This window comes from Ovis aries, chromosome 2 (genome assembly GCF_016772045.2).
Source record: "Ovis aries strain OAR_USU_Benz2616 breed Rambouillet chromosome 2, ARS-UI_Ramb_v3.0, whole genome shotgun sequence".
NCBI lineage: Eukaryota > Metazoa > Chordata > Mammalia > Artiodactyla > Bovidae > Ovis > Ovis aries.
This window is the reverse complement of record NC_056055.1, coordinates 2,679,102-2,820,114: the sequence shown is the minus strand read 5'-3', so window position 1 is coordinate 2,820,114 and position 141,013 is coordinate 2,679,102. Positions and strand designations below refer to the sequence as shown.

General features: G+C 47.4%; 5 protein-coding genes and 1 long non-coding RNA gene across 26 annotated transcripts; 3 read left to right on the top strand and 3 right to left on the bottom strand.

Annotated features, from left to right (window-relative positions):
- Nucleotides 1-25,680: 25,680 nt before the first annotated feature.
- FBXW2 (F-box and WD repeat domain containing 2) lies at nt 25,681-60,117 on the bottom strand. Of its 6 annotated transcripts, none has more exons than XM_060410790.1 (8): nt 60,080-60,117; nt 59,869-59,977; nt 54,129-56,677; nt 43,750-43,944; nt 41,646-41,779; nt 37,396-37,482; nt 36,609-36,778; nt 25,681-30,865 (listed from the first exon to the last, which is right to left on the bottom strand). In XM_060410790.1, the coding sequence occupies exons 3-8, from the start codon at nt 54,616-54,618 to the stop codon at nt 30,577-30,579; spliced, it is 1,365 nt and encodes a 454-aa protein (XP_060266773.1). In that variant the 5' UTR covers nt 54,619-56,677; nt 59,869-59,977; nt 60,080-60,117; the 3' UTR covers nt 25,681-30,576. The 6 variants fall into 6 exon arrangements, with proteins under 6 accessions (XP_060266773.1, XP_004004019.2, XP_042098723.1 ...); XM_004003970.5 differs by having other exon boundaries at nt 54,129-54,638; XM_042242789.1 differs by having other exon boundaries at nt 25,681-28,449; nt 54,129-54,638.
- A 740-nt stretch (nt 60,118-60,857) lies between these two features.
- On the top strand, nt 60,858-66,142 carry B3GALT9 (beta-1,3-galactosyltransferase 9). The gene is made up of 2 exons (XM_012154498.4): nt 60,858-60,869; nt 65,039-66,142. Exons 1-2 carry the CDS (start codon nt 60,858-60,860, stop codon nt 66,140-66,142), a joined length of 1,116 nt encoding a protein of 371 aa, XP_012009888.1.
- Nucleotides 66,143-67,821: 1,679 nt separating this feature from the next.
- PSMD5 (proteasome 26S subunit, non-ATPase 5) lies at nt 67,822-87,861 on the bottom strand. Its single transcript, XM_004003968.6, has 10 exons — nt 87,659-87,861; nt 81,335-81,479; nt 80,203-80,316; nt 79,644-79,772; nt 77,994-78,103; nt 74,383-74,525; nt 73,454-73,645; nt 71,770-71,879; nt 71,225-71,365; nt 67,822-68,669 (listed from the first exon to the last, which is right to left on the bottom strand). The coding sequence occupies exons 1-10, from the start codon at nt 87,829-87,831 to the stop codon at nt 68,412-68,414; spliced, it is 1,515 nt and encodes a 504-aa protein (XP_004004017.2). The 5' UTR covers nt 87,832-87,861; the 3' UTR covers nt 67,822-68,411.
- A 178-nt stretch (nt 87,862-88,039) lies between these two features.
- On the top strand, nt 88,040-109,707 carry LOC101116026 (protein CutA homolog). Of its 10 annotated transcripts, none has more exons than XR_006058546.2 (7): nt 91,700-91,907; nt 95,825-95,973; nt 100,798-100,857; nt 103,174-103,219; nt 103,476-103,525; nt 105,978-106,192; nt 106,771-106,881. XR_006058546.2 is itself a non-coding variant. In XM_060410789.1 (6 exons), the coding sequence occupies exons 1-6, from the start codon at nt 88,343-88,345 to the stop codon at nt 106,871-106,873; spliced, it is 438 nt and encodes a 145-aa protein (XP_060266772.1). In that variant the 5' UTR covers nt 88,040-88,342; the 3' UTR covers nt 106,874-109,707. The 10 variants fall into 10 exon arrangements, 8 of the variants coding, with proteins under 8 accessions (XP_060266772.1, XP_011967277.1, XP_011967264.3 ...); XR_003588049.3 differs by lacking the exons at nt 105,978-106,192; nt 106,771-106,881 and adding exons at nt 102,317-102,438; nt 105,008-105,336; XM_060410789.1 differs by lacking the exons at nt 91,700-91,907; nt 105,978-106,192 and adding an exon at nt 88,040-88,372 and having other exon boundaries at nt 106,771-109,707.
- Nucleotides 109,708-110,980: 1,273 nt separating this feature from the next.
- PHF19 (PHD finger protein 19) lies at nt 110,981-133,618 on the bottom strand. 7 transcript variants are annotated; one of them, XM_027964057.3, is made up of 16 exons: nt 130,884-132,112; nt 130,015-130,108; nt 129,412-129,612; nt 128,681-128,762; nt 125,100-125,195; nt 124,544-124,644; nt 123,874-124,022; nt 122,201-122,296; nt 121,376-121,444; nt 121,055-121,175; nt 118,542-118,609; nt 117,140-117,301; nt 116,317-116,404; nt 115,362-115,447; nt 114,357-114,452; nt 110,981-113,428 (listed from the first exon to the last, which is right to left on the bottom strand). In XM_027964057.3, the coding sequence occupies exons 3-16, from the start codon at nt 129,595-129,597 to the stop codon at nt 113,086-113,088; spliced, it is 1,743 nt and encodes a 580-aa protein (XP_027819858.1). In that variant the 5' UTR covers nt 129,598-129,612; nt 130,015-130,108; nt 130,884-132,112; the 3' UTR covers nt 110,981-113,085. The 7 variants fall into 7 exon arrangements, with proteins under 7 accessions (XP_027819858.1, XP_042098715.1, XP_042098716.1 ...); XM_042242781.2 differs by having other exon boundaries at nt 132,035-132,112; XM_042242782.2 differs by lacking the exon at nt 130,884-132,112 and adding an exon at nt 130,769-130,787.
- Nucleotides 113,312-120,354, top strand: LOC132659277 (uncharacterized). Its single transcript, XR_009599502.1, has 2 exons — nt 113,312-113,987; nt 114,070-120,354. It is a non-coding gene; the product is annotated as an uncharacterized LOC132659277 (long non-coding RNA).
- Nucleotides 133,619-141,013: the final 7,395 nt, after the last annotated feature.

Here is a 141,013-nt window from a genome sequence, read left to right as displayed (position 1 = left end):
TGAAGTAATTGGGCTTCAGAAAAGTTGAGAAATTTTCCCCTGGGCCACAGACTTAGTAAGAGATAAAGATGGTTCTCAAAGCTAGACAGACTATGAAGCTGGAGGCCTCCATCGCCAGATCCTACCCTCTTGATTTCGAAGCTCCTTCTGGGCTTCAGCAAGAAGCCAGCAAACTGGGCAGTGGAGCCTCCGTTCTCTGTGGGCCTCCACCGGCCTTCCTACTTCAAAGCAATTTCCAGAAATTGGGCTTGAGGTGGCTGCTGACATTCCCAAGAGCAGGACCGTGGTGCTAGATTCCCAGCAGCCACAAGAGCTGGCAAGAAGCAAAACTGCTCGTATGGCCTCAGGAAACATCTGCAAGTCCTCAAGGAGGCAAGACCCATGACTTTATTGCCTTTCCACGGGAGATAGTGGAACGGGCCCATCTGCAGTGATTGGACAGACGCACTGCTCTTACTTTCCAGGCTGGGTTTCTCCAGATGGAACAATTCACTCCTAACTGCATTTTTCGGACAGGGCACTGGGGAGCAGACCCCGTGGTTTTTGCAGTGGGGTCACAGTCCTGAAATCAAAGCTACCACCTTCCTTCTAGAGCTCACAGGCAATGACGGGGACAGCGACAAGCAGCGTCTGCAATTCTCGGTGACTGGCCAAGAGAGGGGATGTGGGGAAAGGAGGGAAGTGTGAGCTCTGAAGGTGGAAAGACCTGTTTCCTCACCGCCTGGCTGTGTGACTTCGGGCAGATTTCCTAACCTTGCTGGGTGGTTTCTTCATCTGAAAGAAATGCGAACAATGGCATCTGTATCGCGTAATTCCTGGGAGGATGAAAAGGAGAAAGTACATCAATAGTTAGAATTGCCTAGCGCACAGTGGGGGCCCACTGAATGGCGATGACTAATATTAACATTATGAATGTTATTGTAAAGAATCTAGGAGTGGCAACTGTAAGTGGTGTTTTTAAGCAGAAAACAACAGAAGGGACTTTTAAGCTAGGTTTTGACCTGTAAGTAGGAGTTTGTTGAATGACTGGTGGGCAGGAAGGGTTTTCTAGTTAGAAACAACAGTCAGGGCAGCTTTGTGAAGGAGCATAGGATGTTCAGGCAGCATGAGAGGACCAGTTAGGAACTACTGCAATATTCCCATTCAGAGATAAGTGAACTGGCTGGGGCAAGACGACACTCTGAAATCCCCTTTCTACTGTCCTCAGATAAAGGGCCCTGATTGACTTTGTGTAAATTCATAAACCCATGTTCTAACAACCCGTGCTATGTGAAGTGGAGCAGCCTCCGTGCCTCTGGCTGCCCAGTCTACAGAGAATAAATGAAGCTGAGGACCACCTCCAGGTGTCCGGACCTCCGGTCCACCTTCTCTGGAGTTACACAGGCTTGGGAGCCAATTTCCTCACTGTACACCCTTGGCAGTCCACTTGTCTCTCTACCCTCTCAGTTTTGTTATCTGGAAAAAAGGTTATTTTTCCTATTATTCGGTGGGAATAAAGATCCACCATGTAGAAGTCCTTACACACCACCTCAGCTCCGGACACACAGCAGGCACCCTGCTTGCAAGAGAAAGGGGCTGCTCTGAGACAAGAGCTCATTATAGGATCAGGCGGGATGCACGTGCTCCTGGGGAATTCTCGCTGTCTCCACTGTTATAGACAAAGACTTTCACCGAAATGGTACAGTTTATGTTGTTAAAGATTTTTTTTTTTGCCATGGACCATTTGAAAAGTCTTTATTAAATTTGTTACAATATTCCTTCTGTTTTCTGTTTTGGCTTTTTAGCCAAGAGGCATTAGAATCTTAGCTTCCTGACCAGGGGTTGAACCCGCACCCTCCGCGTTGGAAAGCAAAGTCTTAACCACTGGGCCCCCAGGGACGCCCCCAGATGGCGTATATTGGACATTGTTCTGCAACTTTCTTCAAAGAATAATACAAAAAAAAAAAAAACACAAAGAGTAACACACCAACGTCAGTAGAGATGGTCCTCATTCTTTTTTCAGTTCAGATAGAATTCACGTCTCATAAAGTTCACTTTTTTTTTAAATTTTTAATTGGAGGATAATTGCTATACAACAGTTGTGTTGGTTTCTGCCATAAAACAACGTGAATCAGCCGTAAGCTTACATACATCACCTCCTTGTTAAGCTTCCGTCCAACCTGCCCTGCAAGTTGCTTCAGTTCTGGCCCTGCCCCATGACATGTGCGACCTGGGTTCCCGGACCAGGGCTCCAACCTCTGCCACCTGCGCTGGAAGCCCAGAGTCCTGACCATTGGACCGCCAGGGAATTCCCGAGTGCACTCTCTTAAAGTGTACAATTCAACGGGTTTTAGTATATTCACAAGATTGTACAGCCATCATTACCATCTAATTCCAAGACAATTTTATCATCCCCCAAAGAAACCCATGCCCATTTGCAATCACTCCCGTTCTCCCCTCTCTCCACCCCCAGTGACTACTTAGCCTTTTTCTGTCTCTGTGGATTTGCCTGTTCCAGATATTTCACATAAATGGAATCATCCGAGGCCCTCTGTGCCCGACTTCTTTCTCTTAGCGTACTACTCTCAAGGTTCGCCCGTGCTGTAGCACGCATCAGAACCTCACTCCTTTCTGGGGTTCACACTCACCCCTGGTGTGGATGGTATAAGACATTCTGTTTAATTGTTGCTGTTCAGTCACCCAGTCGTGTCCAACTCTTCGCAATCCCATAGACTACGTTTTATCTAGTCATTATTTGATGGACATTTGGATTGTTTCTACTTTTTGTTTATTATGAATAATCCCCATTCTTTTGAATGCAGAGTATTCTACTGATTGGATGTAACATAGTTTATTTAAGCACTTATTACTTAAGGATAGTTCTAGTCTTGGAAATTCTCTGGTGGCCTAGTGGTTAACTCTGCTCTTCCAATGCAGGGGGTGTTCGTTCAGTCCCTGGTTGGGGAGCTAAGATCCTGCATGTTACATAGCATAACAATAAAGAGAATTAAAAAAAAAAAAAAAAGAATAGGTCTGGTCATTCCCATTTTTGGCTAGTACAAAATGGTAATGCAAAAAAAATGTCATCATAACATCCTTCTGGTCTTCCTTAAGAGGTAGTCAAAACTTACCCCATTTCCTAAGGAAATTATTCAACTGAAGCAAAAGGTTACATTGACAAAGATATTGATTGAAGCAACTTTTACAGTAACAGAAAATGGAACTTCTCAAAGAGTTCATAATAAGGAGCTATTTTGACAAATTCTTTTATCTGATGAAATAATATACAGTCAGCAAAAATGATGATTATGAAGGCAATGGAGCCCCAAGTGAATTGCTAATGATGACCTTCAGTTAAAATAAGTAAAAAAAAGGCATCACTTGCCCACACTGGTTCTCAAAATAGCAAGACACGGGGCTGGGAAGCATACCCGAGCCCTCTGGCCGCAAGAGTCCGCTTTCTCCACATCACCAAGACAAGCAGGACCTGGGTCTCTTCCGCTAGGAGCGGGCTGGGGACCACTGCTCGTGCCACTGCTGCGGCTGCCGTGAGAGGACTGCTCACGGGAGGAGGGAGGGCTTTCCTCCCAAGCCACACGGGAGCAGCAGTCACACTGCCTCCCTGGATATGAGGCGGTCAGAGGGTGGGTCAGCGCGGGCTATAAAGCTGTGATGAGAATCATGGATACAGGCCTTCTTGGGGCCTGGAACCAGTCATTTGTGAAGGTACTGGGTGACATGCTGTGATGGCAAGTGTGACCCTCTGAACGTCTGTGCTGTGCTGGAGTCCCTGGCTTGCATTCAGTACCTGGGACAACGTGGGCTTTGTGCTGCCTGACACTGTGCCGTCCAGAGCAGCGGCTGCACATACGTGCAACTGCAGCAACTGTGTGTGCCTTCAGCCCAACCCACCACGTGACTCTTAATGTATGCTTTCCACTGTCATGATCGCGCATCCCACAATCATCGCCACTAAGAATCCACAATGGAGCTACAGAGCAGACTCCAAGGGGGAGGAGCCGCGGGGGAGGGATGGATTGGGAGCTTGGGATCAGCAGACACAAACTACTATAGATAGAATGGATAAGCAACAAGGCCCTACTGTATGGCACAGAGAACTCGATTCAGCATCCAGTGATAAACCCTAAAGGAAAAGAATATGAAAAAGAATACGCACACATATATTGGACTGGCCAAAAGGTTCATTCGGGTTTTTCCACAACATGCTATGGAAAAGCCCAGTCTAACCAATACACCTCAATACAGCCCAATATAACTGAATCACAGAAATTAAGACAACACTGTAAGTCAACTATACTTCAGAGGATAAAGTTTTGTGAAAAAGAATACACAATGCTGCAAAACCAGTGATGAATATGCAGCCGTCAAAATATTCATGGGGAAAAATTTAGCCCCTAGAGAGGATGCTGGCTGTATGCGGATAGTTGTGACTTTTTAAAATTCATTTTTTAATTGGAGGAAAATTGCTTTTCAATGTTGTCCTGGCTTCTGCTGTACTACAACAGAAATCAGCCATAATTATACACATGCCTCGTCCCTTCAGAGCCCCCCTCCCCTTCCCCCACCCCACCCCGCTAGACCATCAGAGTGCCTGGCTGGGCTGCCCATGTTACAGAGCAGCTTCTCACCAGCTGTCTACTTACACAGGGTAGCGTATCCGTCTTTGTGACTTTCTCCGTTCATCCTACTCTCTCCTTCCCCCACTGTGTTCACAAGTCTGTTCTTTACCTCTCCATTCCTTCCCTGTAAATGTTATTTCTGAGTTCTATCAACACACTTAGAGTATATCGATTACCTATGATATCTTAGGTTATAAGTAATAATAAATAACAACAGATTACAGGTATTATTTCTAAACATCCTAAGCTTAAGACATACTAAATATATAATTTTTGAGAAGTCAAAGTTTATATGAAGGAACAGAAAAGACCAATACTTTATGGTATTCTGTGAAATGCAGGGTAGCTTGCAATCAGCTCCATGAACTGTGAACTGACCTCTAAACTGTCCCCAATCTTTTTTGTACGTGGGGGGTGAAGTTGTGTTTGTTAGGGTCACAGCTAAGCTGCTACAGCAAAGAGACTCTAGAGTGGCCTGCTGCTGCTGCTGCTGCTGCTGAGCCGCTTCAGTCGTGTCCGACTCTGTGCGACCCCATGGACAGCAGCCCACCAGGCTCCCCCGTCCCTGGGATTCTCCAGGCGAGAACACTGGAGTGGGTTGCCATTTCCTTCTCCAATGCGTGAAAGCGAAAAGTAAAAGTGAAGTTGCTCAGTCGTGTCCGACTCTGTGCAACCCCATGGACCGCAGCGCGCCAGGCTCCCCCGTCTATGGGATTTTCCAGGCAGGAGCACTGGAGTGGGGCGCCATCGCCTTCTCCGCTAGAGTGGCCGAAACGTGGTGAAACTCACTTCTCTTAAAAACAGACAGGGCTCCCCTGCCGGCTCTGCGGCAAAGAATCCACTGGCGAAGGCAGGGGACGCGCGCTCAGTCACTGAGCTGGGAAGACCCCTCGTGCCCCGGAGCGCCTGACCTGTGCGCCACAGCCCTGGAGCCTACACCCTGGAGCGCGGGCGCGGCGATTACCGAGGCCACGTGCGGCGAGGACGCAAGCGCGTGCCCTGGAGCCGGGCTCCCCGAGGGCAGCCCCGCAGCGAGCAGCGCGCGCCACGGTCAGCAGCCCCCGCTCGCCTCAGCTGAAGAAGAGCCCACACAGGAAGGAAGGCCCGGCAGAGCCGAAAATAAAGACGTAAATACAATTATGAAAAAGCAACCAGGCGGGGCAGACTGGGCTGATGAGGCGACTCTGCTATGAGTACTGCAGGGTCCCCTGTTCCTCCGCCCTCCCCTAGGGGGTCATCATCTGCTTAATCGAAGCTGGGTTGCTACTCTTGGGAAAGAGGAAGGAGCCAGCATCTAAAATGAGGAGCGTACGATGGAGATGACTCAGAAAACTTGCACATCACGGCCTTTCATACCCTACTAGTCCGAGCTGAATCACGGCCAAGGCCAGGTGCAAGGCCCAGAAATGGAGTCTCTGCTCTGCCCAGGAAGAGGGAGAGGAGGGATTTGGTGAAAGGAATAGTGATTAGAGAGCTTTTTTAAATTTAAAAAAAAAAAAAAAAACCTGTAACAGTGGAATTATGTCATAATCCCATAACACAGCTGCTGACATTTCTCCATGGTTTCTTTCACATTTGATATGTACACATCCTTTTGCAAAGTTGTGAAAATAGTGTCTATACAATTTTACACTCTACCGGAATAAAACCACACAATGAAAATAAATGATATACTATTTCTCATCTGAAACATAGGCAAAGGTTTTTCTTAAACCACGGTAGCCAACAATGGGGAATCAGTGGGCAGAGTCACACTCTCAAATGTCACTGATGAGAGTGTAACTGGGTGCAGTTTCCTGGAGGGCAGTTTGCTGACCCATCTCAGAGGCTAGTCACATTTAAGGAGGGAAATTCAGAGACGCGGATATAGATTTACGTGGGTAAACAACAAAGTCCTACTGAATAGCACAGGGAACTATACTCAGATATCTCGGGATAACCCGTAAGGGAAAAGAATACAAAAAAGAATATATGTGTGTATAACTTAATCACTGTGCCATACAGCAGTAATTAACAGAATTGTAAGTCAACTATGCTGCAATAAAAAATTAATTTAAAAAAGCTATAGCTAAAAAAAATCATGCTTTTTTAGAACATTAATAACATGAAAATTTGGATAATATAGCAACACTGAGAGAAACACATTGCAAAAGAGTGTATACAGTCTGTGTTGATGAAAATAACAAATAAATGATCTAGAATAGAATAGTTTTACCTGAGCCAAAGCGAGGACTATAGCCTGGAAGACATCTCTCAGATTACTCTGAGGAATTGCGCTAGAGAAACATGGTTGTCAGCAGAGTTTTTTGTCAAGACCAAAGAACATCAAACACATCAGGGAAATATTTCTCTCGAGGTTTCAAAACAAGCAGATGAACACACACACAGTGACTCAGTACGGTCTTGGCACCTGGGAAGGGAGTCTTATCATCAAAGAAGGGCCAGCACTGGTGTCCCAGGAAGAGGCATTTAGTCTTTTACTCTGAAAGTGACATTCTTTCCTTCTGGTCAATGTGCCCTTTTCTTTAATAACTAAAGCAGATATACAATATATGTTTGATAGGCCACCTATAGGCTCTTTCAGTTAGCATAAAATTCAAGTTAACTCATGTATAAACCAGAATTATTTCCCCACAGTGCAATATGTGACAATTTCTTTTAGTATCTAATTCCAATTTTTTTTCACTTAAAATTACCCATAGATATAAAAAAGGGCTTGAAGAATATTCACCAAAATGTTGACAGTGTTTCTTGTGGGTGAGAGGTGTAAGCTGTGATTTTCACATTCTTATTTCTTTAGTATTTTCCAAATGTTTGCAGTGAACGTGTGTTATGTTGGGCTTCCCAGGTGGCGCTGGTGGTAAAGAACCTGATGCCAGTGTGAGAAACGTAAGGGATGTGGGCTCGATCCCTGGGTCGGGAAAATCCCCATGAAGAGGAAATGGCGACCCACCCCAGTATTCTTGCCTGGAGAATCCCATGGACAGAGGAGCCTGGCGGGCTATGGTCCACAGGGTTGCAAAGTCAGACACCACTGAAGTGACTCAGTACATGTTATGTCTAATTAAGGTGTTACTTAAAACATTGAATCAGATGTTGTTGTTCAGTCTGACTCTTTGAAACGCCATGGACTGCAGCATTCCAGGCTTCCCTGTCCTTTACTATCTCCTAGAATTTGCTAAAATTCATGTTCACGGAGTCCGTGATGCTATCTAACTATCTCATCCTCTGCCACTCTCTTCTCCTTTTGCCCTCAATCTCTCCCAGCATCGGGGTCTTTTCCAATGAGTCGGCTCTTAGCATCAGGTGGCCAAAGTATAGGAGCTTCGGCTTCAGCATCAGTCCTTCCAATGAATACTCAGGGTTGATTTCCTTTAGGATTGACAGGTTTGATCTCTTGCAGTCCAAGGGACTCTCAAGAATCTTCTCCAGCACCACAATTTTAAAGCATCAATTCTTAGCTATAGAGAATCCTAACATGTCAGAACAGGATGGATCCTCAGCAACAACTCCCACACATTTTTAAAAACAATTTGATCTCTAACAACTTATTCCATGTTGAGGTGACTACAAAACAAAAGGTGTCTGGAAGACTCAAAATAACATAAAACACACACACACCCAAACTTCCAGCACAACCAGTGCTGACAGGGAAATATGTACTGGGAAGACAAACACTGACATTGGCAGAGATGCGAGGTGAGAGCTTCATTCGTCCATTTAAAAACTCTTGGTCAAGACTTTGCAGGTGGCCCAGTGGTTAAGACTCCACGCTCCCAATGCAGGCGGCCTGGGTTCGATTCCTGGTCAGGGAATGGGATCCCACACATTGCAACTGAAAGACGCCACAGTGAAGGTTGAAGATCTCATGTGCCCCAGTTGAGCCCCAGCATAGCCAAATAAATCAATACATATTTAAAAATAGAACAAAGAGCTATTTGTGAGTACCTGCTATGACATTTTCAACATACCAATTACTGGAGCCTGGCAGGCTGCAGTCATCAATAGGGATTACTAGTAATCAATAGGGAACAGATAGGCTGCTTCCTCTTCTGGTCTCACAGTATTTAAAGACTACTAATTATTGCCAAGCGTCTGTTATCCACTATACGTTTTCATAGCCACCGGTCTGCCATGTTATTGCAATAGTATTAACCCCCAATTATTGAGTTAGGTCCCAAGAGCTATGCGTGGTAACTAGGCACAATTTATAATCTTACTGCAATAGTATGAGATAGCTATGGCTAACCCCATTTTATAGATGAGACAACTGAGAATCAGGGAGATTAAGTGAGTTTCCCAGGATTACACAGATAATTAGTAGCAGAGCTGCTTTCCAATGAATGTCTCTCTGCCCTTCAGTCGAGAGTCCTGTATCCTACTCAGAGCTTCACCCTCCAACACCCATTCATTCCAAAGCCTAAATAAAAGCTCAGGACTTGAGAAGTTTGTACCTAACCAGACTTACTGAATTTAGTGGGATGCAGCCCAGGAGTCTTCTGTTGTTTTTTAAAAAAAATCAGTTGTCAGGTTTATCTTGAAATTGGTTGTCAGAATCTTCTGTTCTTAATAAGATCTTTATATACTTCGTAACTGAATGTGTGCTCAGTTCAGTTCAGTTGCTCAGTCGTGTCCGACTCTTTGCGACCCCATGAATCGCAGCACGCCAGGCCTCCCTGTTCATCATCAACCCCCGGAGTTCACTCAAACTCATGTCCATTGAGTCCATGATGCCATCCAGCCATCTCATCCTCGGTCGTCCCCTTCTCCTCCTGCCCCCAATCCCTCCCAGCATCAGGGTCTTTTCCAATGAGTCAACTCTTGGCATGAGGTGGCTGATGTATTGGAGTTTCAACTTCAGCATCAGTCCCTCAGTTCAGTTCAGTTCAGTTCAGTCGCTCAGTCGTGTCTGACTCTTTGAGACCCCATGAATCGCAGCACGCCAGGCCTCCCTCTCCATCACCAACTCCCGGAGTTCACTCAGACTCACGTCCATTGAGTCAGTGATGTCATCCAGCCATCTCATCCTCGGTCGTCCCCTTCTCCTCCTGCCTCCAATCCCTCCCAGCATCAGGGTCTTTTCCAATGAGTCAACTCTTCCCATGAGGTGGCCAAAGTATTGGAGTTTCAGCTTTAGCATCATTCCTTCCAAAGAAATCCCAGGGCTGATCTCCTTCAGAATGGACTGGTTGGATCTCCTTGCAGTCCAAGGGACTCTCAAGAGTCTTCTCCAACACCACAGTTCAAAGCATCAATTCTTCGGTGCTCAGCCTTCTTTACAGTCCAACTCTCACATCCATACATGACCACAGGAAAAACCATAGCCTTGACTAGACGGACCTTAGTTGGCAAAGTAATGTCTCTGCTTTTGAATATGCTATCTAGGTTGGTCATAATTTTTCTTCCAAGGAGTAAGCGTCTTTTAATTTCATGGCTGCAGTCACCATCTCCAGTGATTTCAGTCCCTCAGTCATGTCTAACTCATTGCAACCTCACAGGACTATACAGCCCACCAGCTTCCTCTGTCCATGGAATTTTCCAGGCAAGAATACTTTGTAACTTTGTATACTTTGTAACTTTGCATACTTGGTAACAACTCACTCCAGAGTGGGTTGCCGTCTGCTACTCTAGGGGACCTTCCCAATCCAGGAATTGAACCCACATCTCCTGCCTTTGCAGGCAGATTCTTGATCACTGCACCACCTGGTAAGTCTGTATATACTTTGTATCTATGCCAAAGTTTAGGACCACTGCCTGGAAACCTATGGTTCCAGCCTGGAAACTTGTGTGTCAACTTTCCAAGGAAAGGAATTATCCCCATGCCCTAGTGGCTCAGACGGTAAAGACTACCTGCCTGTAAGGCAGGAGACCTGGGTTCGATCCCTGGGTAGGGAAGATCCCCTGGCGAAGGGAATGGCAAACCACTCCAGTATTGTTGCCTGGAGGATTCCACAGAGGAGCCTGGCAGGCCACGGTCCATGGGGTTGCAAAGAGTCGGACACAACTGAGCAACTAACACTTCACTTTCAAGTGTCAAAAAGAAAAAAAAAAAATGTATATGAGGAGTTCAACTGCAATGGGGACTGGACATGGGAGTCAGGGGCTTCCCAGGTAGCTCAGGGGCAAAGAACGCGCCCGCCAGTGCAGGAGATGGGAGAGACTCGGGTTTGATCCTTGGGTGGGGAAGATCCCGGGGAGAAGAGCATGGCAACTCACTCCAGTATTCTTGCCTGGAGAATCCCACAGACAGAGGAGCTTGGTGGGCCACAGTCCATGGGGTCACAAAAAGAGTCGGACATGACTGAAGTGACTTAGCACGCGTGCATGGGGGTTTAGGGGATGGAGTGGTCATAAAACTGTCTAGAAAAGGGAAATTTGAGAAGAGTCCTAAGTACAGGGAAGCAGCAGAAACAATACAGATCGGGAAAGTGTGTTTTGGGTAAATGGAACCATCAGAACAAAGACTCCAAAGGAAGAAAAACCCCGGTACCCTGAGTACGGCCTGGAGGCCAGTGGGATTGGTTGATTTTAGCTTGTGTAGAATGCTTCGAATTTACACTTTCCCATCACTCAGAACAGGGTGATGTCAGTCACTCACATCCACAAAATATTAACTCCAATGGATATAGTTCCCAAGAATTTGTCAAAAGATGTCTAAATGTTCTTTGTTTTCCTGGCTTCTGCATCAGCAAACTCCTTTCCACTTCTCCATAGTTCTTATTACCTGTAGTGTTCTCTGATGGTGTTCAGAACGTGATTTTCAAATCTGGACTAACCCGCTCAAAGAATGTTAAGCGGTATTTGCTATTGTTTTTGTTGTCACCAAGTCATGTCCCACTCTTTGCGACCCCATGGTCGATAGCCTGCCAGGCTCCTCTGTCCTCCTCTGGTTTCAAATCAGATCAAATAAAGGTGGGGTCCCTATTAAGGTCGTAAACTGACACTAGGTTTTCTCTTTCTCTCTCTCAAAATCCATTCTGGAGAAATTATTTAAACAAAATGGAAAGACGGAGTTGAGGAACTTATATAAGAAGAAGGCTGTGGGGAGACAGTCTGCCTGGACCTGGTGCGAGTAGCTGGGCGTGCGGAGTGGGCACCTGCAGCCTGGAGGAAAGGCTGACGCGGGGAGCAGAGAAAGGACAAGCCGGAGGAAAGGCCTTCGGGGCCCAACATTGCCTCCCTTGGGGGTCGTCTTGGGATAAACACTGCCTGCCCCTCCCATTAGGAACCTTCGGCACAGGTAGCTTAGCAGGACAGCAGAAAGCCCCCGCGAGGAGACACTGGACCCAGAGATTACATGTCCCAGAGAGACTGCCTCCGCCCAGTCTTAACTGCTGCTATTGCTGCTGAGTCACTTCAGTCGTGCCCGAGTCTGTGCGAGCCCAGAGAAGGCAGCCCACCAGGCTCCCCTGTCCCTGGGATTCTCCAGGCAAGAACACTGGAGTGGGTTGCCATTTCCTTCTCCAATGCATGAAAGTGAAAGTGAAACTGAAGTCGCTCAGTCGTGTCCGACTCCCAGCGACCCCATGGACTGCAGCCCACCAGGCGCCTCCATCCATGGGATTTTCCAGGCAAGAGTACTGGAGTAGGGTGCCATTGCCTTCTCCTAGGTAAGGACAAATCCTGTACCAGAGAATTAATCCCACCCAAGAGGTGGGATTAGATCAGAGGGATCGGGACTGATTCGGCACGTCCTGGGGTTCTGTGATCTGAGGCTTGTCCCCTCCTCTCTCCTTAAACCCGAAGGGACAGACATAGACTAGAGCCTGCTCTTCAGCCTTTCCCCCTAAAAGCACTGCTGTACAAAGGAGCTGCTGCCCCAAGGGACCAGGAGCTTCTAGACCAAACTAATGAGCCACCTGAGAAATGCAACCTCGGTCAAAGGGGGACAAACATCTATCATCTGAAGCGAGATGACTGGAACAGACTGGCCAAGAATAAGCCTGGTAAATACACTTAGGAAAATAAGGCATGTGAAAGCATACAGCAAAAACAGGAAATGATTTTCTACAACTTTAATGATGTATAATTAACATATACACGTTGAAAGTATTCCGTTTGATGAGCTTTGGCATAAATACATGTCTGTGAAACCGTCACTGTGAACTTCAGATAATGAAGATCTCCTCTCCCTCCCCTCAGAGTTCCCTCCTGCCCCTTGTAGTCCATTCTTCCCTCTGCTTGCATCCCCAGACAACTGATCAGCTGCTTTCTGTCTTCCAGGTTAGTTTTGCATAGAGAATTTTGTGTAAATAGAATTGTAGAGTTTACAATCTTTTCGTGTTTTGCTTGTTTCACTCAGCATAATAATTCTGAAGTTCATCCACGTTATTATATGTGTTGATAGTTTTTCCTTTTTAGGACCGAGCAATATTCCGCCATGTGGATATACCTCAATTTGTGTACCCATTTAGAAACAGTAAAATACACTGGTGAAGATCATCCTAAAACTTTGGCGCCGTGAGCCCACTTCTAAATCACTAATCAAGATCGTCTGTGTCTGTGACTCCTCACAGAAAACCTTTCTCTGTTGTCGAGAGCACCGTTCTTGCAGCATTCCTATTTTTCTTAAATTAATAAAAGAGTTAAACGCCTTTACTGCTGAGCTCTAAAATCAGACTTGCAATTATATGTGATGCTAACTTACTGTTTTGGTACTTTTTCTTATGATGGTAAAATGTACATAAGATAATTTGCCATTTTAACCACCTGACGTTACATAGTTTGGCGGCATTAATTCCATTTGCAGTGTTCTGTAACCATTACCATTACCCAGTTCCAAAATTTTTCCTCACCCCCAACAGAAACTCTGTATCCATTAAGCAACAGTTTCTCATTTTCTCCAGGCCCCAGCCTCCAGTGAGCTCTGGCCTACTTTCCCTCTCCATAAATTTGCTTCTTCTGGATATTTCGTATCAGTTCAGTTCAGTCGCTCAGTCGGGTCTGACTCTTTGCGACCCCATGAATCCCAGCACATCAGGCCTCCCTGTCCATCACCAACTCCTGGAGTTCACTCAGACTCACGTCCATCGAGTCCGTGATGCCATAAGCCATCTCATCTGTCGTCCCCTTCTCCTCCTGCCCCCAATCCCTCCCAGCATCAGAGTCTTTTCCAATGAGTCAACTCTTCGTATGAGGTGGCCAAAGTACTGGAGTTTCAGCTTCAGCATCATTCCTTCCAAAAGAACACCCAGGGCTGATCTCCTTTATGATGGACTGGTTGGATCTCCTTGCAGTCCAAGGGACTCTCAAGAGTCTTCTCCAACACTCTTCGGCGCTCAGCTTTCTTCACAGTCCAACTCTCGCATCCATACATGACCACTGGAAAAACCATAGCCTTGACCTTTGTTGGCAAAGTGCTGTGTAGTAATATATGCCATCTGGGGTCTGGGTTATCTTCCCTAGCTTATGCTTAGGGTCCGTGCACGCTGTGGTGTCAGAATTTCACCTTTATCGCTGAGTGTTGCCCCACGGTATGCGTATGCCATACTCCGTCATCTGTTCCTCTGTTGATGGACTTTCAGGCTGTTTCTGCCTTTTGGCTACTGTGAACGATACTCCACGAGTACTGGCATTCAAGAGTCTGTGTGAGTCTGTTTTCCGCTCTTTTTGGTATTTACGGAAGAGTGACGCAGGACAGGACCATGTGGTCCTCCCCCCACGCCCTCTGCCTGCCTTTTGTCTGTGGAAAACTTTAGTCAAAGACTATGTTTAATCAGAGAAATGAGAATATGTGGAAATAAAGGAAAACAGTCAAGTACTCATTAAGCATAGGCTTCTCAAGGGCTATGCATAATACTCAGAGCCGTGTCCTGTGCACTGCCTTATAGATGCTGGAACACCAGGTGGAACAATGCCCAGACTGTACATGACATGAGCTGCCACAATTCCAAGAACTGCACCCCCCTCCAAAAAAATGGGAACAAATGGACCCTGGAGCTGATGATTAACTGCACCTAGGAGAATCAAGGTGACGCTGGTCAGACCACCAATGACGTCTGAAGATGACCATCAGAGCTGACTGTGCTGTTTCTGCGTGTGGTCCCCCCACCCCCCGACAACTCCATGTATAAAAGCTCTCACCCCCTGCTTGTTGAGGGGACGGGGAGTAGGCCTTTGGACAGATTCCGCCTTCCTCCCCAGTTGCTGGCATCTGAAACAAAGCCAACTTTCCTTTCCACCAACCTGGCCTGATTTTTGGCTTTTGAGTAGCGAGCAGCCAGACCCCACACCTTTCAGTAACAAGAGTAGAATTGCTGGGTCATATGGTGGTTCTATGTTTAAATTTTTGAGGACCCACCAAAGTGTTTTTCACAGGTGGTATATCACTTTACATTCCTACCAGCGATGTCTGAAGGCCCCAATTTCTCCAGCAACTGCTCAACACTTGTTACTTCTTTTCAATGGTAGCCATCCTAATGAGTATACGGTACTGTCTCACTTTGCTTTTAATTTACATTTCCCTAATGGCACCCCACTCCGGTATTCTTGCCTTGAAAATCCCATGGAGGAGTCTCGTGGGCTGCAGTTCATGGGGTCGCTAAGAGTTGGCACGACTGAGCAACTTCCCTTTCACTTTTCACTTTCATGCGTTAGAGAAGGAAATGGCAACCCACCCCAGTGTTCTTGCCTGGAAAATCCCGGGGACAGAGGAGCCTAGTGGGCTGCCGTCTATGGGGTCGCACAGAGTCGGACACGACTGAAGCGACTTAGCAGCAGCAGCAGCAATGATTAGTGATGTTGAGCTTCTGTTCAAGTGCCTATTGGCTATTTGAACAGCTTTTTTGGGGAAATATCTATTCAAATTCTTTGTCCATTTTTTAATTGGGTTGTTTGAATTTTTGTTGTTGAGTTGTAAATGTTGAGTTTTATTGTAAATGGAGTTGTTTTCTTCATTTCCTTTTAAGATTGCTCATTGCTAGTGTGTAGAAATACAACTGATTTTCGTGTGTTGACTTTGTATCCTGCAACTTTGAACTCATTTATTAGCATTTACAGGTTTTTTTGGTGAGTGAATTCCTTCGGGTTTCCTAGATGTAATTTCTAGATATAGTCTTCAAATTTAGTTCAGATGGCTTTTTCATTTTTCTCCCTGATTGCTCTGGCTGGAACTTCCAGTGCTGTGTTGAGGGGAAGTGTCCCGACGCCTTTGTCTTACTCTCGATCTTACAGGCAAAGCTTCCAGGCTTTCACCACTGAGTGTGAGGTTAGCCTTAAGGTTCTAACTAATTGACATCTTTGTGATTGTGCTGGGTGTTTGCTGCGGCTTTCCCTAGTTGCTGCCAGGGGGCGCTGCTCTCTAGTTGCTTTGCCTGGACTCCTTGCGGGCGCTTCTCTTGTGAAGGATGGGCCTCGGGCGTGGGGGCTTCCAGTAGACGCGGCTCTCGGGCTTAGTTGCCCTGCAGCACGTGGGATCTTCCCGGACCAGGGACTGAACCCGTGCCCCCTGCATTGGCAGGCGGATTCTTATCCCCTGGACCATCGGGGAAGTCCCAGCTGTGAGTTTTTCATAAATGCCTTTTATCACATTGCAGACGTCACTTTCTATTCCCAGTTTACTGAGTGTTTGGTTGTTGCATTTTTAATCATGAAAGGTTGATTTTATCAAATGCTTTTTTCTGTATCAATTGAGACGATCGTGTGATTTTTCTCGCTTCATTCCATTAGCGTTATATACACTGCTTTTATTGAATTATGTATGTTGGACCACACACAAAAAATCTATATAGATTAAAATCTATATCTTTGGAAACTAATAAATTATTAAGTAACACTTGAGTTTAAAAGGAAATTAAGAGGTACTAAAAATTGACTGATAATTAAAACACAACAGGGTTTCCCCGATCGTCTAGTGGTTGGGAATCCACCTGCCAGTCCGGGGGACAAGGGTTCGATCCCTGGCCCAGGAAGATCCCACGTGCCACGGAGCCACGTGGCCCAGGCACCACAACTGCTGACGCCCTCATGCCAAGATCCCAGGCTCTGCAACAAGAGAAGTCACTGCAAGGAGAAGCCACACCCCGCAAGGAAGGGTAGCCCCACTTCGCTGCAACCAGAGAAGCCCGCTCACAGCAACAAGACCCAGGGCAGCCAAAATTAATTGTTTTAAAAATATTAATAAAATAAAACACAATAAATTGAAATTGGACACAGCTAAAGTAATACTTAGACCAACAGAACAAACACAAAGAAACAAGAAAGAATGAAATACTAAGATGCAACAGAGAGCAACTTAGAGAGTATTAACAAGTCCAAAGCTGGTTTATTGAAAAGCTTCTTTAGATAGATAGACCATTATCTGACTCACAAAAAAACAAAAAAGAGAGAGAGAGAGAAGTTACCGAAAAGCTAAAAAAGAAGCAGAAAGGATGAATTATTGTAGACACAGAAGATTTAAAAGATCATAAAAGCTTTAGAAGAGGTGCTGTGCTGAGCTTGGTCGCTAGTCGTGCCGACTCTGTGATCCCACGGCCTGCAGTCCATCAGGCGACTCTGTCCACGGGGATTCTCCAGGCAAGAATACTAGAGTGTGTTGCCATGCTCTCCTCCAGGTTATAAGAGGTATATACTGTTAAATCTGAAAACACAGATGAAGCGGATAGAACACTACAAAAAGTAAAAACTGATCAGAACAATTATCTGATAAAGAATTGCGCCACTGATGATGCTAAATGCTCTCTGCACACCAGGAACAGAGGCGAATTACTTCACCGAGTACATCCAGGGCACACATACGGCCTAGGGAAATAAACTCCACTTCTTAAAGAGGGAGTATCAAAGAACTCATTGACACATTTTAAAACCATCACACACAACTGCACAGAAGCAGGCAATTCACAGAAGAGGAAACCTAAAAGCCCAATGGAAGGCAGTTTATATTCAATGTCACTGATCATCAGAAAAATAAATAAAGCGATAATGACGTCACTTTACACCTGCGCGGGTGTTTTCATTGTTTAGTTACTAAGTTGTCTCCAACTCTCTGGGACCGCATGGACTATAGCCCACCAGGCTCCTCTGTCTATGGGATTTCCCAGCAAGAATACTGGAGTGGGTTGCCATTTCCTTCTCCAGGGGATCTTCCTGATCCAGGGATTGAACCCATGTCTCCTGCTTGGCAGGCTGTTTACCGCTGAGCCACCAGGGAAGCCCTTTATACCCCTTAAGCAGGCAACAACAGCAACAACAACAATTATAAAAGTTGGTAATGACAAATGTTGAGAAGACTGTGGGGACAGAGAAACCCTCACTCATTGCTGGTGGGAGAGGAGACGGGGGTGTAATCTGACATTATTTAGTCATACGAGGCGTTCACGCCTCCGCCTTGTCCCAGCCACGGCAGAGAAGCTGATCTGAGCCCTGGGAAGGCAGCCCGGCCCGAGACCCAGCATCCAGGGCAAAGAGAAGGCTGGGCCAGGGCTGCCCTCATGACCCGCAACAGCGTTCTACCCCGGCGCGTCCTAGCTGGACAGTCCTGCTCCCCCCAGGGGCACCTTCGCCTCCTCCCTGGGCCGCACCATCCCGTGTCCTCACCCAGGGGCTGGAGGGAAACACCCAGGAGGACAAGCGCCCATGAAGGCATAACAAATCACTTCCGTGACTCGGAGGCCACGAGATGGATTGGAAAACCTCTGCGTGGCAGATCAACAGATCTGTGTTCGCTAGCATCCCCTTGGTCTCAGGCAAACTGAGCTCTCTGAGCTTCAGCTTGCCAATATTAATGGGACAGAACATTAGATGACATCTGTAGTGGTGTGTGACTCCATACGAATTCTGCTGACACATTTTTGACATGCTGGTGCTGAATGTCTGGGGACACAGGCTCCTTTTTCTTGCTCCCCTGTGGGATAGCTCTGAGCAGTTTTTCCTATGCTAAATCCAAATCTACCTTCCCTAATGGTAAAAGATTTAAATAATGTCAAAATAAAATTATAGAGAGCTTAAAGAGAAAAAATAGTTCTACACTCAGAATAAATGCATTTAGAATGAAACGATACATTTGGAATTAAAACCAGTAGTGTCTGCCCTGTTCTTTGCTATCTCGGAGGCCTGCTCTACAGAGCCACAGAGCTGATTGGTCCCTCTCCCCCTCGTTTAACTCTGTATTTTAAAATAATGTGTTGCTACTGCTATTTCTTTCTCAGGAGTTTGCCTTCTGCGTGAGGATTTAGCGCGCTGGATGAACTGTGCTTTGAGCATCCTCATCCGATCATCAGTCACCAGTCCTTCATCCACTTCCGCTCTGTTTCCACAGTATCCCCAGCAGTCTCACGTTTACGGGTGCCTCCCCCTCAGCTCCCTTTGCCCTTCTGTGTTTCTATACTGCCTTTCGTTTTTTTAATTTTAATTCCTTTACTATCTGCTGGGTATATATATGGAAGGGGAGAAGATAAAGGCAAGATGAACTTGCCATCATTTTAAGCAGAAGCCCCATGACAGAGCTTCTTGGAACAAAACTTGACTGAAAAAAAAATTAGCCATTTACATCATTTTGGGTCAGTCGTTGATTCTTGGTCTTTACGTCTGAAACTGTGTTTAAATATCTTTTGCCCTTGTTGAATACGTACATGTGAATTATTCTCCAATCTTGTTAACGTTAAAACTAAAAACTTGAATTGGCTTACAGATGAATAATTTATCTTCATCTTAAAAAAAAAAAGAAAATGGAACTGAACATTCCTTTAGTATTATCTGATCTACACAATCTCTTAAGGAACTGATTTTCAGATATGCACTTTTGGTAAGTGATTTGTTATCACTTGCATTCCACTGGGATTTAAAATCTGTAGTTTAAGAAACGAATAGCCCTATTCTGAAAGAGCTCTTTCTGGGCTTCTCAGGCAGCACAGTAGTCAAGAATCTGCCTGCCAGTGCAGGAGACGCAAGAGACTAGGGTTTGATTCCTAGGTGGGGAAGATCCTCTGGAGAAGGAAATGCCAACCCACTCCAGTACTGTTGCCTGGAAAATTCCATGGACAGGGGAGCCTGGTGGCTACAGTCCATGTGGTTGCAAAAAGTCAGACATGACTGAGCGTACACACTTATTTCCTTATTTCTAACTTTTCGACTTGCCAAAATCAAGAGACCATTTAACTTCCTCCAGGCTAGACTTTTTAAATTCTTTTAAAATAAGGAATGGGGTGGAAATATCAGGACCCCAAGACATTTGGAGAGTTCAAGAGTTTTCTATTGCTTTTTTTTTTGCCTCCCAGTGAGGCATGTGGGATCTTAGTTCCCCCGCCAGAGATGGAACCCATGACCCATACAGTGGAAGCAAAGGGTCTTAACCGCTGGACTGCCAGGTAAGCCCAGGAGTTTCCTATTACTATTCTCTACCCAGAAAACTGTTCTGCAAGAGTCAGATATTATCTCACTGGATTCAGCCCTCCCTTGGGAGAGGTTTTTCCCTCCATATTATAGCAGACCTTTGATCAATTTGGAGGAGAGAGTCAGTTTTGTCAAACAGCTTCAGAACTAGGGGGAAGGGTCCTGGCCCTATTTATAACATCAGACACAGAAGCAGAATCTTGTTCAGTCAAGATTCCTTTATTTCATTTCTGGCAGGTTAACTAGGCAAGTTGTTCTCTGCTGTTTAGTAGCAACTTTAAACAGCAGGCAGCCACAATTTCGGGGTTAAAATTTCTCACAGAAACTTTGCAAATGCTACATGGTTCATTTATTGCAATGACATAAAATAGATCTGAGAAAGGTCCATGTGTATTTTTTATTTTTGGATTACAATTTTCTTTTCTTTTAATTAGGTATGGTTAATTTACAATGGTGGGTTAGCTTCAGGTATACGGCAAAGTGATTCTCTCTCTCACACACACAAACACATGTTTTTTTCCCAGATTCTTCTCCCTTATAGGTTTTTACAAGATATTGAATCATGGTGTGCACCTTTTTAAATTTGTTTTACCTTGCTCTTGCATTTCCCAAGTTATTCTTCACAGCACTATTTGATAGCTGTGTATTATTCTAGTGTATGATAAGAGAAATTCTGAACAAAATTAAAGGTATTTATAAAACAATAGGGAAGAGTTTATGCAGTCTGCGTGCTGATGTTTTGACATGAAATGCCTTACAGTAACTGCATGTAAAGTAGAAGGCAATTCTAGTTTTAGAACTCAGAGTGGCTGTAACTTTAAGCGTAAGAAAGTCCTTGCTATGTCAGTCACTCAGGTGTGTCCGACTCTTTGCAACCCCATGGAATATAACCCACCAGGCCCCTCTATCCTCGGAATTCTCCAGGCAAGAATACTGGAGTGGGTAGCCATTCCCTTCTGCAGGGGATCTTCCCAGCCCAGGGATTGAACCCAGGTCTCCTGCATTGCAGGCAGATTCTTCACCGTCTGAGCCACCAGGAAGTCTAATTCAATTTTATTCAACAGCAACAGAATTCTGTCCTACTCATCACCAGATGCTATTCTCAAGAATTCCACTAGGTGGCAGGACGGGGCCAGATGAGAGAGAACAGCCATGGTACTCAACCTTTGCAGGCCTGGGAACCACCTGCCCAACTCCAGCCTCAGAGTTTCTGATTCATTAGTCTGCAGTGCGGCCCCCAAATCTGCATTTCTACCAAGTTCCCAGGTAATACGAATGTGCTGGAAGGATATCACACATGTCGGGAACACGGAATCAATGTAGACCAATCCCGGGCCCATTCACCCATGCGTCCATCCAGCCCCTCCTGAGTTTATGCCAGTTCTAGGCCATATGGGCGCAGAGAAGAGTGAGACACTGCTCCTCTTGGCAAGACATAGTCTTATGGTGGAGAAAAAGAGAAACTGAGAAGACAACGCCTTGTCTTTTCAGCTGAGGTTGGCACAATATTCTTCTAAGTGTTCTTTATTTTTCTAGTTTCCTCTCAGAGTTCAAGCAGGAATTCCCTGGCAGTCCAGTGGTTAGGACTTGGAGCTTTCACTGCAGTGGCCCATGTTCAATCCCTGGTTGGGGAACTAAGATCCCACAAGCCGAGCAGCACAGCCAGAAAAAAAGAGAGAGACAGAGTTCAAGCTTTGTGCCCTTAAAGCTTGAATGATCAACCAGCTCGTCACCTCACATGGCTAAATCTGCTGAACTAGCAAAACTCAGGACTGTTTGCTCTCCTGCAAAACCTCGCAGATGGAAATTTTCCTCTCTGAACTCACAGAGGCCTGAAATGAAACAGCGTGCCTGACAACCGCTCCCTGGCTCTGCACTACCGAGTGAAACTCGAGGCCAACTATGTCCTTAGAGTCTGCACTTGGTTGCCTTCTGCATTAGCTCCTTGTTGTAAATTTCAACACATTAATTTGGGGAGACATTTTTTTGATTCATGATTGCCCACACTGTCCTATAAATACTATTAACCACCTGTTACACATCTTCAATAGGAAAAGTTTAAATTAAAAAGTCAGTGCTAGGCCTCCCCTGCTGGCCCAGTGGGTAAGAGCACACTCACAATGCCGAGGGCCCAGGTTCAACCCCTAGTCGGGGAGCTGAGTTCCCACGAGCCATACGGCGTGTTCAAAAAAAGACATTTCTATGTGTCCTGTACTGATGACAGGTTGATGGCCGGCCCTCTTCTGAAGTACTGGGACTCCTGCTTTGACAGGCTGTGCAGTTTGTGACAGAGCGTGTTAAAAAAAAACCCACTCCAGCGCTCTTGCCTGGAAAATCCCATGGATGGAGGAGCCTGGTAGGCTACCGTCCAAGGGATCGCAGAGAGTCGGACACGACTGAGCAACTTCACTGGTTCACTGGATGTTAATGACTGGGATATAAACAGTGATTGTTGAAAGGTTCACTCGACATCAATCCTTTTTATGGACAGAAAATTTCAATGCATGTCTTGGGTTGAATTCATACTTCTAAATTAGTGATGCCTAGATCAGTGAAATTTTTTCTGTGACTATCACTCATCTCAATGTTTCCCAAGTTTTTGAAAATGTAAAAAAAAAAAAAAAGATGGGTAAAAGAGAAAAACAGAATTCAGAAGAAATACAAATAAGCACACATAAAAATATCTGGGGGCTTTCCTGGGGGTCCAGCGGCTAAGACTCTGCCTCTCAATGCAGCAGGTGTGGGTTTGGGCCCTGGTCGATGAGCTAAGACCCCACATGCCTCATGGTCAAAACAGCAGAACATAAACAACAGAAGCAGTATTGTACAAAATTCAATGAAGACTTATCTCCACGTTAAAGAAACGACAAAACTAACGCCACCTTGAGATACCTTCTCTATACCTACTGAATTGGCCAAAGTTTAAAGTAACTACTCAGCACTGACGACGCTGTGTTGAAACATGTATACTGAACCCGGCGAGCTGGCAACACCGCTAACCCATGTGGAAAGCGTACGACAGGCGTGAAGCCAAAGCCATGGCAGTGTTACTTCCTGGAAACAGAAGAGGTTTCTGGGGAACCAGAAATGCTCTTTCTTGCTTGGAGAGTGGTTATACAGCTGTTCCCTCTATAATGACTCAATAAATGGTGTGTTTTATGCTCTCTTCCATGTCTATAACAACAACAATAAAAAAAAAAAGTTTCCTTTGCTTTTACCAATAAGTCATCTATTAGGAACCTGTTCTAAGGAAATCATGCACAAAGAAATTCTCTGTAGAACTGTCTAAAAAGCAAAACTGGAAACCACCTAATTATCCACCCAAACAGGAATGGTTTAGCAAATTGTATGTAATAAAGGAATATTACAAAGTATTACGGTAACTGCAAAGACTTAGAGCACAATTCTGACAGTACAATACGAAAGGAGGACTTGTAATTACATAAATCTACACACATATGCGTAAGGACTAGAAGAATAAAGGTCATTATGATAAAGGAGTCTGAGTAATTTTCTCGAAAAGTTTCTGTTGTTGGATGAGCTTTGCCACAGAGAAAAGAACGCGTGGTTAAAAGGCAAAGGAGAGGAGCATCACTGGCAAGGACTCCCCACGTCTCACCAGAGTGATCATCAAACGTCCTGCTCGGCTGTACTCAGAGTACTTTAGATGTTACAGAATATGGCAGAACCACGCAGCCTACGTTCACAGCAGCACTACTGACAATAGCCCACTGTCCACTGATGGAGGAAGGATGAGGCTGCGGAGGACGGCTGCAGAGCCATACACAAGAGCGCAGCCAGAATGTTAGCATCTGCAGCAGCGTGAGTGGGCTAGAGTGAAGTCAGAGGGAAAGACAAGCAGCTCTGATATCACTTAAACGGCAAACCTAAGATACGATGCAAACGAACTTATGTACGAGACAGAAAGAGACTCGTAAAGAGAACAGACTGACGGCTGCCAGGGGGAGGGGGCGGGAGAAGGATGAATCGGGGGTTTGGGGTGAGTAGATGCCAAGCATTATATATAGAGGAGACACGCAACAAGGTCTTATTGAGAGCACAGGAAACTATAGTCAACATCCTGGGATAAACTGTAATGGAAGTGAATATGGAGAAATGCGTAACTGCATCACCTTCCTGCACGGCAGGAATCAACACTGTAAACCAACTGCACGTTAGTAATAAACGGAAAAGAACACGGCAGAAGAGGGAAGCCTGAAAGGGGAGGGCCGTGTGTAGCTGCTCGTTCCCTTTGCTCCAGCGCTCCTACATCTTCCAGCTCTCTTTCCTCCATAACACACAGCCCCTAAGGTGATGCATGAAGTTACTGAGCATCACGTAAGAACTCAATCTTAAACTGCTGCTGGAGAGCCAAAGCAGTCGCCTAAATTCTTGAGTGCACAGATCACGGGTAAAAGCGAATGGCTTGCCAACTGCAAAAGGTTCTGCGCGATGAGTCACCAAACGAGCTGCACAGCTGAGGACTCGGGGACAAAACACCGAGTCAGGCCCAGTGGGCAGATGGTGGCCAGCAGACTAACCACAGTGGGAGGCCAACGGGGCCCTCCAGGCTGGCCCGAGGACAGGCGGAGATGGCAAATGGGACCCTCCAGGCTGGCCCGAGGACAGGCGGAAGCCGCACAGAGGGCTTCCCCATGAGGACGTGGGAGATCCAAGGTGCAAAGACAGAAGAAGAGCCAGCAAGGACCGTTTGAAGAGGTAAGCTGGGACTCAGACTACACTGATGCACCTAGACACCTCTGGTTGATAACAGGGAGTCACTAAGGCTGTTGGACGGAACTACCCAGGAGGCTCAGTGGTAAAGAATGTGTCTCCAACACAGAAGACCCAGGTTCGATCCCTGGCCTGCGAAGATCCCCTGGGGAAGGAAATGGCAACCCACTCCAGTGTTCTTGCCTGGAGAATTCCACGGACACAGGAGCCTGGTGGTGGTGGTGGAGGGTGTCCTGCAAGAAAAGTGGGACATGACTTAGCCACTGCACAACAAGGCTGCTGGAAGAGGAGACACGGGCTCCAGGGAGTCGGGGCGGGGGGGAGATGCCCCAGCTGCAGAGTCCACAGGGGCTCCGGAGGGGCACACGAGCGGCGAGGGGGCTGGGCAGCGGTCCAGGTCTGGACTGAAGAAACCAAAGTAGGGAGAGAATGGGAAGAGAAACAAGAAAAGGTAGGAGAAACCCGTGTCTGAGAATGCTGAGCACCAGGCCTCCTTCTCACCACTTACTACTCCTGTAAGCAACCAGCCACCCTTCCAAGCCTCAACTTCTCACCTGTGAAGCAGAAGGGCCCCGCATGGCCCTGCTGAGGAGCAGAGGTACAGGGCCATGTATGATGACGGGCCCTACACAGTCACATCGAGTAGAAAGTATGAACCAACTTGGGGACGTACTGATCCTCAAGTGGGTTCAGAGGAGCCAGGGAGGATTCCAAGGTCTGGACTCCGCATGGAGACATTTTCCTCCCCATTTCCATCTATTCACGAAGGTCGCCAAAATCCTTCCTTGCATTTTGCTTTAAATTTATTTCCACTCTTGGGCCTCGTTGAGAGATCATTACGTTGTTAGACTGACATTCTAGAACATACAGAAACCTTAGAACATGGTCGCTTTAGATCATTCGAGGAACAGTTCATTTCAAACACACTTGCTTTTGAAAAGCTTCCTTGAAACTGGCTGGCGGGAGTAGGGGACAAGAAAGCAGTCTTCATTGCAGAATGTAATTTTTAAGGAAATGCAGCTTTATTTCTTTCAAGTACAAACAGTAACTTGGGCTTGGCGAACTGATCTAAGGAACCTGCTTTCATGTATGGAGATAAATGATTTCTAGTTAGCACAATCACTCACAGGCAGAATGCTTCTGTGACGCATGAAAATAACTTCTCATCTTACAGAGACATGTTGCTCCACAGTCACTCCACTATTTGCTTAAGCAATCCCTTCTCCCCCACCCACCCACCCCAGACAGTGCCAGGACAGACTTCACCTCACTCCCCCGAGACCACAACATACATCAAATGAGTGACACAGAAGTCCCACGCTGCCATCGTCGGTGAGAACAGCCTGCTTCAACCTGAGCACTCTCATCAAGAGAGCTAAGTCTGAATGGATGAAATGCGTCTGTCCACGTGTCAGTATATGGACCCCAACAGCACTGAGCCTCTATCATCTGAATTAATAATCTGCCAGGTTTAAATGTGCAAACACACATTTTTACTTGCGTACATTCATGAAGAGTAGAAGTTAGCTGGATTTCTTAAGCTGCAGTCATTAAGCGTGTTCACACCGGTCAAGACTGTAACACAAGTTTTAAGCAACTGGGGTAGACTGGAAACACACTGAAAACAACTTGACAGCAAAACCCCTTTTCGCACTGAGCGTGGTCATTCAGCCCCATCAGGCTGAAGGGAGTGGTGCAGAGATCACTGGTAATCCATTTCATGACTTATCCTGAAATTCAATTTCCTAGAGTAAGCACAAGGAGCTGCAGATCAGGACACAAAGGTGGCTGGCAGGCATTTCTGTCAAGAGTGCTAACCTGTCCCCTCCGTCAGACACTCTATCTAGGCACTGCAGAATTCTCAAGAGGGTCTTGGTCATCTTAAACATCTTGGCAAGCACCAGCACAAGCAGGCAGGAAGGCTGTGTCCAGGGGACGGACCTGGGGCCTCTCCCCTGTGCCGACAACCCCGTGGGCTGAAGGCAAAGGGGAGAGTGTGCCCTGGCCCAGGCTGCCTCCCGGGACGGCAGTCTGACTACACGCTTCCCTACAGACATCGGCAAGCAGCTGGGACACCAGGGCCCGGCAGAGGCCCAGACGAGGAGGCACGGAGAGCTAGGTGCAGGACGGTGGGGAGACCCGTCTCTAGGCACCCCAGAAGTCGGGCAACAACCACGGCTTCAGGGGGTTGGCTGGGTTTGGCCAAAACAACGTGTCAAGCCGGGCTCCACTCTCCTTAGCCACTTCTGTTCACCTGACAGAAACAATTTCTTCATGACTAACGTAATACTGTTTGCAAAAGTATTTCTTTTCTCCCTAAGATGTTTTACAAATGCAGCGCAGTAAACACTCTCCTGAGAGCAAATACTAGCATGATCACGTAATCCTCACTCATGCTTTCCTGAGCGTTTCCAAAGGCCAGAACAGAGTAACTTAGAACTATGAAAAAGGAAGTGCACAGCTTAAAACCCAACAGCAATATTCCATTTCTTCCACTCAAAAGCTGTTCAAACATGTGTACTTCCTGTGGAACTCGTTCAAAGTCGAGCCCCTCCCCTGGAGGAAGTCTTTCTTCCTACTTCTCCGATGGGTCTAAGAGGTCAGGTGAAACCCAGCTGTGACATCACTTATAGTCTTCAAATAACGGGGCTTGCTGGGGGAACCAGTTTCCTTTGGAATGGGAACCAAGTCTGCTGAAACCTCACACCCCCCTCAGCTCTCTCAGGCCCCACCCTCTTCCCAGAGCCCCAAGTTCTTATGAGTCCTTCCACAGACCCGAGCAGAGAGCCACCCCACCTTCCACCACACTAGGGTCACCGGAGAAATTCAAAGCTCGTGAAGAAAGATGGACTCTATCTGCTCAGGACCTAAGAATTTTTCAGAAAAGAATACTCGCAAAAGAAGAGGCAAAGGCAAACCACTAGCCTCTGAGCCACAGAAGCAGAAGTCAGTGTGTGGGAAGAGCGCCCCCGACGCTGTGAAAGGAGCCTGAGTCCCCCCCATCCACGGTGCTCACCAACTCCCCACCTCGCTTTATTTTTTTCCAAAGGATGAGTCGGTTTCCCATTTTTATAGAAGCTGTTGTTGTTCAGTAGCTAAGTCGTGCCCAACTCTTTGCCACGCCATGGACTGCAGTACACCAGGCTCCTCTGTCCTCCACTATCTCCCAGAGTTTGCTCAAATTCATGTCCACTGAGTCACTGATGCTATCAAACTATTTCTTCAGCCCCTTCTCCTTTTGCTTTCAATCTTTCTCAACATCAAGGTCTCTTAATGAGTTGCCTCTCTGCATCAGGTGGCCAAAGCATCGGAGCCTCAGCTTCAGCATCAGTCTTTCTGATGAATATTCAGGGTTGATTTCCTTTAAGATTAATTGATCTCCCTGCTATCCGAGGGACTTCAAGAGTCTTCTCCATCACCACAGTTCAGAAGCATCAGTTCTTCAGTGCTCAGCCTTATTTGTGGTCCAGCTCTCACGTCTGTACATGACTACTAGAAAAGCCAGCTTTGACTCTATGGACCGCAATACTATGTGAAGAGGGATAAAGGCAGGACTCTGAGCACCGTGCCGCCTTGATGAGAACTTTGGTATTCACCACTGAAAAGTGAGAGGAGATGTGCCATACGAGCTTCAGGTCTGCCATTTCACTCTTCCCCACAGATGACTATATAACCGCGTGGTCTTTAAAGCGAGCGTATGTATGTTGGAAGGTGAGGTGGGGCTACAGATGATCGTCAGATCTGGGATCTCGGTTCCTGGTTCCACGTTCTGGGTGGACGAAAATGAGAAAAGTCATTTCCCCTCACCGTGGCCCAAAGCCTCCTGAGGTTCCTGAGAAATAGATTCTAGCTTTGAACCTAGTCCCATTTCTTAAGAGGACCAAGCAGCGCTCACCCACAGAAATCAATGTGAGATGGATCTGGGGCATGTAGATCTTGCTCTTTCACCCGATTTCATCAGACTCTCGGCAGGGATATTACCTAAACGCATCCTTGGAACCAACTGCCAATTCTCTAAAACCCTGACCGTGCAGCATTCGGAGAGCCGCTGTCAGGCTCTAGGGTGACGGATTTGGGAGAGCGGTGTCCCCCCGTACTTTGAATCATTCTCAGCTCTGCCAGCAACCCTTTCCCTACCTGAAAAATGGGTTAATATCAAAATTAACAAGAAGAATCCCTCATATTCCCAGGCAGAGCCTCCTACTCAGGTTCCAGCTCTTAAACTCATCTTCTATTAATACTTTCCTGTAGGTCTGTGAGTGAAACGGCCCCCTCACTCCTCTGTCACCCAACGGGGGACTCTGGAATTCTTCCCAACACTTGTTCCCTCGACTTTCTCCCTGACGTCTGTGACAATTACATTAGAACACCGCCCCTGCTGAATCACGGCCTCTCGTCTGCAGGAACGAGAAGGTGGGGATGGACCTGGCAGCCTGCAGACTCGCTGCGTTATTAGCCCACTGCATTTGACTGCAAGCCACTGTCCACATCTTTAAAATTAGGGAATTACAATGCTGGATGCCTACCTCTGGCTGAAAAGTTAGAAGACCTGCGCCAACACTGGGCTTCTTCCTGCTTGACGCTCAGGGCTCTGAAACTGCCCTGTCAGACGAGCTTCCCCTGGTGCAGCTCCACCCTGCCCAGAGTGCTACACTCACCTATGCTGTCTGCACGGCTCCCCAGGCCCGCGCGTTTGCAAACCCTGCTCTAGCGCAATTTTCCTTCATTTTCAACAGAAAGTTAGCCTGCCTGAGGCTACACATCAAGACAGAGACAGAGGAGCAAGGAGAGTCAGGGTCAGGGATTTTTCTCTCTGATCTGGCACCCTGCTTCTTCAGAGAACCCCAGCTCCTCTCAGCACTTCTTCCACCAACTGCTTACATTTTTTAAAGCAGACTGTTAAACATTTTCCACATTCCCTTTTATCCATTCTTTTTCTGCATGTTTGATTTCCTTAGAGATGACAACTTTGTATCAGTGATTTCATTTACAGATGATCTCCAAATGCCAAGAAACAAGGAATTAGCAATCAGACAAAACTGAAGCAGCAGCTTTTGCACAGCTCGGCAGACACAGGACCAGAGAGAATTCCAGAAATCAGACGGCAGCCTAACCACTAGCTATACAGACAGAGAGCGGGGCCCCGGGGGCTGCACTGCTGGGCTGCAGGGTTCCCAGGCAACGGGCTGGGCTCCAGTCTGCCAGCCTGGCGCTGTCCACTGCGCCATGTCACCTCCACGCAGTCATGGAGGTGGCAGGTGACCCAGGGCCAGCTTGTCCCACAGAGACAAAGACAGCAGCACTTGGTGCAGCTCAGACACGGCCAGTCCCGGCTGGGACAAGCACTAGGGTTGAACACGGGTCACAAACCATCACCTACAGAACTGCATTCGCACTGCAGACACACTCTCTTTAGAACTGGCATTTGGTGGAGAACATGAGTGTCACAGAACGTGGTAGTCTGTACAACACGGTTGTTATAAAAGCTAAGCCCCATGTGAGAAAAGTTGCTGTAACAACATCATAGCACCTTTGCTTCAAGAGAGAAAAAGGCAATGGTAAAAAGCTTTAATAACAGACTGTGTTTTTATAGGCAACCAATTAGCAGATTAATGAGCCATTTAAATTTCTTTACTTAAAATCAATATTCAAGAAAGATGAACCCCAGATGCAGCCTCTCACACTGACCCACAAACTAAGAACAAATGAAGCCAACGGTGACCCCGTCAGCGTGCTGTGGTGTCAACAGAACGAGCCCCCCGCCCCGAGCCCTGGCCCCCGGCAAAGAGATACGTGATTGTGCACTGCGCGATGATACCGTGAGGTGAGAACTTTGGTTCATGCAGTCGGCTGCCACAGAGGCTGCACCCCAAACCCGCAGCCCCGGCGCCCGAAGTCAGCCGTGCTCCTTCCACAACACCAGGTGGATGCTGTGGTCGGGCATGCTGGTGGCAAAGACCAAGCCCGTGTCGTTGTGCCCATCCAGTCCGTTCAGCCAGGACGCTTCGCCTGCCAGGAAGCTGGAGCCCCTCTTGGATTTCCTGTACTCGGGGAGAGGCCAGCGGCTAATCAGGCTCTCTGTCCGCAAGTCCAGGATATACAGGTAGCGGTTGTCAAACAGCAGGGCAAAGATGTCTCCAAAGCCAAGCAAGGCCAGGTTTGCTATCTCAGGAGTCTTGATGACCCTGCAAGGATGAGAGTTAAGAGGCGTGAACCAGGCTTGAAGGCCACTGTGTATCTGTTGCTCTGCTGCCATCTTTTCTGGAGACATTTACGACCGATACAGGGAACCTCCTGGTGGTCCAGTGGTGAGTGCTCCTTGACGCCACTGCAGGTGGCCCAGGTTCGATACTCAGTCAGGGAAGTGAGATCTCCCATCCCGTGAGCAGCGCAGTCAAAGGAAAAAACCAACACAAAATTCAAGCAAATTTAAAACTAAATGCACTTTCTTATAAAAAGGAAAATATGAGGACATAAAACTCAGCCTACTTTGGAAAAAAGGTGTGGGAAAAGAACCCTTCACAATAACATAACACAGGCATATAAGGAAATGAACATTTATAAAAGCATAAAATGCCCATCTAAGCTGGAAAGGATCTTTCAGATTATCTCATTTAATATTTTCATTTCTAAGATGTGAAAACTGAAATCCAGCCAGGGTAAATGCTCTGGCTAAGGCTTTACAACTAGCTAGTTACTTGTCAGAGGGAGAGTCTAACACTCCACTCTCAGTGGTGGGTAAAAACTGCTATACATCATCCCTTGCTTCCTGAACCCCTCAGATACCAGAATCTGAGGATGCTCGAGTCCCCTACATAGAACGGCGCAGTATGGCCGGCCCTCCACGGCCACAGATGCAGAGCACACAGACGTGGAGGGCAGACTGCACTGGCCGAGGGGAAGCCCCCAAGCCCAGAAAGAAGAGGGAAAGTCAAGTGATTTGGTGCTGCTCTGCTCTGCAGGCAGCAAGCCCAGGTTCTGCTCAAGGTAGTCTAGAGGCTAAAAATATAAAGTTTCCCAAATAATTGAGAAACACTGAATAATAATAGATTCGTAGTAAGAGAAAACTGGGAGAGCAGGGAGGACTGCTTTAACCGCCTCAGGCTGGCAGTTCATAAAACACTGATGGTAAAGGCACAAGGGGGAGAGACTGTGTGAAGAGGAGCACACATTAAAACACCTGCTGTCAGCCTCTGCACGCTTAGTGAGGTGGAGCGCCAACATCCTCTTCAGAGCACGCGGAAAAGAGCGACGGGACAGAGCTACGCGAGCTGCGGCGCCTGTCCGCGGGGGCCCACGTGACATCCAGTTTGCTCTACACCTTAACAAGGACACCGCAGCGAGTGTGCACGCAAGACGTGAACCAGAGGAGACAGGGAGAAAATCCCCAGTCATCACCCTTCGATAGTGAAGGACCTATGAGAGGCCCCCGCACGAGGGGCTCCAGCAGGCAGGTCGAAGGGAAGAGCGCACACAGAATCGGACTCCAGTCTGGGGCCAGGAGGGGAGGGGGACTCAGCATGAAGACAAAGACCTGTTCCTCACACTTATCAGGTCCAAAACTCAACTTCGCAGCCAAACCTGTTTCTCTTCGTTTCCTGGCTTGCTCACTCACCCAACCACTCAAGACAGGAAATGTGGCAGCCATCCAACTCTAAAGCCACAAGTCCAACCACCGAGGTCTACTGGTTTCACCTCCTAAATTCTCCGGAGTAACTCGCTGCAGCCTGAACTGCCAGAGCTCGGACCTAGGACACCGCCTGCTGCCTGCACACCGCCTGCTGCCTGCACACCGCCCAGGGTCCCGCTGGTCTCCCCAGCTCTGCTCTTGGGCCCGTCAGTCATTTAACCTCCCACTTAAACTTACGCCTGTTACCACCTGATTCAAACTTGCAACCCCTCCACTGGCTACCCACTGTACTCCCATCTACAATGCTGGCCTTCTTTCAGTCACTCCAGCGCGCGGGGCTCCGGTGGGCTCTGGGCCTTTCAGCAGACTGCACGCTCGGCCTACCACGTTCCTCACCGCACACTTGCACCCCCAGCACTTAGCTAGGTGCATCTCCCCACCCTTAACAGCGTGGCCTGACCCTCCTCCTCAGAGAAGCTTTCCTTTACTTCTCAAACTAGGCAGGGTCTCAGTGTACCCCATTCCATGTTGCTCTTCTCCCAACCACTAAAACATCTGCATGCAGTCAGCTGTTTAATGTCAGCCTTTCCTGGTTCAACATGTCTGCAAGCTTGGTAAGTACTTCTGCTGGTTCCCAGGGTGCATCACAGCGCCTAACACACAGCTTAGGTAAGTAAGTATCTGCTAATGCCTAGAGCAGTGGTGCAGGGAGTACGGGAAAATACAAATTCCTACAAGACAGAGTCAAAGAGGGCTGGGGACACCGGGAGAGTCTCAAGTCCCACATCACTGACAAAGCAGAAAAAGATCAGGAGCTTGGAAAACTGAATGGCTAGGGGATAAGACTTGAGGCTGGGAGGATAAAAGTCAAAGTCACTCAGTTGTGTTGGACTCCTTTGTGACCCCATGGACTATACAGTCCATGGAATTCTCTAGGCCAGAATACCAGAGTGGATAGCCGTCTTCCCAACCCAGGGATCAAACCCAGGTTTCCCACATTGCAGGTGGATTCTTTATCAGCTGAGCCACAAGGGAAGCCCAAGAATACTGTAGTGAGTAGCCTATCCCTTCTCCAGGGGATCTTCTCGACCTAGGAAACTGAACCAGAGTCTCCTGCATTGCAGGCAGATTCTTTGCCAGCTGAGCTACTAGGGAAGCTCTAAACTGACTTCAACGACTCAAGCACAAACCTGCTGCAGGACTGAACACAGGTCTTGACAGGCTCATAGCACCTTGCACTTCGATTACTTTAGAACTGCAGACAGACATCCCTGCTGCGCCGCCTGCGCCCTGCCCGCTGCACTGAGGTAGCCTCACTCAGCAGAACGCATCGCATCTATCTGTGGAGCAACACGCTGCTGCTGGCGCTTTGTGTCTTTTTAATTAGCATCGAAGCTTAAGGAACACAACCCAGTACTGACAACTGAGGCCACAGTCACAGAATTGTTTAACCCCATGAAGAAAGGTTGCTTTATTCATGTGAGGAAGAGGAGGGGAGTAAGAGATAAAATATCCCCTTTTTCAAAAGAAAAAAACCTGACCTTAGCACTTGCAAGCAGCAAGCAACTGTGCAGGTTTATTGGTTACAGCTGGTATATCCAAACAGCAAAAGCCAACAGAACCTTCATCTGGAATCTGGACTCCACCTGCCATTCTTACAGGAGAAAAGCAGGTGCAGGATCAAATGAAACCTTTCTAGCCTCTAAGCATGAAAAAGATCACGACCCCTTTCTTCCACCCTGCCTCAGCACGACTCTCTTCCAAACTTTAATTCAAACAAAAACATTAGTAAGCTATCAAAGATCTGACTTTCCCATGGTGACTACAGTCGCTCTCTGGGGGGGACTGGCTGCGCAGCCCTCTCAGATACCAGAATGCATGGCTGCTCACGTCCTTCGGGCGTAATGGTGCGGTATCTGCATATGACCTAGACACATCCTCCCAGATATTTCAAATCACCTCTAGGTTACTTGCACCTGATACAATGTAAATACTATGAAAACAGTTGCTGATGCATGGCAAATTCAAAATTCTGCTTTTGGGAACTTTCTGAAAATTAAAAAAAAATTTTCCATCTGTGGGTGCAAAACCCATGGCCAACTGTACTTGAATTTCTTACGTTGCAAACAATCAAGTTCTTTCAAAAGTTCCTTCTCTCTGGCTTGCTGCTGTCTGCTGGATGATCCAGCCATGGATGGACGGACGGATGGAGGGGTGGGTGGGGGCTGGGCTAGGGTGAGTTGTGGGATGTTCGGCCAGGCCCCTAACCTCTCTCAGCTTCAGTTCCCCAACCTGTAAAATGAAGAGCTTGCACTAATATTTTCTAGGATTTGTTCCAGTCTGTTTTGTCAGTGTGCAATTATCAATTATTTCTAGAAATTATTCTGATAGCTTGGAATTCTAACTGGTTAGAAATGTAGATCTGAAAAAAAAAAAAAAAAAGTAGTGTCTGTCTGACTCCAGGAAGACAATAATGAGGCTGTAACTTTACGACCAAAGACGGGTGGTCAGCTGCTGGCTGGCAGGATCAGATCCCATTCGAGCTGACCTCTAAACAGTCACACATAAAAACAATGAAGACCAACTGTTCAATTTTTGTCTCCAGGCAGTCCTTTCTGAAGCACGCCGAGTGAGTGAGTGAAGTTGCTCAGTTGTGTCCGACTCTTTGCGACCCCATGGACTATATATAGCCTATCAGGCCCCTCTGTCCATGGGATTTTTCCAGGCAAGAAGGCTGGAGTGGATTGCCATTTCCTTATCCAGGGGATCTTCCTGACCCAGGAATCGAACCCGGGTCTCCCGCATTGCGGGCAGACGCCTTACCGTCTGAGCCACCAGGGAAGCATGCTATGGAACACGAATTCTGGGAGCTGCCAATAGGCACTCCTCCAAGCAAGGGCACCATGCCAACGTGTGTGAGGTACAGTAGGTTAAACAAAGTACAACAGCTTTCTTTATGTAGGGCTTCTCAGACGTATCAATAACACAGACTGTCAGGTCCCGAGCTAGATCCTCACTCAGTTCAGTCGCTCAGCCGTGTCCAGCTCTTTGTGACCCCATGAACTGCAGCACGCCAGGCCTCCCTGTCCATCATCAACTTCTGGAGTTTGCTCAAACTCATGTCCATTGAGTCAGTGATGCCATCCAACCATCTCCTCCTCTGTCATCCCCTTCTCCTCCTGCCTTCAATCTTTCCCAGCTCTTTCCATCATGTGGCCAAAGTACTGGAGCTTGAGCTTCAGCATCAGTCCTTCCAATGAATATTCAGGACTGATTTCATTTAGGACTGATCCTCATTAGAGGCAATTAATTTAATCTCTACAGGTGAGGCAAATGAGGCACAGAGAGGTTAAGAAACTTAGAGACCTAGGTCTTAAAGCAAGGTTTATTTATCACCGAAGTAAGTTCTCTTGATTACCACACAGCACTGGCTTCCGCCAGCCTCCAATATGCTACCATATACCGCCATCTCCAAGAGGGGTCTATGGCATGCAGTGAATCACAAAGCTGTCTCTAGGCCTCTATTCCATTGGAGAGAAAGCCCACAGGCTGTGACATTCTCTAAGCACCTCTGTCTTTCTATCAGTCAACAGAAGGCCACTTGATTCCTCAATGCACAGTTTCAAAATGACCAGGACGAAGAACTAAACATATTACAACTAGAGGAAATCTGAAAGACCTCTTCATCTAAACTCTTCATTTTCCAGAAAACCTGGCAGGAGAATCCAGACACTGGGAAAGCGGAAGTTAGCTCTGAGTTAAGAAGCGGGACTGGGCTTGTCTGGTGGTGCAGTGGCGAAAATCCACCCGCCTGTGCAGAAGACTCAAGGGCCGCGGGTTTGACCCCTGGGTGGGGAAGATCCCTCGGAGAAGGAAATGGCAGCCCACTTCAGAATTCCTGCCTGGAGAATTCCACAGACAGAGGAGCCCGGTGGGCTACGGTCCATGGGGTCTCAAGAGTCAGATGCGACTGAGCACACAGCACCTAACAAGAGGGACTAGAAGCTGAGTCTCTACAGTCTAACACGTAACTCGTTCTAACTTAATTCCTGCCTTACAGCACCTAAGAAGAGGGACTAAGCGAAGCTGAGTCTCTACAGTCTAACACATAACTCGATCTAACTTAATTACTGCCTTTAAAATATTTTTGTGTGAGATTTTCAGCACAGAATCATTCACAGCTGATGTGAGTAAACATTTCCCCAAAGCATGTTATTAACTAGTTTCTCCAAATACTGTTTTGTCTTTATTATTAAACTGCAACAGCCTACTAACGGTAAGGGCCCAGGAAGTATTACCTGAGAATATCGTAACTGGCAAAGTCCCACTGATAGAGGCCCAGCGCCGAGCTACAGACGATATATTTGCCGTCGAAATGGAGTCTTGGCTGCAGGCAGATACTTCTATCCTCAGAGACAGACAAAGTCTTTAAGCACTTACAGTTAATTTCTCTCCCAATTGGCCAAATCTACAGATAAAAGAAAATTAGGAAAGATGATAGGTCACATCACCAGAGAAAAACCTGTTTTTAAACAATGTGGCTTGTGTTTGCTTAAGTCAGAAATAAAGTGAAGTGAACTGGAAACACCACAGGCTTTACAGCTGAGGCAGGGGGGTTCAAATTCTTATCTGGCACCTATGTGTTGTGTAATCTTGGGTAAAATATTCAACCTCTTCTAAACCCGAGTTCCTGCCATGAAGATAGATAGTGCCTACCATATGGAACATTTTAGAAGATACAACAAAAATATATGTCAGAGTGCTATGTAAACTTTTTGCAAATTGCTTTTATTATTATACTAATAAATATTTATGTTTTCATACTGCAGATCTAAGAATGGAGGAGGGCAGGAGATCTATGTCTTAAGAAAATGGTAAGCACGCAGTGAAGATAAATTTCTGTGGATTTTCCCCCTTCATTTATAAATCAGAGTTAGAAACTGCCTAGAACACAGAGAAAATGAATCCATTCTCTTTCCAACGGGTCTAGGAGGGCTTAGACCGAAGACTTCCCTGCCTCCCTTGAAATGTTTCCCTGTGCCACACTCGTTCATGAAGCAAATTAATCGAGGAAAAAAACCTCACCTTGATCTCATATTTGTCTGCACTTAAGAGGATGTAGTCTCCAGGGCTGTGCAAGAGAGACCTGACTTTGCACTTCTGCAAGACCACCTAGAAATAATACATATCCATGTTATAGAAAGACACTTTTAGTACTATATACATCCCTTTTAAGTAAAATATGAAAAAGAGCTCGAAATGATATGGTATGTGGGTAATCTATAACTCTACGTTAACTAGAACTCAAGTTAACCCTTACTAAGAGTTTTATTATAAGCAGATTCTCTAGGCTACCAGCAGGATCCAAAAGTGTCTAATATTGGCAGCATTTACTCTCAGCTTTGGTCTGGAAGCAAACATTAGGACTGATTTTTTAAATCATAAGATGTGAGGTCATAAAATGATAAAGAATAGGAAATAAAAAAATCCATACACATTAATAGGTACAAATGACCTGTTTTCATAAGTACATGCGTCATAAAGAGAAAAGACACTCTACTTGCGACCAGAATCTGTCATATGCTGACTCTGCAACCTTGGGCGGGACCATCTAAATTCTTCACCTGTTTCCTCATCTTTAAAAACAGAAGTTGGGGCACCTATTATCTCAGATAATCGCACTGAAAATGAAATAAAAAATGAAAATAAGTCTAATAGAAGCTAAAATTCCATGAGCACTTGGGATAATCTGTAAACACTAGGTTCTGGTTATTTTAGCATTAAATCAGCATCAGGTGAGAAGGGAGGCCAGGCTCACTCCCTCAGAAGCCTGGGTTGCAGATACAAATGAAACTTGTGGGGAGCTGCCCCATCACCTCAATTAATGTTCACAAGAACATGAGCAGACGATGAGACTCTGGCCCTGAAGGGAAGAGTCACTTGTCTAAGACATTATAGCCAGGTCCTAGCCCCAAATCCACTGTTCTTTAACTAACACTAAATTGCCTTATGTAACTTTTCTACTTAAAACTGAATGTGCCCAGTACAGGTTTTCTTTCCAGTTTTTAACTGTGGTAAAATACACAGAACATAAGATGCAGAATCGCAACCATTTTCCAGTGTGCAGTTCGGTGCTATTACTGGTCTCCCCACACAGTCACCCGCCCCACCCGGTCTAAAAGCCACTAGCCATCTTCCTTTGTCCTCGTAAGCTCAGCTGGCTTTGCCTCAAAGACAGCTTCCGCATGTGCCCTTCTCTCTCCCTGGCACCACCCAAGTCCAAGCCAGGGGTCTCTAACTGGCCACCGAGCATCCACTTGTGCCCCATTAGTGCCGCACTCAAATTCATTTTTTCACTCAGCAATTATCTTCTTAAAACATCAATCACACCAGACTCTTGCTCAGAACTCATCGATTGCTTGCTACTACACTCAGAATCATATAAAACCCTTAATAGGGTCTAGTAAAGCACACCAGACGCCCCTGCTCCCACACCTCCCCCAACTGCAGCTCAGCTCCGCTCATCTTCCAGGGCATCAGGTTATCAAAAGTTCTGGGTTCTTTCCCACCCCAGGGCCTCTCACACACTGCACCCTCTGAAACACTCCTCTGCTCTTTACACAGCTACCTCCAATTCATTCTTCATATTTGGCACCTTTTCTAAAAGCTTTCCCTCAATCAAACTAAACCAGACACCTTCCTAGACTTTCTCGGAGAACACTACACTCTTCCTCCCAATTTGTGATTATGTGTTTATTTGCGAAATTATAGACTAATAACTATTTCCCCTACTAGACTAACACTCGTGTTAGGCCTGGGTCTACTTTGCTCACTGATATATACAGCCCCTCAAAGAACAGCATGATAGGCTCAGGAACAGTGTCTCTCCGTGGCATTTCCATTAACATGGCTTTTGATATTCACAGCAACTCTTTAAAACTAGAAGATATCACAATATTCTTTAAAAGATGCTGTAAATTTTTGTTTCACTTCTTGTAAGATTTTCTCCTTCTTCCTCCCTCCCTCCTGCTCTTTCTTCACATTAAAAAAGCAAAAACCAGTTTACCCATGTCTCCCACTCACCACATTCCACCCTCTGCTTCTGACAGCCACCAATCTGTTCTCTGTATCTATGAACTTGGCTTCCCCCTTCTTCCGTACAGTTCACTTTTAAGAGACTTAAAGGTATTTGCCTTTGACTTATTTCACTCAGCGTAATGTCCTTGAGGTCCATCCACGTTATCATAAATCGTAAGATTTCACTTTTTATGGCTACATAACATTTCAATATACATATCCATCCATCCATCAATGAACACTCTGGTTGGTTCTGCATCTGGACTATTACAGATAATACTGCAATGAACATGGGCACGCATGCATCTTTCTGAGTTTTCCAATTTCTTTGGATAGATACCCAGAAGGGGAACTGCTGGGTCACGTGGAAGTTCTATTTCTCATGAATTTTTCACAGTGGCTGCACCAATTTACATTCCCCTAGAAGTGAACAAAGTTCCTTTTTTCTCCACAACCTCACCAACAATGTGCTATTTCTTGTCTTTTTGGTAACAGCCATTCCAACCAGTATGAGGTGGTATCTCATTTTGGTTCCAATTCACATTTGCATCATCCTGATGACTATGTTGAACATCTTTTCATTTACTTGTAAGTCGCTGCTTTCATTTATCTATCCATCTTTGGGAAAATGTCTGTTCAGATCTTCTGCCCATTTTTTAATTAGACTGTTGGGTTTTTTGCTCTTAAGTTGTATGATTTACATATTTTGGATATTAGCCCATGACCTATGATTTGTAAATATTTTCTCCCATTCAGTAGGTTGCCTCTTAATTTTGTTGATGGCTTATTTTGCTGTGCAGAAGCTTTTTAGTATGATGCTTGCTTTATTCTTGCTTTTGTTGCCAGATTCAAAAAATCACAGCCAAAACCTATGTCAAGATGTTCACTATGTTTTCTTCTAGTTTTGATTTCAGGTGTTAAGTCTTTAATCAATTTTGAGTTAATTTCTATGTACCGTTTAAAACAGTAGTTCAGTTTCATTCTTTTGATGTGGCTTTTCAGTTTTCCCAACAAAATTTATGGAAGAGACTGTCCGTTCTCCATCATATATTCTTGGCTCCTTTGTCATAAATGAATTGACCATGGACACAAGGGTTTATTTCTGGGCTCTTAATTCTGTTCCATTGATCTCAGGGTCTGTTCTGCTGACATCACATTGCTTTAATTACTGTATCTTTGTCACATAGTTTGAAAGTGTGATGCCTGCAGCTCTGTGCCTTTTCAAGGGTTTGTTTTTTTTTTTTTTCCATGGTTGCATATGAATTTTAGGACTATGTGTCTAATTTCCTTGAAACATACCATTGGAACTTTGATGCAGACTGCACTGAATCTATAGGTTGCTTTGGAAAGTATGGACATTTGATTGTTCAAATCTGTGAGCATGAAGCAACTCTCCATTTATTTGTCTACTTCAGTTTCCTTCATTAAAGTCTCATGGTTTTCAATACACAGGTCTTTCCGTTATATACTGATTAAATTTATTCCCAGGGTATTTCATTCTTTTTGATGCAACTGTACATGGGACTGTTTTTTCTTTACTTCTTTTTCTGATAGTTCTTTATTAGTGTACAGAAATGCAACAGATTTTGTATACAGATTTTATATCCTGCAATGTTACATGTTTTAGCTCTACCAGATTTCTGATGCCGTCACCAAAGTATTATCATGCATTCGCAAATCCGGAGAGTTCTGCCTCTTCCTTTCCCACACGGATGCCTTTTCTCCTGCTGCTGCTCTGGCTGCAACTTCCCATTACACGCTGAAGAAAAGTGGCTAGAGACCAGCACAGTGGTGTTTCAGAGAGCCTGCACATTTCTCTCTGTTCCACTTCCAGCAAGAGCTTTCTTTTTCAAAATGAAAATTGCTTTTCTGATTTAAAAAGAAACGTGCTTATCCTAAAGGGAAAAAGGTACTTACAACTTCACAAGAAATAATCACCTTCAACATTTCGGTGCAAAAACACATTCAGAAACTATCATCATACTCTACGTAGCTTTTCATATAACCTGTTTTACTCACCCGCTCTGTCCACCTAATATACTGCGAGCATCCTCCCATGTCCACAGCCGCTCGTTCACTAACTTACCGAGCGTCTTTCACATGCTGGTCACTGCTGTACGCCATCATGCCTTGGGGTTGCATCTGCTCCATCTTATGACTCATCTGCCACTTACAAGTCAGTGTCTGCCATCCTCCAACCCGCCCGCAGCTTCCCCACCCTCGGCAAGAGCGATGTCAGCATCAGCGAGTCTTCTTACCTTGGTGACCCACTCTGTGTGCCCGGTGAGCGTGTTCAGGCAGGTCCCAGCAGACAGAGCCCACACCTTCACAGTGAAGTCTGCAGAGCCACTCACCAAGATGTCCAGCTCGTCATTGTAGTCGACACTGAACACTAGTATACACAACACACACCAAGTTAACACACGCCTTTGCCTGCAGGTCATGTGTAAGAGTCAGTAACACTTATTCTTCCTAGCTGCCCAATTATGTAATTTCTTAACCAGAACTACTGTAAGAAGGGTGCTTTCTCAACTAGCATTTTTTTCCTAAAAAAAAATAAATAAATAAATACCCATTTCAAAATTCTTATTATAGCTTATTATCCTAAGTCTCTCATATTTGTGCTAGCTTCAGAGTCAAACAAGTGTAGGAGATCCTGGCATTTCTTCTCAGGATGGAGAAGAAAAACAGGTGGACCTACCGAGATTTGTACTGTTTATTGCAGTAAGATAAAATGTCAAGAGTATTCACACTCAGGAAAAGGCAGTGTAATGAGAAAAACAAAGCAAAGGTCTTAAGTTCAGACTGAGCCATTCTCTCAAACCGTCTGATTTTCTTCAGACCTATATCCCTGGCACCTAAAACAGTGCCTGAGTATAACAAGTACTTGTTTTCAAATACCTGTCAAGCTCTAAAGGGACACCAGGGACCCAGAGATGAAGACACTGCTCTTTTCTTTAAGGAACTCTGACTAAGTGAGGGATGGAGAAGGAAGTCCAAAAGAAAAGTAAACGTTTACCTCTTGCTAGGGAAACACCAAGGAGAATGACTAACTCTGCCCAGGGCTATCAGGGAGGACTTCAGGGAGGAGGCGATATTGGAGGTGGGCCCTGAAGGATGAGTAGAGTTTATCAAGAAAAGAAAGAGAATACTGCAGGTAGAGGGAACAGCAAAGGCACAGAGTTAGGAGAAGTCACAGCAATGTCTTGGGAACAGTAAGGAGGAAATTTTTTAGAACAGGGCTCTCTAAGCTGAGCAGGTGTAAAATCACCTGGAACAGGTGCGACCCTTGACAATGTGGAATACTGCACTCAGCTGGATACGTAAGCTCCACACTAAATCATGTATCTTCCAACAGTAACTGCTACAAACAAGAGGCAGCAGCCTGAAGAAACGTGTACAGGACGACACACAAAATGGGGGTGCAGATTCGGGGGGTTACGGTGCTTTTCTTTTTGCCACAGAACAGCTAAATTTACTTTAAAGAATTACTGAGCACCATGCAAGGAATTCAGGACCTAAGGGTGAATAAGACAGGTGGGATCCCTGCCCTTCCAGAAATGACAGGTTGGTGGGGAACCAGTTACCATACTCACTTGGATGACGGGTGTTACACAGGTTACTGGAAGCCTACAGCAGAGAAACTCAACCTGTTCAGGGTGTCCAGGAAGGCGCTCGTAAATGTGATGCTCAAGAGCACAGACTGTGACTCTCAGAGGCGAATGCAGCGGGTAATGGGGGGCGGGGGAGGAGAAGGGAACGCGATCACACAATTTCTACACAACGCTCCAGGATACGATGTGCCAGAGGAGACGCTCTGGTCAAAAGGCTTCATTCAGATGACCAGCTTACAGACCAAGGCTGCTGCAACCTCATCAGGAAATATGCAGCTATCTCCTTTTCATCTTGTCTCTCAGCAGTGAGATTAACATCAACCAAGCTCCAATTTGATGTAATCTGTGTAGTCACTACTAAGGATTTCCAGTCCTAATTCTACAAATAAAGTGGACTAAATTTACATTTACTCAATTTGGAGGTATGGAATTTGATCAAAACAAAGGGGACCGACTATGCAAACAGGAAATAAATGAGACAGAAGAAAAGAAGAACTGCCTCTCCTAGCCTAAGGGTATAAAGGCATTACTAGTTAAAAAATGGGCCAAGGAAAGCAAAATTCGAGGTAAAATTGTAAGAATAACCTGAATAAAGGGATTAACTGTACTGACTGAAAATGTAGGGGGAATGACTGATTAAATTAAAAAAAAAAAAACCCAAAACAAAAGAGGGATCACATTCTTGGCCCCTGGTTTTAAGCAATGTGGTTAAAGTAACTGTGGAAAGCCTTGAAGAAAGGCGACCCACCCGCCCCCGTGTGCCCCCGGAAGTGCTGGGTCCTGGCTCCGGAACTCCACTCCCAGCAGGCCACAGTGTTGTCAAAGGAGCCTGTCACAAGCTTCTGCTCATCAAATTTCACCGCAGCACAAGTGTGGGTCTGGATGCCATAAACACATTGCCCTGTGCTCACATCCCACAGTTTTGCAGACAAGTCATCTGACCCTTCAAGAGAAAAACAGGGAGGTTAATAAGAAGACAAACACTAAGGAAGTAACATCAGTCCCCAAAGATGGCATCCTTAAAGGAGAACCTTAACTTCCTCCAGCACTCCCACTTTATAGCTAGGGAAAACCAAAGCAGAGAGAGGAACATAGCCTGTTCTGCGTCGCCAAAACAGTGCTAGCAGCCCTGGGACCGACTCCAAGCCTTGGTTTACTCCTTTTCCCTAAATGTTCCAGGTTATAGAGCCATGTTAGACTGGCGCATCCCTTGGTGCGTCCACTTATAAACTTTCCTAAATCTCTGGCTATCATAAGCTCTCTCTGACTTAAGCTTAAAACGATGGGAATTACCTATCACTGCATGTATACACTTGCCTGCCTGTCCGTTATCCAACAACTCTGAACAAACAAAGAACGCTGAAATAGTAAGGCTGTAGGCTGGAACATGTTCCACTCTAAGGCAAGTCAAAGACAAGCCCCGATCGATCACTGGTTAACTTCTATAAAGGCTAACTGCTAATTTCTTGAGCCATCCCAAAATGTGTGAAGGAGCTTCAAAGAAAACAAGACATAAACTATTCCCAGACATTCACAACAATTCAGCAAAGAGTTTGTAAAGTCTCTTAAGATTATGCAAGATAAAAGGCAGGTTTTACTTCTGCCTCTGATGAAAATTGCGTAACAATTCACAACACTACTGCTTAGTAACCAAGTCATGTCTAACTCTTTGTGGCCCCATGGACTGTAGCCCACCAGGCTCCTCTGTCCATGGCATTTCCCAGGCAAGAATACTGGAGTGGGTTGCCATTTCCTCCTCCGGGGGACTTTGCAGAACCAGGGATCGAACCCATGTCTCCTGCACTGCAGATTCTTTACCACTGAGCCACTGGGGAAATCACATTTAAAATCCTAATGATTAATTCATGTTTCACAATTTATCTTTATAAAATATTAAGAATTAACAAAGAGAAAGTCATTTTGAAGATACATAAATTTAATTCCTGTAATAAGGACATGGTATCTTGGGAAAGCACCAACTGATCAGTTTTCCAAAAGCTTAAATGACTAAATAAAGCCAGCCACAATTCCACCTTTAAGGACTGATCAAGAGCCACTGTTTGAGACAACGGAAAAATATCTATCAGTTATGAAAGAGCAGAGCAGAAATTTCGGCCTGGGAAATCCATCTGAGAGCCTACTCGAATGAAGGCTCTATTTGTTGTCACTGTACTAATTAGGGATTCAGTTTCCTTTCTAGAAAATGAAAGGTGAGACTTGGCTAGTGGTTCTCAATGGCATAAGGCATCAGAATCAACTGGAGAGCTTTATCAAGACATACATGCTAGGGCTTATCTTCAGAGATTCTAACTCAGAACATCTGAGGCAAGAGCCACTAATCAGGAAAACTTGCCAGGTGAACTTACTGGCAATGCACTGAGCACCAATGAGCTAAGAACAATCCTATCCGATAGAAAGATAAGGCAAGCCACATACGCAATGAAAATTTTTCTAATATTTACTTTAAGAAGTACAAAAAAGGGGAAATAATTTTAAACTCAGTACGCCAAAAAAAAAAACATTATCCGCTAACGTAATCAATATAGAAATTTATTAATGAAATGGTTCACATCCTAAGTCTTCAAAATCCAGCAAGCATTTCCTGTTTCACATCTCAGTTTGAGCTAGCCGTATCTCAGGTGTGGTGAGTGGCTACCACAATGGACAGCACAGGTCCAGATAACCTTTAAGGTCCTCTCAGATTTTTGGCAGAGTCAACATTTTGTGGCTCTATTTCTAGGAAGCTGAAGCAGGGAGAGGAAACACACCTGGCCCTAGCTGAGCTCGGCTCTGATTTACGGCCAGTGTGTCACAGAGTCGTCTTCACTCATCCAACCCGTTTCAGAGAACTTTCGTGCCCGGTGGGTGCCGGGGGCCGGCACGGGAGACCCCACCATGACAAGGCCATGCGGAGGGGCCTGAGGGGCAAGGCACGGCAGGCTTCAGGGGTTCCCCCTGGGTTTTCCTCAGCATCTACCCCGAAGCCAAAACCTGTCTGTTTACCGTCTGCTATACTATACTCTTCTGACATTACCACCTTTTCTCTGGAAAGAGTTAATTCAGAGCTCCAGTTAACACTCTCCTGCATATGAAAAGAACGTTTCAGCTCAAATTCGTGGATTGTTTACAGCCCCCAACCGTGAGCGGCACAAAGCTCAAAACATCTTAAAGATACAGAGCCTTTTAGAGCTAAGAATTAGTTTGGTGAAGAGTTTGACTGCTGCCAGGCTTCCATATCCTTTATCTTTTAGGCACCTGGGAGGATATTAATCAATGTAATTGGAATGCAGAAATAGGAATATAGTAGTTTTGATGTTAGCAACACTAGACTTTTGAGCTAATTACTTTTCTCTTTGTTATAAATCACTGTACTTCTTTCATCATTATAAATTATTGTGTCTTTGCTATGTAACAATGTAACTTTATTCAGTGCTTTCTGAGAGTGGCACCAGACTTTGGGAAGAACACCACTGTTAAGGCAAATAAGTCTTCTGGTTGACAAACCCTTATCAGCAAAAGGGCTGTAAAATGTTAATTGGCCTTCTGGCCAGAAGATGATGTAAATCACATAAGACTTGTGTACACAACTAGGTATGCAGAGAGAGAGCCTGGTCTCAATAAGAGTCAGGGCTGCTGACGCTGCCTAATTTTATATTACCCATTGATCTCTATGTACAAAAAAAAGGTATAAAAAGCCTTTGCAACAATAGAGGATGGGTCAGTCACTGTTCTGGTTTTCCCCGTGTGGTCTGTTCTCCTCTCCTTTTCTGGCTGAATTCCCATCTGGAGCGGGGAGGCTCGCCATGTCTACTTACTTGCCCCAGCTTCTAAGATCCGTGAGAGAGGGAGCCCAAGGCGAGGCACTCCCAATACTCAAGCGGGCGCCGGTGGCCCAACGCAGACGGTGCAAGTTCCTAGTCTGGAACTTTATGGTTTTCCACGTAAACCAAGTTATTCAGCCTCTTTCTCCACTAAATTCCCCACTATACTATTTCTTCCTAATCTCCCTTATATTTCTAGTTAAATAATTCTTTCTAAGATGCCATGCCGTCTCCGCTTCAAATTACCCTGGATCCACCGGGGCTGGACCCCGGCAGGCAGGGATCCTGCTCTTATGATGCTTGGTCTTCCAAGGAAGACAGAAAGGCTAAACAAGCAGTAACAACTCAGTAAAGTGGTGGGCAGCACAAAAGCCCACAGCAAATCCGAGGAGGGGACGAAAGGAGACAGCACCCCAGATGAGGTTCCGCTGGGTTCACGGCTGCGCTCCTCAGCGTCAAGGGCTTCCACAAACACGCCCTAGGAGATGGCACACTCGCCTCCACACTACACACTCTGATTTGCGGTGTGAAGCCAGGCCTTGGTGTAGGACTGTTTGAAGAAGGAATTTCATGGCTTAAAAAATACCCAAACTTGGGACTTCCCTGGTGGTCCAGTGGTTAAGACTCCAAGCTCCCAATGCCAGTGGCACGGGTTAATCACTGGTCAGGGAACTAAGACCTCACATGCCACATGGCACCATCAAAAATAGATAAATAAGAATAAATACCCTACAAAATTAAAATTTTTTTTCAATATTAACAAGTTGAAATCTAAAGGATGAATAAAGTGATCAGCACTCTCTCCCCAAAAAATAAAATAAAATATCAACTGTATACGCCAGAGCTCAGCCAAACTTTTTCTGTAAAAGACTGGACAGTAAAATGTATTAGTCTTCTTGAGCCACAGTCTCTGGGGCAATTACCCCACTCTGCTGGCTCTGGCCCCTGTGGTTTGTGGTTTACCAATCCCGGGAATGTAACTATTTAAGTACCTATTAAATACCTCTATTTATTACAGAAACATACGTGAACACACATTAGGGTCGATTCATAAAGAACTCCTTGAACCCATTCTATTAATGAAAACTATGTAGGAATTACTGGCAATGCTTGTCAAAAGGCACTGCCTCAAACACCCTGACAACAGTTCAGTGTGACTGGGAAGTCGTGGGAAAGGTCAGGATGGCGAACTGCGTAGGGAGGGCGCTCAACCAGGACCTCATCTGCATTTCTGAAAGACCTCCGCGGCAGCATCACCGGAAGAGACGGGAAGGGGAGCAAAGCCAAAGCCGGAAGCAGGAAGGCCACTTGTAAACCAGGACGGAGGACACACCAAACGTGGCCTATCCGTCAAAGGGTTACTATTCAGCCTCAAAAAGGAAGGAAACTCTGACACAGGCAACCACACGGAGGAACCACGGAGACATCATGCTAAGCGACATAAAGTCGGTCACAAAAGAGCAAATGCTGCTCAGAGTCCACCCAAGAGGTACCTAGAGCGCTCACATTCAGAGAAAGTAGCATGGTGGTTGCCTGGGGCTGTGGGAGGAGAGAGGTGTCAGTGATTAATGAATACGATTTCACTTTGAGAAGATGCAGAGAATTCTGGAGACTGACGGTGGCGATGTCTGTGCAACAACAAGAATGTACTTAATGGCACTGAACCGTGCATTTAAAATGGTTAAAATGGTAAATCTTCTATTTTCCCACAATTTGTTAAAAAAAAAAGGAGGGGGAGGAGATTATCCAATGTTATAGAGGAAAACATTAGGCCGTTCAATTTCACACCATAATAAATATCAGAGAACAATCAGGCTGGGCTGCACTCCGTTTTACAAGGCATAAGCCTAACTTCAACTGCTAAGCCTTTAGGAGCCATTATTCCACCCTCTCTTGCTTTGCGTCAACCTTCTTCATAGACTCTCATTTGCTGTGCTGACCAACCCAACATGTTTTCAAAGAGGTCATCAATGACACTGTGTAGAGAGGAAAGTGAAATAACTGAATGTAGACTATTTTTCATTACATGAAAGGGGGAAAAAGCCCTCTCAATTCAGAGAACAGGGGGAAAACAATAATTACAGACACGGGTAATTCAACAGAGGTGAGCAGAAAAATGAGCTGCAATGCAAACAGGGTAAACTATCTTATCAAGCTAAGTTTAAATATTTAACCGGTAGAATCAGATCTCAGCTCTCAAACCACCTGAGTCATTTGACTCTGTTAACCAACTGAATAAACATTTACTAGTGCCTCTTTCGGAGAAGGTGATGGCACCCCACTCCAGTACTCTTGCCTGGAAAATCCCATGGACGGAGGAGCCTGGTAGGCTGTGGTCCATGGGGTTGCCAAGAGTCAGACACGACTGAGTGACTTCACTTTCACTTTTCACTTTCATGCACTAGAGAAGGAAATGGCAACCCACTCCAGTGTTCTTGCCTGGAGAATCCCAGGGACGGCGGAGCGTGGTGGGCTGCCGTCTATGGGGTCGCACAGAGTCGGACACGACCAAAGTGACTTAGCAGCAGCAGCAGTGCCTCTTTAAGACAGGCAACTTTGATTCTCCTTTTAAAACCCTACTACCCTTCTGTCTCTTTGCCTCTCCCCAATCCACCCTACACTGTGCATTCTTTCTCTTCTCTCCATCTCCTTTTAAAATTTCACCTGCAGCCACAGTTATGATGTGACTAACTCCTAAATCATTCCCTCTAGCCGTGAGCACTCTCGAAAGCTCTTACCCTGCATTTGCAGATATTACGGGAATCTCCACTTCACATCCAACCAGATTCAGTTCATCCCACACTGAACTCCATCCATCCTCTTGACTTTGTCCTGTTTCTATTCTTTCACTAGTGCTACCTTCGCATTCATACACGCAGCTAGAAGACTTCGGTCATCTTTGAAATATCCCTATTCCTTGCCATATACCCAATTCACTGCCAAATCCTGTCATTTCTGTTTCAATAGCTGCTCTTCCATTCAACTGCTACTTTCAAAAATCTCTACCCTTAGTATCCTGTATCTAGACCTATTTGAACTCATCTGAACTGCAACAGACTAGTAGTTTAATTTGGAAGCTCGAGATCTGTTAAAAGGTATCAGAAGAGTTAATATCTTCTGGGGGACACTTTAGAAACGGCAGGGTGGCTTCACTGTCACAGCGAGGACATCACTGGCCTCCGCTCGGCAGAGCCCAGGGACACTGGACACACGGTAGCGTCTGCAGGGCACAGAGAGAGTCGCCCGTGCTCTGCATGGCATCTCGAAGGTCCTGCCGGGCATTCCTAAGTGTAAGGCTTACTCTTAGTTGCCTGAGCCCAATTTTTGCTGTTTTACAAAGCAAACGAGAGGGTTAACTGTGTGCTTAATTTTCTGTGAGTATAACCATCAGATAAACTGAGGAAAGATGTCCTTTCCTGGGGACTCTGCTAAGAGCTTTTCCTCATTTGAAAAGATAAAGTCGTGGATGGTATCTGTGACACAAATGCAACCCTCTACAGTCACAGCTCCCATGCTCACAATGACAGTACATGATGCGGTGCAGACACCTCCTTACCACCTTCTGGAACGGCCGCGGTTGAGCATGTCTTCAATGTTACTGTGAATTACAGTTCTCTAATTGCTCCTCTAGGTCAGACTTTGGCTGTTACATTGATTTCTAAAATGGGTATGTATAGATAAGCTGCTTCCATGACTTTTAATTCATGATAGGGGGATATTGTAAAATCTTGTAAAAAGAGGACCCAAGTCTGACAGAAACAAGAAACATAGTTTCTTTGAAGTGGAAGGCTCTGAACCTGACTTTCTGCTCAAAAATCATTCAGAGTTCACAGAAAACTGTCCAAATACATGTTCACGGCATTCCAGCCCAAACCTATTTCTTCAGATCACATTCTAAGAGTCTTAGAGTCCCTGATCATATTCCAAGATTTTGGTATTCTCCTCCGCCATGCTTGGACCTTTCCATGCCTTTAGAATGCTTCTCCTCTTACTGGAAAACCCTGACTGTGTATATCAAATCTCCAAAATGTATACATTCTTCAAGACCCCACATAAACACTACTCTGCTTTCTCAAATGAAGAAACCATCCCTTCTTTTGAACAACCACATAATTTTATTTTCCTCATACAGTCCAACCACATCATTTTTTTGGTTGGTCTCTCTTTTAATTACGATATAACTGACAGACAACACTGTATTAATTCTAGGTGTATAATGTAACGATTTGACATCTGTACATAACGTGAAATATTCCCCACAACAAAACTAGTTAAATACATCATCTGATCATATCTCCTTTATTGCTCTTGTTTGTCTCATTTCCCTGCCTGTAAGGCAGAGATCACAATATAGCCATTTATAGGTTGAATATGATCCAACCACAATATTTTAAAAATTTGAATAATACTTTTTTGTAAAAAATGAGGCTATTTCACAAAAACCTAGACTCCTGAAAAGTCAGATCTGACAATTCTGAGTCTGAATTCCACACGAGAATTATCTACTACAGTAGAGCAGCAGCTCCCCATGTCAGTGTTTCCTTATTAGTCACCATTCACACAGAGACTTTCTTTCACTCAATCAGGTTACCTTCCTGATCACAGCATGTACATTCTTTGAGGAAAGAACAATTCTAATTCAGCTACGCATGCTTGCGCTGCCTGTCGCACAGTAGGCATTTTAGAAATAAATATCTACTGAACAGCACAAAGCACAATAGGTTCCTTTCTTACCATTTCAGAAATGAGCAGAATTTCTGAAATTCTGAACTGACGTGCAATCTTATACAACCACACAATCTATACCATGCTAATGTTAGCATTATTAATCCTTTCGGTAATACTGTTCCACTGCTTGCTTAAGGGCTAATCTGAGTCACTAAATTTACTGCCAAATTCAGAATTTCCCAATTGAACAACAGTCAAAAAACAAGCTCTTAAGTGACAAGGTGATACGAACACATTTAATTCCATGAAAAATATTTCTTGCTAGTAACAGTCTCAGGAATGCTGCGTTAAACAAATGCTTTGAATTGTTTTCAACAGCATACTTTTCCATAAGCAAAGCCCGTGAATTTAATCATACTAAAAATAAGATAGCATACAGACTCACCTGGAGAATAATCATAAAATGCAGGGTTGCGTCCACAGTCATCTGTAGATATTAACCTCCCAGGTGATTAGGGAATTCAGTGAATGTATTCCATTCACCTCTGGGCCAAGTAACTGAGGTTTTATTGAATTTCAAAAGTGAACTTTAACAAGACATTAAAAAAAAAAAAAAAGCTGGAGCTAGTTCTGAAAATGAGTCAACTGCCAGTATTGATCCAAGTGTGAGTAAGTGGCAAGTTTAAAGGCAATATGGCATCTTAATCTTAAAAGAGAAACAAAGACCTGCCAGTGATTATGAGGCAAAAAGATTGCTGACAGTCATCACCACAGGTGGCTAAGCACATCGACGCGCAGAAGAGCAGATGACGCTGTTCCAATAATCAGGCTTTTAATAGGACAGGGAAAATAATATGAGCATGGAGTAATCTCATGATGACAAGCAAAACCATGAAATATCTTAAATGTTTATTTTATAAAACTGACAGTGTTGAGCATTTCAGAGAATGTCACCACATAAGAAAATGGACATCCTCAATGAATAAAGAAATTCAATTTTAAAACAGTCTTCAGAAACCATACCTCTCTTAAAAATATTAAACTGAGTGTGGTGGGATTCTGAGGGAGAGGCAGGTTCACCTTAGACTTGGCTGTGGGCACAGCATCAACTCAATGCATCTGGAAAGGACACTAAGAGGGGCTACAAAGGCATTCAAGCTTCGGGATCTGGTGACTCTGCTCTGAGGCTTCTGCCTCAAATGAATAATCCAAAGGGAAACAATAACACAGACAAAACTATCCATAAAAACAGGAACACCCTGAATACGCACTAGTATGGAAATGGCTAAATGACGACATATTTACACACAGAAACAGCACACGACAGCTGTGTGGTTTGCGTAACACTCAAGTGTTTGTCAGAAATCATTCTGGAGGAAGAAACACACGGAATGTCCCTGTGCTGCGCTCAGTCGGGTCTGATTCTTTGTGATCCCGCAGATGGCAGCCCGTCAGGCTCCTCTGTCCATGGGATTTTCCAAGCAGGAATACTGGAGTGGGTTGCCACTTCCTACTCCAGGAATCTGCCTAACCCAGGGATCAACTTGTGTCTCCTGCATTGGCAGGCGGCTTCTTTCCCACTGCACCACCTGGGAAGCCCCATACTGTATGTCATACATGATGGAAGAGAACAGCACTGTGATCACCGATAAGATGGTCCAGAACCTTGAGCCATCCTAAACTTCGCTTAGTCATTACACTCGACACCCATCAACATGTGCTGCCTGAGACATGGGCACCAACTATATGATCCCATGTGGAAACACGAGCCCATTATAATGGGAAGATGCACATAATTCTAACTTTAATCGTTACGTTTATAATAAAAAGTTACTTAACTACTTGTTGTTATTGCTGTTTAGTCGCTAAGTCGTGTCTGACTCTTTCACAACCCAACGGACCACAGCCTGCCAGACTCCTCTGTTCGTAGGATTTCCCAGGCAAGAACACTGGAGCGGGTTGCCATTCCCTTCTCCAGGGGATCTTCTTGACTCAGAGATCAAACCCACACCTCCTGCATTGGCAGGCGAACTCTTTACCACTGAGCGACCAAGGAAGGCCTGCTTGCGGAGTTTTAAAATATCCAACTATTTCCATTCCCATGCCCAAACTCTTCTAAATTCTTCTCAGAACCACAAGATCTTAGGGCAAGAGAAATAGCTCCCTTTGCATATTTTAAATACAAGGAAACAAACACAGAGAGGTTTCATAATTCTTTCAAAATGAATTATTTGCTAGGACCAGACAGTAACTTTTCTACAGTTTTTTTCCCCCAAAATTACTGCTGCTAAAAAAAAAACCAACATGAGGGACTGTATATGGAAAAAAAGCATAGAAAAACGCAGTCAGAGCTTTCAGACTCATATCACACTTATAAAAATGTCTGGAGCTTTCTTCTCATAAAATTTTATAAAAATAATTGTCTTCTCAGAGTGAAAAAGGATAAAGGGGTGGTGGTGGGGAGAGGAGGAACCAGTCAGGGATGGAGCATCTATCTATGCCATCATAGATATCTCAGATAATTAACGACTGCCATTCTCAAGCCTGAGGAGTACTTTGTTCTGTCTGTAAGATTACACTCCACGAAACACAAAAATTAAAAAGAAAAAAAAAAAAAAATAGGTCCAGGCTCTCTTACCTGTACACAGAAGTCCATCTTTGTAGTAAAGTGCATACACTCTGGCACTGTGTCCAATTAAAGATGAGGTCTCAAAGGCTTCATGGTCCTCCAGTTGCTTCATTCTCAAAATAGCCTTCAAATAAACCTTCTTCCAGTGCAAAGCGTCCTGAACGGAATCATCTATCTGCCAGCCCAGACTCTTACAGGCGGCCTGCCACACCTCCGTACAGGCACTTATCACCTTATTCCACTGTTTAGAGACGAGGCAGCATGTGAGTAAAGTCTGAGGGTCAAGCCATTTTAACAAATAAAAACTGAGCTCCAGGGGAAGGAGTTTGAGGAAGTCCCGCTTGAGCAGAGTCTCCAGGTTATTGGAGAGGTGTCTGAGCTGGACTGCCCCACTCAGACTAATCAGGTGATCCAGAGTTTCATTTTTCTGCAAGTCCGTCAGAGAAAGAAATGTAACAGAAATGTTATCAAGCCATGTCTCAAAGTCCTTTCTCTCCATAAGGTTATGGAAAAATTTACCTGTGGCACATCAAAATATTGTATTAGTTCTGCTCAAAAAGACCGTTCAAGCAAGACTGCTAACAAATGAAGTATTAAAAATTAGTGCAAAAAACTGTTACAACTTTAGAGCTTAGTTACATTACAACTTTACACTTAATACATTGTATTTATCTGAAACAATTTCCATGCACATAGAAGAAAACATTTGAGAAAACATACTTTAACAAATCATGACCTCCAAAACAACTCAGTGAAGCTACTTTTGGTGCGTGCGCCTTGCGCCTTCTGAAGTCTAGCACATGCTACATGCATCTTCACAGTAAAAGATTTACAAAGTATTCATTCTTTATGAAACAGTGTATTCTGTATAATAGAACCCCCATCAAAATCATCATGACTCCATTTTCTTAAATACACTCTATTTGGGCAGGAAAATCACAAAAATAAGCACAAAGATGTGACCCCCCAGAAAGTAAGTCTCTAGACCAGTAACTTGAGACATCAGTTACCAGGCTAGGTATAACCTGACCTGTTACAGGGATCACAGAACTGACTACTAGCTTTTGCAATAGATGCTTAGGCAAAAAGGTTTGGGGAAGAAAAATAAGTAGATGCAATGTTATATGGCTCAGGTGTTCCGGTTCTTCCACTTCCCTTATGGCACTGCCTGCTAGAACCTGAATCACCAAAAGCCTTATCTGGCCTTACATGGTCTGTTTTAATAAGGTTAATATGAGCTGGTGACATCTCTTAACCTCATGTGTCCCCAAGAGCCATGAGGGTCCTGGAGGTGTGCACAAATAAGACAAATTAGTCATCCTGATGCTTACAAGACGCACAAAGAAAGGTACCATTTCCTTCACTTAGCGCATGAGGAAGCTGCAGGTCAGAGAAGGTAAGTGATTTGCCTACAGCCAACAGTGCTATTAAAATAGCAACAGAACAGACAGGAAGCCAGTGCTCCCAAGGTCAGGACTCCTCCAGCTTCCATCAGGAGAATCACAGCCTGGTGGTAAGATCTGGGAGTTCCTCTGATTATACCATCTCCCCCTTTAGGCTAACTGGACCCCCCCTCAAAAAAAGACAAGTATCCATCAATCCATAATATGTCAAGGTGTCTACCCACTCTTAACAATGGGGACTAACTAATGGGAAGAGAAGAAAAAGTAAAGCAAATCAGCGAAAACCACCTTTCCCCAGATCAGCCATGTTGACTGATATTAGTGCCAGGCAATAGGTACATGGGTTTTTTGTTTTTAATTAGATTTTTATGTGTTGAAACATTTCAATGATTAAAAAAAAACCTTTCCTTGTAATCTGACCAGTTTCCCATCATACTGTCATACTAATTTTAAAAGCTAATGTCCAAATTAAAGTGAAAGCGGAAAGTAAATTCATTTATCAGTTCAGTCGCTTAGTCGTGTCCAACTCTTTGCAACCCCATGGACAGAAGCACACCAGGCTTGCCTGTCCACCACCAACTCCCAGAGCTTGCTCGATCTCATGTTCATTGAGCTGATGAAGCCATCCAACCATCTCATCCTCTGTCGTCCCCTTCTCCTCCTGCTTTCAATCTTTCCCAGCATCAGGGTCTTCTCCAATGAGTCAGTTCTTCACTTCAGGTGGCCAAAGGATTGGAGCTTCAGCATCAGTCCTTCCAATGAATATTCAGGACTGATGTCCTTTAGGATCGACTGCCTGGATCTCCCTGCAGCCCAAGAGACTCTCAAGAGTCTTCTTCAACACCACAGTTCAAAAGTATGAATTCTTCAATGCTCAGTTTTCTTTATGGTCCAACTCTCACATCCATACATGACTACTGGAAAAACCAAAGCTTTGACTAGACGGACCTTTGTCGGCAAAGTAATGTCTCCGCTTTTTAATATGTTGTTTAGGTTGGCCATAGCTTTTCTTCCAAGGAGCAAGTGCCTTTTAATCTCATGGCTGCAGTCACTATCTGCAGTGATTTTGGAGCCCGAGAAAATAACGTCACTGTTTCCATTGTTTCCCCATCTATTTGCCATGAAGTGATGGGACGAGATGCCATGATCATTTATCTGGTTTACACAAATAGTCAGATCTCACTGTCCAACTTCATTAATATTAAGGTATGTAAAGACCATTTTCATTAATTTCCCAATATCAAATTTGGCAGGAACATTTGTTATCAGACAAAAAGCAGTTAAAGCAAACAACCTACTTCTAATCACATCATCTGGTGTCTAATGTTGTCGAATAGTGAATGGACTTTAAAATAAGGCTCAGGGTTTGGGCTAGGTAGGATTTATTAACTTTAGGATTTACTTCGCTGCCAAAAACTAATGAGTCCATGGCAAGCTAAATGAACTGAACACAAGATAACAAGTGTCCTGGGAATTTCTTGGTTGCCCACTGGTTAGGACTCTGCATGTTCACTGCCAGAGGGCCTGGGTTTGATCCCTGCTCAGGGAACTAAGGTCCCACGAGTTGCTTGGCACAGCAAAAAAAAAAAAAAAAAAAAAAGCCACCAACAAGATTAACAGGCCTCCTGTTTCTGAATCCCAACAACCTTTTATCTGTAATATTTCTGGAAAAGCTTTACTTTAAAAAAATCATTCATAGCAAGACAAGAAAAAAGTTTCCGTGGACAGTCACAAAATGTCGCCAACAGCTAATTAATCCTGGCCAATTAAAAATACAACCAAAACATGTGCCCAGGAATCACCTTTTACCACGAAGAAGTGGGGAGAGGGGCTTCTTCTATCACATCTGCCCGGCCACACACACAAAGTATGCCACATACACATCTTAGGAATTCATTTGTGTACAATGAACTGTTACTTAAATGGACACAAGGCAAATTTATAATACCCACGAAAACAGTACCATTACCAAAGAACCAAGAGACATATACAGCACACCCAATCAGTGAACCCATGACACCACGGAGATTATGGGATGAGTTTACCATTGAGCACCTTAAAAAACCCAGGCATTTCTGAGATTTACACATACTCCTAACAAGAATTTTTCTTCCAGCTCTTAAAGACTGCCCTTTAAGCTACTGAACCCTTTATGGGAAGGTCCTATCCAGTTCTTCATCTCTCACTATCATGAAAAAGGCATCTTTTTAAAATAAAGTAGGACCCATTAGCTTTGCAGAATGCACTGGTTTTAAAAGAAATCAGCTTTTGTTTCTCTAAAAAATGAACTGACTCTGGAGAGAACTTTCTTAAGGTCGTAGGTCTAAACTGAACTCTTAGAAAGCCTCTAGGAATATCACGTACTGGCAGCACAAGGCCCCACAGGGAATACTTCAGGAAGTGAGAATTCAATTCAACCGAAGGAGGAGCTTTTAAAACATCAGAGCTTTCCAGTAATGGAACAGCTGCCTCCAGGGTGGCGAGCTTCCCATTACTGGGAATAGTCAAGGACAGCTAACTATAGAGGCGGACTGAGGTAAAGGAAAATGCTTTGAAGTCAGTCAAACCTTCCACAGATTCAGCCACTTCCTATGTGATCATGGACATACTCAACTAACTTCTGAGCTTCAGTTTTGTCATCTGTAAAATGGAAGCTAGCTCACCTTGAGCGCTGCACGAATCACAAACAGTAGCGACAAGCTTAGAACACAGCCCAGTAGGGTAACTCAAATGGCACTTTTTGTTAGTTTTATTACTATCAGTACCTAGCAGGAAAGCTCCAGTAACATCCCCTTCAAACCTAGCACATTACCAGTTTCTCTTTTTGGTCCGTCCCCCACTCCCCACTCCTGTTTCTCTTGAAACGGATTAAAATATACAGGAAAAAAAGAAAAACCTCAAGTGCTCAAACTTACTGGGAATTTAATTTTATAATTAAGGACAGTTACTGACATGAGGCTGATTTCCCAGGAGAGGCATTCTCTTTCCACCCTCTCCACACTCTAGGGTGTCCTATCCTTCCCCCCGCCCCCCACAACTTCAGACTAAACATAAAACTTGCCCTTTTGCCCTCAGTGTTAACAATCACAAAGCTCTGAAACAGACAGATGTGAAAAGATTCCTAAACTGGGAGATGGGAGACGTGGGTTTGGTCTCTGGTTCTGCTATTGACTCCCTACGTTCCCTCAGGTAACTCATCTTTGTACTGGTTTGAAACAGTACAGTACTACTCATAGGTGTTACCTCACATGATTTTCACGACCTCGTGGAAGGTATGAGAACTGCCCTTAATAAATGAAGAAATTTATGGCCCCCAAAGTGGAGTGACTTTCCCTGGGTCTCACAGGAAGGAGCAGGAACAACATCTTGCCCAGCCCCAACCGTTCTCAAAGAAGCAAAACAAAACTTATACTTCCAGGTCTTACTAAAGATAGAACATTCTTGACTGAACATGAGAATGCCCTTTACCTCTCCTCTCTCAGGACCTGGCCTAATCAAGAGAGAAAACAAGACATCTGCTATCTTTGGGAGGGAGGCTTCATCTTCCCTCTCTTTTCTTATCAAGCACAACCAGGGATAAAGAAAACAGAGGCTCTGAGCTTATCTAAATACACTTATGTATACATAAAATATCTTTTGAATACTCAATAAGCTGGTTAATACTGGTTGTTTCCAGAGAATACTGGAGGGTTGAGGAATAGGAGTGAAGGTCCCTTTATGAATTTAAGACCCTATGAATATCTGATCTGTTTATATACACCGTCAGTTTTAAGATGAATTTTTAAAAGCTTCGAAGGAAATACAAACAGGGTTTCTAAAAGGGCTTTGCAACCCCACTTGTTGCTGGGTGACCCTGGGCAAATCACTTCACCTATCCAAGCCCAACTTCCTCACTGGTGAAAGGTAACCACTAACAGCATTATCTACAAGCGTTTTTACAAGGAATAAACGGGACAATGCACATAAAACGTTTAGCACAGTATCCGCACAGTGGAAGCCTACAAGAAATGCTGGTTACCATTATTCAGCATTAACCTTGCTATCTTTATTGCAAGCAGCACTCCACATACACACCCGTCTCCATGGCATACCCACAATTATGGCGCAGTCCCTCACATTAGTACAGCGCTTTGTACTTCATAAACCGCCTCTCCATACTGCTTCATCCTTCAAACTCATTAACAGCCCTGGGACATCATGGTTAACTCATTTCGCAGCTAAGGAAACTGAGGCTCCAGGAGGCAATCACTCAATTCTCCCATCTCTAAATCAACTCCAGATCCCTTCAACCCGCTCGCCGCTCCCAGGTCCCCTACTCCCGGAGCCGTGTTCCGCGCGGCACTGACCTGAGCGAGCGCCCCGGGGCCCGGGACCTCGCGCCGGGCTCACACCAACTAGGCGCGCTCGGGCCGCCAGAGCCTCGCAGCGGCCGGGTCCGCTCCGCAGCCATGGCGCCTGCAGCGAGAGAAAGGCAAACAGCCCGAGGAGCGGCGAGTCAACAGAGGCGCGGGCGCCAAACAACCCCCTCCGCGACCCGGCCCCGCCTAGTACACAGACCTGGACCGGCGGCCGCCGCTCCGGGTCCGCAGCCTCACAGGGGAGCGGCTTCCGGTGCTGCCTGCGTCATCTCCGCGCGTCCCTCCACCCGCGGCGCCCAGCGGACGCGGCTGCACTTCCGGCCCCGCCTTGAAGCGGAAGTGGGAGGGCAGAGGGGCGTAGAGGGAAACGGAGCACGCGCCGGACCCCTTAGTCCTGTGGCACCTGGGCGGAAGTTTACTTCCGAGCGGTATAAACAAATTAGCCAGTGAATTTATGTCCGTCACCCAATCTGATCTTGCACCGACTGTGCGACACTTTTCCTTATTATGCTCACTTTACGAGGAGAGAGGGACTATAAAAGACGTGTCCAAAGAGCAGCTGCTCATATGACCGACAGTCGTATGTGCAGTTAGTGATATGGCAGAGCGAAGGCTCCATGTGTCCGGAGTACTTCTAGGGCACTGAACACACAGGACATAAAAAGCTGATTCTTTGTGGTGGTGGAAACTAAGTATGGAGTTCAGAAAGTCAGGTCTTAAGCTGGTTTGGTTTGGTAGACAACAGGAAGACAGAACTTCTTTTTTAATTTTTATTTATTTATTTGGCTGCTCTGGGTCTTAGTTGTAGCATGTGGGATCTAGCTCCCTGACCAGGGATCGAACCTGGGCCCCCTGCACTGGGAGCTCAGAGTCTTAGCCACTGGACCACCAGGGAATTCCCAGGAAGACAGAACTTCTAAGCCAGAGGGTGACTGATGATGATATTAACAGGAAAATTTAGGAAGACAGGGGTTGACATGTCAGATTGGGTGAGCTTTATGAAAGAGAAGGCAGTGCTAAGGCAATCAAGAAAACCAGGCACTCCTATTTGCAGCAAATGATCTCAACCCTAATACCGTAAGTTTGCTGAATCGAAATGAAAATTCTAGATGGAGCGGGCTTCAGTTCAGTTCAGTCGGTCAGTCGTGTCCGACTCTTTGCGACCCCATGAATTGCAGCACGCCAGGCCTCCCTGTCCATCATCTCCTGGAGTTCACTCAGACTCACGTCCATCGAGTCCGTGATGCCATCCAGCCATCTCATCCTCCGTCGTCCCCTTCTCCTCCTGCCCCCAATCCCGCCCAGCATCAGAGTCTTTTCCAGTGAGTCAACTCTTCGCATGAGGTGGCCAAAGTACTGGAGCTTCAGCTTTAGCATCATTCCTTCCAAAGAAATCCCAGGGCTGATCTCCTTCAGAATGGACCAGTTGGATCTCCTTGCAGTCCAGGGACTCTCAAGAGTCTTCTCCAACACCACAGTTCAAAAGCATCAATTCTTCAGCGCTCAGCCTTCTTCACAGTCCAACTCTCACATCCATACATGACCACTGGAAAAACCATAGCCTTGACTAGACGGACCTTAGTTGGCAAAGTAATGTCTCTGCTTTTGAATATTCTATCTAGGTTGGTCATAACTTTTCTTCCAAGGAGTAAGCGTCTTTTAATTTCATGGCTGCAGTCACCATCTGCAGTGATTTTGGAGCCCCCCAAAATAGTCTGACACTGTTTCTACTGTTTCCCCATCTATTTCTCATGAAGTGATGGGACCAGATGCCATGATCTTCTTTTTCTGAATGTTGAGCTTGAAGCCAACTTTTTCACTCTCCTCTTTCACTTTCATCAAGAGGCTTTTAGCTCCTCTTCACTTTTTGCCATAAGGGTGGTGTCATCTGCATATCTGAGGTTATTGGTATTTCTCCCAGCAATCTTGATTCCAGCTTGTGTTTCTTCCAGTCCAGCATTTCTCAAAATGTACTCTGCATAGAAGTTAAATAAGCAGGGTGACAATATACAGCCTTGATGTACTCGTTTTCTTATTCGGAACCAGTCTGTTGTTCCATGTCCACTTCTAACTCTTGCTTCCTGACCTGCATACAGATTTCTCAAGAGGCAGGTCAGGTGGTCTGTATTCCCATCTCTTTCAGAATTTTCCACAGTGTATTGTGATCCACACAGTCAAAGGCTTTGGCATAGTCAATACAGCAGAAATAGATGTTTTTCTGGAACTCTCTTGCCTTTTCAATGATTCAGCGGATGTTGCAATTTGATCTCTGGTTCCTCTGCCTTTTCTAAAACCAGCTTGAACATCAGGGAGTTCACAGTTCACGTATTGCTGAAGCCTGGCTTGGAGAATTTTGAGCATTACTTTACTAGCATGTGAGATAAGTGCAATTGTGCGGTAGTTTGAGCAGTCTTTGGCATTGCCTTTCTTTGGAACTGGAATGAAAACTGACCTTTTCCAGTCCTGTGGCCACTGCTGAGTTTTCCAAATTTGCTGGCATATTGAGTGCAGCACTTTCACAGCATCATCTTTCAGGATTTGAAACAGCTCAACTGGAATTCCATCACCTCCACTAGCTTTGTTCATAGTGATGCTTTCTAAGGCCCACTTGACTTCACATTCCAAGATGTCTGGCTCTAGATTAGTGATCACATCATCATGATATCTGGGTCATGAAGATTTTTTTTGTAGAGACAATATTGTTTGAACCTCTCATGGACAAAGAAACCAAACTGTCTCAGTTTAAGTCCAGAGGATATCCAGGAGCAAAATTTATGGCTCATTAAAAAATGTAAATTGCAAAATGGAATTTGTAATTAGTGAAATCCAAGACCTATGTAATCATTCAATTTTGTATATGTAAAAAAATTCTCATTAGAATTTTTTTAGGATATATATTCCCCACTTTGTAAAAAGTCTCCAAGAATCCACACTGATTGGTGAGAAAACATAGCCAGCTTTAAGATGCAATGAATTATTCCTAGGCAAATAACTACAAAAACTGCTATGAATGGCAGGCAGGAAGATCAACATGCAAAAAGAGAAACATGAAATAGCCTGGCATAGGAACAGAAGGCTCAGTGCAACTGTTTGTGACAGGAACATAAAAATATGCTGGATGTTGTTTCTTTCTTTCTTTAATAAACTTGCTGATCAAATGGTATTTGGAGTAATTTCTACACATAGAGACAATAGAAAAATTGCAAACATCAAATGCTTAGTTTTTCCATTTCAGGCTAAAATGGATTACGGGTTATTTTCTCTTCTGAGATAAAGTTGCCTGGGAGAGGTAGATGGATGACATAACTGATTTAAGAACAATCTTACATGGCCTATACTAGGAATTCAGAATCCTTCCTGGTGAGACATGTATCAAACTACACCATAAGTTTCTTCGGGTAGAAAAAATGCACCCACCAGGGATGACAAGCATCCGTTGATGTTTAACACATTTCTTGCACATGCACGTACCAGCAAGCAGAGACTACTCTGTTTAGTTTCTTGAGATAGACTCCCTGTGTGATGATGCTATGGAGACACATGTGTGAACTGTTCTTTCAACTCCCACACATACTTCACCAGGAACTCCGTATAAAGACAAGGGGTCAGCTTCAAGAGGTACACAAGGTTGGAAGCATTTGAAGAGATTTGCTTTCTATTCTTTGTTCTGGATTCCCTCTAGCTGTAACATGATCAGCACTTGCTCTCCTATAGAGCTAGAAGGTATTCTGGGACAAAAGCCCAGGTTGATTGACAAGAAACCTTATCCTGGAGGTCTCAGGCATGAGGTACTGTACTTCAACTGCTGTTAGAATGAGTGATCCTGAGTTACATTTGGACACACTTTGGCATCTGGGCTCAATAATTTCCAAAGCCCCCAGATTGTTCACAGACAGCACGCAGGTAAGTTTCTTATAATCTTTGTAGCATTTTGTATCTACTAGAAAGCTTTCGAGTAGGCTGAAGTTTCTTCTTTGTGCAAATCATCAGATGAACTGAAAAAAAAAAAAAAAAAACAGAAAGGAGTTCAGATTGTAATTGTGGGAATTTGTTTTGCTTTGTTGTATTTTTCTTATTAAAAAGACATGGGAAAGTAAAAGATGGACTTCAGGAGTTTCTAGTGGTTAAGAGTGAGCTTTGAAACTGACAGATCTGAGTTCCTATCACGGCCCTATCTCACCCTCTTCTTGCTCACTGAATGATCTTGAGCAAATGCCTAAACCACATGGATGCTCAGTTTAAGTCTGAAGATAACCTATCTGAAAGGGATGTTAGCAAGACTGAAAGAGTTAAGCCACGTAAAGTGTTTAGCGCAGGGCCTGGCTCACAGCCAGTGCTCAATACGACGTTAAGTGTCACTATGGGAGTCTTTATTGATTGAAGCTCCGGTGAACAGAGACTGAATTCTTCTGATGTCTCTGGCTCTGTTATATAGCAGTACTACATCGTATATGTTCTTCCAGATGGAAAGTTTCCATCTCCTTTAATGAGATGGAATAAGCTTGGCCTCAGATACGTCCTAGACCTCGGAAAAGGTGCTTTGCAGATTGTCCATGTTGAAAGACATGTCAGAAAGATTAGGGGACCCTGTCAAAACAGATAATGTCAGAATTGTCAGGATTGAAAACTCTCACTAGAAGAATGTAAGTGGTTGATCCTAGCCATTGTGCAGTGGTTAACAAGAGCTGCCGCGCCATTGACAAATAGCCCTGGACCTTTGTAATCAGAGAAGAAACTGACCCAAGCACATTGGTTCTGGAAAGGACTGTCATATATTTTCCTGTAAGTTTTTAGCCTAATGATACCAATTGTTACTTTATATTCAGGTGTCTACGTCTGATTCCTCTTTGTTTCCCCAGTGTCTAACACAGGTGCCTTGAACGTAGTAAGTAGGGTTTCATCCAAGCAAGAAAACAGCCAGCATTTTGTTCAGTTTCCACTTTGTGCTAAATACTGGTCTCAGTAGTACTGGAGGAGAGAGAGGCATGATGTCCAGCGGACCAAGATCTAGTGAGAGAGACAGGGAACAGAAACACTAGTAATAAACACTTAAAATAGTGTGCTGTTAAGTGCTTTCAGAGGTACGCATGGTATTCCGGGGGCATACACACAGAAATGGGGATGAAGCTTTTATGAATGAATGTGTTCTTCCATTTAGGTGACTTTCTGCAGACTTCGGACTCACCAGTGGTGTTTCATCCTGTTTAATGTTATTCTGTTTCATGCCGTGCTTTTTGGGGCTGATTTTGTGGAAGAATATTTTCTGCCTGCTTTGCCTTATGTAGATATGAAAATTCTTGAAACTAAGGATAAGGCAAGAAAATTGAGCACGGAGCCCTTGAGAAGCAATCTTTCCAAATACTATATTCTGAGCCAGTCAGAGGTGTGTAAAGAGAAGAGCATATTTTTGCTCTCCCTTATATTTAGTAGCCCAGAAAATGGAACAAGGCGGGATCTCATCAGGAAAACCTGGGGTAACGTGACCAGTGTCCGAGGGCACCCCACTCTCACACTATTTGCTTTGGGAATGCCTGTTTTGGTAACCACTCAGCAAGAGATAGACAGAGAGTCCCAAAAGAATAATGACATAATTGAAGGCATCTTCTTGGACAGTGCTGAGAACCAGACGCTGAAGATTATCGCCATGACGCAGTGGGCTGTGGCTTTCTGCCCTAATGCCCTATTTGTCCTGAAGGTTGATGAAGGGATGTTTGTCGATATACCAAGCTTGGTGGACTATCTTCTCAATCTGAAAGAACACCTTAAAGATATCTATGTTGGAAGAGTTATCCATCAGGATACGCCCAACAGAGACCCTAATAGCCAAGAATTTGTCCCTTTCAGTGAGTACCCAGAAAAGTACTACCCAGATTACTGCAGCAGGGAGGCCTTTGTTATATCCCAAGATGTGGCTCGGATGATGTATGTAGTTTTCAAAGAAGTACCCATTAAAGTGCCTGCTGATGTGTTCGTAGGAATCTGTGCTAAGTCCATCGGCCTTATACCCATCCACAGTTCAAGGTTTTCTGGGAAAAGGCACATCAGATACAACAGATGTTGCTATAAGTTCATTTTCACATCCTCAGAAACTACAGATGCTGAAATGCCCCAGGCATGGGAGGAAATTAACAGTGGAAAAGAATGTACGCTGCTTGAAACCTATTATGGGCTTGTTTCCTGCAAACTTCTGACCTATCTTGACAGCTTTAAACGCTTTCACATGGGTACTGTAAAAAATAATGCCATGTCTTATGATGATTAGGGTTTCTTTGTTTTTCTTCAAAGTGTGTTCTTTTAAAACTACCTCCAACCATGTTACGGAAAATGCCCCTCCTTCCTTGTGTTTTTACGTAGTTTCTCTGAATCTTTCATTGTACTCAGCAAGTTGCAAAGTGTCTTATTGCTCTGATGTACTCCACTGAATTGAGATCTCATCTTAAGAAATTTAAATTGGTGTAACGTGATTCTCTTCGAAATAAAACCTGTCTAGAAAGGAGAGGACATAAACTTGAATTGCAACTCAGAAGTCTTGTTCCGAGTTTATAATCACTGGGTTTCTAAGAATCACGTTCTGAAAAAAAAAAAAAAAAAGAATCACGTTCTGTGGAGCTGCCATGACTCCAGGGGCCACAGCAGTGACTGACCTTTTAGAATGCTCAGAAGTAAAGAAAACAGTAAGTGAGGACTTTTAACAAAATGCTCATCTTGTCTGCAAGCAGGAAACATTTTTCATAATCTGGATGGTGGGATCACATTTAAAAGTTTTAGCTACCTAGTATATATTAACTTGGAGAAGGAAATGGCACCCCACTCCAGTATTCTTGCCTGGAGAACCCCGTGGACAGAGAAGCCTGGTGGGCTAGTCCATGGGGTCGCACACAGTTGGACACGACTGAAGCGACTTAGCATGCATGCATGCATGCATTGGAGAAGGAAATGGCAACCCACTCCACTGTTCTTGCCCGGAGAATCCCAGGGATGGGGGAGCCTGGTGGGTTGGTTAAACAATTTCCATCAAGTCCTAATTAGGCAGTGTTTTACAAATGGGATGCAACAAATACACACGTTACGTAGACACTCTATTGGGCTTCCCTGCGTGGTTCAGTGGTACAGAATCTGCCTGCCACTGCAGGAGACAGGAGGTTCATCCTGCGTTGGGAAGAATCCTTGAAGAAGGAAATAGCAACCCACTCCAGTCTTCTTGCCTGGGAAATCCCATGGACAGAGGAGCCTGGCAGTCCACAGGGTTGCAGAGTTGGACGTGACTTGGTGACAACCACCATATACTCTATTAGTTTCCTAGAGGTGCTTAACAGAATACAGCTAACTAGGTGGCTTAAAACAACAGAAATTTAGCGGTATTAGCAGTAGGAAAATGGCCAGTATGGGAATGTGGACAAACGGAACTCAGGGATACCAGAGAGGGTGAAAGACCGATAACTAATCTGGGACAAGAAAATTCCAGTCACTTGAGAATCATTTTGTAACGGAGCAGGGCTAGTTTATCGATGTCACCATGGCTTGGAAGAAACCTACTTCTACATTCCGAACCATCACACTCTGATAACATGTTCACATAAAAACCTCTGGATTGGTGGCAGCTTTGCCGTTTAGAGAGCAGAACACTAGAAAACAGGTGGGAACACCTTCTGTCAATGAGAAATAAGCGCATCCTTTGTTGATCAGTGAGACGGTGTCCTGGTTTAGGCAAAGGGAGCCTTCCATTCTGACCCGGGTTATTAGGGGTCAATTTCCCTCTCTCTGAACAACTCAATATTGACCTGAATGTCAAAAATTAAAGCTCTCAAAAATGACCACCAACGACTAATACGACAGTTCGGGGACCTTTCCAGTTTAGCATGTTATCGCTTCCTACCGCCCAAACCACAACAGAGTAAAATGCATTGATGTAGAGCAAAAAGGGCATCAAGGAACACTAGAAACATCTTCAAAAGATTTATTTTCTATTTTTCAAAGGAATAATAGTAACAAAAAATCAAGAGATCTTATTAAAAGTATTTATTCTTAGTATAGGGAACATAATTTTAAGACTGCATATTACTTGTTTTTCAAAGATTATTAAATATCCAAGACTTTGAAAGTAGAATCAGAAGGGAGAAAAGGACCCCCCCCTCCAAAAAAAAAAAAACCAAAAAAGGTGAGGGGGTGGGGATGAAAAGAATTCAGAAACAATTTGGTTCCATTTTAGTTAAAGTGGATTTTAAAATAAGAGAGTAAGCCCATGAAGTTTCTTTGGGAGGAGAACAAAACTTCCATCTTCTTGCAGAGCTTAAGGCAGTAAAAGGAATCTGAGAAACATCCGGTTCAATTATGACGAAGTCTGCCTGCTTTCCTGGTTTTACATTGAGTTTCAATGCGGAAAGACAACAAATGTGGGTGATAAAACTGCGTTAGACACTCCATGATAGCTCTGGGCGGGCGAGGGCAGTCTCTTGTTTTGAAGAATACAGATGGAGCCAAACGTCTTAGGAGAAATTTTGGTCAATACACGGTCTACGCTCTGGAAGAAGTCACTCTGCTCCTTCCACTGCTGTTGTGGAAATAGGTTTCACGTAGTATGGACCTTCACTCAGATAAGTTCTGAGCCTCAAATAATTCGGGTTCCCAAAGATTTCTGCAATTGTCTTGGAATTGGCAAGTGCTTTCACCAGTTCATACTTAGCATCCTTTGAAGCTTTGTCATGCTCCACGGACCGATCCATCACATATTCTACGAAACCTGGACTGTTGAACATAAGTTTCTGAGCCCAGGGTTGGTTTGCAATGGCCTGAAATGGAAGGGGGAAAAGAACACAATTCCGCTGAGCCTTAAGAAGTTAGGTGTGTTAATGGAATGGCACAAACCTTAGAAAAAAATTTGGCAACACAAACTTTAAAAATGTTACTTTTTCCCTAAGTAAATTCCTCCTAAAACTCTAACTTAAGAAAATACTCTAAATATTTTTTAAAGTTCTGGATACAAAGATGCTCATTACAGTGTGAAAGGTACACTATAAATCCCCTGTAGTGGGAAGACGGGTTAGTGAATTAGGGGATACAGCAATAAAAAATTAGAAATAAAGTATATATTAAGAATAATGTTTATAAAGATGGGTAAATCTGTTATATGAAAAAAGTAGATCCAAATTACACACATGGCATAATTACAACGATGGAAAGATTAACGACTAGAGAAGAAAAGACTACCATAAAGAAGCCTGTTCACGTGCACAAGAGTGTATTTTTGAGAATGTTCGTTGTAGCATCATTTGTGATGGATGCTATCTAAATCTTCATTTACTGGAGAATGACACATTGCGGCTACACAATGAAATGCTGATGACTTTCCAACCGCCTCTTTTAGTACAGACAAATCTTAAAAACATGCTAAAGAGAAAAAGCAAATTGCAGATGATATGAAGAGCATGATACCATTTGTAAAGCTCAAGAATATTTGAAATACTGTATTTTAAGGATATATGCATAAGCAGTAAAAGTATGAAGTCACACATGCGCTTGTAAACCCTGAACTCACGGCAGTGCAGACACTGAGAAAGCGAGGAAGGGGAAGTGAGTCAGGCCGAGGTAGCAAGGTAAGACCGTGCCTGAACGTTTTCCCCAGTACACAGACAGACACTAAGACCAACGCTGACACCAGCACCAAAACAGGTGTGCTGTGTGCTTGAAACCTGCTACTTCTCAATCTCTTCCAAATTTAAAAGTAATGAATAAGCAACTTTTATAATCAAAAATGTTTTTTAAAACCTCACTACTATATTTTAACAAGGAACAATTAAGCTTACAGCCTGTCTCTTCCCTTCAAAATGTGCTCTGCAGCCCATCAGCATCGGCATCACCTGGGAACTTGTTAGAAACTGAGGCTCTCAGGCTGTATCCCAGAACCGCTGACTGAGACTCTGCATCGCAACAACCTTACAGTGCGAGAAACATCCACCTATTTAACAATATTTGAGGATGGGGGGGTTTGAAATAAAAACAGCTGCCCCAACCAGTAAATCAAAAACTGTTTCTACAACTATGGCTGAGTAAGTGAATGTAAGGTAGAAGAGTAGAAAAAAATAAAGCAATATAGAGACTGGGCTTCCCAGGTGGCTCAGTGGTAAAGAATCAGCCCGTCAATGGAGGAGATGTGGGTTAGATCCCTGGGTGGGGAAGATACCTGGAGAAAGAAATGGCACCCCACTCCAGGATCCTAGCCTGCAGAACCCCATGGACAGAGGAGCCTGGCGAGTTACAATCCATGGGGTCACAAAACAGCCAAGCGCGACTTAGCGACTAAAACAAGAATACCAGTGCGAGAGCCAAAATGCCCATCACAGTGGCTGCTAACAAGAGTGAAACAGTCTAAAAACCGCATTCTTGAAGTTGGCAGGTATTCTGTGTCCTTCAGGACGCAGACTGTATCACATCCTGGAGGAAGCCTTCCCTGTCTGGCCACCCCCTCTCCTGTTCCTTCCCTCTCCAGTCCAAGCATGCTACCTGAGATCCCATTGTTAAGATTACTAAAGGGCGTATTACTACATTTCCACCAGCCCAGGGAACCACAGTAAGTGCTGAAGCTACAAAGTTAAATCAGATATGGTTCCTATTTTTCAATAAACTCTGTTAACAGGTCAACAAATAAACATTTTCAACAAGTGTAATAAATAGAACACAGAGGCAAAACCCTCACCACATCTGTAACTATACAATTAACTATATAATTATATTTACTGCCTGGGTCCCTCCATAGACAGGGAGCTGCACGAAAGGAAGGTCTTTGTCTATTTTGTTCACTGTTACATCCCCAGAACCTAACACAGAAGCTCAATAAATATTTGCTGAATAAATTAGGAAATGCAAAGTAGGAAAGTCAGCATTGCTGAAGTCAACCTTATGAGTTTGGGCAAGGCTTGCTGAAAAGATATCTGAGCTAGCCCTTGGAAGAATAAATAGAAGTTGACAAGCAGAGTCAGGGAAGAGTGCTGCCTGCAGAGACTACAAGAGGGTCCAGAGATACGACCGGAGCAGTCCTGTTATCACTAGAGCATCCAGGACCAAAAGGGAACGGCAGGAAATTAGGCTGCGGGAAGACCAGCGCTAGGACAGTAAGGGCTTGCTTGATGGCAGGTAAGGACTCTGGAGTTAACTGTGATCCCTGAGTACCCCAAACATTTGCCACGGCATCTAATAGCTTTCACCGAAACAATCTGTTCACACATTTGTCTCCCTCATTAGTCTACACTAATAGCAGAGGGCAGACACTTACGGGCTCACTGTAAGCACTCAAGTGTTGGAGGGGCAGAGTCCCAGAAGGGCCTGTGGAAAAGAAGAGGCTGCCTACCGTGAACACTTTTAAGGCGGCACAGTGTAGCTCAGGAAAGGGTTGGTTACTGATGCCACGGAAGAGCTCCAGTGGGTCCCGAGACAAAGAAGAAAACCAGGACTCCGCCATCCTCAGGAGGTCGTCAGTCTGCTGCTCAGGCTACACGAGACAAGAGGAAAATCTCAAGGCACTAGGAAGCGAGGAAACCTGGGTTCTGATCACACCCTGCCATTAACCAGCTGGGTGGTCTCTGCCAAGTGTGGAGCACTCTTCCCCAAGCACAGCCCTGACTTCCCCCAGATTTGTTTTGGCTTGCTTTTTCGTTTTGTTTCGATGGGGTTGATTAAGCAATCTCTAGGGTCCTCTCCAGCTCTGATACTCTATGATTCCACTTTAACTTAGAAAAATGTCACTAGTCATATAAAGAAGGATATCTTCTTTCACTAAGAGTGAGAAAGATGGCATTTATTTGGTCAAAATTTAGAGTAAGTTAACTAGTATTATACAGATTTATTCTCCCCCAAATATCCCATTGTCCTTTGTTAACTTCCCAAACCGCTTACTGGTAAATAAAAAAGAGATGACAATGCATCCAAACATCTGATTTTGAGCTCTGTTGTGGCATTCTTTGCTTGATATCCTATTTTCATGAGCAAGCGTTCAAAGCGAGTTCCTTTGAAGAAAAACAAGATACTTTTTATTGTGGTAAAATACACGTCACATAAAATTTATCATTTATCCATTTTTAAAAGGATCCATTCACACCGTTGTGCAACCACTGCCCATCCACCTCGAGAACATTATCACCACCTCAAACTGCACTCACTGAATAGCAACTTCCCTTTCCCCTGCCCCATGTCCCCTGGTAACCACTACTCCACTCTGTCTCTGTGAATCTGACTCGTCCAGGTACGCTGTGTAAGTGGAATCATACAGAATCTGTCTTTTTGTGTTGGCTTATTCCACTGAGCACTGTATCTTCAAGGTTCCCCCATGTTGTAGCATGCGTCAGAATTACACTTCTTTAAAAGACTGAATAATATTCCTCCGAATGTATATATACCACATTTTGTATATCCATTCGTTCATCATGACTTGTTTCTACCCTTTGCGGTTACTGTGAATGATGCGATTAGTGAACACAGGTGTGTCTATGTAAGCCCCTGCTCTCGATATACCTGGAAGCGGCATTGCCGGACCATACGGTGATTCTGTGTTTAATTTTCGAGGAACCACCATAGTGTTTCCACAGCAGCTGCACCATTTTATATTCCCACCAGATGTGCACAAGCATTCCCATTTTTCACATCTTTGTTATTTTGTTTAAAAAACAACACCACCACAACAGCCATCCTAATGGGTGTCACGTCAACAATGAGATCTCATACGCAATACAACATCTAGAAGTTAAAGTGTAGAGATCTGGGGTCAATGGGCCTGGATTTGAGTAGCAGCTGCCCCACAATCTGAATGATCTTAAAAAATGTTCTTAACTTCTCTGAGTTTCAGCTACTTTATCTGTAAGATGAGAGTGACACTAGTGTGTTCTTTGCACTACTGTAAGAGGGTTGTATGTTATAGGTATGAGCACTTGGAAAAGGACATATGACATGGATACTAGCTATGAAACACAACAGCACATACATTAGTAATTTTTAACATCTATTTCACAAGGGTTTTAACAGTGTTGTGCATTTTTTTTGGTGTGCAGAATTCACAGTACTTGCAAGATATACATGGTTGTGCCATAAAAGTATCACTCTTGGCATAAAATCTTATAACATATTTTTGTTTACCTTCCTTGACATATAAATATTAAACAAAGGTGTCTTTTCATTAAATACGAATAACCCTGAGAAATATTAACACTTGTTATGCTGTTTTTATATATGAGGAAAATGAAGCCGAGAGCAGTGAAGTGAATACAAGAAGCTGAAAAAGCTACATCAGTGTCAGAACTGGGACATAAAGCCAGGTCTTTCTGACTCCAGACTACCGTCTCTGTACCATGAATACTATTTAAGAAGATGTAGAAGGGAAACAGTGTTTGATCCAGTCAAGTTAAAAAAAAAATTCAGTAATTATTATGAGACTTTTTAGCGGTTAGTCACAGGTCATGCTAAGAAGACTGTCCTATAAAACCAGCTTCTACAATGAAGTTAAGCATAGCAGCAAATTCATTCTTATTTTTAAAAAACGAGAGAGAGAGAGTGAGCCTTAAGGAAAACCAAAACAAGTCATACCAACCTGTTTTCTGTAAAACTTGTTTTCCTTCAACATTGGATCCCAGAATTCCAATTGTGTCCACGGCTACACCAATCATGGTGGGGTCTTGACTTTCTGTCATTTCGAAGACCTTTTCCACAAAGATAGGATAACGCTCACAGATCTGTTGAGGACTATCCATTATGGCCAGGTTTCCAAAGAACTTCACAAACCCTGAAGATATTTAGAAGAGTGTATTTTAATAGAGAAAGAAGACAACACAAATTGTGGGCCCCACATTTTCACGGGACAGTAATAACCTTCAGGCCAGAAAGGGGAGAAAGGTTATGGTGCTGTGCTGCCCAGAAACCAGAGAGGCCACAAGAAGGTACTGAAGGATCTGTGCCGTCCTGAGGGAACAGAGACCCCAGGGTGTCAGCTGATCTGAGTCTGAACACTGAAGCACTGTCATCAGCAAAAAGGAGAAAACGAGGACCCGTGGAATCAGAGGAAGGCAAGTCTGGAGTCATTTTCAGGAAGAAAATTTTAAACAGAGACATTCATCAATGAAATGAGCAAGGCTCTCTAAAATAAACCTTCAGTTTCTGAAAGTGCTCAAGAAAAAGTAACCGACCATGTCCTAGAACAGAATGACTAGAGCAAGTCCATATTAAAGATTCCAGCTCGGGCTTTGACAACTCTGAGACATGCTGTGAATGTCATTCTGGTAGTTTTATCTATGACTCTTTTGACTGAGGGTCAAGGGAAACACCCTAATGCTCTAAATAGCAACATTGCTTGAAAATCAGAATCAACAGCACGTGGCTCCCAGAGCAAGATTCCACTTCATTAAGGGCCTACGGGCATCATCTTGAGGAAACTGGCTCTAAAGAAAACAACTCTTGGCCTCCCCTGTCAAAGAGTAATTCTGAATCAAAACACACACTGTCAACTCCACAAGTATTTCTTACCTGGCAAATAGAAGCTAGAGAAAGGATCTGCATCTGCTCCAACGATTATGTTAGAAATCTGATCAATGACTCCTTCTTGAGCAAGGTACTGTCGTCCATGATGAGTACAGGCCAGTGATGTCACCATTTCTATACAGGTGGCTCTGAAACGCCAAGGTTTTGCATATGACGGACAGTTTATAAACTGTTTTTATACAGGTTATTTTATTTAATTCTTCCCACCAAATGTGAAAGGTCAATGATCCTGGATCTCCTTTTCAGATGAGGACAGAAGGATGAGAAAATTGTAACTTGTCCAGAATCACAATCGTACTGTTTTTCCGAGACAGTTATGACTCAAACCGTGGTCTTCTAATACGAGGCCCACGGCTGCTCCTTGTTTCCATTATAACACAACCCTCCTCAAAGAGTTTCTAAACCTATGTTTTATCTTGTAATGTCAAACATGACTATTTTTTTAACACAATTACTTCTACCACATATTTAAAAAATAATTCTTTGGTATCATTTAAAGCCTAACCATGAAAAAATTTCCTCATGTAACTAAAACAAGTATTTTTATAGTTGATCCTAAGATATATTAACTGACTATTTGCAAGTTTTTTTCCTGTGTCACTGACTCTGATACTAAGTTAAAGAAATTTAACAAAATAATTTCCTTACTATGAAAGCTCTGAAACAACCTAACTCCAATGTTTTGAGATAGCATTAACTGAGGACTGGTTTATACATGTGAGTTTAACAAATTCAGTCACAGTTAAAGAACAGAAGACAATCAGAAAATCATTTAAGAAAAGGAAAACAAAGTCCTGTGTACACAAAGGTAACTATAGTGCTCTTATAACAGCAAAATATTTGAAGCAAACCAAGTGTTTAGGAGTGAGGAGGTGTTGGTAAACTGTGGAATATCCAAGGAAACACTTGGCAGATATCAAAGGGGACTCAGGGAGGAGTAGGGAGCTGGGAATAGAGACTGGAATTAACATTTCCCAATATAGAGCCTATATCAGCCACTGTACTGGTCTCTATGGTTAATTCACTTAATCCTCATTTTCAGAGTTGTCATTCACATTTAATGCTGTAAATGACAACATTTACAGAGTTGTCATCAAGCTCAGTTCAGTTCAGTTGCGCCCAACTCTTTGCGACCCCATGGACTGTAGCACGCCAGGCCTCCCCATCCATCACCAACTCCTGGAGTCTACCCAAACTCATGTCGGTGATCCCATCCAACCATCTCATCCTCTGGCGTCCCCTTCTCCTCCTGCCCTCAATCTTTCCCAGCATAAGAGTCTTTTCAAATGAGTCAGCTCTTCACATCAGGTGGCCAAACTATTGGAGTTTCAGCTTCAATATCAGTCCTTCTGATGAACACCCAGGACTGATCTCCTTTAGGATGGACTGGTTGGATCTCCTTGCAGTCCAAGGGACTCTCAAGAGCATTCTCCAACACCACAGTTCAAAAGCATCAATTCTTCAGCACTCAGCTTTCTTTATAGTCCAACTCTCACATCCATACATGACCACTGGAAAAACCATAGCTTTGACTAGACAGACCTTTGCTGACAAAGTAACATCTCTGCTTTTTAATATGCTGTCTAGGTTGGTCATAACTTTCCTTCCAAGGAGTAAGTATCTTTTAATTTCATGGCTGCAGTCACCATCTGCAGTGATTTTGGAGCCCAAACAAATAGTTAGCCACTGTTTCTGCTGTTTCCCCATGTTTTTGCCATGAAGTGATGGGACCAGATGCCATGATCTTCATTTTCTGAATGTTGAGTTTTAAGCCAACTTTTTCACTCTCCTCTTTCACTTTCATCAAGAGGCTCTTTAGTTCTTCTTCACTTTCTGCCATGAGGGTGGTGTCATCTGCATATCTGAGGTTATTGATATTTCTCCCAGCAATCTTGATTCCAGCTTATGCTTCCTCCAGCCCAGCGTTTCTCATGATGTAGTCTGCATAGAAGTTAAATAAGCAGGGTGACAATATACAGCCTTGACATACTCCTTTTCCTATTTGGAACCAGTCTGTTGTTCCATGTCCAGTTCTAACTGCTGCTTCCTGACCTGCATACAGGTTTCTCAAAAGGCAGGTCAGGTGGTCTGGTATTCCCATCCCTTTCAGAACTTTTCACAGTTTACTGTGATCCACACAGTCAAAGGCTCTGGCACAGTCAATAAAGCAGAAATAGATGTTTTTCTGGAACTCTCTCGCTTTTTCGATGATCCAGTAGATGTTGGCAATTTGATCTCTGGTTCCTCTGCCTTTTTTGAAACCAGCTTGAACATCTGGAAGTTCACAGTTCATGTATTGCTGAAGCCTGGCTTGGAAAATTTTGGGCATTACTTTGCTAGCATCTGAGATGAGTGCAATTGTGTGGTAGTTTGAGCATTCTTTGGCATTGCCTTTCTTTGGGATTGGAATGAAAAGTGACCTTTTTCAGTCCTGTGGCCCCTGCTGAGTTTTCCAAATTTGCTGGCATACATGTTGTTGTCATCAAGGAGATGAGGAAAACTCAGGTGCAGAAAGGTTACAATAATCTAAAGTCAAACAGCTACTAAGTAGTAGAGATGCATGCAAACCAAGGCTCTCACTCATTTTCAAGAGGCCAAGTTTTATTCTGTCATGCTGTAGTGCTACTACTTAACAACATCAAAACATATGCATGTCGGGAATTCTCTGTTAGTCCAGCAGTTAAGAGTCAGCACTTTCATAGCCTAGGGCCTGGGTTCAATCCCTGGTCAGGGAACTAACATTCCATAAGCCGCACAGCATGGCCAAAAGAAACAAGCAAAGAAACAAAAATCAATATGTATATGCAATGGGATTCCCTGGTGGCTCAGACAGTAAAGAATCTACCTGCAACGCAAAAAATCTGGGTTTGATCCCTGGGTCAGGAAGATCCCTGGAGAAAGATGTGGCTACCCACTCCAATATTTTTGTCTGGAGAATTCAATGGACAGAGAAGCCTAGCGGGCTACAGTCCATGGGGTTACCAAGAGTCAGACACAACTGAGTGACTCTCACTTTACTTTCCCTGGTGGCTCAGTGGTTAAGAATTCACTCATCAATGTAGGGAACTCAGGTTCAACCCCTGAGTCAGGAAGATCCCCTGGAGAAGGAAATGGCAACCCACTCCAGTGTTCTTACCTGGGAAATTCCATGGACAGAGGAGCCTGGAAGGCTATAGTCCATGGGGTCACAAAAGAGTCGGACACAGCTTAGTGATTAAACAACCATATATGCGCGCGCGTGTACACACACACACACACACACACACACACACACCCTATGTGCATGCTAACATGTTAAGCAATACAAAACGACAGTTACCATGTGGTTGGCACCTTCTAAAGCGCACACAGGCCTAAGGACAGGGAACAGTTATTCAAAAGGAGCTAAACTGTCATGAAGGGCTTTACTAAGTTCCAGTATGTTGTGATCACGTAAGGTGAGCCGTGTTCTAAACGCCCCTTCTTCAGGACATACATCGGTCTGGAGATTGCAACCTGAGCATAGGATCCAGGCAGGGGAGGTCATGCTAGCCCTTGGGTTGTCTCCTGGCTCTCCAGAAGACATTTTGCTTTAAGAACTTTCTCCATCAACGTACCTGACCAGCACATCCTCACCAGTCAGTTCTCGGAGGAGCTGGGTTACCAACCCACTGGTGGTACAGTAGTTCAAAGATTCTGGTGACACAGAAGAAATCTCCACAATTAGCTGAGAGAAAAGAATAGAAAAAGCAGAAAGGTGAAAAGAGCACCAAACTTGTTTGTTAGATGGCATTTTAAGTTAAATGCAGGGCTAGGAAGTATATTATATACTGGTACAAATTACATATGTACTTAATATAACTGAATTTTTAAAAATCCGTCATTTGTCTCCACAAGTAGGACAAGTTTGTTGAACTCATAAGAAACTACTCTGGCACAGAAACACTCCATATACCTGGGCATATCTTGACTTTTTCAAAAAGAAACCATTAATTGGGACAAAAGCCCCTGTCGACAACAACAAACAGACTGTAAAAATCACTCCTTCATCCATGTACTCCATGTGTCAGCAGTTCAGTTACTCATTCCACAAGCGTGTTCTGAGCGCTTGCCCAGAGGCCTGGGGCACCAAGGATCTTAGGCAGAGGAATGGCAGAATCGGACTCCGCCTTTAGAAGGTCATTCTGACTGCGCGCGGCAATGGACGAGCAGAGCCAAAGCAAGCTGGCAGACCCATCTGGGGGAAAGCCCAGCACTCCAGGTGAGAGGCACTGGGGGCTTAAGGCCAGGGCTGTGGCAGCTACACCAAGGAAGAGAAGCGCGTGAGTCTGACTAAAGCCGATGCCGTGTGATGACTGAATGGATACGTGGTGGGAGGAGATGGCCTCAGAGAATGAGGTCCAATATCCAGCCGTGTGGGCTGTGAGCCAGGGTCCCTTTGTTGCTGCTGTGTCCCTTTAGGGGTATTTTTTAATGGAGAGAATCAGGGGTTTGTTCTGAACATGAGCACAGCCTAGCTTGCCTTCACAAACCCCAACAATTAAAAGTTCAATAGAGGTTAAGGACTCAGGACACCAAGAAATAGCTATACAAACAAGGAAAACTAAGACTCTTACATGTTAAGACACGCAACATAATTCCCCCTTCAGACTGTTCTGAAGAGGGAATTAGGCTATAGAAGGCTCATTTTGAATACACAGTCTACTAACTGAATGGTCTTGGGTAAACAGCTCCATTAATAGTGAGAATAATGATAATGAAGTATAGGATTTACTGTGAGAACTGAAGACAGTATAGATGAGAGGATTCAGCACACTGCTCAGTACAGAGCTGCTTCTTACTAGCACTACTATGCTAATTTTTTCAAAGTGTAATCTCAATGGTATCTCCTCTATTATATCAGTAGTATTTAGCGAAAGGGAAAGACGCTCAGTCGAGCCCGACTCTTTGTGACTCATGGACTATACAGTCCATGGAATTCTCCAGGCCAGAATATTGGAGTGGGTAGCCTTTCCCTTCTCCAGGGGATCTTCCCAACCCAGGGACAGAACCCAGGTCTCCAATACTGCAGGCGATATAAACATGTTTTATATGACTGTCTCACACATCAGGGTGGCAGTTCATCTCTACATTGTTAGCGACTAGTATAGGGCCCAACATAGACTATACACTCAATAAATACATGTCAAATGAGCCATCTTGCCTTTTTATGTAAGCCTTACTGCATTCTGAATTACAGGCACCAGAGAGTATGCTTTTAGTCTTACCTCATAGACTCTATACCGAACAATGTCATTTGTTTTCATGACACTTTTCAAATCATCCAGCAGATTACTTTCAAATAAAGCCTCCAGTCCAGCTTGGGTCAGTGATATTTTTGACAGGGATTTAATGGCCTTAGAAGGAAAGAAAATATGTTAAGTAGCCAAAATGCCAAACTGTATTTTCTACTTCCTAAGACTGAAGTGAAAATTAGTGTATGGAATGCACCTTATCCAAAAAGCATTCACTACATTTTACGTATACTTACTTATAATTGGAAAAGATATACTGTATTTTCAATAGAAAATAGAAAGTTTCTTATCAAGCAACCCAACTTATATAAGCTCTATGATGGATAATTTAGACATGTGTATTCTAGAAAATAAAAGGGGTTTAGTAGCTTTTTTTTTTACAACCGTTTATTTATGTGATCCGATCGATATGAGGTTGCAAATTCAATTACACAAATCATCGGTTCTAACCCTTCACCTCTCAATCCAGAAGGCCGCTCTGTTTTTAGGACGTCGTCACTGCACGTTTAGGCGATGGCTGTAGCTGACTCACCGTTTTAGCTACAGACAGATTCTCTCCACCGATACAATAAACAATTTGTTTCAGTAATTCAGCATTATTTAGAATCTCAGTAACAGCATCAGGATTTTCAACAATCCTTCCAACCTGAAAGGAAAAAAACAATCAGAAATACTCTTCCAAGGCAGGGCAACATGGAAACACATGGCAGTCAAATTTCCTTAGTGCAGTTGTTTTAGGAGTTACTGACTATAGCCATGAGTCATTAAAAATTCCAAATGACTCAGATTCATTAAAGTCAAACACACAGATGGCACAGTCACGTCTTTGAAAGAAAAAAACAAAGCAGGCGAGTCAAGGTTTGAGACACCTCAGTGAGCGAACACAGCACAAATCCACGTTCTGTCGGCTTTCAGTGGTTAACTGCAAGAGCAGATTAACTTCTTTGGGCCTAACTTTTTGTCTGTCAAATAGGAATGCAATACTTAGCTGCAGGATCATAATAAAGATTAAATGAAACTTAAATAGGTAAAGCCAGAGTGTCTGCAAGGAAATGGTTAATGGGTAACTTGATACCTTCCCCTTTTCCTGAATAAATACTTTAGAGGAGAAAAGAAAAAACAGCAACTGAACATCTCTTGGAAAACTAACTGCTCAGCTTCTGTCCCTTCATGATAATCCTCAGCAGCAGCTCTTCACCCAAACAGTAGCATTTTGGTTACCAGGCTGGTAAGAGTTACTGTCAATTTGTTGGAATTGTGACCTTTATAATAGTACGTCATTCGTGCCACTATAATAAGACTTACCATGGCAATCTTTTTTTTTTTTAGACTTGGGCTCCTTGGAGGAAAGAAACAGGCTTTATTTAACAACTTTTGTATCAGGCATTTTACCATATACTAACATCATATGGTAAAATGTCTGACAAAAGCAACTCCGTATTTGATGAAAAACTGATTCAGCCGGTACTTATTGGAACTTCTTACTTCAGCTTGCATTCCCCAGTTATACTTAGCTACACACACTAGACTGGATAATTCTTACAGACAGAGAGAGCATGCATCTTCTTCACCTCTCTCTCTCTCTAGCACCCAGCACAGAGCCTGGCCCAGGGCAGATGGTCACTAAACGCTGATTCCATTACGTGCTAGTAAAATATTCATACCTGGGACAGAGTGAGGATTTTTACAGACTCATTAGGGTGAGTCAGTCCCCTCTGCAGGTCAACCCTGAGGTTCCGGGCCACATGAACTGGCTCCAAAGCTTGCAGCAATCTCTCCAGGATGGATACACACAAAGTAGTCTGTTCCCTAGAGGAGACACCATAGATCCCATCAATTCCTGTCCCACCAGGTAGGAAGAGACAACCTAATCCTAAAGGAAATCAGTCCTGAACATTCACTGGAAGGACTGATGCTGAAGCTCCAATCCTGTGGCCACCTGATGTGAAGACCTGACGCTGGAAAACACCCTGACGCTGGGAAAGCTTGCAGGAGGAGAAGGGGACGACAGAGGATGAGATGGTTGGAGGGCATCACCAACTCAACAGACACGAGTCTGAGCAAGCTCCGGGAGTTGGTCATGGACAGGGAGGCCTGGTGTGCTGCAGTCCATGGGGTCACAGAGTCGAACACAACTAAGCAATTGAGCTGAAGTGAACAACCTTAATATCTGACACCAAGCTTAATAAGGCTCTCCTCCGCACAGAGATTTCCCTTTGAAAGACCACTTCTACTAATTCATTCAACATTTACTAAGTATCTGTTATGTACCATGTCTGTGCTGCTGTGCTGCTAAGTCGCATCAGTTGTGTCCGACTCTGTGCGACTCCATAGACGGAAGCCCACCAGGCTCCTCTATCCATGGGATTTCTAGGGAGATATATATATATATATATATATAGATATACATATATACTCTCTAAGGATAAGATATATTCTCTGATCTCAAGGAGCTCATTTAATGGAAGACACAGAAAAATAGGCAACTATAATCCAGGTAGATAAAGGCTACAGGTTAGGGCTGAAAGCTGAAGGAGCTCAGAAAAGAAGATGGGATTCAGGGAAGACCTCCCAGAGGGTAACACCTAAACGATACTTTAAGAAAACATGGGAGTTAGCTAAGAGAAGTGTTCCAGGCAAAGGGGGTATGAGCACAAAGGAATACACAAAGGAATGAGACGGTGTTGCGCATTCAAGGAACCCCAGGGCACTTGGGATGATGGGGTGGGGGAGGAGCGGGGAGAAGGATGACCGACAAAAAGCGAAACAGGAAGGACGCACAGAAGCTGGGCTCTGATGGGTCTTCCACGTCCTGCTATGGAATTTAGCCTTTTCCTAGAAAGTAACGGAAAGCCATTAAGTGGTTTTAAAGCAGAGAAGGAACACAATGACATCTGACTTGTAGAAATCACTGCATCAGTTTTAGAGAAAAAACTTTCAGTTAGAAGTTATTTGATGGTGAGAGGTGATAAAGGAGCAAAAAGGTGGAAGTAACAGTGAGAAAGGAGAAGAGGGAAAAGATTCAAGAGCTATTAAGGAGGCAAATTAAGCAGAACTTGATGACTACCAGGTGCAGATAGAGGTGTTTCATGAGTCATTTCCTTGTCTCTTAATAGGCCATACAAATAAATGGGCACTCATATACTACTAACAGGACTATATCGTTAAACTGGGCCTGTTTAACAGGGAACTAAGCCATATACTAACACACAGCTCCACAGGCGGCACAGAGTCTGCCTGCCAATGCATGGCACCAAGAGATGCGGGTTCAGTCGCTGGGTTGGGAAGATCCCCTGGAGAAGGAAAGGGAGACCTGCTCCAATTTTCTTGCCTGGAAAATTCCATGGACAGGGGAGCCTAGAAGGCTAGAGTCCTTGGGGTCGCAAAGAGTCAGACATGACTGAGCTCAGCAACACACAGCAATTCAAAGCAAATGAACATATCCTTTTAACTTAGTGACTGCACTTTGCACAATCAAGCCCAAGAGAGTAGTTAATTTTTTTATTCTCAAGATAAGTCAAAACGTATGTCCACACAATAACTGTACACCAGTGTTCACAGACCCTGCTTGCCAGGGCTGGAGGAGGGATGAGGGGGGGAAGTAGAGTGATTGCCAATGGCTATAGGTTTCTGTGATTAAGCCTCTGACTGTGTGGATCACAAGCAGCTACGGAAAATTCTTAGAGAGATGGGAATACCAGAGCACCTTACCTGTGGTCAGTTGGAACCGGACATGGAACAACCGACTCCTTCAAAATCGGGAAAGGAGTGTGACAAGGCTGTATACTGTCACCCTGCTTATTTAACTTACATGCAGAGTTCAGTTCAGTTGCTCAGTTGTGTCCAACTCATTGGAACCCCACGGACTGCAGCACACTAGGCTTCCCTATCTATCACCAACTCCCGGAGCTTTCTCAAACTCATGTCCATTGACTCCGTGATGTCATCCAACCACCTCATCCTCTGTTGTCCCCTTCTCCTGACGCCTTCAATCTTTTCCAGCATCAGGGTCTTTTCCAATGAATCAGTTCTTTGCATCAAGTAGCCAAAATATTGGAGTTTTGGCTTCAGCATCGTCCTTCCAGTGAATATTCTGGACTGATTTCCTTTAGGATGGATTGGTTGGATCTGCTTGCAGTCCAAGGGACTCTCAAGAGACTTCTCCAATACCACAGTTCAAAAGCATCAATTCTTCAGTGCTCAGCTTTCTTTATAGTCCAACTCTCACATCCATACACGACTACTGGAAAAACCACAGCCTTGACTAGACAGACCTTAGTCAGCAAAGTAATGTCTCTGGTTTTTAATATGCTGTCTAGGTTGGTCATAGCTTTTCTTCCAAGAGCAAGGGTCTTTTAATTTCATGGCTATAGTCACCATCTACAGTGATTTTGGAGCCCCCCCAATATAGTCTGTCACTATTTCCATTGTTTCCCCATCTATTTGCCATGAAGTGATGGGACCGGATGCCATGATCTTAGTTTTCTGAATGTTGAGCTTTAAGCCAGCTTTTTCACTCTCCTCTTTCATTTTCATCAAGAGGCTCTTTAGTTCCTCTTCGCTTTCTGCCATAAGGGTGGTATCATCTGCATATCGAGGTTATTGATATTTCTCCCAGCAATCTTGATTCCAGCTTGTGCTTCTTCTAGTCCAGCGTTTCTCATGATGTACTCTGCATATAAGTTAAATAAGCAGGGTGACAATATATAGCCTTGATGTACTCGTTTCCTAGTTTAGAACCAGTCTGTTGTTTCATGTCCAGTTCTAACTGTTGCCTCTTGACCTGCAGGTCAAGATTTCTCAGGTGGCAGGTCAGGGAGTCTGGTATTGCCATCTCTTCAAGAATTTTCCACAGTTTGTTGTGATCCACACAGTCAAAGGCTTTGGCATAGTCAATAAGGCAAAAGTATATGTTTTTCTGGAACTCTCTTGCTTTTTTGATGATCCAGCAGATGTTGGCAATTTGATCTCTGGTTCCTCCGTATTTTCTAAATGCAGCTTGAACATCTGAAGTTCATGGTTCATGTACTGTTGAAGCCTGGCTTAGAGAATTTTGAGCATTTCTTTGCTAGAGTACGAGATGAGTACATGCCGAGTACATCATGAGAAATGCCTGGCTGAAGCACAAGCACAAGCTGGAATCAAGATTGCTGGGAGAAATATCAATAACCTCAGATATGCAGATGACACCACCCTTATGGCAGAAAGCAAAGAGGAACTAAAAAACCTGTTGATGAAAGTGAAAGAGGAGAGTGAAAAAGTTGGCTTAAAACTCAACATTCAAAAAACTAAGATCCACAGCATCTGGTCCCATCACTTCATGGCAAATAGATGGGGAAACAATGGAAACAGTGACAGACTTTATTTTCTTGGGCTCCAGAATCACTGCAGATGGTGATTGCACCCATGAAATTAAGATACTTGCTCCTTGGAAGAAAAGCTATGACCAACCTAGACAGCATATTAAAAACCAGAGACATTAGTTTGCCGACAAAAGTCCATCTAGTCAAAACTATGGGTTTTCCAGCAGTCATGTATGAATGTGAAAGTTGGACTATAAAAAAAGCTGAGCACCGAAGAACTGATGCTTTTGAACTGCGGTGTTGGAGGATACTCTTAAGAGTCCCTTGGACTGCATGGAGATCCAACCAGTCCATCCTAAAGGAAATCAGTCCTAAATATTCACTGGAAGGACTGATGCTGAAGCTCTACTCTTTGAGCCACCCGATACGAAGAACTGACTCACTGGAAAAGACCCTGATGCTGGGAAAGATTGGTGGGAGGAGAAGGGGATGACAGAGGATGAGATGGCTGGATGGCATCACCAACGCGATGGACATGAGTCTGAACAAGCCCCGGGAGATGGTGATGGACAGGGAAGCCTAGTGTGCTGCAGTCCATGGTGTCGTAAAGAGTCAGACACGACTGAGCAACTGAACTGAACTGAGGAAAGATCCTGAACCAATATATAGCCCAGAGAAACAGAAAAATATCTAGAGATTGCCAATTCAATATATAGAGAGTTATTCCCACAAGTTGGTATCTACTCCCCTGTCTTTAAATTTCCAGTGACAGTGTTTTCTAGAGTACTGCTCCTTCTTACGGCGAACTACCTCCCCCACGGACCTTATTCTTCAAACTCCACTTCATTTCAGTCCCAACTGCATTCCTGGTGTTAACTTATGGTGTAGCCACTGAAAGTCTCTTCAGGTACAATATAAAGTGGCTGGACTAGTTGGGCTGTCTAAAAGCTATGCATCTTTTATTTGGCATCTATCTTTTTATGTGCTGCACCCTAGGAGGGATGCAGAGATGAACAAAACATGGCCCCTGTCATCAAAGAATTTACAAACTAGAATGAAACACATATGGAATTACAACATAAGGCAAAAATGTCAAGGATCACTACCAGAAATAACCATAATGTCCTTAAGGAGATCTGAGATCTGTCTCTACAACTGGAGTGACCAAGAAAGACTTTTTGGAGGGGAACACACTTCATCTGGGCCTTAAAAGATGACAGATTTGGAGAGAAGGAAAGAAGGTATTTCAGTTAGTACGACTGGCATAACCAGTTAGAAAAGTGCCAAGTCATGCTTAAGGAAAAGTAATTAGCTCCACATGGTAGCTGGAGCAGATGAAATACGTGTAGAGTGGAGAAGAGAGATGAGGCTGGAAAAGCAGGGTGAAAATCAACTGTACGGGTCGGAATGCCAGACTGGCGAGTCTCACTTTCACACCCAAGGCCCTGGGAGACCATGGAGAAGCCGGGAGCCAAACAACCTGAGAAGTTCACCGTGGTTGCATCGCTGGAAGAACACACTGGAAAAGTAAACTCAGGGATAATGAGAAATTAAACCAATGCAACAGGTCTAGCAGAGGGAGAAAATGAGGGCCTGAAATAAAATGGACATATAAGAGGGATTTAATAAACAGGTCTAAATAATGTTGACTAACATAATTAAAGAAGGGATAACACAAATGAAAAAGAGAGAACTCTTAGAAGGTCAGAGTCAAAAAAGTCCTCTGAAATCATCCAGTCTTGACTCAGTGACTCATTGTCTTTTCAAGAAGGAAGGTCGCTTTTAAATTTCTGGATCACAAACATTTTAAAAGCGTTTTAGGTTATCGATGATCAAATACAAAGCATTTAAAAATAAAATACTACAGATGTGAATAAAATGAAAAGTAAAATGCCATCCTACCATGCTAAGTTCCATTTCCATATTAATAGCTTCTGACGTACCTTTCCGATATGTCTAATGTTACATTGGCCAGTGTTCATGTGGGTATGAGAGGGTTGTAATTCTTTTTTTTAATTACATATAATGGGATTATAAACTCCAACAATTTTTTCATTCACCAATATATATTAAAGATCTATGTCCATATATACAGAGAGATAGATATATCTACTCGATTTTTCTAACAGCCGCATACTGTTCCATAGTCATATGGCATAACTTAAGAAGCTCCTTTTAAGAGATATTCAGGTTGCTCCTAGTTGTTTGCTTTTTGCTGTCAACTTCTGCGGTGAATAAACCTGTAGATACAGTACATTTTGTGTGTGAGAATACCTGCACGTTCCATTTCTGTAACAAGAATTACTGGATCAAGGGTATGTGAATTTAAAATATCGACAGAGCCTACCAAGCCGCCAGGAGAGCACCTCTTCTAAAGAGGAGAGAAAAAGTCAAGGACTTGGATACGTGTTGGAGGAGCCCTTCCTATAGGTGGGCAACCTTGCCTTTCGCCTCCTATTTCAAGGATCAAGGCAGCGAGTCCAAACGACCGCCAGGGGCACACCGCAGAGCCTGGACTTGAACCCCGTCACTTGCCTCTCAGCCCTGGATCCTTCCTCTCTGAAATTTCATCTACATTCAGCCTTCACTGAGACTAGGAAAAGCCTCCCCCGTCACCACCCCCGATCCCCGGCTCCATACTTAGGGGTGTCATTCTCCCCCGCTCAAGCTGCAGGGTCCTCTCACCGATGGTTCTCGTTGAGCAGGGAGAAAAGCGGACCAAGGCGCAGCTCCGCCGCTTGCTCGCGGAGCTCGCTGAGCGGCACCGACTGCAGCAGCGACTGCAGAGCGCGCAGCTCCTCCAGCGGCGCCTCCAGCCGCGAAACCTCCCTCAGCAGCGCCAGCGCCTGGGCCGCCATGATGCCCCCTCCCGCCAGGGTTCGCCAGTCAGCCCGCCCCGCCCCCGGTTCGCGGCGCGCCTCTTCGAGCCTCGCGAGATCTTCCCGGCGCGGCCTCCCTTCCCTGAGGCTTGGCTGAGCCCAAATCGCCCCGGCCGCACCAATAGCGTTGCTCAGCGGCCGGGCCGCGCGCGTTCGGGAACTGCCAAGTCTCGCGAGACCGGGGCTCACTGGGGTCGCCGGTAGTTACGGGGTCGCAGCCGTGCGTCATCGTGGGTGCCGCTCTGTGGGCCCGAGTGTCTGCTCTGCTTGCTTCTGTCGCACTGAGGGCGAAGGCTGGGTCAGTGTCTGGCAAGCGGAGTGGTGAGAATGAGAACCAACCGAAGGTTAAACGGCCTTGCCATTGGGCCCCTGGCTCGAAAAGCAGGCTGTGGTGGAGGCTTAGGCCGACAGGGCGGAGCGGAGGCCGTGAACATCCTGCTCCCCGGCCAGACACATATTAAGAGGAGGCGAAGGGTCACGCCTCGGGAAGATGAAAATTCTCGAGAAGCTGGAAGAAGGCGTGAGTAACACCGACGTGGGGCCGTGCACACCCTTACGCAAAACGAGAAGGCCTTCTGGGCCAGCATGGAGAGTTTTTCCTCGCGTCTGCTCCCTAGGTGCTGTGCATTCCCAAGGATGTAAACATCGAGAAGATGGAAACTTCAGTTAATCTTTTCGGTCTAGGATGGGGGGCAGGAAGGGGGGCGGCAATCGCGGAAAGCTATCTGCAGCCAGGCCAAGCAGGTTTCCATGCAACTGGTGGAAACCACTGGCAAGGACAACCCAGACGAGTTTTCATGCGAGCAAGGGATGGTTTGAGTTTAGGAATTACTATAGACTGCGAAATTCGAGTTTGATGGAAGATCCGTTAAATACCCAGTCACCACCCACGTATTCCAAGCAACTCTAGAAACTGATCAGATGTAGAGGCTTTAACCTCAATAGGTTAAACCATCAAGGAAATGAACCTGCTTTGGAAGTGCTTGCCTTTGTGTACTTTTGGGGGAAAAGACAGAAATCCGGGAAACTTAGGGGACGCTAAGGACAGGATTTCCCTTACATTTCGTGCCAGTGCCGCAGGTGACAAAAATGATAAACCCGTTGCTGCTTTATGAAGACCCCAAATTCCGCTTGTTTTATGAAAAAAGATATGCTTTCTTGTTTTTCTGGCGATCACTAATCTTATCGTTAACAGCTACCCTCATTTTGGATTGGCTCCATAATTGTTTTATTCTTTGAGCCTGGAATTATTTAACTCCCCCAAATTTTGCCTTCAGAGTATTGCTAATAGTGTTCCCAATCACCCAGACTCATTTTTCCTTGCTCATCCGTAGGTTGTTACTATGTTTCTTTGTCTGGAAGGCACTAGCTATCTTTAGCCTTTGGATCAGAGTGTAATTGAAGCATTCATGGGGTATTACACCAAGCATATGTTTGACCACTTTGCCCATGGCATTGGAAAAAAAAAAATCCTTTGCTCACTTTAAAAGAAACATGGTAATAATAAAAGAGGTGACGGATGATAAGAAAAACCAGATGCTCTTGATAAAGCTTGCTGGAAGCTTTGCTCTGATGTTATGAATGATTATGAATGTTCCCTGGAGCTAAAGAAGCTGAAAAAGAAATCGTAGTCTGCAAATTGGATGGGCTTTAAATTCATCAATATGAAACTTTAAGTTTCAGGCTTTGGCAGTAACAGAGAGTCTGTGTCATCTTGAGATGATAGATACACGTCTGTACCTTGAGAGGAAGAAGGCAAATCTTTGGAACCAGAGATAAAGATGAACCTAAGGAAACAATGCTGTCCTACACCAGGTATCAGACCTCATCCATGCTGCGATTGATATGGATTCTTTCCTGGATCGAGGTTTGGCCCTTAAAAAAGAGACTTCAATAAATTGTATACCTATAGAAGAGGTGCGGAACAACTTTCAAAATAAAGTAGAGGAGCTGAAGAAAGAGAAGGAAGATACAAACAGTATTGTGGATGAAAGAGATGGGTACAGAATCTGACTGTGAAGAGTCTGAGTTCACCTCTGAATCCAGTAAGGAGGAGGAAAGAAAGAAGGCAAGATGCCTCCAGAAGAGCCTGTGATATCAGGCAGGGGCACTGAGGCTCTTACTAGATCTGAAGGATCTGCCAAGGCCATAAATGCAGAATTGGACATTTGGAATCTGACCTTGGAATTGACTCTGAAGAGAGTAGAGGTGCCTGAGTTGAAGGAAAAGAGAATCCAGAGTTGGTTTCTTCCAGACAGCAGTTCATCCCCTGCCATCCTTTGCCCCAACATCACCTTCATCATGACCATCCTTGTCAGCACCAGTCACACATCTGTATCATTTAGTCACTGAACAAATATTTACTGAACATAATCTGTGCAGGAGCCTGTGCTAAATTCTGGGCCGTCATCTCAGGATCTAAGGTAAAACGGTCATTAACAGTGACCTCTCCTGTTAATATAACGGATCTAAAAGATGGCAGTCTCGATTAGTTTTAGTGGGCTCTGAGTGGAGAGGGCTGTGTAAGGGCCACTCAGCCTCCTTGCTTCTAGCCTTGTCTCTTTCACACATGCTAGGTTCTTCGGTCACAGCTGGAGGTTTTCTGAGTTACCCTTGTTTGGTAGTGGCATGAGACTGCTCTTGAAATGCTGACGTGGTCGTATATTTTATAAAACACTCTTACATTTGTCTTCTGTCAATCTTCACTTTAGATCTATGAAAGAGGTATTAGCTCTTTCTTTACCAAAAAAAAAAGCCCCCAAAGCTCAGAGAGGTTAAGTTATTTGCCTGAGTCTACACAGCCATCATAAATGATAGAACTAGGGCTACAGCTGGCTTTGTCGGGCGCTTTGCTGGAAAGTGTTATCAGGCCTTTTAAGAATAATAGTCCCAAGGAATAAGGCAGACAGGTAAACAGGTAGTTAAACACAGAAGCTGTGAACTGGCAGCTTGCCTGCCAATTTGGGAACCAGGTAGGTTTTGTTTTGTCTGCCCAGTTTAAAACAATTCCTAATTGATTTTCAGCATTCTCCTCCCCACCTGCTTTGTTTAAGGTACTATTTACACAGAACACAACTGACCAATTTAAGTGTACAGTTTGCTGAATTTTTTTACTGTTTGTGTAATCACTACTACAGTCAAGATAAAGAGTAGTTTTCCTTGGCTTAAAATTTACTTAGGGTCTTACCAGCAGTGTGGTCATTTAAAAATTAAGAAATTTCACATTAAGAAGCTGGATTAAAAAATTGGAACCCCTGACAACAATGAACTCTGTCCCCAAAGGGTAACAGTCAGTCATTAGCTTGCTGCTTTTGAGTTTGTTTTAGCAGCTGACGTTAAATGTGGACAGAGTGCCTTAGGGGAAATGGGACCTTGGGATTAACCTTGGTAAAGGCTGCACAGACCAGCTGGCCTTGAAAGATGGGTGGGTTTACAGGGAGAGCAGTCAGCAGCAGGAGTGTTTGTTTTAAACCAGGGAGGATTAGAAGGGAGATGCTGTAGGGGGGACATGAAGTCAGCCACGTGTGGGCTTCATTTATTTGGGTTTGTTTTTATTTTCTCTTTTTGGTGGGATGGGCCTCAGTGGAACAGTTTTGTGTATTTGTGTTTGTGGGCTGTGGTTTCTGAAGGTTTTATATATCTAAGAAGCTTTAATCTGTACACCTCAGGGGATTTTATGGTTTTTGGTATATGCGAGAATGGGGAGGGAAAATTGGTATTTTTGTTTTTGCATGGGTTGGAGGTTTGCACGGGGTGTTTGGGTTATATGTTTCTAGAGAGTTGCCCAGTGAAAAATGAGTCCCTCTTTCCCCGCCTCCTCCACCCTCTCCTTCCGGCCAGCCTGGCTGGGACCTGGCCGGGCGGTGGGGCAGGCAGCAGGTGGTAAGGGGAGAGGGGCTCGGGCCCTTGGAGCCCATCCGTCCGCCAGCGACTTTGCTCAGGCTGCAGTTGCCATAGCCGGTGCTGGCTCAGTCACCAGCGACGCCATGGACAGGCTGGGCTCACGGTGCCCTCTGCCAGGCTCCGCTCGGCCCTCTATCTTTATATGCCTCTTGGTGAGTGTTCCACAGTATGATGCTGTGAGTCCTCTCGCCTCTAAACCTCCAGCCTGGGGACTGAGGGAGGAAGGGGCATTTGTGTTGTATACTCCTGGGATTTTGAGCTGGGGGCAGGCAGGTAGGGGGTGGATGGTGAAGTTCCTGGAGGTGCCACCCAGTGTCCTGGAGATCGCGGTGTGATTCTGAAAATCACCAGCACCCCTTTCTGCTCTGCCTGTGAGGAGCGGCTGGGCTGTTTCTCTGCCCAGGAGGGTGGGGCGGTGAAGGGTGTTTGCTGGCGCGCTCTCATCTAAGGCCCGGGCTAGCTTGGCTCCCTCTTCCCGGTGCATCACCGTCTCATTTTTCTGGGGCTCTGCTGTCTCATCTCTGAAGTATCTTCACATGTGAAGTTTGGCAGTGGCTGCAGAGTGCCTGTTGGTGGTGCTGGTGGTGCTGCCCTTTGGGGCAGGGCCGCGTGGCGGAAAGGAGAACTGTTGAAGCCCAGGGGTCTAGCCCAGCTCCGCTGCTCACTTTTCTGGTGATTTCTTCCCCTCTTTGGCCCTTAATTAACTGGCACACGTCAGTGATGCTTAATATTTTGGGGACTATAGATTTTCTTGGGGGAGGGTGTGTGAAAATTCTGGATTTGCACCCAAGGAAAGTGTATAGATAAACACAATGTTAATTTCAGAGTGTTTCCAAATTCCTTAAAACTAGGTATGTTATAAATTTAGAAACACTAGGTGGTTTCTTAGGCCCCTTCTGCCTTAACACAGATTGTCAAGTCAACCATAGACTCTTAAGGAGGAACCCGACGGTCCCGTGGTTAGGACTGCACCTTCCAGCGCAGGGGAGTTAGGTGTGATTCCTGGTTGGGGAACTAAGGTCCCGAATGCCTCGGGGTGTGACCATAAAATAAAAACAAAACCATAACCTCTTAAAGGTTAGGCAGTTAGATACTCCAGTGCCAAAAAAAGGAAAAAGGCAGAATGAAGTAATTGAGAGGATACATAAAATATTTTGAAACAATGTAAACTTAGAAAAGATGTAAAGATATAAATATGAAAAAGTTACAAACACAGTAATAAGTATAATGTTTCTATTAGGAAACATGTTGGCATATGTATTCTGCGCCCATGTGACACCACTCTCTAACGTACTGTAGTCCACCTTTGGTTCCAAACTGGCCTTTCATATCTTCTGATTCTTTGTTGATATGGTCTTCAAACACTTCTCAAGTCCATACCTCTTAGCAGGGCTTTAAAGTGCTGAGGATACAGAAATGAATGAGCTCACATCCGATGAGGGAGATGGATGCAAACCTCTGCATTTCAGTGTGATTGATGGCACAGCAGAAGGATGTTCAGCAGCGATCCTGGCCTCTCCCAGTGGCATTTCTTCCCCAGTCATGACATGAAAATTGTCCCTAGATGTGACCAGATGTCCCCTGGGGCAGAGGCAAAATTGCTTCATGCTGAGAGCCACTGGATTAAGTGAAGCTGAAATAACCCTGCTGTGTCACTTCCTCCTTGCAGTTCAGAGAGCCCAGAATGGGAGGCAGGAGAGTGGATTTAAGTCTTGGCTCAGTCACAGAACTGCCTCAGTTACCTTATCTGTTCAATAAAGGCTTGTCTTAGGTGATACCCAAGTGCCCAATCTACCTCTGAGTGTCTCTTTCACTGTGAGTTCACGCAAGAGTTTCAATTCATTTTAGGTGAGTTTGTATTTAATCCTGTGAGCTCTGTGTTCCACTGATGCCTGCTGACTGAAATTCCTAGATTTCCCCCTAGGAATGGCTTTTTTGGTTGGGGGACAGACCATTGCTCCTTTTGTTTAGAGTCCGTGTTGAAAGCCACCTTGGAGTCATGTGTCTGACCCCTTAGAGTGTTCTAGTATGTCCGATTCTCTGCCAAAAGCTCTGTGGATGACCCAAAAGCCCCACTTATTTCACAAGACTGTGTAGTCTGCATCTCAGCATCTTGCTGGTATGCGAATTCTCCAGTCTGCAGGTTATTTCTTGAGAAGCTGCTGTGTGCCGTGAACTGTCCCGGGGACACAGTGATGAGCAAAGCGTGGTTCTTTTCTTATTGGATTAGTGGTCAGAAACTGCTTTTCCTGTCTTGTTTGAACCCATGGCAACTCTGAGGTAGGCAGCACAAATGCTGTAATCTCCACTTTCTAGGTAACCTATATAGAAGAGAGAGGAAGTAACTTGTTGAAGACTGCAGAGAGCTGGACTAACACTAGGTTTTAAATCTGCTGTTTAGTGCCTTTGTTTTTTTATATCCTATAGAATCTAATTGAGTTGTCACTAACAACCTCCTTGAAAACCCTGGTTGGTTGTTTTTTCTTGTGTGGTCACTGGTTTAGTTCAGAGGATTAGTATGTTGGACTGGAGGTGTTGGGGGAGGTCGTGGGAGGGAATGAGAAGCTAAAGACATAAAAACGCTCCTCAGGCCCTGCCAAGAAGTAGGAGGCAGGCAGGGCCAGGCGATAACGCAGGAGTGGGCGGACAAAGGTTTGTTTGAGCGAGACATGAGCCCCGGGCTGGCAGGCAGGAGAAGCGTGTTCTTGTCCAGTCTTGCCTGATTCACGGTAGGGCTCCTTACAAGTTGCCTCCATCTCTATTAATGACTCTTTTGTATCCCCCAAGCAAAGAACCCTGGAAGATGTCCTCTAATTCTCTTACTTCCCTCTTATTTTAGATGTTTTATCATTAAAGTAGCAAGAAAAGTTGTATCTTGACTGTCTTTTCCTCTCCTGTTATCACTGTCATTCCCTTAGCTCAGGATCTTAATATCTCTTTCCTGCAACATTGTGACGGCCTTTGCATTGCCTATCTCTGATCACTCCCCACCCTCCTTCCCGTTACTCTACCCAGCCTGATCATGTTATTACTCTTCTACTTAAGCCTCCAAAAGCACCCCATCACTTGAGTACAGACCCCACACTCCTTAGCCTGACCCTTTATAGTTCTAGCCAGACTCATTTTACCCCCAGTCTCGTGCCCACTGACTGAGACCCACGCAGTCTAGGTTACTCATCTGTCCCAGATCCCTCTTGAGTTTGTACATATTAACCATATCTTCTGTTTCAGTCCTACCTATTATTTCAGTTCCAGCTTGGATGGTCCCTTCTCTTCAAAGCCTCTCCTGCCCCAACGGCTGGAGCCTTCCTTTTGGACCTCCCCCGCCGGTTGTGTGTCATAGTAGCGCAGGCCCCATTGCTGTAGAATCAGGCTTCCTTTTCCTGTGCACGCCCCACAGCACCTGGCATGTACACAACTGAATGACGGTGAAATTAACTCCCTAACACATCAACAGATACAGGAATTTATTGTCAGTCACAGTCTCCACAGGATGACAGCAGTCCCGTGGATGCCAGTCGGTGTTACCTGCAGTAGCAGTTTTCCAGTGGGAATGGATTTCAAGTTATCCAGGCTCCACTCCTGTTCTTGGCTTCACCAGTTAAAGCTGTGTGATTTGTGTGTGTGTGTGTGTGATTTCTCTGTGTGTGTGTGAGATTTGTGTGTGTGTGTGTGTGTGTGTGTGTGTGGCCCTGCCGCGTGGCTTTTTTGGTCTCGTGGGGTCTTAGTTCCCCAACCAGGGATCGAACCTGGGCCCTGGAAGTGAAAGCACAGAATCCTGACCACTGGACCAGCCGGAGATTCCCAGCACTGTGTGATTTTGAGCGAGTGTCTTGATTTTTAAGCCTTTTTTTTTTTTTTTTTTTAAACCATTTGCAAAATGCAGAGGCAAGTAATCTCGGCATGAACACATTAAGCACTGGAGCTCGATGCAGACCCTAGGAGCTCTTTTGTGGGTGGGAAATGGGGTACAGCGTGCTGCCCAGCGTGGGCCCCAGTCTGCTTGAGCTTGCAGGTGGCGAGCTGGCCACGCCTCTGCTGACCTGTGCCTTCTCTCCCCACTGTGCAGATCCTGACGGCCTCGCTCCTGACATACCCTGTGCTCAGGACCCTCAGCCTGCAGCTCCTTTCCGTTGTCACTGGCAGCTATGTGTCCGGCACGTACTCCGTTGTTTTTGTCAACTGCCCCAACGAGCAGATTGCCAGAGATATTGCCAGGTAGGGGCTCAGGAGCCACAGGAGGCTCCAGAGGGGCCGCTTGGGGACTCTTCCTTTGCTCTTGACAACCCATCTGTCCGGTGCTGAACTGCACAGCTCTCTCACTGGGGCGGTTGGAGAGGCACGCGTGAAAGACACTTGGATCTGTTTCTGGGCCTGAAAATGTTGAGTGGGGCCTGGGGGCAGATAAGGGACCTGAGACCGGGAGAGCGAGGCACCTTGCTCGGATGGAAGCCTGCAGGTTGAGCATTTAACAGTTCTAACTCCTGACCCAGCTCTCCATTTTTGGAGGTAGTTTTTGCTCAGTCCCAGAGACGTGGACCATGGCTGCGGAGGCGGAGGAGGCCGATCACAGGTGTTTGGCGGATTTTACTGAAAGCAGGGGTGGAGAGAGCAGGGAGCAGAGCTGGAACCGTGGCTCCGTCTCTTGCTGACCGTGTGACCTCGGGCAAGCTGTTCCTCTTCTCTAAACCTTCGTTTTTGAATTATCCTTCTTGAGAGGATTAAATGATGTGATATCTGTTCAGCCCTTACTCCAGGAACTCGAATGTAACAGGTGCCCAGTAAAGGTTGTATCTGATCTCCACCCCCTCCCCCTCCGTTGCTTTTCTGGCTGTGCCCTGCAGCCTGCGGCCTGTTGGTTCCCGGAGTGGGGGTTGAGCCCAGAGCCAGGGCAGTGAGAGTCCTGACCGCTGAGCTGCTGGGGAAGTTGCCCCTCCTTTATAGCTGCCGCTCTGAAGAGGGTTAGTGGGGCTGAGGGGTAATAGGCTTGACTCCCAGCTCCTTTTCTTGCCCTGAAATTCTGCATCTTGAAGTTCGGTGTAGTTACACTGTTTTATGCGTTGAATCTGGTCTTTGGGGGCATACAGCTTCCAAACTGATGGTCACAGGTTAACTTTGGATTTGATTACATCTTTCCTGCCCCTAACCAGAATGTCTGTTTTTTTTCCTTATTAACGTTGCTTTTGGAGAACAGCTTTTGTCTGAATGAACATGTGATTACTCCGGAAATAGGACCTCAGCTTTGAGCAGCTCGGAATTGAAATCCCGTCTGTGCTTCTGGTATACGCAGGGCCTGTGCTGAACTCAGTGGACCCCTGGACTAGCCACTCTGGGTCCTGTCAGGAGCAACTTCAGGTGACATCTGTGAGGTGCTGGGTATTGGGAGGAAAAGGGCTCTAAGGCGTGGATTCTAAATAGTGGAAAGGCCAGCTGAGGGGAGTGGATCGGTTTCAGCTTGGAGAGAGGTCTCTGCCGTCTTGCATCCAGGGTTGCTGATGAGGAGCAGCAGTGAATCTCATTCCTCGGTAGGTGATGCGTTTTCTCTCTGCTAGTTTTTAGGAGTACATCTTAACGTTCAGTTGTTAACTTTTTAAACATACTCTCTCTGCTGTCTTTCTGTGTCCTGTTCCTGGAACTTCTGTTAGATAGGGAGATGTTGAATTCGTTTTCTGTGACTGACCTTATAGTTTTCTTTAGACTGAATTCTATAGTTTCCTTTTCAAGATTTCGAATTGTTTTTAGTAACCAAGTGCTTTTGGTTTGTAATTGTCTGTCTTGTTTTATAGATGCAATAGTCTTATCTTTCTGCAGATAGTAATTATACTTATCTTTAATTTTTTGTAGCTTTATTGAGATATAATTGTCATATAACATTGTGTAAGTTTAAGATATACAACATGATCATTTTATATATGTATGTATTGCGAAATGATTATGACAGTAAGGTTAGTTAAAATAGCCATCATCTCGGTTACTTTTTTTGGTGTGGTAAGAACTCTTAAGATCTACTCTTAGCAATTTTCAAGTATACATAATTGTACTTATTTTAAAATCTTGGTTTTGATTGTTCTATTGATTTGTCTTTCTCAAGTAAATTCTTCATTGTTGAATTGCAGTTTCTCGTGGTGTTTGACTTTCTGCAGATGCTTTCCTCTCTCGCCTCCCTGGTGACGGGGGGGCGCAGGGGCAGCTGCAGGAGTTGCCCGTAGGCAGCGCTGTTTTCACTGCATGTGGGGCAGGCAGGTGGACATTCTGCAGTCTGAATCAGTTCCTAAGAATAATTTATCGCCTCAGTATTTTCAGAGGGGTCAAATTTTATAATCTTCAATATTCTCCAAGTTGCTGGAAGCCAAGTAAACCAGATCACTACCGGTTTTTAAAAGATCCGAAGGCTCTTGAACGAGGCAGCCCCCTTGCATGCTCCCACGCATGTCTCAGCGCTGCCCGTATTCTTCAGAGCGTCCTGCTACTTGCTGGTGCGTGCAGTGTTCTCCTTGCTGTGCTCCGGCGTGGCTACATAAGTGTTCTCTGCTGTCGCTGGCATGGGGTGTGAAAGGGAGGTTGCAGAGTGTGTGTGTGTGTGTGTGTGTGGCCCACCAGCTGGACTGGAAGTCTCAAGTGGAGTCTCCCTTCAGCTGTTCTGTTCACTAATGATTCAACTGGAATAGAAGAGAGGCAAATAGATTTTGTTTCCAGGGTTTATAGGAGAGAGTAAGTAGGTATGTGGTAGGGAGGGCCCCACAGATGATAGCTGGCAGGTAGCTCAGCTCTGCCTACAGAACTGGTATGAGAACCAGGCCTTTTGGCTCCAGTCTGGGGCTCACTCTTCTCAGTGTTCTTTAGAGCTGCCTCTCAGTCTGGTGCAGCTCCATTCTGGCTCCGGGTAATGCTCTTAGAGCTCTTAGTGACAGACAGCCTCTACGCTGGAAACGTCTCTAGCTGGGGCCAGGCCGGAAACCTGAGTGCTGAGCCAGGAGAGCTGGGCGTTGCGTCCTCTTTGCTGGCGACACCACAGATGACCCTGACACGTCTTCCTTCGCTGGGCCGTGGTCTCCTACATAGGGAAGGGGGTCAGGCCCCGTCAGCCTGAGCGAAGTGGGCTGGGGCAGCGGCGTGAAGAATGGCAGCGGTTGGCATTGTGCGTCCCAGGTGTTGGGAGGAAGGTGTTGGGAGGAAGGTGTTGGGTGGAAACTCACTGACCCGAGAAGCTCCGGCCATGCCTGGAGGTGGGAGCCCCTGCTCAGCTCTGGCTGAACGTGACCTTGTAGGACTACGGGTCCATAAGGTTCTAAGATAGGAAACGTGTATTTTTGAATGTAAAGTACCCTAATAGTAAATATTGGTAACAAATCACGATTTTTTTTAAACACCCTGAAAGCCAAACCGTGTATCTGGTCCATGAGCCTCTAGTCTGGGGCTTTGCCGTTTCTGGAGGCCCTCGAAGGCCTGTCTTCTGCTTTCCTCAGACAAGCATGGGGGCTTGAGCTCCCGCTCTGTGACTCACCGCTGGACTTCGGTGTTTGTTTTATCCATCAGCTTGTACATTTGTTTTCTCTCTCTGGTGTTTTTTTTTCCCTTTTTCGCCACAGGGGCATTTTGAATAACAGTCCTCCAGAACTTTACAGTCTTTTTCCCAAGTACAAGTTGGTGTGATTAGTCACCGAGGAGTTCACACTGCCAAAGAGATTGGAGGCCTGTGAAGCAATGGATTAATTTTTTTTCTAAAGGTTTAACTCATTCCCTGTGTTTGCATGCCACTTTCAGAACCAGTGAAATGTGATTTCTCAGCAGATGACTTGATTGAGTGAGCAAGACTTGTAGCAGTTGCTTAAACAAATTTGGGCCGTGTGCCTATCCTTAGAGTCAGGGATTTATTTACCACCTGGAACTTTCCAAGGGCATGAGGGTGGTGATAATACCACATTAATGTGGAGCCTTAAATAGAACACTGTTCAGCCGGGAACTTGGGAGAAGAGAAAGTAGGTCAGTTCTCTTGGCAGCGGTCAAGGAAAGGAGGGCTCAGGGCTCAGGGCTCAGGGCTCAGACGCATTGTATTTGGCAGGGCCCACACACTTCAGGGAACCGAGACAGGCCTCCGTGGCTGACGGCAGACTTGGGGCGGGTTTGTCCGGCCTGCCTGATCCCCAGGGCTTAGGGTTTGAGCCCTGTGGCCACTTCCCTGCGCCGGCGACGCGGTGGTGCTTGTTCCTGTGACGTGCACTGGTTCAGGCACATTGTATCGTGTTCACCAGGGCCCTGCACAGGGATCAGACCATCAGAGCAAGAAAGCCAGTCTGCAGTCTGTCAAAAAAAAAACACCCAGCGCTTAGAGGCCTGCAGAGGTGGTGACGGTGCTCCTAGTACTGTGGTAGGCAGCATCACAAAAAGGAAAAGTGTAGAGAGCCTGTGTTGGCCAGTCACAGGACAGGATGCCTTTTTTGCTTTTCCTTCGAGTTGTATCAATTCCATGCGGTCATCAGACACTTCTGATCTGTAGATCTCATGTGAAAGCCTAGTGCATATCCAAGAGAGAAGAGGAGAAGAAGCTGACATAATAAAAGGAGTATTTGGTGGGGAAGAGGATTGGAACCCATCAGCTGAACCATTCCTCTGGTTGTACAGCAGGAGAGTCAAGTTGAGTGAGGCGGTCATGCCTGTCGTGGATAGGTGCTCAAATACTGATTTCTGGGATGGAAGAAGGCGCCTGCATAAGGTCACACAGCCATCCTGCTGCAGGGCTGGGTTGGAATCCGGGTCTTTTTGTTCTCCTTCCAGTGCTAACAGATTCCCTTTCCCCAAGCCGACTGGGCCTGTCCTTGAAACAGCCTTTGCATAGCTGCTTCCCTACTTCTCCCACTCAGGGAAGGACTTATAAACAATTCTGTCTGCAGAGGGTCTGTGCATGGGAGTTATGGAACGTATTGGTTTGACTTGGGAGGGGCATTCTAAATGGTTATCTGTTGAGACTTCCTGTATCCTGTTCCATCTCTTCAGATGCTGGACACTTGCCCCAGTAACTGGCATGTTCTCTCTTTGCTTTAGGGCTATCCTGGATAAGAAGCTGGCTGCCTCTGTGAACATCCTGCCTAAGGCCTCCTCGCTGTGAGTTCTGCTCTGGCCAGTGGAGGGGTGTGAGAGTGCTCCGTCAGGTCCTGCCTGGTGGAAATTCGGGCACTGAACTAATTTTTGTACACCCATGCAGTCGTGTCCGACTCTTTGCAACCTCACGGACTGTAGCCTACCAGGCTCCTCCCTCCATGGGATTCTCCAGGCAAGAGTGCTGGAGTGGGTGCCATGAACCTGTAAAGGAACAACTCAAAGACATTTACTTAATCAGCACTTCACTGTCAATCTGTATTCAGAGGAAGTCAGCCAGTGGGTTTATGCCATTCAACCATAGCAAAAACAGGCTATGGTTAGGGAAGGCAGAAAAAAAATCTACAGTTTAGGAACAGTGAGCCTTGTTTCCTGATTCTTTGTTTAAATCAGTCTGTCAATTAGCTTGCTGTTAGCAAAGAAGTCAGACTGGGTAAGCCAGTCTGAGTAAGCCAGCTAAGGATCTCAGAGATTATGATTCCTATTGCTTTTGGATTCTCTGAGAAAGTCAGAGTTTGGGCTGTTTCTGTGTATTGTCTGCCTTTCATTTGGTCAGCTCCTTTACTTAAGCCAGGCCCACACCATTTCCCTCATCAAAATGCGTCACCATGGGTGGGGGGCAGGAGAGGTTCAGGAGGGAGGGAGGGGACATGAAACGCCCATTTACACCGATGTTTGGCAGAAACCAGCACAATACTGTAAAGCAGTTATTCTCCAATTAAAAGTAAATAAAGTGATGAAAAACGGCACCTCAGCATCCCAGCACTACCCGTGCAGGACTTCTCACCTCCTTCCTGCTCTGATGAGAGAGGGAGCGATGCCTGCTCTGCAGCTGAGAACAGACGTGCTGGAGCAGGAAGCTGCCCCTGCCCAGCAGGACACGCCGTGGTGCGCCCATCACCTGTCACCGGGGCTCCCAGGCCTGGCCGTTCTTCAGATGCCTGAGCTCCATCCTGCATCTGTTTAGTCTCCCTGAGGATGGGGCTTGAGTCTCTGCATTTTTAAGAGGTCGTGTTAAGTGATTGACATAAAGCCAGTCCGGGAGCTAGTGCTGGGAAGCTAGACTGGAATTTCAGCCTGCCGCTTGCCTCATGTTCGTCCTTCCTTGTGATTCACGCTTTCACCACAGCTCTGTGGGGTGAGGCCAGGGGCCTGAGCCATCTTAGACTCGCCCTGGCTCAGCACAGATATTCTCAGGCCCAGTTTCTCTCCCTCCAGGATGGTGATCTCCTGCTCAGGCCCAGTTTCTCTCCCTCCAGGATGGCGATCTCCTACTCAGGCCCAATTTCTCTCCCTCCCATGATGGTGATCTCCTACTCAGGCCCAGTTTCTCTCCCTCCAGGATGGTGATCTCCTACTCAGGCCCAGTTTCTCTCCCTCCAGGGTGGTGATCTCCTACTCAGGCCCAGTTTCTCTCCCTCCAGGATGGTGATCTTCTACTCAGGCCCAGTTTCTCTCCCTCCAGGGTGGTGATCTCCTACTCAGGCCCAGTTTCTCTCTCCTACTCTTTTTCTGAACATTGTCAGCGACTCTGCTTTGACCTTTCAGGCCTGCTCCCGTATTTTACAAGGCTCGCTTCTTCCCTGAGTAAGTCCTGTGCTCTTCCATTGATCGCTCGGTGGGCACTCAGCTTTGAGAGTCAGGGATACAAGTAGCACCAGCCCAGAGGATGGGGAGGTGCACGGAAGCCAGCAGTTTGGGGGGAGCGCTGAACGAGCTGGGGACGCCCGCTTTGGAGAGGAACATACGGGAGTTTCTGCAGGGCTGCCACGTGGAAGTTGGGGAAGGCAGTAGGGTGGCAGATGTCGGCACAAAACACCGTGAGAGAAACCAGCTCGTGTGAAAACCGTTAAAGTAGATGGACTTCAAGAGACAGGGAGCCTCTTAACTTTCCAGGAAAGTTAAGTCAGGCGCTAGAAGCATGCATTAGAATGTTTAGACTAGATGACCTGTAGGGCCTTGGCCAACTCCAGGCTTTTTCATATGAGCTTGGAAAGATTTTAAAGTTTCCACTTTAGCAAGTCAGCAAATTGGGCCAGGTTTATTTCACTGAGCTCGTCTTGTCAGTGGACTTCCTGGTAATTCAGCTGGTAAAGAATCCGCCTGCAATGTAGAAGACCCTGGTTCAATTCCTGGATTGGGAAGGTCCCCTGGAGGAGGGCATGGCAGCCCACTCCAGTATTCTTGCCTGGAGAATCCCCATGGACAGAGGAGCCTGGTGGGCTGCAGTCAGTGGGGTCACAAAGAGTCAGACACGACTGAGTGACTAAGCACAGCACATCTTGTAAGCATGACACTTCTTTTTTTTGTTCTTTTCTCCAGATACTATTGGAATGGAGAAATAGAGGAAGCAGCTGAGGTCCTGTTGGTGAGTGAAGCTGGAGGGATGGGGCCTTAATCGGGAAAGAGTGAGAGCAAAGTTCCAATTAAATGTTAGCAAAGATCAACTGACTGAGGCTCTTGCCCCACACAAGACGCCCTGTGTCCATTTGTAAGTTAGTGACTGGGCCTGGGGACCTGGAGGAGTACTGTTTCCTAAAAAGCCAGAGGAATGAAGGGCTGTGGAGCTGGAGCTGAGATCCTAAACCAGTGATTTGTTTTTTGTTTTTTTTTTTTTTTAACAGTTAATAAAGACAAAGACTTCCAAGATCCATATGCTCTCCAGCTACATCAGGTAATAGCGCCATCTCCTCCCGGCCAGGGACCTGTAGGTAACTAAGTGCATGAGTGTGAGCCTAGTCACCAGCCCCCCGTGTGACCTTGGCTGTGACCCTGTCCCATAGACTCTCTATCTATAAAATGAGGTATTGGGCTTCTTTAAAATTAGTTTATTTTTAAAATATTTATTTGTCTGCACCAGGGCTTCCCTGACACCTCAGTTAGTAAAGAATCCGCCTGTGATGCGGTTCAACTCCTGGTCGGGAAGATCCGCTGGAGGAGGGATAGGCTGCCCACTCCAGTATTCTTGGGCTTCCCTGGTGGCTCAGCTGGTAAAGAATCCGCCTGCAGTGTGGGAGACCTGGGTTTGATCCCTGGGTTGGGAAGATCCCCTGCAGAAGGGAAAGGCTACCCACGCCAGTATTCTGGCCTGGAGAATTCTGTGGACTGTATAGTCCATGGGGTCACACAGTCGGACACGACTGAGCGACTTTGATTCACTTCTCCAGGTCTTCATTGCAGCATGCGGAATCTTCAGCTGAGGCCTGTGAGGTCTAGCTCCCTGACCAGGGATGGAAACCAGGCCCCCTGTATTCGAAGCGCAGAGTCTTAGCCACTGGACCACCAGGAAAGTTCTTGTAAAATGAGTTACTGGTTTCAAACCACTGGTTCTCAAAATTTCGGTCTCAGGATCCCTTTACACTTTTAAAAATTACTGAGGACCCAAAAGAGCTTCACTTATATGAGTTCTATCAAAGTTTACTGTTTAGAAATTAAAGCTGAGAAATTTTTAAGATACATATTTTTAGTTCATTGAAAATAACAGTAATAGAATAATAACCTATGAACGGAAGTAAATACAGGCATACCTTGGAGATATTGCAGGTTTGGTTCCAGACCACCACAGTGAAGCGAGTGATTTCACTTCTTGATTTCCCAGTGCATATGAAGTTATATGTTTACCCTAGATTGCAGTATAAGTGTGCTAACAATACCGTTACGTCTAAAGAAAATAAAGTACGTACCTTAATTTAAAAATACAAAACAAAAAACCGTTCTGGTAATGTCAAAGATCACCGATGTCAGATCACCATAAGAAATGTAATAATCATGAAAAAGTTTGGAATTTTGCAAGAATTAGCAAAACATGACGCAGAAAAATAAAGTGAGCAAAGGAGGTGTCAGTAGACTTGTTCAGTGTGGGGTTGCCACAAACCATCAGTTTGTAAAAAATGCAGTGTCTGCAGTGAAGTGTAGTGCAGTGAAACAGCATGCTGGTGATGCCTTCTTATGGGAAGTAACCATGTTTTCCAAAAATAAAAAAACTGCAAAGAATGGCATCTTTCTACATTTTTGCAAAATCTGGCTTAATAAGAGAGCTGGATCTCCTCAAAAGCATCTCTTAAGTACTGAGACACTTTCAAGTTCACAGTGGTATATTCAAATTTTCCAAACTTCTGATTTTTGCTTAAAAACATGAATTTATTCTTATTTACAGTGTTCATGGGGTCACAAAGAGTTGGACAGGACTGAGCGACTGGACTGGACACTGCACAGTGTCATGCCACGTGTGGCCTCTGCTGTGCAGCAGAGTGGCTCAGCTATACACGTGTGTCTTTTCCGTGTTCTTTCCCATCATGGTTTATCGCCAGATACTGGATAGAGCTCCCTGCGCCACACAGCAGGGCCTTGCGGTTTGCCCATCCTGTGGAAATAGTTTACATCTGCTAATCCCAGACTCCCAACGCTTCCCTCCCCTGTCCCCAAAACACGAATTTTTTTAAAATGAATTTTTTGATTGGCAATAAATGATGTAAATTGTCTTCATTTGAGTGATGGGCCAAATGTTTGTTCATATTTGAGAAAATGTGTACCTAATACTCAAACCTGAGTCACCTTAATTTGTGAAATTGACAGACAAATGATGGTTACTCAAGCTGGAAAGTAAAAATGGTGTACTGTGGGGAAAAGGTCTAGTTTAGCTTGTGACTCAAATCAGACAAGTTTAAGACAACACTGAGCTCAGGTATGATAGCAGAAGCACTTTATGTGTACCTCCCATTTTGTCACACAGAATATTAAAACGACACTCAAGAGTCAAACTTTAATAAAAATAGTAATTTTTGCCACATTATCAGAAATGTTCTTAGGTGAATTTGACTTTTAAAAAATGCATGAAAAAAGAAATGCAAGCGTGTCTGCGACGGTGAAGGAGACAGTGGCGGCCAGAGCCGTGTGGGGCTGCTGTCCTGAGCGTGCTGGGGCGGCCAGTTTCACCCATCACTGCTTTTGCACCATCAGTGCAAACGTCAACATAGTGGAAGGATAAAGAACAACATTGTTGTGAAAATAGTTTTGGCCTCTTGGACCTCCTGAAAGAGCCTTGAAAGTTCCCCAGGGGTCAGAGGACTCCACGTGGAGAACCACTGGTCTAGGTCTCCATGAAATAGGAAATTCGTTCTTCTCAGGCGCTGGATAAAATTACGCGGCCTGCTCCTCCTGTTCCAGCAACTGTGCGTGCACGTGTTGTGATTTAGTAAGCAGCCTCTCGTGAGAGCTTTTCAGCACCTGAAGTCAGGAGAGCAGAGGACTGCTTCCCCCGGCTCGACAGTGGGGACCGAGGCCCAGTGTCTTCCGCTTTTTCAGTTTGCAAAGTGAAGAGAGCACATGTGCTCAGGACTGGGTGAGAGAGACGGGCAGAAGGGAGAGACTGCTGTGGGTTTGGATGGTCAAGGAACATCCCTGGGGAGAGGTCGTTGGTTGCAATGAGCCTTGAGGAGTAGAGAGGCTTTCGATTTAGCAGCAGGAGTAGGGAGGAGAATAGAGAGGTGCAGGGGCAGGCGCAGCGATGAGTGAAGGGTAGCGATAAAGACAGCAGCTGACAGTTACTGAACACACACAGTGCCGTCAGTGCGGCAGCTAAGCGCCTTGCATACCTTGCTCATTTAATCCTCAGCAATCCAGTACTGTTTTCACCCTCCTTTTTTTTGCGGGGGCTTCAGCGAAATGAAGAGATACGGCCATGCTTACATGGCTAGTAAGTGGCGGACTTAGAATTTGAACCCATGCTTGTGAGACTCTAATGCCATCTGGCCTAATTTATACTTGGTAACAGATGGGCATAGGCTTAGGAGTGGTGGGCTGTGGGGCCGGACAGGTGGGCTACAGGCCGACTGCGGAGGGCCTCAAGGGAGGCCGGCCAGTTGGGGTTTATGGCACAGGCTTATATGCCACTCACGGGCCTCTGCTTTCCTTCCAAAGGTTGGTGCATCCTTTTGAAATCCCAGAGCTCTTCAGTCTTCCCATGGACCAAGGAGATGTGCACTACTTAAGGTGGCTGGAGGAGGGCATGGAGCAGGAGTGAGGGGGGCTCTCGTGCCTCCTGCCGCGTGCCCCAAAGAGCTGTCATTATCTGTTCTCCGGCTGAAGGGCGGCGTCTGTCTGCCTCCTCGCATCTCTGGATTCCATACTTTTCTCAGCACAGAGGAGCTAAGTAACTTGTGGAGGGTGAAGGTCCTAGACCCCTGAGGCTGGAAGAGGATGCTGGGCCAGTCAGGCCAAGCACGGACCCGGTGGAACGTGCCTCTGAGTGCCTCACACGTAAAGGTGGCCAGGAGCGGCAAGGTCACAGTGAGGGTGAGGCTGGTCTTCTGTGTTCATTGACCCTAAACTGAGTGCCGCGGATGTTACTACTCCTGCCTCTGATTAGGAATGACCTGGCGACCTGTCACCCAGAAGTGTGTGGGGGTGAAGGTCACCTTCTAGGGGAGCTGGAAGCACTCTATCCAGAAGGATGAATCACTAATGGTGGAATGTCAGGGACCAGCAGGATCATTCCCTCTAGCTGGAGGTGGTGTTGGTTATTGCTGAGTCCTGAGGAAGTGGGCCTGGGAAAGGGCTTCATGAATGCAGGTAGGACTGGGGAGGGGAGGGCTTAGACACAGTCTCAAGGATTGAGAGTTGGTCTTGACTCTTTCCTAGCCCGAAGGTGGCAGATCTCAGTAAGCTGTGGTCCCTTGCTCAGCAGAGACATGGGTTCTGAGCCCACCACACTGACCTTCCCATGTGAGCACGGAAACCGAGCATCCTAAAGTGGGAAGAACCCGGGAGAGCTGCTGGATCAGAACCCCAGGGGTTCACAGGAAGGACCCTGCTGCTGCTGCTGCTGCTAAGTCACTTTAGTCATGTCAGACTTTGTGTGACCCCATAGACGGCAGCCCACCAGGCTCCGCCGTCCCTGGGGTTCTCCAGGCAAGAGCACGAGTGGGTTGCCATTTCCTTCTCCAGTGCATGAAAGTGAAAAGTGAAAGTGAAGTCACTGAGTCGTGTCCGACTCTCAGCTGCCCCATGGACTGCAGCCCACCAGGCTCCACTGTCCCTGGGATTCTCCAGGCAGGAGTGCTGGAGTGGGCTGCCACTGCCTTCCCCAGGAGGGACCCTGAGGGCTCCTCATACTTCAGCCAGCGCACCCATGCTTTTATTATTAATTTTCATGTATTGAGCTAAGTTTTTGTTGTTACAAGTTTGTAAACCAGTAGCCTGAGCCAGTCTTAATAGATTTTGTAAGGTTCAAGACCCTGAGGCTGGAAGAGGATGCGGGGCCAGTCAGGCCAAGTAAGGACACAGTGGAATCTATAAAGCCAGTTTTATAGATGACTGAAGGGAATTGAACTGCCCTGAGGTCCAGAAAAGGGGTGGGTCGTGTTACAGAGGGGAGAGCCAAGGCTGCTCATTCCATCGGCTGCGCTCCTAACCCTGCTCCCTGGGGCTGGTGGACCCCCGGGGGTGAGAGGAGAGCCTGGCCTAGGCCCCCTCACGGCTCTGCTGCAGGGTGACCCCCCTCAGGGCCCTTCGGAGCCTTGCCCCAGCTCACTCTGCCACCTCCACTCTCCTCCCCTGCCTGGACCTCTGGGTGGCTCTGGTGTGCCAGGCTGGTGCCCTGCCTGAGCACCCTCTGCACCCTCTGGAGGAGCGTGGCTGCCCCTCTGCGGGCCTGGCGTCCAGTTGGAGGCAGTCGCCCCTGCCCCGGCGTCCTGTTGCCCCCGTGCATCCTGGCCCGTCTCCTGGATTGTGCGTCGCGCCAGGGGAGGGGCGTGCTGACAGTGACTTGGTCTCCTGTACACAGTTTGGCATATACTTCCCAAATTGATGTTTCAAGGATTTGAGTAACTAAAGCTTTCTCTACTTTCCACAGTTACCTTCTCATTTACCAGGTTGGCAAAATCCAATTATTTTTCCTTGAACTTCCTTAAAGTGGGATTAATTCCAGAGATTTTCCTGTCTCTGACTGCCATTGGTTCATTTTTTGTGCTGAGTGTGCTTTGAAAACTGTTTTTTGGTGGCCTGCCTTTGCCTCAGTCACAGCTGACTATAGGAAATAACACCAGCTCTCTCTGCAGGTACTGTCCTAGGTCTTAACATTTATCCTTGTAATCCAGGTTACCCTCATTTTGCAGTTGAAACCTTACATTGGAGAGCAGAGATGCTTAAAATAAGTACGAAAGCAGGTGTCTGACTCTAAATCTGATGCTCTTACAGTCTCTTTCAAAGAGGCTGGCTATATCTCTCTGTAGGCCAGAGAACCTGCTGTAGCCATCTCTAAGGAAGAGCTGTTTATTCCTAAAACATCCACCTTAACAGTGTGGTGAGTTGGTATGTTGTGTGGTTTCCTTCTCCCCACAGGTCTGGAGGCTGGTGATGATGTCTTCATTCTGTAGATGAGGGAACAGCTTGAGAGGCTTGCCCAGCTCTACCACACTGCCCTCAATGTGCTGTGGGCGCGGGGGCTAGACATCAGGGTTTCCACCCAGGAATTCCTTCCCAGCACTTCTCAGGAAGCATGGTTATGACTCCAGAACCCTGGGAGAATCAATCAGTTGAGGAAATGAGAAGTAAAAAAGTATCCATGAATACTGAAGCTTAAAAGCATAAAGGTGCTACTGGTTTGAAAAAGTAGAGCAAGAAGCGGTTGCTTATACAGAGTTGAGTGTACAGTTACCTAACCAGGACAGGAGTATGGAAGAGAAGTGGTCTCCATCTCCTTTTGCCGGGATTGTCTAGCCCTGTCCACTGCAAACCCTGAGTTACTCCTGCAAGTGAGAAATGCATACATGCAGTATGCTTTATACAAATCCTGTGAGTGGTGTTCTAAGAAATAAGCTTTGGAAGCAAAATAAATTCTTAATTTGGCAATTCTGACACTCGTCTGTACTCTTAACCTTGTTAGGCTATTTGAATGTTAATGTTTGAATACTATCCAATGACGTTCTCTGGTGTTTTCCAGGGTTTAAATATTCCCTAGAGACTGCAGTTCTTTGTAAATACTACTAAGTTTAATAATCCTATTTGTTAAACAGATTTTTTTTTTCAGATTTCTGTAGTAACAGGAAAAGTATGAAGAATGTTTGACATATTTTAAGAGTAAGTTATGATTTAGGGAATTTGTGAGAATTCTAATTTCTTGCTCCGAAATTCTAAAGGCAGACAGATGTGTGTTGCGAGTTTGTGAGCACTCACCTAAACCACGCAGAAACGGGCACTCTCCAGCCCGCGGAGAACTAGCGACCTCAGAGGGGTCTCCAGGGCTCCTTGCTGTGCAGCCTGGGCTAGAGCCCCAGTCTCTGGGGGCCTGGGGCCACCCACCTGTCCCTCCACTGAGCTCCGAGACAGCTCCTCGCCCCGCCCTGGCCTCAAGTGCGGTTTGTTCCAAGGGCAGTTGTAAGGTCACCGGAGGCATGGTAGGAAAAAATGGGAGCTGTAGTTAACGAGGGCTTCCCTGGTAGGTCAGACAGTAAAGAACTGGCCGGCAATTTTTAAGGTCAGCCATTAACACTCAGGGTTTAACAGGCTACACTAACTTTGGAAATAGAGTTCAGTTAGGCCCGTGGCCTTCACCTGCCTGTAGCTTTTTCCTATTCCCCTCTTTTTCTCTCTCTCCAAACTACCCCTGACTTACAGAAGTTTATGTAAGGTGGTAATCTGTAATGTTTATGAGGTGGTTCCCTCAGCATCTAGGGGGCTGAACACCAGCAGGGATTCTCCCAGGCAGGTGAAGCGGGGGTGGGGGGTGCGGAAAGGGGACTGAAGCGAAGGACCCCGACAGGGCGGGGCCGGAACGCACTTCAGATTCCCACAGCCGCATGCTGCCAGCACTTAGTGAGGTTTTACAACGCCTGTACTGAAGCATCCTTCCGGGGTCACATTCTAAGTTCAGGCCCCAGCTTTTATCTCTGTGGCTCTCAGCTGATGTTTCCTGCCCCCATGGGCAGGGTCCTCAGAGCAGAAAAAAGGTTCCCTGTCCCGGTGGTAAAGGTAAGAACACCGCTAAGAGAATAAGGTGGCAGGTGCCGGGGTGCCGGGGTGGCAGGGTGATCGGAGAGGGGGTTGGGTCCCACCGTTCCCCCGTCACCTTCCTGATACTTCACTAGAGCAGTGATAGGTCACTCTTCAGAGGGAGCCTTTAAAATGTGAATCAGACACATTAATTATAATTTTAATATAACAAATGTTATTAAAAGCAGCAATTCAAAACCATAAATCTTTCTGAAGGTGCACAGGGTTATAAGGTCAGTTGGCAGTAATGCAGCTATTGCCAGGTAGGAATGAAACGCTGGGGCATGGAGTCAGGGTGGCCTTGCCAGGCCTCACGCTGACCTCCCAGTGGGGAAGACCCTGTCTCCCTCCTCCCCCTCTTCCAGGCCAGAGCCTCCAGAGCTTGAGGAGAGGCGGCGCAGGGGCACCGACAGGCCGCGTTCGTCCCGCCTTCTCAGAAGCCCGGGAGCAGAGCTGGGAGGTTGCTGTGCTCCGGCCAGGCAGGAAGCCAGGGACTGGCTCTCAGTCCCACCCCCGGGGCTGAGCGGGGGCTGGCTTCTCAGCTTCCCTTCCACCCGGCCCCGTCAGGGAGCATCAGTGGCACCAGTGGTGGGGCTGAGATGGGGGCAAGCTGGGCCCAACCAGCCATCCCTGCCTGGACCAGGCTGGGAAGCAGAGGAGTGGGGGCTGCACTGCAGGTGAGGGCCCACCTGAAAGGCACTGCTGGGGCCGGGGTCTGAGGCAAGGGGCATCTGAGCGCTCTCAGCGCCCCCCACCCCGAAAGCCCGCAGATGGGGGGTGGCCTAATGATGGAAAAACCAGCTCCAGGCCTGCAGCTGCCCCCTCACTGTTCATCCCCCTTCGCCTTGCAGCTGGCAGCCTCTAAAACCCAGCCAAGCGGAGGCCGCGGCAGCAATTGGCAAGGCTGGCCCCCATCTGGCGCATCCCTCACCCCAGTCAAGGCACTTCTTTCCAATCAAGTGAGTCAGTTTCTAATGCCTCCGGAAGCAGCAAAAATGAGGGGTCTCCTTCCCCTCCCATTTTTGATCTCCCTCCAGATGGGTCTGAGTTTTAACATCGGTTCTAAGAACTCTGTACTCCACTGACAAAAGGCTTCCCTTTTTTTGAGGAGATGTAATGACTCAGGCCCTTAAAAAAAAATCCCAACCTGCCCCCCCAAAGTGATTGTCAGTTTCAGAGCTAGGCAGGGGGGACGGGAGAAGGTGTGAGTCCCCCTGCTTCCCTCTCAGGCCCAAGCTGGCTCACCGGCCCGAGCTGGACTTTCACATTTCGTCGCAGCACGTGGCGCCCGTAAGAGGGCCCAGGAAAAGCCAAGGGGCCAGGCTGGCACTCAAAGGGATGTGTGGCTGTGTGTGTGGTATGTGGACACATGGAGGCTGGGACCCATGTGTGTGCCTGGAGGTGCGAGTGCGCACACAGATGGAAGCGCTGTGCGTGTGTGCGGGCGCGCGCCCTTGGGCTGTGTTGGGCGGGAGGCAGAGGAGACAGTCCGAGATGTAGCCAGCAGGACACGGCTACCTCTCCTCCTCATGCCTCCCGCCTGCAGGGCCAGGCCCCGCTCCACGGCAACAGAGAGGGAATGTGACCCGAGAAGGGAAAACGGGGTTCTCGGAAGCCAACACCGCAGCCTGCACCCTCTGCCTTCCAAAGCAGAGACCCAGCCTCCTCCTCCTTGGATCCTGAGAGTCGCAGGGTCTCTGCCCCGCAGGCTTCCCAGAGGCGTTCTCCCACCCTCACCACTTCCTCCCGGGACAGGAGGAGGGGTGGGAACGGGGGAGAGGAGCTCCACAAGGCCTCTTCTCACCCACCTTCACCCCATCTTTCTCAAAGACTTTGTTTTCCTGGAGCGGTCCCCGGACGGCTCAGGTGTGAAGGGCGTCCAGAGGAGGGCTGGGTGTGCAGATGCACACACCCGAAAGGGGAAAGGGAGGGGACACACTGGGGACGAAGGCTCAGGCCTCCGCGGAGTCAGGAGGGATGCTAACTCAGAGGGACAGGTGAGCAGCTGGAGGGAACATGTGGAGACAGCCGGCGGGACCGCAGAGACGCAGGCGAGGGGGTGGTGGGCCTGAGGGCCCGGAGCAGGCCGGGACAGCAGAGGCGCAGGCGGGCAGGCGGGGCTCGGCCGGGCCCTCGAGCTGTCTTGCGTCCCTCCCTCCTGCAGCCGGGGGAGGGCCGAGGGGCCTGTGGCTCCCACTGCCTCTCCTTTGGTTTCCGGGACTCCGGGCCTCCTCGGGGGGCTGCTCAGTAAGGGGTGGTCCCTTCCCACTCCACCAGGTACTGCACCTTGCCCTCTGGCGTGACCCTCCGCGCCAGCACCTGGTACTTCTCCCCACAGGCCAGCCGCCCCGCTGCGCCGAAATAGTTGGTGATGGATGACTTGAGGTGGGACAAGGATGAGTCGTCCTCACTGATGCTGTCAAACGTGTGGCTGTCGACGCCCTCGTCCGGCCGCTCAGGGCCCGAGGCCGCCTCCGCGCTGCTGTCCGAGGCGCAGCGTCCGCCGGGCTCGGCTGCCCGGCGCTTGGCCCGCAGCGGCACGTACGCTTTGGCTGCCAGCTTCCTCTTGCGGCTGCCCACCGTCCGTCTGCGGGGAGGGGGCGAGGCGGGGAGGATAGGAATGAGATGCGGTCACCCCCACCAGTCCCGTCCCTGAGCTCCGCCGGCCCCAGGCAGCTCACAGCAGCCCTGAGGAGACCCCAGAGGGGGAGAGGGCCAGCCGGGAGTGGCGGAGCCGGGACCCAAGCCTAGCTGCGTCCATCTCCAGAGCCTCGCTCTTTTATACTGAGCTCAGCGCTGAGTCCAAGAAACAAACGTGTCTCCACCCACCCACCCTCCCAAAAGGGAAGAGGGGAGAGAAAATAAGAGGTACATGTTCACAGACACTTAGAAACCCAGATCCAAAGCGCTAGTAAGAGCCTAAGGAACAGGGGAAGGACATGGACACACAGAGGCGGCAGCAGAGAACGACCCCCAGAGGTATTTGGAGATGACAGGCTTCGGAGGGCATGGCGCTTTTAATCCCCTCCTGCAGGTGCCAGGAGTGCCCTGGATACAGGTGAAGGGGCCTCGGCTGAGAGCTGGCCCGCGCGCTTGGCAGCACCCCTGCCCTTTGCTGCTGAGGACCTGCTGCGGTGAAGCACGAGGTACCCTTTGCGAGGCTTCTGGAGACCTGTCCCCTCTCCCAGTCCTTACACTTTGCAGGAAACCATTTCCCCTCTCTGTCAGGCTCTGCTCCTTCAAGAAAGACCCCCAGCAGACAGACAGTTCAGACAGCCAGGAACCATGGCTGGGGACCTTGCAGGCAGAGGCACAGACATCACAAAATCCTGGCACATGTCGGCCAGACCCCGAGAACGACAGAACCCGGATCTGAAACTGCCCAGCGAGAGGCGTCACACACGCAGCAGCAGGTGAAGAGGGAAGCAGACCCCGACGCCCACACGGACAGGAGCCCAGGGTGAGCCCCTCGTCACAGGTGCGGGTAGGGGTGCCGGCGGCGCTGGGAAGCTCACCTGGAGTCGTACGAGAGGCTGGTGGAAGCGGAGCCAGAGGTGCTGGCGGCATCGGTGGAGTCCACGTCCGAGAAGAAGGTCTGGCCTGAGCTGGCGCTGAGGGGGAGGAGGGGTGAGCCTGCTGCCAGCCCTCAGGGCCCCAAGGCTTTCCCGGGCATCTCTGGCCCCTCTGTCCGGCACCCTTCCTGTCGGCGAAACCCCTTCCCGCCGAGCTGCCCGCCACCACAGTGGCGGGCATACCTCCTCTGCCATCCACTGCCTGCCCACCAAGCCTTCAAAGCCCCAGAGGCCACAGAGGCCTTCCCTGACCACCTCCCTGGTCAGCGACACAACACTGTGACGAGAGACGATAAGGAGCGTTCTGAGTCTCCCAACAGCCAAGCAGCAGCGGCTCAGGGAGGTTAGAGAACTTTGCCAAAGTCACACAGCTGGCAGCTGGCAAGTAGGGCCTGGGGCCCAGGCCTCACTGACCGAAGTCCTTGCCCCCCTCTTCATGCCTACAGGAGAGCCCGAGATGACCTTCAGTATTCAGGAGAATAAAACCCTGGATGCGGTCCCACCCATCGGGGCACCAAGGACGAGGTGCTGTGGGACAGAGGGAGCATCGCCAGCACCTGGGGAGGGGCAGGGGCGGCTCCCCAGAGGACCGTGAATGTGGGGTGACCACAGCAAGTCTGGCTCCAGGTGTGAAGCAGCAGGGAGAGCGGGGCAGGAGGTGTAGGGAGGGCTGGGGTCGGGAGGCTATCCCCAGGAGCCCCTCAGGCCTCCGGGGGTGGGGGGGGTGGGCGTGAGGTGTCAGGCTGAAAGCCCTGATGCAGAAAGACCCTTCAGGCAGCCTTCTGCAGTGCAGAGCCTTTAACTCAGCGACCCCAGGAGAGTGTCCCCATGCTCCAAGGCTCTGTGTGTTGGCCCCTGCAGGGCTGGGGAACAGGGGGCATCCGTCTCCCTGCTCGGTCCTACTCCCGTTTCCAGAGCAGCCCTCTCTGCTGGACCCCTCACTGTTACCTTTTTAAACTCTGGATCTCGTCCAGCGTGAAGTCAAATATGCTGGCCAGGTGGTGATTGGTGCTCCAGGCCGAGGTGAAGTCGCTCTGTGGACACAGGGGGCGTGGTCGGCCGGGAGCAGCAGGCCCCGCCCCCAGCACCCTTCTCCGCGCTGGGCCCCGGGGCCCTCCACTTCCTCTCTCTCCAGTCCTGCCTGGGGAGGCAGGGCACGCCGGGGCTAGTCCTGGCTGGCTCTGTCTCCAGCTGACTGTCCGACCGGCCCATCTGTGGGCTTTGGTTACCTCCACTGCAGAGGTGGGTAACAACCCCTACCGAGTTTGACTCCCAGAGGCATCAGCAGGGCAGAAGGGAATGAGGATTCTGAAAGTCGCTCAGGCGTGTCTGACTCTCTGTGACCCCACGGACTACACATTCCATGGAATTCTCCAGGCCAGAATACTGGCGTGGGTAGCCTTTCCCTTCTCCAGGGGATCTTTCCCAACCCAGGGATCGAACCCAGGTCTCCCACATGGCAGGCGGCTTCTTTACCAGCTGAGGGACGAGGGAAGCCCGAGCATCATGAAAGCGCCTGATAAACGGTCCAGGTGAGATGTGAGGCACTGCTCCTATAACTGCCCACAGCGAGGGCCCCAGTGTGGACGCAAGAGAGCTCCAGAGCCCTGGTTCTGGGCCGGGCTCTGCCACCGCCTGGGGTGTGACCTCAGCAGAGTCACCGCTCTCCGGGGCCTCAGTTTCTCCACCGGGACAGCGGGGCAAGGCTGCAACCCACCCTGGCCCAGCCCCGCTCTGGGTTCTCAGCAGAACTTGGGGAGACAAAGGAGGAGCCCCTCCTTGTGTAACCAGCTGTCAGAGGGACCGGTTTTCTCCTTTCAGGGCGAGTCTCTGGGTCTGGGAGATCCCTAGTGGGAGCGGCCCCTACGTGTGAAAGTGGAGAGAGAGAAAACGAGCAACTAACACTGGGGATAGCGTCTTCCAGCAAAAACTTTGATCTTTTTCTTCTATAAACTCGCCTTTTCTGCTGCTGGAACTCATGAGGCAGCAAACTGTGGAGACAGAAAGAAGAGAGGGCGGCCCGGTCAGAGCCCAAAGGCCCCGGGAGGTGTGGGGTCAGCGCGGGCACAGGCTGTCCTTCCCGGGGAGCCCTGGGGAAGTGGGGGCCGCAGGGGCCGCAGGTGTGGGAGCTTCCAGGAGCTCTGCACCCCCACCCCCAATGCCCCGGAAGGGGGGCTGCTGCTGCTAAGTCACTGCAGTCGTGTCCGACTCTTGGTGACTTCATGGACCGTAGCCCGCCAGGCTCCTCTGTCCATGGGGATTCTCCAGGCAAGAATACTGGAGTGGAGTGGGTTGCCATGCCCTCCTCCAGGGGATCTTTCCCGATCCAGGGATCAAACCCACATTGCTTGTGTCTCTGTGTTGGCAGGCAGGTTCTTTAGCACTAGCACCACCTGGGAAGAAGCCAGGAGCGCTAGGGACCCCTTCCCCACTCTCACTGCCCTTCACCTCGCTGCCTCGGCCCTAAGCCAGCAAGACTGGGTCCCAGCTTCCCCTCCGAGCAAGGCCACCGAGGGGCTGTGGTGGAGGCAGTGGGGCCTGGGTCAGGCCCCAGCCTAGCCACGGACCGGCCCACGAGGGAGCCTCCAGCTGGGACTAACTGGCAGGAGTCCTGCCTTGCTCCCTCGGATGTCACCGCACAGCCGATGGGAGGGGGCTGGCGCTTGAGCGGGGCACAGAGAGCCCAAGGCCGGCCGCGGCCCCGCCCCGGGGTCCCGGGCACTGACCCAGGCTTGCTCTTCCCTCTCCTCCGCAGCTCGGAGGCGGCGCCGTGCTCCGGGGGCGCCAGGCCCTTGTCGGGCAGCAGCTTCCCGGGCGGGTTGGGCGGGACGCGGATGCGCAGGCGGAAGATGCACTTCTTCTTCTTGATCTCCTTGCCGCAGAGGAACCTGGGGGTGGGCAGGGAGAGGAGAAAGCTCTGGAGCCTGTCCGTCCATCCTCCTGGGGAGGAGAGCCAAGTGTTAAACACCTCCCTCTCTGCCTCCCCGGACCCAGCGCTAAAATCCAGAGCAGCCCGTGGAGACACTGAGTCCGCAAGGCCTGCGGGATCGGGAGCTCAGGTGGCTCCTCCCTGTCCTTCCTCATCTGGGCGTGGCGCTCATCTCCCCTTACTTCTCTGCCTCAACCAGCCCCGGAGACTTCTGCCTGCAGGACGGACGGCCTCACTCCGCTCCCAGGGGACCCTTATGGTGGCAACACAGGGTTCCACAGCCCTGGAATCCAGAGAGCTCCTACAGGCAGTGCCCTCACCCTTTCGTGATGGGCTGAGCTGCCTGGGGGCCTCAGAGGGGCCTCGCTGCAGTCTACCCCCAGGAGACTGTCCATGGAGACGGCAGGAGGCCCCGTGCGCTCAAGCGTAGGTAGGGCTGTGTCGGGGCCCCAGAGCAGAAGATAGAAGACAGAGTGGATAACCCTCTCTAGAGAGGCCTGGGGAGGCCTCACAGCAGTCAGGGACCCTGTCTTATTCACTGTGGCCTCAGCACCTACACAGGGCTGACAGTTCAACAGACAGTCGCTGATGGAGCAAATGAATGAAACGGACTGAAGAGCATCTGCGGTGAGGGGTGTGAGCAAAAGCACTAGGGAGGGAAGCAAAGGGTTGAGAGTGGGGGGCACTCAGAGGAAATCACGCACAGGGTCCGTGGTGGAAGGTGTGGGCAGGATCTGATCATACGGGGCCCAGACTGCCGAGGTGAGGAGCTTGGGCACTCCCTGTGGTAGGGACGTGTGTCCCAAGAAGAACTCAACAGTCCAGGTTGGAAGACACGGGCTGGGGACAGTTAGGAGGCTGCAGCCCACCCGAGACGATGACCCATGGCCTCAGGGCCTGGCCCAGAACCCCAGATGGCTAAAGTGGGGGGGGGCAGCCCCCTATGGAGCTGAACCCAGCAGCAAAAAGGGTCAGGCTGCTGGAGTGGTCAGGGGAGGCATCCCAAAGAAGATGAGTGCTCCCTGGATCTTGAAGGATGGGTGATGCAGCCACAGAGAAGCAGAGGGAGGCCCAGATGGGAGCACAGCTGGTACGAAGGTCATGAGGCAGGAGGACGCTGGGAACACTTGGAATGCAGCCCATCGGTTCCCACCCCCACCCGAACCCCACGCCAGCACTCCGTCCTTCCCCGTACGCACCGGCTCTTGTAACTGTTCAGTGCATTGAGGAGATGCGGGCCTCGGTCCGTTACAGGGGTGCTGGTAAGCTACGGGGGAGCAGGACAGTCAGGCCCGGCACGTGGCCTCCGAGAAGGCCTCAGTCCCGTCCCCTCCTTCCCCTCAAGCCCCGGATGCTCTGAGTCCTCCAGGTGAGGACACTGACTTGTTCCATGATCTCAGACAAGTCTTTTCACCTCTCTGACCTCACATCCCCATCTGTAGATGAGGAGAATAACTCCTGTCGTAAATGTATCGAGAGCTTTGAAAATGTCCCTGCCCTTGACCCAATAATGGTGCTTCATGGATCCTATCGTACAGACATGACACACCAACAAAGTATTATATACAAAAAAGCTCACTGCAGCATGTTCCTAATGATGGGGAAATACGAAAAATGTGGGGAAGAAAACTACATGCCCAGCAGGACAGAGACAAGTAAGTAAACCATGGAGAGAGCCAGTGCAGCCGCGGAAAAAGGTGACAAAAACTTTCATGATTCGGACAAGTACTTACGATACAATGTAAGCTGAGAAGGGGACTTGAACTTGTGTATGAGTCTGCTTTATATCCAGGTGTATTTATTTTTTAGATTGTACGCGTAAGTGATGTATTTGTCTTTCTCTGCCTGCCTGACTTCGCTTAGGGCGATATTCCCTGGGTCCATTCCTGTTGCACTGCGCATGGGAATATTTCCATTGTATATTTACACGTCTTCTTACGCCAGTCATCCGCTGGTGGGCACTTGGGTTGTGTCTCGGTCATTGTGGATAGTGCTGCTATGACCACTGGGGCGCACGTATCTTTTAAACTTAAGAGTTTTCATCTTTTCTGAATGTATGCCCAGGAGTGGGATTGCTGGATCGTATGGCAGCTCTATTTTTAGCTTTTAAAGGAACTTCCATGCTGTTTTCCATGGTGGCTGCACCTGTTTCCATTCCCACAAAATTATGGTTGGGCTGCCCAGGTGGCACCAGTGGTGAAGAAGCCTCCTGCCAACGCAGGAGACGTGAGAGTTCGATCCCTGGGTTGGGAATATCCCTTGGAGGGGCGCATGGCAGCCCACTCAAGTATCCTTGCCTGGAGAATCCCATGGACAGAGAAGCCTGGTGGGCTACAGTCCATAGGGTTGCAAAGAGTCAGACACAACCGCACGACTTAGCATGCATGCATGCAAACTTAACGGTTACCAAAGAGGAAAAGGATGTGGGAGGGATAAATTAGGGTACTGGATTAAGAGATACATATTACTATACATAAAACAGATAAGCAACAAGGATTTACTGTGCAGCACAGGGAACTATATTCGATACCCTGTAACAACCTAAAATGGAAAACAATCTGGAAATACATACAAAAATTATAACTGAGTCACTCTGCTGTCTATACCTGAAACTAATACAATATTTTAAATCAACTCTACTTCAATAAAAAACTGCCAATACTGTATAATCTCATGTAAAAAGAAAAACAGACGCAGAAGAAAGAACTGAGCGATGTGTGCCTGTGCGCGTTAGTAACAGATGTCTCTGAGTGGTGTGGTGCAGGCATATGGTTTTAAGTATACGTTCTTATACTTGTTGGTACTTTGAAAATTTTCTACCAGCAACATGTAGGATATTTTTATGTATATAAATCAGAAAAAAAAAAACTTGTTAAAAAAATATCAGCTCTACCTTTTAGGGCTTGACATTAATAATATGTATATCATTAATAAATTATCAAACACTGTAAATGAAGATGTTATTACATGAAAAACTTCTGCCAAGAATAAAGATTACTTAAAAAAAAAAAATCCCCGTTTCATGAAAGGATTTGGGCAGTCGGTGGAGAAGACGCCTCCCTCTAGATACGGTGGAGAGGGTCTGAGGGTGTCACGGAAGGCGGCATGGCCCTATCAGGGAAGTGGTTGGGGAGGCCCTGGCTCAGCTCCAAAGCTGTGCGGTCACCAGCAAGTGGCCCTCCACCTCTGAAATCCTGGAAGTCTCTGGTCTGTTACTTCACTTAGTGACTCCCAGCTCCCGGGACCCCTGGTGAATACCCCTGAGAATTCAGAGTGCTCAGAGTATACTCTGAATATGCTCCTATTCAGAGTACAGCCAGCAGGGGGCAGGCCCACTTCACTTTCCATCCTAGCCAGGCATTTGGAGTGGGTCACTGCAGAGAGGCCTTTTCCAGCCAGACTTGACCCCCAGCTCCCTACGCTGAGTTGGTGAGGCCCTAAGCCACCTACTACCAAAGCCTGGGTCAGGAAGCCCCTTGCAGGGCCCAGGCTCAGAAGCCTGGACTCAGGGATACAGCAGTTCAAAGACTGGACCTTGGTACCCGCTCAGCAGCCCTCACAGGCAGGCAGTGTTCCCGAAGAGCTGTGCTCAGAGACCCAGACCCTGGTTCTGCACTGTGTGACCCCGGGCACAGCCTTCACCCCTCTGGACTCAGGGCACCCCACTGTGGAAAGGATTCTCTCCATCCTCACAGCCCACGGCCGTGCATACCTTGCCAAGCTGCAGGAGCTCCCAGTGATGGTTAACGAAGGCCAGAATCTCCTCAAAGTCGAAGTACTTCTTCTTGCTCTGCACGCCCAGGTTGTAGAGGGCCAGGTGAACCACATCGACCCTGGGCAAGGGTGCACGGAGGTGGGGCCAGCGTGAGGCGGCAGCCTGGGCAGCCAGGGTTTCAACGCCCTGGATCCAGGCTGAAGGGCAGGGGCAAGGCTGGGACCCGGGGGCTGGAGGCAGAATTGTTCCCGGAGGGATGCGGGAGGGGAGAAGCTGAGAGGGGCCAGGAGGGGCCTGGGCCAAGCCCCACCCTCTCACCACCGCAGGGGCAGCCTCTCGATGTACTCTGGGCCCTGGTTGCACACGGAGCACAAGAACAGGTAGAACCTGCGGGGGGTGAAGAGGGGCCCGGTGGTAGGAGGGGCTCTGCGCCCTTGCCCCCCACCTGCCGTTCACGGTCAGCACTGTCTTCATCCCCTCCAAGGAGGGGACAAACATGGGACAGAACAGGGACCAAGAACTGTTCCCCCACCCCTTCCAACCTCTACCTCAAACCTTTCCCAAACAGCACTGCCCTGGACTGTGGCTGAGCTCAGAGGGAGCTGAACAAGGCTGGGCTGCAGGGGCCCCCTCTTCCCCTCTGCCTGAGAGAGACAGAGACACACACACACGTGTGCACACGCACGCACGCACACCTGCTTCAGTCACAAACCACATGAGGCACCAACCAAGACACACACAGTGTCTGGTTTGACACACATACGCCTTCTACTAGCTTAGCCCCCTTGTTAGAGGCCAAAGCAAGTCATCCACCCCCGCTGTGGCTCCTCCAACAATCCTGGGCAGGGGTGGGGCAGGCCTGTGTCCCTCCCGCTTCCCAGACCCTTCAAGAGACTGGGGCTTGGGGAAGGCAGGCCTTTGTCTAAGGTCCCCTGCAAGTCAGTGGAGTCGGGGGATGTGGTTCAGCCGGTCCCTCTGCTGGGAAGACCTCCCAACCCTGAGCAGCCTCCGTAGACAGGAGGCTACGCTGTCCCGGAGCCCAGGGTTCTGAGGTCTGGCAGGCAATCTGAAGGAGTTGCTGCAGCTTCTGCCCCCGGCCCCCACCACAACCCCGAGGCTGAGTCGGACCAGACAAGCACCTACCGGTCACCGAACATCATGGGCTCATTGAGACACTGGGTGCAGGCCTCGTGGAACCACTGTCTGCAGCGGTAACACTGCAGCATCCGCAGGTACCACCTGGAGAGCCAGAGGAGCCAGGGTCAGCCAGGCCCGCACTCCCCGCCAGGAATCGGCCTCAGCAACCTTCCCCAACACCAACTTGCCTCCCAGTAGGGGAAAGGGAAGGGAACTCAGTTACCAAGCCCCGGGCTGTGCCGGGGACGCCCGAGCAGCAGGACATAACATGGTATCATTTGCTCTCACCAAGTGGTCAAACACGGGCCTCTGTTCCCGTTTTACAGATAGCTTGTTCGAGGTTGCTCAGGAGGCAAGGGGTGGAGAGTGACTCAGAGCCTAGCCTCCTGACTTCAGAGCCCATGCTCTTTGTTACACACTGGAGCCCCCTTCTCGGGTCTGTGCCCCACACATTGCTTCCCAAACACCACTGATGGGGAAAGGTTTGCTCAGGCCATTTCATGGGAAAATAAAGGCTCCTGTGAGGCCCTCACGTGAGGCTGTATCCCTACTGTTACAATCATTTAACAACTACTCACTGAATAAGAATGAAAACCAAAAAAGGTATTTTCTTAATTAACAATGCTCAGTTCACACCTTGACAGGTGTGGTCCATGGACCACCTGCATCAGAATCACCTGGAGTCTAGGTTAAAATGCAGAAGATTCCTGGACCTGATCCAGGTCTACTCAGTCTTTGGGGCAGCTCCTGGGAGATGCATATTTGACAATCACCCGAGCAACTCTGCCCAGTAAGCATCAAGAACCACCGCCTCAGTGCTGCAAAGGTCTAAGTATGTCTCCACATACTTCCAAAGGCCCCAAATCACCCAGCTAGGTTGTAAGCATGGCCTTCAGACCCCCAGGGCTTGTCCAGAACTGGGGGCTGAGACTCAGGACTCAGGGTGCCCTGTGGGCTGTTCCCTGCGAGCAGAGGTTCCATCTCTCACTCCTGTGGTTCCTCCCACAAGGCTGGTGCAGTCAGCCCAAGGGAACAGGCTCAATCGCCCATGGCTATACGCAGGCCCAGGCCACAAGGAAGAATCAAAGGCGCCTGTTCAATAGTTAGGGTGAGAACCCCCTCCAAAGCATTCTCAAACATGCCCAATCCCTGCCTGCACACCTCCAGGGAAAAGGACCTTCATCTCTCACCAGCAACCTGTTTCACTGCTTCTGATGACGGAAAGGTTTATCCAAACGTCCATGCACCAACAGTAAGAGCTCACATTTATTAAGTGCTTGCCAAGTGCCAGGCGCTGTGTGAGCCTTTACACGAATGATCTAAATCACGCTCTACTCACAACCGGCAAGCCACGGGGGCAGCTACCACGAGAACAGAGCTCAGGGACAGCACAGCTGTAAGGGGCTGGGAGAATGTGGGCACTCGGGAGCAGGCTGTTAACACTGTTCGACACTTCCTTCTCTTCCATGGAGGCCGGAGAAAACCTCCACCCTAGCGCCTCCCCCCTCCCCTCCCCCTAGGGCTAGCCTCCGGCTCTCCAGCCTCAGCCTGTGGGAGGCTACGAGCTCCTCTCGGGGGTCTGGCTACCCCAGGCAGCCGCGCCCCTGCCTCCCTGAAGCCCCGCCCACCGGGGAAGACCACGCCCACCGGGGAGGCCCCGCCCCGCCCTGCGGCCTTACTCTCCCGGCCCGCCGCAGTAGCAGTAGCATTGCTGCTGGTTGGTGCGGTGGGGGGAGTCCCACTCGAGCTCCTCGGGCTGGTAGGACAGCACCATCTTCACGGCCTGCAGCGTCCTGGCGATGGCGCCCTTCTTCAGCGCGCCGCCTTTCTGCGGGGAGATGAGGGCCCGAGTCACCCGCCCGGGGTCCGAGTTGGGCCACACGTGGATCCCCATCAAGACTATCAAGGCTAATGCTGGACCATGTGGGACAAGCGTTTCCAGTGTAGTCAGAAACGCACGGATCCTCTTCCCACCGATCTCAGATCCATGCTCTCTCTATCCCCGAGGGTCTGCATTTTCAATAGTATTAACAGGAATAAGCAGAACAATAAAAGTCACAACAGCCTAACTTCGACAGTGGGCGCTTAGCGGACTTTTCTGTTACTAGCAAAGCGCTATTTGTTGGGGGCCTCCTACACCTGACACCAAGCCTGTATCCATTTAGCAGCGGAGGAAACAGGCTCAGGGAGGCTAAGGAACCGGGCCAAGGGCATACAGCCGGTAAGTGGCAGCCGCTGTCTGCCTCCAAAGCCAGGCGCTGTGACCAGGAGTCAGGCCTGAGTCCAGAGAGTCTCTGGGCTTCCAGACTGGAGGGAGCGGGGCGGGCAAGGTGGGAATGGAGGGCTCACCCGCACAGCCAGCGCGAAGATGCAGCGTCGGCAGAACCAAGGTGTGAGCAGGGGCCGGTCGGCACTGCCCGCTATGGGGATGTGGCACTGCTGGTGGTAACCTAGGAGCCGGGCAAAGGAGGGTGGTGAGTGCCCACCAGGGAGCAGCGGCCCCAGGTTGGGGAGGGCGGCAGCGAGTGCTGGGAGCCGTGTGCCTGCCAGCTGCCAGGGTACTTACTGGTTGGCACAGCAGCCAAGCTGGGGTCCAAGCAGGCCACTCAAAGCCAGCATGGGCCCAGTGCGGGAAGCATGCAAGGTCTGACTTCAGCCTCTGTGCTCCATCTCTGTTACCCATCCTCTCCACCCCTCGGAGCTCCAAAGCGCCTAACTTCTCTCACTTTGTAGAAGCCCCAGCTCTCCCCCAGGATCACCTCCCTGGGCCCCTATTCCCAGAGACTGGCCCCCTTGTCACTCTGCCCCGCCAAGAGAAAGAGGCCGCCAGCTGAGGCCCTGGGGATCGAGGATCGGGCGCAGAGCGGTCCCAAGCCAGAGGGGCCCCAGGTCTGGCCGCACTCACCCAGGCCGCACTTCCCACAGATGAGGATCTCGTTCAGGGGCCCCGACGTCTTCCCCAGGCAAATGTTGCACTTCGGCTCCTCCCCCGGCACACCGGCTGGAAGAAAGGGGCCCTGCGTGGTCAGCTTGGGTTCATGGGAATGACCGCTCCTGTGAATGACCCACGGTCTTAAGACCACAGTCCAGGCGCCGTGCCTCTGGGTCTCAGCGTTGGGCCCCAGAGGCCGACTCACTGAGCCTCTCCAACCACTCTGAGCTGCCTGTGACCAGCACCCCATTCTAAAGATGGGGAAAACTGAGGCTCAGAGCGGTTAAGTCCCTTGCTCAGCTAGAAACCAGGAGAAGGGGGATTCAAATCCACCGCTGTTTGACATCAACTTGTTTGATTTTCGTTTTGTTTTGGGCACACCTCAAGGCATGTAGGATCTTAGTTCCCCGGCCAAGGATTGAACCTACGTCCCCTGCATTAGAGACCCAGAGTGTTAACCACTGGACCACTAGGGAAGTCCCAAATAACTTTTTTTTTTTTTAGTATTTATTTATTTGGATATGCAGGGTCTTAGTTTCAGCATGAAGGATCTTTTAATACTCACTGTGGCAAGGGTTATTTTTTAGCTGAGGCATGTCAGATCCAGTTCCCCAACCAGGGGTTGAACCTGCGCCCCCTGCATTGGGAGCACAGAGTCTTAGCCACTGGGCCACCAGAGCAGTCCCCCAGATCATCGTTCTTTTGACAACAGCGTGCTGCCTCTCCTGCTTAATTTAGCTTGGTTTGTTACAGTTGTTTATGTTAAATAACTTTTAACCATTTATTATGGCATAATAAAATGTTATAACGAAACTCTGTGTTATCAACAGTCACGAATTCACAGCCAGTCTTGTTTTGACTATATTCCCACCCTCTACCCCTCCTGTTTTATTGTGAATCAAGCCCCAAATAGCCAATCATTTTCCATAAATATTTCAGTAGGCATCTCTGAAAGATTACTACTCTCTTAAAGAAAAAGAAAAAAGAACTAGTGCCTCCATGGAACCCAAATATTAAAAATAATTTCTTAATATCATCAACAAATTCAGCGTTCACATTTCTAATTGTCTCCATGGTCCATGACAATTTTAAGTTTGTTCAATCGTTTTAAATCTACAGGTTCCATCTCTCTTTTTTTTTTATCTTTGAAGTTTGATGTTGAAGAATAAACATGCGTTTATGTGTGTGAAGGTCATGTGTGTTTCAGTCTCATTAGGCTTCCCTGGCGGAGAAGGCGATGGCCCCCCACTCCAGTGCTCTTGCCTGGAAACTCCCATGGACGGAGGAGCCTGGTGGGCTGCAGTCCATGGGGTCGCTAAGAGTCGGACACGACTGAGCGACTTCACTTTCACTTTTCACTTTCATGCACTGGAGAAGGAAATGGCAACCCACTCCAGTGTTCTTGCCTGGAGAATCCCAGGGACGGGGAAGCCTGGTGGGCTGCCATCTATGGGGTTGCACACAGTCGGACACGACCGAAGTGACTTAGCAGCAGCAGCAGCAGGCTTCCCTGGTGGTTCAGTGGGTAAAGCGTCTGCCTACAATGCGGAAGACTCGGGTTCGATCCCTGCGTCAGGAAGATCCCCTGGAGAAGGAAATGGCAACCCACTCTAGTACTCTTGCCTGGAAAATCCCATGGACTGAGAAGCCTGGTAGGCTACAGTCCATGGGGTCGCAAAGAGTCAGACACCACTGAGGGACTTTCCTTTCCCTCAGCAGACGGAAAGTTCGGTAAGGACAGAAAAGGTATCTGTTCACCTGTGTCCCCAGGACCTCTGGTCGGTGTGGCACATCACACATGTTCAAAACATGTTTGTTGAATAAACAGTCTCTTGCCTCTTATTCCTGAATATGACCCCAGGAAAATAAAGCACTTACTTAAAAAATGAAAAGTTTGAATCTCAGAAATTCATGTAAAATCACATTCATATGATTAGAAAAGGAAATAAAAATAGGTTGGCTTATTATAGTACTTGTGTTACTTTCCATTCCTTTACTACTCATTAGATACTAAATGACCGTCTGCCAGTTGACAGCAGTTATATTTCTTAAGAGTACCAAGAGCACCGTGGTCTCAGCAAGTCTCCACTGGCTTAATGAAGCCATGGCTTAGGACCCGCAGAAGGCTCAGCCTTGTGCCCCCATCCTGGGTGAAAGCAGAGGGCCCCTGTCCTCCGTGAGGAGCAGTGATCTGGGAGCCACGCAGCTCCTCCGCTGAGCACTGCAGCACCTTCTTGGTGCCTGGCACACAGCGGGCCTTCCATTCACGGTTTGCTAAGGTGAACTGTCTTTCCTCATCAGCTGGCTGCTTCTGCTTTCGATAAGAAGGTAGCCCAGGAGAGGAGACCCTCATTGCTTTGGATCTTGAAACAGTACATTTAGGGTGAGAAGAGCCTGGAGAAGCATCAGCCTGCATTAGCCACAACATCTTGGAGAAGAAGGCAGCCTGGAAACTCTTCTAACTGGCTGGGTCCTGTGGTCTCTGCTTGGCAAGCTCCTGATATCATCTGTTATGGTAACAGATTCTTTAGAAACTGACTCCCTGCAACTCAACAGCACTGGTGGTGGTGTAGTTGCTAAGTCGTGTCCGACTCCGAGACCCCATGGACTGCAGCCCGCCAGGCCCCTCTGTCCATGGGATTTCCCAGGCAAGAACACCGGAGCGGGTTGCCATTCCCTTCTCCAGGGGACCATCCTGACCCAGGGATCAAACGCGTGTGGCCAGTGTCTCCTGCATTGCAAATGGATTCCTTACTGCTGAGCCATCAGGGAAGCCTGGTACAAGGACCAGGTCTTGTTTAAGGCCAGCTCCAAAACCTGCCTCTTCCTCACAGACCACCACGTCAGTCCTCCTGTTAGAGCGTAAATGGCAAAAAGGTCTGTTCTCACATGGTAACTCACTGGGAGCGGCTGCCTGGCGCTCCATGTTGAAAATGAGTGTTGTGATTGATCAGTGATGTCTGTCATGCACATGGCAGGGGAACATGCTGGCAAGAATGCCCCCAGTTTGTCATCTCTGTAAGACAGTGTCAGCCCTCTGAGGGCAGGGGTGAAACCCAACCCAGATCCCTTTCAGCCCTGGAAACGGGCCCAGCTCCATCCTGCTACGTCATCATCACGCTGCCTCCAGGCTTGGTGGGTCTCTCCCCCACAGAGATAGCTGCCTCCTAGTTTTTTAACATGCTGATAGAGGACACTGTGCTTACACCGAAAGGTTTCAATTCCGATTGCCTGGGCCCCTTCTGTTCCTAGCCCCAGAGGGACCCAGAGCTTTGGGCAGCCGGGAAATACACACAGGCCTGGGACCCAACCCTGCTCTCCCACCCCTCCTCAAGCTGCCTTCTCCATCCACCTGCCTCCTGCATGAGGGATGAATGCTAAAGAGGGTGACAGGTGTCATAAATGAGTTCTCATATAAATGTACAACTGGTAATCTCCAAGGACACGGCCAGATGCTGGAAGTTAAGAGACAGAAGGAGAGAAGGAAGAAAATGGAGGCAGGAGAGGAGAGTGGACCAGGGTGGGGTAGGGGTGAGGGGTCACAGGATACTCACCATGCTGTATGTCCTTCCATAAGACCCAGTATTTGGAATTATCTTCAAAAGTTACGAGGCAGCTCTGCTTAGAACTGCTGACCTGGAGCAGAGAGAGGGAGGAGCAGGGTGAGACAGTAGGTGGGGAAAAGCCACTGGAACACCGTCTTCCTCTCCCATCTCTGCCCCCACAGGGCACAGAGATCAGACTCCCTCCTTGTGCTCCAAGAATCCGCCTGCAATGCAGGAGACCTGGGTTCGATCCCTGGGTTGGGAAGAGCCCCTGGAGGAGGGCATGGCAACCCACTCCAGTATTCTGGCCTAGAGAATTCTATGGACTGGAATAGTCCATGGGGTCACAAAGAGTCACTCTGTGCTCCAAAAAGTAGAGCCAGGCCAGAAGGAGAATGGCGGTCCTGAAGGCTGTGCACGCCCACTCCCTGGAGTTGGGCATCGAGGTGCTCGGTGACGGCAACTTGGTGGGAATACCGAGGCCAAACGATCTCTCCAGCCTGATTTTGTTTTGTTTTGTCGGCTCACAGAGCACTTGTCTAAAGATGTCCTTAGGTGCCCTAAGGATGGCACCTGCTTTTGCAGGCTCTGCCTCCTTCCACTTTCAGCTTTGGAGCAGGAGGGCGCAGCAGGAATCTGACAGCAATCTCCCATCCTCCAGCCCTGGTCTGAGGCTGGGACCAGGGATGAGCAGAGAGATGCTAAGCCTGGGGAACTGGGGCCAGGGAGGAAGGGTTTACCCTCTTGATCTTCCCAAGATAATACAGTCCATCTGTCCACCGGCACAGCACATACTGGCCCTCCGTCAGCTTGGACATCAGGTCTTTGAAGTTGCTCTTGGCTTTTGCCAGGGACCCCTTGTTAGGGAGGTGGCTGTTGGCACCATAGGAGTCCCGAGTCCCTGGGTCCAGAGCTCGATTCTCCATCAGCTTCCACTGACACTGGAAGAGAAGGAACAGGATTCTTACTCCTTCCTTCAGGAGAGAGGGGAGGAAGGAAAGCAGCAACCATTCATGTAACCTGTGTGGTGCCAGATGCTTTTATCATCTCACTGGATGTTACTCCCATTTTACTGGATGTTATTCCCATTTTACAGGTCAGGAAACTAAAGTCTGGCAAGGGCAAGTGGCTCTGGGTTCAGAGGCAGAGCCATGGTCCTTAACCAGGTGAGCCGATTCTATACTCTGCATTTGCCCCACCCCTACCACGCAGCCTTGTACAGAGAACAACTCTTTCAACCAACCACAGAGCAAAATCCTCCTGCCCAGGTGTGTGTATGGGGGGGATCTGAACCATACCCCTTGGCTTTGGAGCCAGAGGTTTTATCCCTAAAGCAAACATACCCCGTGTTTTCTGAGTGGAGGGCCTTCTCCAGGAGAGCAGTGGGAGGTTTTCAGACCCCTGCTCCCTCTCCTGAGAGCTATGGAGAAAACTCACCTAGAAAGGAAAACTGATGGCTTATGAACTGGTATAGACTTGGCCATCTGTGTCTTCTGTAATCTCCTTTGCTGTTCTCAGTTATGGGATGATTTAACGGAAACCAATTCTGGGACATTTAAACTCACTTATGCTTTTACTCAGATGCAAATTGGCTCCAAGCAGTGAAGTCATCGCCATGCCAACCTCTCTACATCTGTCTCTCACCATCCTATGAAACCTACTGCTCCTGGTGCTTTCCCACTTCCTGCTAACAGTACTACTCTGGTCCCCAGAACAACCCAGCATCTTTGACTTCTCCAACCTATGAGTTGCCACAAGCAGCCAACTTCAAGCACAGTGATTTCTGGCTTCCTCTTGTCCATCTCCCTGGCCTGGTCTGAGTTCAAGCCTCATCTTGCCTGGGCCATTGATTTATTCATTCAATAACTGTTTCATGCTCACTCAGCTGCTGGGCACCTGGGACGCAGAATGGTACCACCTAGGCACAGCGCTAAACAGGCCACTCCCTGTCTTCCTGCCTCCCCACCAGACTCCTCTCCAGGGCCAACAATTTCCCATCTTCTTCTTCTCCCAGAAACCTCCTGTGGTTCCCCAAAGCCTTCAGTGGCATTCAAAGTCCCCCACCCCAAGGCCCTCTCCTCCTCAATCTGGGCTCACCTGGCTCCAGGCGGCTCCACACACTCTCCACTAAGCACAGCCCCCTCTGTTCCCTGCACCCACTGTTCCAGTCCCCTCCTCTGTCCAGGCGCTGGGCACCTGGTGTTATGATTACCTGTAGATTACAGGGAGACAGTCGTGTGTGTGTTTCCGTGTGAGTGCGTGTGTGCTCCTGTGAGGCGGTGTTTGATGTCTACAGCTCTGTGGCGGCGAGTAAAGGAAACGGAGCACATGCGTGTGCATGTCAAGGGCCCCGGGGCACGCAGGGCATTGCTGGGGTCTTCACTCTCCAGATGGTGGCGCGGCCGCATCCTCTTCCCTCCCCCCGCCCAACTCCTCCCTCCTCTCCAGGGCACAGCGCACAGGCGCCGGGCAGGGTGTGCGGTCCAAATCTCTGCCTTCTCCCTGCCACCTGGCTGCCGAGCGCTGCAAGGTCCTGCCCCGCCGGGCCTGGCCCGGGCCCGCGGCAGGTTCACAAACTGACACTTCCTCCCCCGCCGCGCCGTTGGGAGCAGGCCCAGTCGCCGCACCCCCCTCCCTGACCGGGCGGGGGCCCTCGGGTGGCGGGCCCCCCCTCCACCCGCGCCTTCATCCTCCCGGAGCGGGCCCCCGCGGGCTGTGATTGGCTGATTCAAACCCATCTGCAAAGAAATGCCTGTTTGCGGGTTCTCGTCGGCGTCCAGTTCAAATCCGCGGCCCCCGGAGCGCGGGGCCGGGCGGGGGCAGGAAGCAAGGATGATTCATGCGCCGGGGCCTCTCCCAGGGCGGCCGTTGGCTTTTTAAAAAGGGTGTTCGGGAGGGGAAAACGCTTGCAGAAGGACCCCCCTTCGGGTTCAAGCGCTCCGATCTTCAATCGCTCCGACGCCAGGCCTCCCCCCATCCCCATCCTGCTGCAGCCTGACTTCGGACGTGAGCAAAATCCCAAACGGCCCCATCGGTCTCCAGGCCCGTCCCCCCACCAAACAGGAAAAGTAAAGATTTGGGGCACGGGAACAGCGACCTGTCACACACGCCACCCCCCCCCCCAGAGGCTCGGGAACCCGGGCGGGGCTCCCGCCGCCCCGCAGACACCGTGCGCCCCTCTCCACCACCCCGCGCCCCCGCCCCCGGCGAGCATCTCCCCAGGACTCCAAACCCCCTCCCGGCCCCGAGGCGTTTGCCCCGCCAAAGTCCAGGGAAACTTCCAAAAGAGGGATGACTGCGGCGAGAGGCGAGAGCGGCGAGGAGTCCCCGGCCCGGGCCGGCCGCCTGCAGCGCTGAACTCACCGCGAGGCTGCGTGTCCGCCGGTCCCACTTGGAGTCTGGCCACCAGGCGCATCGGCGGCGGAGGCGGCTGCGCTCGGCCCGCGGCTGCCCGGCCGAGTGTCCGCCCGTGGGGCCGGGGTCGGGGTCTCGGCGGGGGCGGGGCGGGGCGGGGGCGCCGGGGGGAGGAGGGGGGCCGGAGCAGGAGGAGGGAGGGGCCCGGGCGCTCAGGAAGGGGCCCCCCGGGCGCGGGGCGCCATCTTTTTCGCGTTTTCCCGCGAATTATTGACGTCCCGCTTATGTAATTAGCGGGGGCCGCGCCGGCCTCGCCATTGGAGCCCGCGGTCGCGGGGCCCCGCCGCGCCGCCCGCCCGCCCCCGCCCCCGGGCCGCCCCCGCGCCGCGCCCCGGCCCGCGCCCCCGCGCCCGCGGGCGCGCATCCCCCGCCACCGCGCGCCCGGCGCAGACACGCGGCGCGGGCGCACACGGGCGCGGGGCCCCGGCACGGCCCCTCGGCGGCGGCGCGCGCGCGGCGCCCGGGCCGGCGCACACTTGTCGAGGAAACCCGGCTCTGCGCGCCGGGCGCAGACGTCAGCTGGCGGGGACACACAGCGGGGAGGTGCGGGGGCGCAGGGACGCGCTGCCCGGACAGACCTGGAACAACCCAAAGGGGACTAGCACAACAGAAACACACACGCGTCCTGCGCTTGCAGCGGAGACGGCCTGCGTAGAGACACGGCGCGGGGCACAAACGCAAGCTGAGCACTCAGGATCTACAGGACAGAGCACACATTAACACAGACACGCAAGAGTGTACACAGCGCAGACACACAGCAAAACAGGCGCATAAAGCAGACAGGCACAGCGCCACAACACAGTAACACGCCAGAGGAAGAGGACACCAACAACAGATCGCACACAAAGCCAAGCGGAGAAACACAACACAGAGATACAGTTGGAAACACCCCGCGACACACGCACACACAAACACAACATTCAAATAAGTGGCGCCCGGTGAAAGCATACGGAGTCAGAGGAATAGCGGATTGAGGCTGGGGGCACGGCTCCAGTCATGATCGGCCCTGGCCCTGGGGAGGATGGGCAGAAATGTCCGCGTCCGGACTCACTCTCTGGGGAGTGGGCCTTGGGGTACTGTCTCTCTGGCTGGCTGGGTCTACCCTTGTTATGCGTAAGGCAGAGATTGCCAGCTCCACGGGGCGTGGGACCCTGAGCAAAGCATTTCAACTCAAACTTCAATCTCCTCTAGAGTTGTTGGGAAGGTTGGGGTTAATGTATGCAAAGCCCTCAGCGGCCAGTGGGTGTGCAATAAGTGATAATTGTAACTTTGTCAAGAAATCATGTACTCACCGAGTGCCCCCCCCTCCTCCCGCAGCAGTGAGACTAGAACTGGGGGCAGCGGGACTCACCGTCTCAAGGGGGAGCCAGGGGTTGGCCCAGGCAGCAACAGCAGGGATATAAACAGGAGGGGCATGGTGTGTAGAGCTGGACGCGGAATCGGTGGAGTCCTGGCTTCAAGTCCAGCTCCGTCTCTGAGCGGAAGGGAGATGCTGGGTGAGCTAGTGCCCTGGTAAACCACCTTCCCTGTCTGTTCAAAGAGTGTAAACGACTACCTTGTGCCACAGGACCACTGCAGAGGTGAGGCCAAAACAGCACAATAAAGAGCTGTGCTTTTGTAAATGAAAAAGTAGTGGGCAAAATGCAAAGCTGCTTAAACACGACAAAGGAGGAGTAATAAATGCCACTAGAAAGGTATAGTTTCACCTGCGAGTCAGAGGCAAACCCAGCTTTGAGTTGAGAAGAGAGGAGAAGGGTTGCAGAAAAGGTGGCATTCAGATGGAATGTGGAGATAGGAGGGAGGCATTCCAGGCTGGGGGCGTGGTGTGTGCTGGAGGCCTGGGACTAAGCGAGCTGGGTGTCCTTTGGGTTGGAGTTCAGGGTGCGCAGGTCAAGCCTGGAGGAGGAGGAGCTGAGTGTCCTGGGCTGAGTTTGGTTTTTAGCCCACAGGCGAATCAGGGCCACTGAGCAAGGCCCTGTGGCCTATTCTAGAGTTGTGCGTGTTCTAGAGGGAGCCGCAGGGAGTTTAGAACAGAGAAGGGCCGTGAACTGAGTCTGCGTTGGGAGGATCTGGCAGAAGTAGGTTGAAAGTATGGACAAACGAGAGAAACACAAATAATCACTTTTAAAAAACGAGTTAACACAGGCAGTTCACAGAAGAGGAAACCGAGGTGGCCAGAAATATGAAAAGATGTTGCGCTTCACTGGCCATGGGAGAGATGCAGATGCTAAGAGCTGGGAGACACCATTTTGCGTCCACGCAAGCAGGGCAAGCAGTCAGCAGTCCCTCAGCGCGGGGAAAGGGGTGAAGGGAGTGAGGATGCGGCCCCCTGGGAACCCTGTACCATCTTGGTGGAGACGCGAACAGATACAGCTTCTCTGGAGAAGAAGTTTGGAAAATTCTAATAAAGTTGAAGATGCTCTTATCTACCGTTTAGTGACTTCCCTCCCCTTACTCAGCATGTAGTTGTAAAAACTGAGGAGTTGATGAATTGTCCATCGACAGATAGATAGACTGTTATCTCTTTGTGCAATGGAATAATATACCGGGAGGGAAAAGAAACTCAGGCTATAGCTTCAACATAGGCACAGTCTAGAAAAGTGGTAAAATAGTGCAATATTAAAAAGGTTTTTTTTTTAATTTAAAACTATGCTACATATGTATTTTTAGGGATACAGTCAGATAGTAAATGTTAAAACATGCATAGGAAATCAAAGATACTAAATTTAGAACAGCAGTTACCCCTGGGTACGGAGGGATGGGAATGAGATCAGAAAGAGGAACACAGAGGGTTTAATCTGTACTGTTCTATTTTTCAGGGAAAAAAAATCTGAAGTATATATGGCAAGCTGTCAAGACTTGGCAAAGTTGGGTGGCTTGTCTGTAGTTCTTTGCATTGATCCTTCTTCTCAGGTCTAAAACTTTTTTCCTCCATTTTCTGTATGTTTGAAATATTTGGTAATTTTAAAGATGGGATGTGCAGAGAGATTACAGCGAAGGAAGTTTGGTCTCAGCACTGACCCGTCGTGTGTGCTGGGCCATCAGCTCTCAGAGTCCTGACATGTCTGCTCCCACGGTTTGGTGACGAAGGCACGGTAGGCGTTGGGTCTGTCCACTGGCGAGGGAACAGAGGCTTGGAGACATGGGGTGACTTCCGCAAGGCCACACACAGGAGGGAGGAGTCCCCTTACCCTCAGCTGTGTCTCGGGAGACCGGCAAAGGCCGAAGAATGTCAGGAAGAGGTCTTCCACCTTGCAGAAATCAATCTTCTTCCAACTGCTGGCCATTTCTGTTTTTACTTTCCATTAAGGACACCTTGGAAAATATAAAAAAGCCCAAGGGAGAAAATGAAAGTGACTTGTGCTTTTCACTGTCTTATTTTTAAAATTTATCATTTTTGGCTACGTTGAGCCTTTGTTGCGACGTATGGGTTCCCGGACCAGGGATTGAACCCCCGTCCCCTGCATTGGTGGGTGGATTCTTTACCACTGGACCACCAGTCAAGTCCCTGCACTGTCTTACATTTTAATTCAGCTTTATTGAGGTATATATCACAGACTCAATGGACATGAGTTTGAGCAAGCTCCGGGAGATGGTGAAGGACAGGAAAGCCTGGCGTGCTGCAGTCCCTGGGGTCACGAAGAGTAGGACAGGACTGAACAACAGCAACAAATAATTCACATAAAATAAATTCACCTACTTTTAAATGTACAACAGTCTCTTCATTCTAGAGGATTTGATTGGTTTGGAAACATTTGAGTACTAGCCCACTTAGTGTGTATGGAAGTGCTCTTACAAAGAAGAAAAATGCTTTTCATGAATTCGAATAATTATGATTCTAATAAAAGTTTTGGAAATAATTAAGATACAGGTGTTTCCATCGTTGAAAGTGGGTGGCCAGCAGGGTGGGCCTGTGTTTTATTGCCTGAATTTAGGGGTCAGTTTATAACGGCCTCGGCAGGGAGGTGCTGAGAGCTTTCAAATTATGGTAGAAAGGATGATTGTTAACACGATTTAAATTCTCTTTTTCTTTTAAAGAAAGAAATAGTTGACAGGGTTAGATTGTGGCCTGTGGAAGTGCTTGTGGCCTTGGTTGGCTGCCAGGCCATAAACAGCTTTACCTGTGGCTTTTGTGGGGGAAATGGGAGACATCAACTGTCTGTCCTCTCCGTGAGCCCAGGAGCGCCTCCGCTGGGATTCGGATCCTGGTGGCCCCACCCCGTGCCTCCCAAGCTTGCAGTGCAACCAGGGGTGGGTCCCTTCTCCTCTGGATTGATCTCCCTGTCTGTTAAAGAACAGCCTTATTCACATCTGCAACATTCAGCAGCATGAGGGGCAAGCATGCCAGGTATTCCTTGGGGCAGAGGGGGATGTGCCGTGAGGATGGATAAGTCCGTCTTTGGCTTTCAGAAGCCCAGGTCCAGCCATGGGGCTGGTGGACAGACACATCAGCAGGTCACTTTGGCAGCCTTGGTTGGTGCTGTTCACTCGCTCAGTCGTGTCCGACTCTGCGACCCCATGGACTGCAGCACACCAGGCTTCCCTGTCCTTCACGGCCTCCCAGAGTTTGCTCAAACTCATGGCCATTGAGTCGATGATGCCGTCCAACTATCTCATCCTCAGTCAGCCCCTTCTCCTCCTGACTTCGATCTTTCCCAGCATCTGGGTTTTTTTTTCCAGAGAGTTGGCGCTTCTCATCAGATGGTCAAAGTATTGGAGCTTTAGTATCAGTCCTTCCAATACATAGATCCAACCAACCAACACTCAGTATTGTCGGAAATTTTATTTTTTTCCAATAAACACTTTGTATTTTTACTTCTCATTATGTTTTCATTTTTATTTCTATAAAAATACTGTTAAAATGAATTTTTTCATATAAAAATTATTTTTTTAAAAAAAGAACAAAATGGGCTCTTGACAAGGAGTGGTCAGTCCTGAGCAAATACTAATGATCTCTAAGGTGCCTCTGACTACAAAAGTATTCGATTTTATGAACTTAATCTAAGCTTTGTTTCTCCCTCACCCTGAGTAACTCACTTCTCCAGTCTCTGCTTTGGATTTTCTCACTGGTCAGAACATAATGTTTAGAACAAACGAAGAGTTTCTGCTCTTTCTCTGCAAATGATCTTGTATAAAGATCTGACCCATGAAAGAGCACAGTGGTTATTTAAGAGTTGTTTGGTCTCCTTTTCACGCATTGGCTTAGTCACTGAGTTGTGTCCAACCCTTTGCAATCCCATGGACTCTAGCCCACCAGACTCCTGTGTCCGTGAGATTTCCCAGGCAACAGTACTAGAGTGGGTTGCCATTTCCTTCTCCGTTTTAATGAATTAGGTCCATCTATTACTTCCACCGACAGAGGAGCCTGGCAGACTATTGCCCATAGGCTCGCAAAGAGTCGGACTCGACTGAAGCGATGTAGCATAGCACATTACATTCAATCAGAGCTTCTGATTGGTATGATACAAAGAATGTGATTATAAAATATAGAGTTAAATAGATAAATACATGGAATTCTAGTCCAAAGCTAGGGTGCTGGTTCTTTTGTTAATCTATGCCATTGTACAGCAGATACTTCTGTGGGGGGAGTAAAGATATCTTTCAAATAATCAAACATTAAAATACAGATGAGCATTTATTAGTGAATTCCAATAATTACAAGGCTTCTTTTCTGGAATCAAGCAGTCCACGAATCTGTCAAGTTGGTGGCTGAGCGCCCAGCTCCACGAAGAGCAGATGGGAAACAGACAACACCTGGTCCCCGGGAGTCAAACCCCTTGCTGGGCATTTCATGAAGGAGACGAAACAGAACCAGCTTGAATAGTATAGACATTTAGATAATATTAACTCTTCCAGTACATAAACACAGAATGACTTTCCATATATTTGCACCTTCATTTCACTCTTCAATATTTTAGTTTTCCACGTACGAGTATTTTACCTCTCTGGGAAAGTTCGATTTTAAATATTTTATTCTTTTTGATGCCATAATTGGGATTGCTTCCTTGATTTGCAATCAAGGAAGTTTGGATAGTTTATTGTTAATGTATAGGAATAAAACTGATTTTGTGTGTGTGTTGAAAACAACAATTATAACTATATATGCAGATGGATAGGGCTTCCCTGGGAACTCAGCAGGTAAAGAATCTGCCTGCAATACAGGAAATCCCTATTCGATTCCTGGGTCAGGAAGTTCCCCTGGAGAAGGATAGGCTACCCACTCCAGTATTCTTGGGTGTCCCTGGTGGCTCAGACAGTAAAGAATCCCCCTGCAATGCTGTAGACCTAGGTTCAGCCCCTGGGTGGGGAAGATCCCCTGCAGGAGGGCATGGCAACCCACTCCAGTGCTCTTGCCTGGAGAATCCCATGGGCAGAGGAGCCTGGTGGACTGCAGTCCATGGGGTCCCAGAGAATCAGACACGATTAAGCACAGCACATGCAGATGGACATTAACTGGACTTACTGTGGCGAACATTTCACAAGATATACAAATACGAATCATTATGTTGTACACATGGAACTAATACAACTTTATGTCAACTATATCTCAATTTCTAAAAAAAAAACTTCCTTTTGTGAACACAAGTGTAACAAATGTAATAGCAAACTGTTCTACCCTCCACCTTTATTCACTTTGTAATTTGTAACAATGTTTTCTAGAAACATTTTGGGAATGTTTCTATATCAGTTTGTAGATATCTACATCGTTAACAAAAAGCAAAAAGGAACTAAAACTATTGCAATGTATTTCACTGTGTATATTGTTACATTTGATTATATTCCACTGTTTGGGTTATTATAGCTCAACTAGTCTCCATTTCATAGACATTTGGGTGATATTTAAATAATTGTCTAAAACAAAATAACTCCTTAAATATTAGTCTTGATGTTATTATTTTAGTAAAACTTGTGGTTTCTAAATTAATGTTTTACAATTTAAAATGATTTTTTTCCACAACTGGAAAGGACTTTTCAAATCATGCTCCCAGCTCCTCATGTTCAGATGGGCAGATTGGTATGGGGAGAGAAGGTGAGGCTTGCTCAAGGTCATCCGGGAAAAGACTTGTTTAAGGTCAAGCGGTAAATCAGTCAATGAGCCATAATTTGATCAAAGTTTCTGCCTCGTGCTGGAGAGATTTATGCCTTGTTGCTTTTGTCAGGTCTCCAGCGGTCCTCTCAAGTTTTCCTACTGCCAAAATTTATTTTTAAACCCTTCTGGTTGAGTGTTCTGTGATATGCGACATTCTTGTGAATTTTTGAGGGTGCCCCTGCCCGGGCGGGGGCGTCCCTGCCCGGGCGGGGGCGTCCCTGCCTGGGTGGGGGCATGCGTAGGTGACAATCAGCTTGGAGAGGCTGGGTGTCTATTGTGGCCTAGAGAGCACCTTTGTTCATTTGCTGCTCTCACAAGAAACTCACTCACTCTGTGATCTGCTCCACTCCCCAGTCTTTGGTCCTAAGTGGGGACCACCTGGACCCGTGTTTTACAGCTGCCCCTTTCAAGATTACAGTTCAAGATCCCATATACCTCCTGCCATGGACAGGAAACACCTGGGCCAGAGCCGTGTGGACGGAGCCCAATTTGTGTGGGAGACGCCCTGAGTAAGGAGCCTGTGAGCCAAGAGCTGTTCGTTTCACTTTAATTTTTAAAGAAACCTGACTTTTAAGAGTGTATTTATTTACTTTCCTTTTGGCTGTACTGGGTCTTTGTTGCCGTGCGGGCTGCTCCCTAGCTGCCGGACTCAGGCTTCTCACGGCGGTGCCCTCTCTCATGCCCTCTCTCAGGCTTCTCTCTCTCGTTGCCCTCTCTCGTGCCCTCTCTCAGGCTTCTCTCTCTCGTGCCCTCTCTCGTTGGGGAGCACCGGCTCTCGGCTTACAGGCTCCGGTGGTTGCGGGCTCAGTAGTTGCAGCTCCCAGGCTCCACAGCAAAGGCTCAGTCGGTGCGGCGCCCAGGCTTAGTTGCTCCGCAGTGTCTGGGATCTTCCCGGATCAGGGATCAAACCTGCGCCTCTGCAAGGGCAGGTGGATTCTGTACTCTGGAGCCACCAGGGAACCCCAAGAGCTGTTCATTTCAGACGTGGTTCAGACCACTGGGGTCTGGATCCCACCTGTGACGCTTCAAAAGGCCCAGGGTGTGTTTGGGGGGCCGGGGTGGGGGGGCAGCTAGAGAAAGGGGGGAGGGAATCCAGAGCAGAGGGCATCCAGGAAAGAGGCCCTGGGACCTAGGTTGGTGGGGATGGCAGGCACAGGTTGTTTGAACAGGCAGCTGAAATAGAGATGCTGAGGCAGCCAGCCATAAAGTGGCCCAGTGGCGGGGGTAGGGGGGCGGCAGGGGGACAGGAGAGGGAGACTCAGGGACGGGGCTCTGCAGCAAGGGGCTCTGTCTGTGTGGCTGAAGGGGAAGCAGAAAGAACACAGACTCAAGCCAGGAGGTCCCTGTGCACAAACTCTTCACCACCGACTCAGCTTTGGCAAGGAACCCTTGGTAAGTCCGAGGAGCTGTGTCCTCTTCTGCACCCAGGAGACGACCGATGCCAACCCGAGTGTCTCCACTCGACTGCTGGTCCTCTCTGACAGTCCCAGGAGGTACCAGCCTGCGATGACCCTTCCAGGCGGGTTAATTCTGGCACACAGTTAGGTGGTCAAACTTGAGTCTCGGTGCCGCTGTTAAGGGATCTTGTAGGTGCAGTTAACATTGAAAGTCAGGGAAGGCACTGCCCTGGTGATCCAGGGCTTAAGGCTACCCCTTCCAACCGCAGCGGGTGTGGGTTCACTCCCTGATTGGATTGAAGATCCCACAGGCTTCATGGCTAAAAACCCAAAACAGAAACAACAGAAGCAATACTGTAACAAATTCAACAAAGACTTTACAAAGTGTTCATACATAAAAAGAGAAGGCAATGGCAACCCACTCCAGCACTCTTGCCTGGA

Excerpts from the sequence above, each read along its gene's own strand:
- FBXW2 (XM_060410790.1), bottom strand. The coding sequence starts at position 54,618 with ATGGAGAGAAAGGACTTTGAGACATGGCTTGATAACATTTCTGTTACA. Across the intron at positions 43,945-54,128 it reads AGATGGACTTCTGTGTACAG|GGTCAGATGACTTGTCTGCA; the intron begins GTAAGAGAGCCT and ends TTTCTCTTGAAG. Across the intron at positions 30,866-36,608 it reads GCCAGTTACGATATTCTCAG|GGTCATCAAGACTCCTGAGA; the intron begins GTAATACTTCCT and ends TCATCCTTGCAG.
- LOC101116026 (XM_012111867.5), top strand. The coding sequence starts at position 91,839 with ATGGACAGGCTGGGCTCACGGTGCCCTCTGCCAGGCTCCGCTCGGCCC. Across the intron at positions 95,974-100,797 it reads ATTGCCAGAGATATTGCCAG|GGCTATCCTGGATAAGAAGC; the intron begins GTAGGGGCTCAG and ends TCTTTGCTTTAG. Across the intron at positions 103,220-103,475 it reads AAGCAGCTGAGGTCCTGTTG|TTAATAAAGACAAAGACTTC; the intron begins GTGAGTGAAGCT and ends TTTTTTTAACAG.
- PHF19 (XM_042242783.2), bottom strand. The coding sequence starts at position 129,597 with ATGGAGAATCGAGCTCTGGACCCAGGGACTCGGGACTCCTATGGTGCC. Across the intron at positions 124,023-124,543 it reads TCTTCGCGCTGGCTGTGCGG|AAAGGCGGCGCGCTGAAGAA; the intron begins GTGAGCCCTCCA and ends ATCTCCCCGCAG. Across the intron at positions 122,297-123,873 it reads TACTGCGGCGGGCCGGGAGA|GTGGTACCTGCGGATGCTGC; the intron begins GTAAGGCCGCAG and ends CTGGCTCTCCAG.
- PSMD5 (XM_004003968.6), bottom strand. The coding sequence starts at position 87,831 with ATGGCGGCCCAGGCGCTGGCGCTGCTGAGGGAGGTTTCGCGGCTGGAG. Across the intron at positions 81,480-87,658 it reads CTGCTCAACGAGAACCATCG|GGAACAGACTACTTTGTGTG; the intron begins GTGAGAGGACCC and ends TGTCTCCTCTAG. Across the intron at positions 78,104-79,643 it reads TTCGGTATAGAGTCTATGAG|CTAATTGTGGAGATTTCTTC; the intron begins GTAAGACTAAAA and ends CTTTTCTCTCAG.